Source organism: Cavia porcellus, unplaced genomic scaffold, assembly GCF_034190915.1.
Source record: "Cavia porcellus strain 051 isolate PalLab524CR breed Dunkin Hartley unplaced genomic scaffold, mCavPor4.1 scaffold_4, whole genome shotgun sequence".
In the NCBI taxonomy this organism is placed as follows: Eukaryota; Metazoa; Chordata; class Mammalia; order Rodentia; family Caviidae; genus Cavia; species Cavia porcellus.
In genome coordinates, this window is record NW_026947487.1 from 70,453,946 (window position 1) to 70,598,124 (window position 144,179).

Genomic DNA, 144,179 nt, shown 5'->3' on the forward strand with positions numbered 1-144,179 from the left:
GTCAATGTTAAAATTTTTGAGGCTTTCTGATAAACACATTAAATATTAAAAACCAAGTACTTTATTTTTGTGATTTTCCCTAAGTACTCATTGTTTATTATAATAAAACTCATAAAATTAAAATCAATAATTCATCATTAGAAATATTCTAGAGGATAAATGTGGGTTTTACATTTATTTCTGTATCTTGATGAAAAAATTGGCCTTATGTTCTGAACATTTAGAGAATACCAATTTAAAAAAAAAAACACTGAAATTCCATTTTCCTCCAGGAAGAATATCTATCATCAAGCAGGCCATCGTGAGTTCGATCCCTGGTACCAATAAAAACAAAAAAGACAAAAAAAAAAAAAAAAAAGAAAGGAAAAAGAAAGAAATCAAATAGTGATAAATTCTGGCAAGGCTGCAAAGAAAAAGGACTCTTACACACTGTTAGGGGGAATGTATTGGGCTTAAAGTTGTGATCAGTCTGTCTCAGTCTCCCAGAATGCTAGAATTACAGGTGTGTGTCATCATGCCTACGTACTTAGTTTCTTTTTAAAAGCACTAATGTCTTTGCAACACACTTCCTTTGGCTCCCAGCTTTATCCCGCTGGGCCAAGACTTATTTTTCTGATTTTTCCCTACAATTTCACACTATAAATATCACTAAAATCAACCACCACTACTTATATTGCATCTTGAACATTGGTCTACCTCGAAATTTCCTTCACCAGATCAATTAGTCCACTGCCCTTGTATTTATCCTCTCAGAAAGTCTCCGAGCATGGACAAATGTAGACAAATTGTAGGCATGTGGCCAGTAGTCCAGCTTTATTTGAGTGTTTATTCCCATAGCTGAACCCATCTGAGACTGGCCTTTAAAATCAGCATTCCTGTCAGCATTCTGATCATTTGAGATCTCACTAAAATTTCCCATCTGGCTCTACTTATAGCCTTTCAAACTTTCTCTTGCCTGATTCTCCAAACATTTCAAACTCTCACTACATAGAAGTTCCAAACCACATGGTCAGGTAGAATTACAGCAACACCCCCAATTCTGGGATCAATTTTCTTTAACCAGCTTTCTTGTCACTAAGATAAAAAATCAACAGCCACAATTTAAAGAAGAGGTTCTTGTGTCTTAAGGTTACAGAAGGTTCAGTCCATGATCACCTGGCTCCAAGGTAGGAACATCATAGAAGAAGGCTGAAGAATGACCAACTGTTTAGTTCTTGGCAGTAAGCAAAGGAGAGGGATAGTGATAAAGAGAAAATGTTAAGTCATTAGATGTGAATTCTAGGGTTAGGCATCCAGGGCCCAACAAGATACTTGGTATGTGTTTTACTAATCACTTAGGTGGCTCACACGCTGATCAAGTTGACAGTAAAGCATATATATATATATATATATATATATATATATATATATGTGTGTGTGTGTGTGTGTGTGTGTGTGAGTGTATATATATATATACACACACACTCACACACACACATATATGCAATGGTTGTATATGCTTTATAAGAAACAAAAGACTTGAAATATTGTATGAGAGAATATGTAAGAGGAAAAGACAACTTAGTGAGGACATTAGAGGCAAGAAGATGAGAAAGAGGTTGCTGAATCTCTTCCCTTGCCTCATCATAACCACCCCCAGTAAGGAAGTATTTTTATTTCCTAAGGCCATCAGGTTGTGTTCTTGAGTTGTCTTCTCTCACAGGTTACTGCAGTGAGCCTTACAACAACCCTGCACAATTTTTCTTCAATATCATTAATAGAATCTCCTCTGCTGTGATTTTTAAGTAGAGATGAAAAAGGCTGTAAAGGTAGGTACATATTCATATTCACAATGTTTTGCCTAATTAAATTGAGTGAGATTTAGTAATTTGTCAGCCATATAAAAATTGGCTCCTTAAATGTAAATGCTATGCTCCATTTAACACTCAATACTCAGGTCTTGTCCAAGAGTAGTGTCCATTTTTTAAAATTTGTAAATGAGCAGTTGAATATTATGAGTTGGGAGGGGGAATTCCATTAAAATATGATAATTTTATAGTGCCTTTTAAAAATAAAAAATTTTGGCACTTTCACATTTGTACATAAGAATATCTGTTAGGTAACTAATTATAACTATATGGTAAGAAGTCTATATTAAAAGTTAGGGTTCAGATTGAAAAATTAAGTTCACTATATCCATAAAATTGTAGCAAAATTCAGATCAGCTAGCTCATGTTTTCTAACAATAAAGTAATGAAAAAAACTGGTACCTTTTTTGTATTAAGATTTTAGAATGTATGTGTTATCACATGAAGAGGTAAAAGGAGTTAAACAGTTGTTGTCTGTTAACAATATTCCTTCTTCTTCTTCTTCTTCTTCTTCTTCTTCTTCTTCTTCTTCTTCTTCTTCTTTTTCCTCTTCTTCTTCTTCTTCTTCTTCTTCTTCTTCTTCTTCTTCTTCTTCTTCTTCTTCTTCTTCTTCTTCTTCTTCTTCTTCTTCTTCTTTTTCCTCCCCTTCTTCTTCTTCTTCTTCTTCTTCTTCTTCTTCTTCTTCTTCTTCTTCTTCTTCTTCTTCTTCTTCTTCTTCTTCTTCTTCTTCTTGTTTTTATTCTAAAGACCATAAGACTGAAGATCCTTTGACTAGTGACAAGCCAGTCATAGAAAAGTTAGCTGAGCATATGCTGACTCACCTTTCTAAAGAAATACAAATGGTGAAATAGAGCCATTGTCAGGTAGTTTGAAGAAGAGGAGTTTTGGTTTCAAGAAGATAACCTCTGCCACCTCCTTCTTTTATCAGCTTAGATGGATTGTAAAATATTCATTCAGAAACCCACTGGGCAATCCCAAGGCCTCCATAGCAAAGGTAACCTGCCAGATTTTTTATTTGTGATGTAAAATACTTATGTGGTGGCAATTTGGTTCCAGTATAGTTCACTTCAAGATTACATTACTCTTCTCCTCATGGTTTCCATTTATTTGTCACACTCGCTCCATTTGGCATATAGAAACAGTGAAAGGAGCATGATTTCTAAAGTAAAATGCAATTAAGCTTTCACTTACAGAATTGTTTAGTATTTTGTTGGACTACTGAACTAGAATTGTTCACTTAAGACACAGTGGATATACTGAGACAAAAAAATTTCTATTACAAGAACTGGAAATTAAATGCAAGGTCATCTATATTTGGGATTTTCCGATACCTATCCAATTTCATTCACTGAGTCATCTAATAAGTGCGACACAAAATTATATCTTGTGTTTAGGCACTGTAATAAAGCAGTTTACAAAATGAGTAAAAATAAAACTGCTCTCTCAGAGCTTATTTTCTCATAAGGACAGGTAGTTGACTACTGAATAAAGAAAGCACAGCTCATTAAAACAAAAAACAGGGAATAGTAACTAAAGGTAAATATTTCCTATTTAAAAAAGGAAGTATTGGGGAAAGAAAAGAATTATACCAAAGCAAGACACAAACCAAGCAGGAAAAATGTTAAGTTCTATAGCTCAATATCTGGCACCTGTGCATGTGGTAAAAGAGTTTCAAAGGGCAACAGTGACCCTGTTCCTATGGCTTTCTGATATCAACCTACACAAACTGCATCTTGGGCTGGTTTCATTCATTGTTTACAACTTTCTTCAGCTGTTTTTCCACATGCCTGACATCTCCAAATTCCAGAGGTCTCCACTGTACCTTTGCTTTTATTCCCACAGATATACACACTGTCTTTCCAGGGCTTGCTTGTCCAGTATCACAAGATTTTCTCTGAAATCTGATTAGAAGTCTTCTTGATCCCTTGATGCTTTCAGTCACTGTGATGTTAAAGCAAGCATCCCTGGGATGATGCAACGGTAGGCTTTCAGTGGTAGCAGTAGATAGGCTCCCTTCAATCATGGCTTCAGTGGCCTATTCATGCCTAGAGACTTGAATATAGTGAAAGGAATCCCAAAGGAACAGTCTCCTACTAGGCCTTCTTTGGGTATAAAATGCAACAGTTATATTCTGAACTGAAAGTTTTACAGTCAAAATTTGAAAGTTTTATATTTGACTTTTTGGCCTCAACTTTGAACGTGATTCCTTCCGTGTCAAATATGCTAATTTTACAAATTTGTATGCCCTCCTTTCTCTTTTAATTTTCACTATAAATCTGGCTAAAAATAGCCAGAAGTACCAAGCTACAGACTGAATGCTAGATTGTTTCCACTATGAGATTAATTAGTCCACTGGCGTTAATCCCAGTTCCCACAAAGTCTCAGTAGGCAGGGAGATTATAGACAAATTTTCTGCTGGAGTATGATTCATATGGCCTATAGACCAGTGTTGATGGAGTTCTTGTGTTTAACTGAAACTTCCTGCATCTGGCCTTTACTATTTGCATTTGTATCAGCATTCCAGTTTTCTGAACTCTGACCAGAATCACCCAGCAAGCTCAGCTTGTAACATTCTAAGACTTCTCTAACCAGCATCCCTAAACCTTTCTAAGTCATCCCATAGAGCAATTCCCAATGGTTCTGAGCTTCATGGTCACAGGATCAAATCCGTTCCTAGTACCAGTTTTCTATATTAACTTTCTTGATGCTAAGACGCAATGATTATCACAGAAAATTTAAAAGAGGAGAGGTTTACTTTGTCTCAGTACCAGTCCACAATGAGCTAGCTACATTCAAAATGAGATATAATGGCAAAAGGACTCAGTGGAACAAATCTGAGTGGTTCTTGTTGGTTGGAAGAATAATAGGAAGTGTACTAGAGCAGAAGGATCAAGGGACTAGACATAAGCCCTAAAGTGTTATGGCCCATTCAGACATACCTACAATGTGCTCTACCAGTCTCCATGGTAGGTCCCAAAGGCAATCAAGTTGAAACTATTCTAACTGCCACAGTTCTAACTGCTCAAAAATTGCACATAGCATAACCCCAGGAAGGTTGTGTGCTCAAGAGTTCCACTCAACAGAATTCAAAAGGGACTGGAATTCAACAACAGCATCACTGAGAAAGTGGTTCACTGGCAGTTATTTAGGTGAATTTCTAATTATCAGGTTACTTGAGGGAATGACTAATCATCACAGTAGTGATATCATTACTTCCCTGTTCTGCTTCATAATAAATATATGATATCTAAGTTAGTATACGTTGATGGAGGAAGTTTTTACAGATAACAGTACTTTGCCCAGTTTTCACTGCACCTCATTTAACACTTATCCAGACATTTGGCCCATATTTACAATGTGCTTTTGCCTTGGCATGAATCTTGGGAACACACAAGGATTATTTTAGGGATATGGTGATAAATATCTTAATTTTATCTCAGGGACCATTCATTTACTTTGGCTTTCTTTACACTAAAAATATCTCTCACCAGTTATCTCATGTGCTGATACTTTTGGGGTCTTGAGTCTTTTTTTTTTTTTTTAGCTTGGAACTTTCCAACATGCATGGTATGATTGTGAAAAAGATTATTATTTTCTATGTTTTTTAAATTACCGATAGATACTTACACGTGGACTTCCTCAATATATAACCCTTAAGACACTGTGAAATAGTGCATATCTAAAAGGCATTTTATCCTAAAAATAAAAGATTTTTCTTTTCCAGTCCATTATGATCCATCCATGTAGATTAAAGCAACAGATACAAGTGAGGAAGTAAACTACTGGGTAACTCGTGCAGGCCACAGGCTTCATTGGCAAAGGTTGATGGAGAATCAGTGACAGAGGAGAGGAGTAAAGAAAGTGCTTAGTTGCCCCAGAGAAAGCTGGATGGATGCTTGAGTGGCTGACAGTGTACCTTTATGTGTAGGCCAGAGTAGGTATAGGAGGGGTTCAGCTCACCCCTACTTCCTTATTGGAAAGTGCCTTTGGGAGAAATTCCATGTGTGCTTTCAAAATTTCATTTATTCATTTTGTAGTGCTGAGCATTAACCCAAGGTCTGGACTATGCTAAGAAAGCACCCCATTGCTGAGCTACATCTCCAGCTCTGCTAGTGTATTTATTTTTAATGATAAATGTAAAGATGTCTTGCTTTCACTTCAACCTCTGGCACTATAAAACTATATGTTCACTTCAACAAAATGTGCATGTCAGTTCTCATTAAAATCAGCCACCTGGTCTTTAGTTTGTTTCCATAACATCTTTATCAGTGCCTGCATTTTTCTGCTACCCTGTGTGGCATTCATGGTCAGCACCTGACTTTCACCCTACTACAGCAGTGCCTGATGGATACTGAATGGAAGCTTAGCTTTCCAGTCAATAGCTCGGATGACTTGTCAGTTCCCCAAACATATTATTTTTAAAATTTAATTAGAAATAAATCAAATAATATTCATTATTTTGTATTCCCTAGTGACTCTGACCAAGACATTTAAAGAGTGCATGTCTCAATGGGTATATTTAATTATATAGCCTTATATCTTATATTCATGCATGTTGTATAACTTTCTTTATCTCTAATTGCAACTTTCTCCTTTTTTCTTTTTTAGAAAAGGTAATTGTCATAATTGTTTAAAAAATGATAGTAATGAACTCCAGAAAAGGTAAGTAAATTGCAAGTCTGGTTTTCAAAAAACCAGGTTAATTTTTTTGAGTCAACTTAGAATTCAACATAATACAGCATGGGGAGCCCTGAACAGAGGGAGATGAATTCTCTAATCCCAAGAAGAAATTAAGGTGACTTGCCGAACATCCGAGGTCCCACTGTGGCTTGCTGAGTTGTCTGAAGTCCCACTGCTTCGGCTCACTGGAGGCACAGTTACACTGAGTTTGGGGGTCAGCGAGCTGAACAGAGAGCTGAGTTGGCAGAGTGCCTACATCGACCTGTGGTGAGTGATGAGAGTGGATCCATTCCATAAATAGGGGGCTCTGGTGGACAACATTCTGGGACTGGACAGGACTGGCAAGTACAAGGGGCAGCAGCAACTACAGTCAGTTGTTCCCTTCCTGAACAGCATTGCTGGAGTGACCTAGGCCTGGGTCACGTGACTTGGATGAGTCCCAATAGGTTATCTGAAATCAAGTCCCTACAGTGTTGGTGCACATGAACCACACTAACCCAGTGAAACCTTGGAAGTTTGACTGATCTGGAAGGGAGATGGCGCAAAGTAATACAGTGCAGTCTATAGCAGCTTGACTGATCTGGAGGGGAGGGGCCAGTATGTGCTGTCCCTGTCTGCAACTCACTAGCACAGGGCAGTGGGAAGAGTCATCTAGCCAATGTGCTTCAGAAGAATTGTAACCAACAAAGAAAGAAACTGGGGCCTCTGGAAGAAGCAAAAAGTTGGGAAGAGGAAGCAGTAACAGAAAGTCCGCAGGTCCCAACCCTTGAGAACATTAACCCAGGAAAGGTAAATAGAAAGGAGAATGAGAACAGCAAACATGCAATATCAGACACAATGGCAGTGGACATAAAGAGATATAGGCAAGACCTCATAGATGAGTTCAAAAGTGAAATATTTAGCCAAATAAAACAATGTATAAGAAGATTATTAAAAGAGTTACTAAGCACCCCCTCAAGGAGACACAGATGGAAGAAGGGAGGAACTCAAACAAACTCAAACATTTGATGAAGAATATAAAAAATATAGAACACATGAAGCAGATCCAAAGAGATTACCAAGAAATTAAAAACTCTATTGAAAGATGGAAAATCAACTTAAAAGAAACTAAGGACAGATTATCCAAACTGGAGGACAATTTTGCAATTTGAGAGTATGAAAGGAAAAACTTTTTAAAAATAACAAGGAAACAAGCAGTAACAATAAGGCTAGAAAATGACAAAAGGATCTATAACTTGAGAGTAAAGAATGTGAATGAAGAAGCTGGGGTAAAAACAAAGGAACTACAAAGGTTATTCACAGAAATAATTAAGGAAAACTTTCCAAACATAGGAAAAGTAAATGATATTCTGATATATGAGGCATACAGAACTCCTGCCACCTATAACCAAAACAGAGCTACACCCTCTTGATATAACAATAAAGATCCCAGAAATTCAATATGAGAACAGAATATTAAAAGCAGTTAGAGACAAGAAACCGATAACCTGTAGAGGAAGGCCCATAAGAATAACGGCAGACTTTTTGACACAAATCATCAAGTCAAGAAGAGCCCATATTTCAAGCCATGAAAGAAAATAACCTCCAGCACAGATTGATATACCTTGCTAAACTGTCTCTAATGGCAAAACAAAATGCTTTCAAGACAAAGTGGAACTTGGGAAATTCATAACCACTAATCCAACTGTACAGAGAATACTGCAGGGCATTCTAGAGAGAGAAAAAAGTACTAAGATTCCAGGAACAGTGGCAGAGAGGCCTCAATGAATAGAGCAGAAAACAGAATGAAGTAGATAAGCAGACAGCTGATAGCAAAAAAGAGCAAAACAGAAATGAGGCAGAGAAGATTTTATTCAAAACTGATATGATTGATAGTAACAAGTCTGAGAGTACAGGCAACTACACTGAAGATGACAAGACTCTACGATACACATTCTCATTTGATAAGTTTGAAGTTCTATACTATATACAAAGTTGTGTTTTTATTGTTACTGTCATGTGCTGATATATTCAATTATACTATGTCTGATGATATAGTGAATTCCATTAAAGATAACAAGAGACAACACAGGAACTATGGTAGAACTCTTTGTACAATGGTCTTATATGTTTATTTCATTTCATGTGTTTATAGGAATATGTTTTGTTTTGCCTTGCTTTGTTTTGTTTCTTCTTCTAATATAGAAAGGATAGAAATACATGTTAAGACTCATGTATGTGTATAATCTATAAACAGTGTAGAATCTGAGAATTGATCTTATAATACATGATGAAATGAATAGATACATTGAAGAAAAAGTTACACTAAAATACCGGTGCTGATCTTGGAGTGTTATAATGTAAAACTCAGCAATAGTATTATTCTTTGTTCAGAGTGATATTAGCCTGCTTGGGTTTTCAGTCTCAACACAATTGAAGATATAGATAACTGCATATATGTTTAAGTGTATAGGATTGATAACCATATTTCTAAGATTTTGTTGGATACTTGAACAGAACTGGTTGCAATGTCACTGAATCCCTACTTTATATGCTCCACTTTAGTATCTTGAATAACTACTTGTAAGAAGACAATCTGTAATCATTAACTAGTGATTTCTTACTGTTTACTTTTTTCTTTGAAATTATGTATTGTTTCTGCCCATTTTCTGTTTTGTTTAGTCTTTCTTTAAATTAAATTTTTTTTTAAAAAAAAAGACATTACAGTACCCAGTGCTGATCACGCAGTGTCATGATGTGAAATCCAGCAATACTATTATTCTTTGTTCAGAATGATTTTAACCTGGTTTAGTTTGTTTAATGTAAACATAAATGAAGATATGTATAACTGCATGTACGTTTAAGTATATAGGATTGACAACCATGTTTCTAAGTTTTTGTTGGACAGTTGAACAGAACTGTTTGCAGTCTCGTTGTTTGAATTCCCACTTTACCTGTTCCATTTTTATATCTTGAACAATTATTTGTAAAATGACAATATGTAAACACCAACTAGTGGTTTCTTACTCTTTATTTTTTCTCTAAACATATGTATTATTTCTACCTATTTTCTGTTTTGTTTAATCTTTCTTTAAAATTAAAAAAAATCGTTACTTTTTTCTAACTTATAAAAGTCCATTAAGAATTTAAATTTATGACAAATGTATGGTAAATAGCACTGTGTAATACACTGAATGAAACATTATCATTTGCTTATATATGTACATATTATATATATATATATGGCAATTTCTATGTATGACAGTAAACTATGCACAACATAAATCTTAACATATCTTGTAATTTGTAAGTCTCACTAGTATCAAACTCATTTATGTTGTACAACAATCTCCACTAGAAGACACCAGAATAGCTTGTTATCTTCTCAAATGGAATCTCAATATACAGTGAATAACATTGTCTTGTTCAATTCTCTCTTGTTGCTGAGACAAAATACTCAAAATCCAAAGTTAAGGAAGAAAAGGTTTATTTAGCTCAGTGTTTGTGTGGAGGTTTCACTCCATAATCAGCTAGCTCCAAGGCAAGGTTGGCATGGCACAGGGGCAACAACACTTCAAATGAATGCCAGCAAAAACAGTCAGAGCAAAAAGGGGTGAACAAGCCTCTTTGCCTCTGTTATACTATACCAGATTACCCCTTACTCCAGGAGAGGTATAGTACTCACACCACCTCTGCGCCCTCCTCTTGCATGACTGTGGATATTTACAAAGGACAGATCCTGGCTCCATGCTGAGTCTCTTAGATAAATTTCTAAACTTCTCAAATTGACACAATGTATCAAGTATAACAATTCAACCCTTGTTAACTTGACAACCAAAATTCTTTCTTTAAACCTGTTTTTAGATACATGACCTGCTTATTCTACAATTTGAACATTATAACACACCTTTAATAATCCTTAATAATTTTTATTAAGACTATAAACATTATATTACATTAGAACATAATATTTTGCCTTTTTCCCCCTCAAAGATTCATGCAGATCCCTTTATACAAAAGCCATTCATCTGTAAGAGTTGCCACAGCCCTACCAGTTTCAACACTGTCAAAAAGTTCAAGTCCCATGTCTCCTTGTAAGGAAATCCTTAGTTGCAATCCCCTGTTCAAATACAAATAAAGTTAAACACTTCCAGTGTGCAATGATACAAGATAAATACTCCCATTTCAAAAGTTACAAACAAGGGACCACAAAGGATTGGGACCAAAGGAAGACTGGTCAAATGATAAATCCTGTAGTTCCACATCCAGCATCTGAAGCAATCTGTGGCAAATTGTGAGCACCAAAGGGCTTGTGGGTCTCTATGCCTATCACACTTCTGGTGGGTATAGTTCCCATGGGACAAACATAATTTATCAAAACTAAACCAAGATACAAAAACTGTGAGCAAACAAGCAATGAAATAGAGACACTGATAGAAGCTCTATGAACTAAGAAAAGCCCAGGACTGAGTGAACAAATATTTTTAACACAATTTCAAGGAAGATCTAATATCAAGTCTCCCCTAAATTTTCCATGAAATTGAAAGAGAAGTAATACTGGCAAATTTGTTCCAGGACTCTAGCATTACCCTGATAACAAAATCAGAGAAGAATTAAAAATAATAAAATGAAAGGTTTGATCAGTCCATAATGACCATAGATGTAGAACATCCTCAAAAAAGTATTTACAGAGAATGCAATAAAGCATTAAAGCATATATATCATAATCAATTTGGCTTTGTCTCAGAGATGCAAACATGATTCAACATGCATAAATCGATAGGCATAATACATCACATGATAAAATCAAGGACAAAAATCAGATGAGTATATGAATAGATGCACCAAATCACTTTGCTAGAAACATCCATCCATGATAAATACCCTGATAAAAATGGGTCTAGGAGGACTCATGGTTTATGTCAGTGGCTCTCAAGCCTCATGCATTTACATTATGCATCTGTGATTGGTTCATTGTATAGTGCTTGGATTGATAGTGTCAGTGCTACACCCACATAGGGGAGGAGCCAGATTGTGATGTAATGGCAGGAAGAAGGTGTGTCTTGCTCTCTTGCTGGTTTCTGCCTTGCTGTTTGCAGCTTCCGGCTGCAATTTGGACTTGCTTTGTTTCTAATTCTTTATATTCCCCTGTTTGTAACTTTTGGAATGGTAATGTTTATGTTGTGCCTTTGCATTTCAGAACTGTTTGACCTTGTTTCATTTGTACAGAGGGTTACAGTTAAGAGTTTGCCATAGATCTTGGAGGAGACTTGAGACTTGGACTTCTCAGCAATACTGAAACTATTAGGATTTTGGCAACTCTTGGAGATGGACTAAAAGTCTTTTGCATAAAGGATGTCCATGAGTCCTGTGGTCCAGGGATGGAATGCCATGGTTTATGTCAGTGGCTCCCAGACCTCATGCATTTACATTATCCATCTGTAATTGGTTCATTGTATTTGGATTGATGTTGTCAGTGCTACACCCACATAGGTATGGAGTCAGGATGTGAAGTAATGGCAGGAAGAAGGCATGCCTTGCTCTCTTGCCAATTTCTGCCTTGCTGTTTGCAGCAGCCAGGAACTGCGGCCCTCCCATACCACCCTGCATTGGAGCCAACTGAGTATGAACTGAAACCTCCAAATCTGTAAGAAATAAACCTTTGCTTTCTCAACTTTGGGCATCAAGTATTTTGTCTCAGCAATCAGTAAAATGTAACTAAGACAAGGACTTTATCTCAAACTGATGTCAAAGTCACTAAGAAAAATCCATTTCTTGCATCATCCTAAATAGGGAAATCTGAAATCATTTCCTGAAAAGTCAGAAACAAGACAATAATTTCAATTTTTACTGCTCATTTTCAAAGTCATATGTACATATGTATGTATGTATGTATTAGTTTTGGTTGTTGTCGGGGACTTGTTTGTTTGTTTTTCAGATAAGTTCTTGCTTATGTTGAATTCACTATGTAGCCTAGTATCTCCTCAAATTCATGATGATCCTCTAGGTCTTCCAACTACTAGGACTACAGAAGTCCACCACTATTCCCACAATATGGTATTTTAAACTTTAGCACAAAAAATCAGACAAGAGAAAAAATGTAAAAGGAATACAAATAAGAAACTATGCTTCTTTTCAGATCACATGATCTTTTACATAGAAAATGCCTCCCCCAATAAAAACTTCACCAGAAAACTCTTAGAACTAGTAAAAGAATACAATAAGGAAGTGTACACAATCAGTGCAAAAAATGCATAGCTTTTCTATACACAAATAATGAAATGACAAAGAAAGAAATCAAGAAAAAATCTATTTTCTATAACTTCAACAAATTAAATATCTGTGAATTAAAGTAAGCAAGGAAGTGAACAAGAGCAAAGCAGGAGGCCTTAGCACAAAAAATAGATATTTTGATCATTTAATAGATCAATTTAATAATTTTAAAGGTGCAGAAATTACCTCAGGTAGGTGAAACCACCTCATTTTTAGTGAAGAGGCACAATAGCCAAGAAAAATGGCCTGCAGAAAAGACAGCTTCTTTAACAAATTGTTTATAGAAACCTTATTATTCACATGCAGAAGGACAAATGTAGACCCCTATATCTCACCCTGGTGAAAGTCAAATCAAGATAGTTGAAAAAGATAAAAATAGATGCAATAAATATATTGCATGATGAAATAGGTAAAAATCTTGAAGATATTGTCATAGGCAAGACATTGACATTTTAACCAGAGACATTTTACTTTCTTTCTTTTTCCCTTTCTAAATCTAAATCTTTTTGAATTGAAAGTAATTCCACAACCAATGATGCCAAGAATCAACAAATGTAATAATAGAAAATTGAAAACTTCTATACCAAAGAAAACAACCAAGGGACAGTACACAAATCTGGAATAGAATTTTGCCATCTATTCCCCAGGGTACTATGTAAACTATACAAAGAAGTAAAAGAAAAAAAAATGGGTTCCCAAAGAGAGATACCTAGTCAAAAAAATGGGCAATAGAAATGAATAAATACTAAAGAAGTACAAATGGCCAGTAAATTCTTGAAAAAAAATGTTCAGCATTTTTGGGCAAAAATGTAAATCAAAGCAACACTGTGTTTTCATCTTAATCCAAAAAGAATACAATAAGCAAGAATTCAAAAAACAACAAATGTTGGAGAGGGTAAGTGAGGGAACACTTCCAAACTTTTGGTGGAAACATAAACTATTACATCCACTAGGAAAATCAGAATGGAGATTGCTCAAGCTAAAATTAGGAGTTCTACTTGGCCCAACTTTACCTTTGCTGAGTATCTCCCTAAAGATTAAAATTATCATGTTACATTGATTCATACATACATATCAATTTAGAGCAGTATATTTCATAGGAGCTAATTTTGGGAAGTGTCTTATAATGCTCACCATCAGAAGAATGGTAAAGAGTGTGGAGATATATATATATATATATATATATATATATATAGAGAGAGAGAGAGAGAGAGAGAGAGAAAGAAATATGTGTATATATAATATGTATATATGCATACATTTTCTTTAATATATAAATGTACTAAGTCATTAAGGAGGTAAATTTGAGTTATTTTAGAATATGCAAAAATCAAAATATATATAATTTACAGAACAAAATAAATAAGAGGTGACAGGAAGAAGGGAGGTAGATATTATGGAGATGGGAAGGAAATTTGAGTGTGGGGTAAAGTGAAGGATGTGGAGGGAAAGTGGATCAAACGATGAAGATGTGTATATGTATTAATAACAAAAATGAATAAAATTATTGCCCATAACATAAACAAATTAAAATATATTTGAGATTCATCATTCAACCTAGTAAATACAATAAATAATAATGTACATTTGAAAGTTTCTGAGAGTAAATTTTCAAATATTCTCACATAAAAAGTGATAAATATTTCAGGTGATGAATATTACCTCAATCACCTTTTTAATGATTAATATTGTATTCGTGAATTATAATATCTGCACCTAAGAACGTATATCAGTTGAAGAGCATTTGCTTAGCATCAATGTGTTGCTGCAGAACAATGCCCAGCATTACTCGCAAAACAAAAACTACCAGGGACTCAGTGGCTTCATCCATAGAGTTTTATGTTTTCTTAGCTCTGTAGCCTAGAATCAATAGTTATGAGTCCAGTCTAGGAAAGACCTGTTACTGGTGAGGCTCCAGGGTTGGCTTTCAAACATTCCTCTCCACCATGCCCTCTCTCATGGCAGATGTTGCTTTGGGATTTCTCCTTTTCTAAGAACACTAACGCCAATTTGCCGTCCCCACTCTCCTGACATTATTGAAACTTAGCTGCCACCCCAGCGGCTAATCTCCATGTATCAGATCTTTGGGGATGGGAGATCAAACATCAACATGAGGATTTTAGGGAAACACAATCCTTTCACAGTCATATAACTCCATTAATTCTAAAATATGCTAAAATATGGAGTCACAGGTTATCTGTTTAGTCACAAAAATAGGAAGGAGATTTCATGGAGTTATGATTTTCTCTCCATTTTATTTAAATTTTATTAAAGAGAAAAAGAAAAAAAAACAGAAAATGGGTACAAGTAATACAGACTTTCAAAAAATAAATAGTAAGAAATCACTAGTTAATAGATTATATATTGTCAACTTAGAAACAGTTGTTCAAGTTACAAAATTAAAGCATACAAAGTGGACATTCAGTGAGACTGCAAACAGTTCTGTTCAATGATCCAGCAAAAACTCAGTAATATGGTTATCTATCTTATACACTTAAATATACATGCAGTTATACCCTTTAGAACACTTTCTTTTCCTCTTTTTTATAATAGCAATTATACATTTTGGGTTTTATTACTCCCACAGTTCTTATTAATTTATTTGAAGAGAATAAAACCAAATGTGACAAAAAAAGACAGAGTCAGTCAAATCAAAAGGATGAACATAGTACATGACATAAAAATAGAATACAAGGTAATCAACAATGGTTACCTTAATGCCTCTTGCTATCTTAAAAAGAATTGCCTAGAAAATCAATTATAATAAAATTGAACAAAACAATATAAAACAAAGTCAATAAAACCAAAGCACTGGAGACATTACAGGACTTCAAAAGAAGATAACAGTCAACCAGAATGGGTGTCAGAGTGAATCTTATTGTCTTTTAAAGAGGTTGCCTATATGCTCAAACTTGACACTATCAAGCAAAACTGAATAGAGTAAAATCAGTCAAAACAAGTAGGTGAGAGCAACACAGGGCTTCAAATCAAGTTAACAGGAAATCAAAATGGTTAGTATAATATATTCTGCTATTTATTTAATTTATTTTCCCCTTAATTTAAAAAATAAAAATAAATAAATAAATAAAGGAGATTGAGATAAAAGAGGACATAACAAGACAACAGCACAGGTCAGAACAGAACAATTTAAGCAACATAGTGTTTCACCACAATATAACCTGACATAACAGTAGTTACCATAGTGTCTCTATCCTTGAAATATTTGTGTATAACTTTGTATACTATAGCATCAAACTTATGAAAACAATGTAAAACCATATAAGAGAATGAAAGTATTACAGGGTTAGAACCAACTAACAGAAAATGAATAATGGTTTCTATATCATCTCCTTGTCTATAAAAGATTTTGTTTGTACTATCAAATATAATAAAATCCAATAAGATACATCATGATAAGACTGATGCAGACAGAAGAACTTGATGGGACGTCAAACGAGATGATATGAATTCAGCACTAGCAATTATGACTTCTTGTTTCCGTCAAAATAGCTGTTCATACCATCACAGACAATAAAATCAAACAACCCAGAATAAAACCAAAGCAATATAATGGGGAATCATGATTACCACATACATTTATGTATCTTTTATCATTTTTTATATTAGGGAAACTATTTGGTATTTATAGATGTGACTTTGGTTTATGTCACTTATGAGCATGGTCTGAAGCTGTGCTCATTTATTTAAAAATATCTCAAAGTGATCCTTCTTTAAAGCAGACTTGTACTCCATTGTATAAAAACACTGTAACTTTTTTATCCATTCCTCAGTTGATGGACATTTAGGTTATTTCCAAGATCTAGCTTTTACAAATTGTGTTGCTATAAACATGGTGAACATATATCACTGTGTTATGATGTTTTCAGTTCTTCTGGGAATATTACTAGAAGTGGAATAGCTGGGAAGAACTTGGACTTCCAATTCCAGCATTTTGAGAAATCTCCAAACTGACTTCCACAATGTTTGCACCAGTCTACACTCCCACCAACAGTGCAGGAGAGTGTCTTTCTCCCCACAGACTCTCGAGCATTTGTTGTTGGTGGTTTTCTTGATCCTGGACATTCTTTCAGGAGTGGGATGTAATTTCAGTGTGTTTTTAATTTGCATTTCTCTAATGAGTAATGATGAGAACAACTTCTCATGTATTTATTTGCCATTTGTATTTTTTCATCTGAGAATTCTGTATTCATCTCAGATGCCCAATTTTGGATTGGATCTTTGAATTTTGGGCATCTGATTTTTTTTTAATTCTTTATATGTTTTAGACAAAAGTCCTTTGTCTGAGGGACAGTTAACTAAGATTTTTTTTCTCAGTTTCTGGGTTTTCTTTTCACTATGCTGGAGATTTCTTTTAACATGCAGAAACTTTTTAATAAGAGATGATTCCAGTTATACATTCTGGGAAGTAGTTCCCATGCAGTTTGAGTCCTGTTCATGAATTCTCTATCTACCTCTATATCTTCAAGGTTTTTACACAACTTTTCTTCCAATCGATTTAATGTTTCTGTTTTAATATTCATATCTTTGATCCATTTAGATTTTAGTTTAGTACATGGTCATAGGCATGGGTCTAGTTTTAGTTTTCAGCATATAGAGAGCCAGTTTTTTCCAACACCATTTATTAAAGAGACTGTCATTCTTCCAGTGACCATGTTTGGCCCCTTTATCAAAAATAAGGTGGTTATTTTTAAGAAGTTTTTCATTTCATTCTCCCATATTACAAGTCTGCCCTCCAGTTCAGATAGTCTGTCCTTAGTTTCTTTCAAGCTGTTATGCCAGTCTTCGATAGACTTCTTAGTATCTTGGTAGTCCCTTTGAACCTGCTTCACGTATTCTATGCTTTCTCTGTTTTCTCCATCAAACAATTCTCCCTTTTTTTTCTGTTCTTCCATTCCACCACCTGTTTTTTCTTGGGTGGTACTTAGCATTTCTCTAACTATTCTGCATACTTCTAGCTTCAGGTCGTTGATAACTTCATTCCTGAATTGGTCTATGAGGCTCTCTATATGGCGCCTTATGTGTATTGGTGCGGTGTAAAAATAACAAAGAAACAAACAGCAATAATACAAAGACAAGAAGATGATAAGAGGATCCATAACTTAAGGATTAAGAACATAAAAGAAGAAGTAGAGACACAAACAAGTGAACTACAAAAGCTACTCACAGAAATAATCCAGGAGAATTTTCCTAATTTAGCAAAAGGTAAAGATACTCAGATGTATGAGGCATACAGGACCCCAGCTACCTACAACCCAAACAGAGCTATACTCAGGCATATAATAATCAAAATTCCAGAAATTCAATACAAGAACAGAATATTAAAAGCTGTCAGAGACAAGAAACAGACCACTTACAAGGGAACACCCATCAGAATTACAGCAGATTTCTCTGCACAAACCATCAAATCACGAAGAGCATGGGGGAAAATAATTCAAGCTTTGAAAGATAATAATCTCCAGCCAAGATTGAGATATCCTGCACAACTGTCCCTGGAAATTGATGGAAAAACAAGGTGCTTCCAGGATAAAGAGGAACTGGGGGAATTTGCAACCACCAATTCAACTCTACAGAGAGTATTGCAGGATATTCTAAAAAAAGAAAAATACAAAGAATCCAGAAATAATGGCAGAGAGGCCACAACGAATGGAGCAGAGAACAAAATAAAGAAGACAAACTGACAGCTACTGACAGAAAAAGAGCTCAACAGAAATGAGGCAGAGAAGATTGGATGATAGGAACAGCTATTTTGGAGAAAATGACATCTGAATAGGTAATACTGATTTAGTATCATTTGTTTTGAAGTCTCATCTAGCTTTTGTCCTTCTGTCTCCAATGGTCTAAATAGGCTGTATCTTATTGGATTTTATTATGTACGATAGTATAGGCAAAAACCTTTTAAAGACAAGGAGATTATACAGAAACCATTGTTCATTTTCTGTTAGTCGATTCTAAATACTCTGTAATGCTGTCATTCTCTTGAATGGTTTTACATTGTTTTGATATACTTAATGCTACAGTATACGAAGTTGTACTCAAGGATTTCAAAGAAAGAGACAATATGGTAACTACTTTTAGGTTAGGATTATCTGGTGGTGAAACACTATTCTGCTTAAATGGTTATGTTTTGATCTGCGCTGTTTCGTTGTTATACCCTCTTTTATCTCAATCTCCACTCCATTATTTACTTTTTTATCTTTATCCTTTTAATTAAAGGAAAAAAATAGCAGCATATATTATAGTAACCCACTTTGACTTTTCATTACCTTGATTTAAAGCCCTGTATTACTCTCACCATCTGGTTTTTAACTGATGTTCCCCTATTCTGTTTTGCTGGATAGTATCAGGTTCGAAAGTTTAGGCATCAGCTGTGAAGATAATGAGATTCATTATGACGCCCATTCTTGTTGACTTTTATCTACTTTTGAAGACCTACAATGTCTCCAAATGTTTTGGTTTTGTCTGTTTTATTCTTTACTGTTTTGTTCAATTGTATTATAACTAACGATATAGGCAATTCTATTAGAGATAGCGGGAGGCATTATGGTAACCATTGTTGATCACCTTGTATTATGTTTTTACATTATCTATTATGTCCACCCTTTTGACTTGGCTGATTCTGTTCTGTTATGTCACATTTGGTTTTACTCTCTTCCAAAAAAGTAATAAGAACCGTGGGAGCAATGAAACCCAAAATGTGTAATATTCATGGTACAAAAGAGAGGAAAAGAAAGTGCTCCAAACTATATAACTGCATGTATATTTAAATGTATAAGATAGAAAATGATATCACAGAGTTTTATTGGATCAATGAACAGAACTGTTTGCAGTATCATTGATGGAATGTCCACTTTACAAGCTTTAATTTTGTGACTTGAACAATTATTTCTAAGATGACAATATGTAATCCATTAACTAGTGATTTCCTACTGTTCATTTTTTTTTCTGTAAATCTGTATAACTTGTACCCTTTCCCTGCTTTTTTTTTCTTTTCTCCTTAAATAAAATTAAAAAAAAATAAGGTGGTTGAGTGTATTTGGAGTTGTGGCTATATCTTCTAATCTATTCCATTGATCTTTGGCTCTGTTTGTATTCCAGTACCTGTTGATTTACTACAGTTGCTTTGTAGTATAACTTCAAGTCAGGGATTGTGATGCCTCCTCCCTTTTTTTGCTGCTTAGTACTTTCTTTGCTATTCTAGGTAACTTCAGGTTCCATATGAATTTTAGGAGTGATTTTTCTAGATGTATGGGGTATGTTGATGGTATTTTTATTGGGATTGCCTTGAATCTGTATAACAGTTTTGGTAGAAAGGCCATTTTCACAATATTTATTCTTCCTTTGCCTGAGCAAGGGATGTCCTTCCACTTTCCGAGATGATTTCAATTTCTTTTTCCAGTGTATTATAATTTTCCCTGTATAGGTCTTTCACTTCTTTCAAAGAGTAATTCCTAAATATTTCATTTTTTGATTGCTAGTGTGAAGGGTGTGGTATCACATTTCTCTGTCAGTGATTTTGTTGTTACTGAATAAGACTGCTACTGATATTTAAGTATTAATTTTGTATCCAGCTACACTGCTGAATTTATTTATTATATCTAAGAGTCTTTCAATGGAGTTTTGGGGTGTCTTCTATGTAGAGTATCATGTCTAATAATGATAATTTAACTTCTTCTTTACCTATCTTTACCCTTTTTATTTTTCTCTCTTGTCTAATTGCTCTGGCTAGTATTTCCAGTACTATATTAAATAGGAGCAGTGATAATGGACATCTTTGTCTTGTGTCTGATTTTAAAGTAAAGGCCTTCAAATTTTTGCCATTTAGTATGATACTGGCTGTGGGTTTCTCATGACTGGTCTTTATTATATTGAGGTAAAGATCATCTATTTCCATTTTCTGGAAGGTTTTTATCAATAATGAATGTTGGACCTCATCCAAAGCTTTTTCTGCATCTATAGACATAATCATGATTCTTACTTTTGGTTTTATTGATATAGTAGATTACATTCATTCATTTATGTATGTTGAACCATCCCTGCATGCCTGAGATGAGTCCCAATTTGTCATGGTGAATAATCTTCTTGATGATTTGCTGCATCCTATTTGCCAGTATTTTATTTAGGATTTTTGCATCTGTGTTCATTAGGGAGATTGGTTTCTAGTTCTCTTTTTCAGTTGGGTCTTTCTCCAGTTTTGGTACAATAGTAATGCTTGCTTCCAGGAATAACTTAGGAAAGATTGATTTCATTTCAATTTCATTGAAGAGTTTGAGGAGTGTCGGCATTAAGTCTTCTTTGTAGCTCTTGTAGAATTCTGCAGTCAATCCGTCTGGGCCTGGGCTCTTCTTTGTAGGTAAGCACTTAATTACATTTTCAATTTCATTAACAGATTGGGTTATTCAGATTAGGTTTTACATCATCTTGACCTATCTTTGGTACTTCATATGTTTCTAGGAATCTATCCATTTCTTCTGTTTTCAAACCTATGAGAATAGAGGTTTTCAAAATAGGTGTTGATGATCTTCTCTATTATTACAGAGTCAGTACTGATTTCACCTTTTTCATTCCTTATTGCATGAATTTGAGCTTTTTCTTCCCTTCTTAAAATAAGGTTGGCCCGGGGATTATCAATTTTATTTATTCTTTCAAAGAACCAACTGTTTGATTCATTGCTTCTTTGGATTGTTTTCTTAGTCTCTATTGCATTAATTTCTGCTCTGATTTTTATAATTTCCTCTCTTCTGTTGGCTTTGGGCTTGACTTGCTCTTCTTTTTCTAGATGTTTGTGGTGTAACATCAGGTTATTTATTTGTATTCATTTTGTTTTCCTGATATGGGAACTCAGTGCAATAAATTTTCCTGTGAGGACAGCTTTCATTGCATCCCACAGGTTCTAGTAAATTGTATTTGCATTTAATTTGCTTGTAGTTATTGTTTAATTTCTTCTTTAATTTCCCCTGTGACCCACTGATTACTCAAGAGTGTGCTATTCAATTTCCATGTGTTTGTGTGATTTTTATATTATCTTCTATCATTTATTTCTAGTTTCATGGTGCTACAATCTGATAACATGTATGGGATAAGTTCAGTGATTTTGCGTTTATTTAAGTATGATCTGTGGGCTAATATATGGTCTCTTTTAGAGAATGTCCCATATACTGCTGAGAATAATGTGTATTCTAATGTTGTTGAATGGAACACTCTGTATAGGTCTATCAAGTCCATTTGTTCACAGGTGTGATTCAGTTTTGTTGTTTCTTTGCCAATTTTCTGTCAGGTTGTTCTGTCCCTTGGTGTCAACTGCAGGTTAACACCTCCTGTTATAATTGTGTTACTGATAATTTGGTTTTTCATTTCTGTTGATACTTGTTTTATATAACTCTCTCTATATATATATATAGAGTTATATAAAACAAGTATCATATATATCCTTCATATATATATATATATATATATATATATATATATATATATATATAGGTCTTTTTCATTTTTACCAGTACCGGGGATCGAACTCACGACCATCTGCTTGCAAGGCAGGTGCTTATGCCCTGAGCTAAATCCCCAGCCCCTGGTGCATATATATTTAAGATAGTTATCTCAGCCTCTTGAAGTTTTACCCTAACCAGTATTTAGTGACCTTTTCTATCTCTTCTGATCATTGTTGGTTTAAAGTTCACATTGTCTGCAATCAGAATGGCTACTCCCACTTTTGGGGAGGGTTCCTGTTGCATGAAATATTGTTTTCCATCCATTGACTTTCAGTCTGTGAGTATCTTTTTGGGTTAGATGGGTTTCTCGTAGAGAGCATATGGTTGGATTTTGTTTCTCGATCCATTCTGCCAGTCTGTTTCTTTTAATTGAGACCATTTACATTAATGGTTATAACTGTTATATGTTGGTTTATTATTCACATGTTATCTTTCTGCTGTTGTATCTTTATCTTTGCGTTCTGTTTAATGGTCTGTTTGCTTCATGATTTTTTTCCTATGTGTATCTAAACTGTCTTTCAATGCTCTTTGCAGGGTTGGCTTGGTGATCATGAAGTTCTTCAGCTGTTTTTTGGCATGGAAGTATCTTATTTCTCCATTGATTTTGAAGGAAATTTTTGCAGGGTACATCAGTCTTGGTTGAAAATAATTTTCCATTAGGATCCGGAATACTTTATGCTCTTTTTGACTTTATTGTTTGTAATGAGAAGTCTGCTCTTCTTCTGATAGGTTTTCCTTTATAAGTGCTCTGTCTTTTCGCTCTGACAGCTTTTAATATTCTATTCTTATGTTGGATTTCTGGGATGGTGATTATTATATTTCTGAGTGTAGTTTTATGTTGGTTATGACTATTTGGAGTTCTATATGCTTCACTGATCCTAATGTCAGTTTCCAATCTCATGTTTGGGAAATTTTCAGCTATTACTTCTCTAAATATCCTTTTGACATCTTTTATGTTGTCCCCTTCTTTTTCATTTATCCCTATCAATCTAATGTTGTTTTTCTTTGCATCATCTTGCAGTTGTTGAATTGTTATTTCCTGATTCCTTGTTACTTTTAAAAGATATTTGCTTTCCTGTTCACTAGCTGCAAAGTTGTCTTCAAGGTCTGAAATTCTATCTTCACTTTCATTGAGGCAGTTTTCTAGCTTTCAAGACAATTTTTGATTTCCTGTATATCTCTGTGCATCTGCTTTATGTATTCTGTTTGTTTCTTATACTGCTTATTCAGGGATTCTATCTTTTTATTTAGTTCTTCCAACTTTTTAACTTTGTCTTCTTTAGATATGTTCAGCATCTCCTTGTTTCTTTTATCATTTCTTCTTTTACCTGGGAGATTATTTTTAGTTTGAATTCCTTTAAAGCTTCCTGGAGTTGCTTCTTTATTTCAGTTGCTAATATGTCCAATATTTCAGGTGTGTGGCATATAGTTTCTTCTATGTACACCACTCCTAATGTTTCTTTTGATGGGCGGAGGTTTGAGAGTTATTTTGGTCTTTCATTTTGCCATTTTCCTATATTTCTCTGTTTCAAGTGCTTCAATTGTTATTCCAAGGCTTCCCCAGTGTCTGTGGAAATCATCTTCTATGCCCTCAGCTCCTGGGTCTCTGGCCACCCAGTTCCCTAGATTGAGAGGGTCACTGGGGGTAGGGCACTTCAGCCCAAACCCAGCCCCAACTGATGGTGCCCACTTGCTCAGAACTCCAGTGTCCTCCAAGAACAGCTGGGAGTGGGGAGGTCAATGCAGGCCCACCCAGGACCCACCACACTGGTCCAGGGCACCCAGAAGACACAAAGTTCCTTGTCTGGGGCTGAGAAAGGGTCCCAAACTAGCTGGACTCAGAAAAGTGTGGGGCACTTACACCAGGCCACCCAGCTTCTGGAACTGATGGCACCCACTTGCTTGCTTAGAACTCCAGAATCTGCCAAGTATGACTAGAGCAGGGAGGCCACTGCAGGCCTACTCAAGACCCGCTGCACTGGTCCAGCATGCATGGAAGCCACAAAGTTCACTGTCAGGGGCCAAGTAGTGTCCAAAACTAGCTGGACTCAGGGGAAAGTGCGTGGGACACTTACACCAGGCTGCCCAGCCTCTGGAACCAATGGTGCCTACTTGCTTGTTTAGAACTCCAGAGTCCCCCCATTTACTTTTAATGAGTTTATATAACATCTCATTTGAGTACATTTTTTCAAAGTTGCATCTCATTGATTGGTTTTAATATTGTTCTTAGCACAATAATATAAACAGCCTTTGGAAAGAAATTTACTCATCATAATGCAGGTGACAGTCTTTTTTATTTTAAATGTGCTGTACTGTAGAGTTTATACTTATTTATCTAAACAACAAATTTACTATTGCTTGTACCTCTACCAAAAGGCAGAAACTCACTAGCTGTCTAGTAGTGAGGAAATTGAAATAATCATATAATATATTAGGAAAATACCTTGCTTTTTAAAAAGATCTGTTATTTGACTTCAGATTTTAAAAGTTGTATCCACTTCCCACATTGTAAGGATGCTCTTGTCACAGTACTGTGAGGTGTTCTCTGAACAGAAATGCAGCACAATTTTAATCCACATTTACCTGGGCTGTGAACTTACTACTTTCTGTAGAAAGCAAAGCAACTCTCCAGATGTCTTCCGCAATGACAAGGTTTCTATATTTTGATGAATGGAGCACCTTGTCCCACAAATTTCAATTGTAATTCAGGTTATGTGGCATGAGTAATTATTAGTGGGTTGGACTTTTGGGTCTCCTTTGTTTCTGTATGGGCAAGTGCCTGGAATTATAACTTAATCTGCATTTAATTGGCTGTCTGACATGTTCATATGACCAACTGTTTTGTACCAGTTTATACAATTTCTCATTGGTTTGAAGATATTGTTAAATAGAAGGGCAGAGAGGATCTGGAACATGACACTTGTCAGATACAGGCATCGACCCTAGCTGATACATCATTTCCAAAAAGACTAAATAATGTAATCATTCATTTGCCTTTCTCTTTCTTCTACATTATAGAGATGACTGGTAGTCCTGTAAGAAGCAATCTGGAGTGGGCTCCTTCTAGGCCTCTTAATTAACTCTTCCAAGAGCTGCTATGGCTCAATCAGTTAGCAGACAGTACTTATAAAATTCGTTGTTCCACTAGTCCTCATAATTAAGCTTTCCTGTGCAGGAGTGGGGTGAAATTGATACTATTAATTTCTGAAGCTGTCTATATGAAGGTGCTACAATTTGTAGAATTAAAGGATCACCATTACCTAGAACTTTGTCTTGGTAAGTTATTTTAATGTATTAAATTGCAAGTGGTAGAGTGACTCATTTAAATAGCATGCATTATATATCATTAAAATAACATTTGTCTCAAGGATGCCATTGTATGACCAATCTGACAGTGAGAAAAATACACAATTCTTTGCAGCATTTCAGCTTCCAATGAGTGTGAAAAATCATGAAAAAAAGATTGAAAAGATCATGCAAAACTTAGGTCTGTATGGAGTGGCAGATTCCAAATGTAATAGAACTGGTGGAATCACAGCAAAGATACAGGATGTGCCCTATTAGATAATATGACATTAACAGAAGTCACATGATTATGTGTATAGCCAAAGTGGCTGCTTTCTGTAGTGAAAAGTTACTAATGAGTGTATAATATGAAAGCAAATTAGAGCTGGAAAAAACAGTCTCCATATGGTGAAATTCTGGAAACAGAGTGAGATCTGAGATGGAAAAGTGTCACTTGTATGTCCTTTTTCATGAGTTGCTCCCAACCTATAATGGTCAAGTCCTCACCATGTGATATCTCAGTTTTACCATTATTTTTTCAACTTTTTTCTCTTCCGTTAAGCCATTCTTATCTCTTTCTTGATGAATATTGTTCCACTACATTTTTAGTGTAACTTTGGAATTAATAAATGAAGAGAATCCAGTGATTGATTGTTGCTCTCCAGTTTGTATTTTGGTGTAATTTGGCCTCCAAAATTATATTTAATCACATTAGGTTAATTATAATTTGTGCAGCATCAAAATTATTTTCCACTGCTTTACTTTGTCAGTTTTGCCTGTTACACTCTGTTTCCTTCCTTCCCTTTTTTTCTTTTGTCAGTATTTACTTCCATATATTATATGCCAGCTCCTGGTAAGTGTTAAGAGATAACTGTGGGTGGTTGAATTGACGCAGCAAGTAGTTCCTCTTTTTATATGTTGTACAGGATCATGGAGAGAAATTGAAACAAATCAGTAAATGTTACAGTTGACTTGTATGTATAGAAGGTTTGCCAGGTAAAAGTTCAAGATTCATTAAAAATGAACAATCTTGGTTATAATTGCTAACCTCTTCCACATGGTCTCCTTAGAGGAATGAAGAATAGAGTCTACTCTCTGCTGCACCTCACGATACTTGGTATAACTGAGTTTGTTTTTCTTCATTATCTGTGTATCACTTAAAAATAAAATTTATTTTATTGCTTAAAAGTCATTTACATTTCTATTCACATGTGGTTGCAGGACTTGATTGTATTTGTTGTCTGGAGCTGATAACTGTATCTAATACATCTTAATTCTTTTACATCTCTTTCTCCTGTACTCCCCCTCTTATCCGTGCACGTCTTGGCTTGTGAAAGATCTATCTCCCTGTCTCCTTTATCTTACTCTTATTTTGCTCTTTGAACTATTTATACTTTGAATTTCTTGGTAAGATAAACCATGTGATATTATGTGCCTGATTTAATTCATTTAACATTATGTTTTGAAAGTGTTTCCATTTCCTGCAATAGTTCACATTTTTCATTCTTTATGTCATAGTAGTGTTCCATTGTATGTAAATACTACATTTTATTTACGCATTCTTCTAATGATAAGCATACAGGCTATCTCTAAGATTTAACTATCATGAATCGTTGTACTATAAACATATGATGTCTTTAACTTTTGATAAAGTTAACTAGAAGGGGAGTAGCTAGATCTATTGAAAGTTTTAGTTTTAGATTGTCTAGGAATCTCCAATGATTTTCCTGTCTGTTGTACAAACTAACATTCCTGCTGTCATGTAGAAAGTTTGTTTGCCCCCAGCCTCAGCAACATTTGTTTGTGTTTTATTTTTGACAGTAACCTTTATGTTTCAACTAAGACGACATCTCAGTGTTGTTTTCATTTGCATTTCTCTAGGGACCAAAAGTGTTGAATATTTTATTATGCATTTGTTGATCATTTCTATTTCTTCTTCTGGGAAATGTCTGTGCATTTCAGTTCAGTTTTTGAAGACTTTAATTTTTTTTGGGGGGGGGAATCTAATGTTTTTTACTTCTTTATGTATCCTGGGTATTAATCCTCTGTCTGAGAAGTAGCTGGCAAAAATCTTTTATTCTTCCCATAGATTGTCTCTTCACCCTGTTGCTTGTTTCATTTGCCATGCTGAAGGTTTTATTTATTTATTATAACCTCATTTATTGATTTTTGATGTTATTTCTTGTACAATTGGGATTCTGTCTAGAAAGTCCTTGCTTAGAACTATGACTTCTAGAGTCTTACTACTTTATCTTCCTACAAACTATATCTGTTTTAATATTTAGATGTTTGAAATATTTTTACCCTACTTTAGGACACAGTGAGAGATATGTGTGTAGATCAATCTTCTGCATGATTGTAGCTATTTTCAGCACCATATTTTAAAAACACTAACTTTCCTACAATGTATATGTTTGACCCTGAGTCAAAGATCATGGCTGGATATGCCTGAGTTTGTTTCTGCATCCTACATTCTGTCCTTTCTATATAGAGTATATAGAGGTCTGCTATTGTGCCAGTATAATGTTACTTTCATCATTTTATCCTTGTATTATGACTAAAAATCCAGAGTTGTGATGTCCCTCTCTTCACTCTTCTGATGTTTCCAATGGGATTGTAATAAACAGATTTTTTCAGGTTGAGATAAGGTGTTTCTATGCCTAATTTCTTCAGGATTTTTTAAATGAATGAATGTTTTATTTTGTTAAAGATTTTTTTTTGCATCTGTTGAGATGATCACATGATTTTTGTCCTATTTCTGTTTATGTGATACATATTGGTTTGCATATGTTGAATCATTCTTGGAACCCCAAGATGAAATCTAATTAATCTAGATGTATGCTTTTTAAAAATGATTTGTTGTATTCCATTTGCCAGGATTTTATTGAGGATTTTTGCTTCTATGTTCATTAAGTGATTGGCCTGTATTTTTCTCTTTTTAGTTGAGCTGTTGTCTTGTTTTGGAATCAGGGTAATTCTAGCTTCCAAGAATCAGTTTAATAGTACTTCTTAAATTTCAATTTCCTTAAAAAAGTTTGTATAGTATTGCTGTTATTTCTTTCCTGATGTTGTATAATTCAGCAATGAATATATCAGCCCTGTGCAATCTTACAATTGTTATAATTATTTTTATTACTGCTTTAATTACATTTTTTGTTCAATGTGTTTACATCTTTTTTTTCTAGTTTGGAATTTTTTTTGAACTTTTCATATGTGTCAAGTAATCAATTCATTTCTTCTGGGTTCTCCAATTTGTTAAAGCACAGTACCAACTGGATTCTCCAACTTGTTGGTTTTCAAAGTAGTTATGAATAATCCTCTTGATTTTGGTAATGCCCATTGTAACTTCACATTTTTAATTCCTAATTGTTTTGAAATGTGTCTTTTCTTCTTTTGATTAGATTGTCTAAGGGTTTGTTTATTTTGTTCATTCTTTTAATGAGCCAGTTCTTTTATTAATTGTTTTGTTGTAAAATTTTAGTTTCTATTTTATTAATTTTCATTCTGACCTTTATAATTTCATTCTTGAGACTACTATTTTATTTGAGCTGCTCTTATTTTTTTTCAGGATGTTGGGTAATATCATTAGATTAGTTAACTGGGATTGCTCTGTTTTCAGATGCTGACATTCACAGATATAGGCTTCTAGTATTGTTCAGACAATTGAATGCAAATGTCTTGTGCTCTGGGTGAATGATTTGAGGATGACAATGCACAATAGATGTACCATTGTTGCCCTCACTGACACACTTTGAAATTTGATTGTATTCTTTTTTCTTTCTCTTTGTTTGAATGATATGGATTTGAAAAAAAAAATAACGTATAGATAAGGCTGAGATGGCAGTCTGGGTTCATTAATTTTCATTAAGGCATTTAAATCCTAGCTTATTGCCTCAGTAAGGAACACAACGTAAAACTTCTCACTTGATATAGTCTAACTCCTGCCAAACTCATGTAAAAACTGTTAACCAAATGTCTGAGGGGATGAGTGTGCTAACTGCCTTGATTAGATTATTACATACTGTAAAGAATGAAATGTGGTCCCAAACCATGTGTGTGTGTACATATATATATGTGTAGATATACACATAATTATTTGTATTATAATTTCACTAATACCAATCTTAATCCTAGTGTTAGGCCTAGCACACAAATGAATCCAAAAAAGGATTAGAATGAACCAAATATAGTAATTAGTTTAACAGTCAAAACAAATAATTTTGACTCATTAAATTATGTTTTAACCCATAACTACCAAAATGTTCTCAATTCACTTTACTCTAATTATAGCCTATGCTGTATCATTTTGAGGCACAATATTTATTAGTCCCATATAATATCATCCCTCCTGTGCCTAGCAGGTATAATACTATCAACATTCATCTTTGATGCCCAAATTATACTTAACTCACACTACCTACTCTCCTTTGCCACCCCCATTACCATGATTGCATTTGCTGTTTGTGAAGCAGCTATAATACTGGCACTTCTAGTCATGATTTCAAATATCTAGGGCATCAGTTATGTACAAAACCTAAATCTACTGTAATGCTAAACCTTATTTTGCCTACATTATACTCATCTCAACTACTCAATTATCCAAAAACTCCATAGTAACAAACAACACTGCAGTTTATTAATCATATTTATCAGCCTCACAACTATAAATAAACTTGACATCATTAGACAAAATTATCCATTATATTCCCCAACTCTCTTCTCCCTTATTAATCTTAACAAGACTTCTACCCTAATAATTATTGCTAGCCATATATAATTATACATGTGTACATATGTGTATTAGATTTATGTGTATTGATGAAAAAGAAAGACTTATTTTAAATAAAAATGTCAAAATAGAAATATCAAAATATTTATGAATATTTAGAAAACAGGAGATCCATATATCTCTCCATAAAATCTAAGTTTGTGCCTCAGTAAAACCAAGCCATGAAACAGAAGCACGCACGATTTTAGAGTTTTAGCATCAAGGGAACTTCCACTGAAACAATTACAGCTACACAAACCCACTCAGAATGCACATAAGTCCATGCACTGCTGTGTCATGGGGTAGCAATGAGGCTGCTCTCCCATTCCATTCTTCAATATCCCCTGCACCCCAGTGTGATAGATGTGCAAGACATTTCCCTTAAAAGTAAGCCAGGAAAAGCTTCTCTGAAGAGCCAACATATTTTTCCTTTCTTTTCACTGAACTGTATGACTGATCTTTCTTTTTTATTTAGGACACAGATTTATTAAGCAGAAAAGCTCCTTGATGAACCACACCCATTCTAATGTGTTTCCTCATGGCAACTTTCTACTCTTTAGTTGCAATTTATTTTCCATTTATGCACCTAAAATGCTTCATATATAATTCACATGTAAATATATTAAGTGCATAAATAGATTTTGCAAATAGATGTGCATTATTTTAACACACTTTGATGTCAAACAATGTGTGTTACAGAAATTATTGAATAATGTCCAGGGCCTAGAACAAAGAGGCCTAACATTTTCCTTTACTTTAAGGCTTTATGAAGGAAGAAATCATCCATTTCTATTATCATACAAGGAAATAAAACATGCAACATTACAAATATTGACCAATGTATAATCTAATTTTGATCTGTTTTGTATTATTTGAACTTTTAAAACATTACTTTTAATTAGAATTATAAAAGACTAATTAATTCTTTTTTAAGACATTAATTCTTACAATTAATTAATAAATTTCAACTATCCTGGGAAAATGCAAGCAAGAAATCAACAGCTGTAGTAAAACAACCAAAATTTCAAACAAACTTCATCTTCTGGGATAAGAAACAAAACTGATTCATAAATAGCTTCAAAATACGAATGCTACCAAAGTTATCCTTCAACCATAGTGGCTTTCTGCTAAGTTTTACTTATCCTATAGCAACTATATTTATCTTCATGTATTTTCAGGAAAGCAAGAGGGTTACCCTTTTTAACTGACGTACACCCAGAATCAGTTGCATAGTCTTATCATTTCAAGAAACACATACACACACAGAGAGAGAGAGAGAGAGAGAGAGAGAGAGAGAGAGAGAGAGAGAGAGAATTGACAATTTGTATTTCAAACTCACTTAGGGGTGACAGACTCAGTCCTCTCTGTTGAGCACTGTGCTGTTTTGTAAGGAAATACACTGTCTTAGTTACCTTATACTCGTCGCTGAGACAAAATACCTGAAGCCCAAAGTTGGGAAAGGAAAGGTTTATTTCTTACAGTTTTTGGAGGTTTCAGTCCACACTCAGTTGGCTCCAAGACAGGCAGGCATGGCTGGGCTGCAATTCATGGTAGCCGGCAACAGCAAACTCGAACCAGCAAAGAGAAAAACACACCTTCTTCCTGCCATTACATCACATCCTGGTTCCACCCCTATGTGGGTGGAGCACTGACACCATCAATCCAAGCACTATACAATGAACCATCACATATGAACAATGCAAACTCATGAGGCCTGGGGGACACAAACATAAACCATGACATACACACACAAAGCACAGAGACCTTTTCTGCCACATGCTAAGCCCAGATTTACTCACTGGGCTCAACAGCAGTTCAGATCTCCAAGGGCTCTGATTTCCAGACACCAGGGCTCAGAAGCAGAGCTTAGCACCCACTGATTTAAAAAAGTTCTTAAAGAGTTGAGAGGAGTCATGGAGACCTCTAAACAGTACCTAAATAGCAATGTCCGCCATCGACGGGAAGCATCTGTACTGTACTCGCATCACTTTAATAGTTTTTCATGCTTTTCAGGTTCAATTGGGCCTCAGGCCTCAGACTCCCATCAGCTTGAACAGCAGGAGGCACTGGGCTGGGTTGCTCCAGCTGTGCAGCATCCTGAAGACCTCCTTGTTACTCTCCCTCCATCCCAGCTGCTTCCTCCTGTGTCTCCTCATCTCCGCGGAGGCTGCGGAGGCCCCCCTGCCCTTTTTTACTCATCTGTGTAGACACAAGATGGGACCTCCAGCTCCTCCTCAGGGCCAACCTTACTGGCCCCTGCTGGGCTGGACGCTCACCTACGGGCTATACCGTGGGGCGGGAAGCACATTGGGTTGGGCAGAGGACAAAGGGCAACCAGTGGGGCTTGGAGTGCACAGGGCATAGCTGGGCTTTTGCAGTTAGCTGGGCTAAGGTGAAGATGCTTGTTAGGGCAAGATAAGGGTCAGGTACCACGTGGGCTGAGTCGCTCATTGGACAGGGACCAACACTTTCCCTTGGGCATCTAAAGAATCCCCGTGCATCTAGAGAGGAACCTAATCCTCCTGCCTGCATGGCTTTTCCAAATGCACAGACATCCCTGTATCCATCGGGGTCCTTGACTGATGAAGACCTGCTCTGCCCACACGTGTTTGAGCTCGGTCCTAGACCTGCAACTGAGCTCTGAGAATTCAGGGAAGCCTCACAGTTTACCTGACCTAAGAGCCATAGTCATTTCCTGATCACTGAGCTGTGGGGACATTAGATAGTTGTGCACCAAATCCAATAAGGTAAGGAACTGATTCTGCACTGTTTGGGGCAGAGTTGGGGATGGGTATGAATAAAGATATCTCAGTGACAGTCTTCAGTATTATTCCTAGCAGGACTCCAATAAGTACTTCTTGCACTTGTGTGCTCTATTCTGAGGTTAGAAAACTAGAAAATCAATGTGTGGGTTCAGGAAAACAGCTGGGTATGGAGCTTACATTTAGTCTCAGAAATGATCACCTAGAATGGGATAGTTCTGCTTTGCCACATCAAACAAGAACTATTCAAACAAAAGTTATTTTCTTAAATTGATGCCAGAAATTGTTGTTAATTGCCCAATTAGTACAGAAAAGTTATAGCCAAAACACCCTAGAGAAAAAACAACAAAAACAACAACAACAAAAAACAAACAAACCAAAAAAAAACTGATGGTACATAACATTTTGAAAATTGAAAAAAACTAATGAATACTTTTAAAGAATGTTAACATTTGCATCTAACTATTCTTTTAGTTTCACTTCGGTCAGTTTATCCACTCATAAAGACCCACATAAAAATAGATTTTCCCATACTTCGTTGTAATCCAAAGTTACAACAACTCTTTCAGATCCTGTTGTTAACAGCTGCTTTGGTGACAGCAAGTTGAGAGGAAAGTTTCAAGAGGGAATCAATTTCTCCCTCACATAGATGCATGAAACAGCATAAGAACATAAAAAAACAAACTAGAAAAGAACAGCTAAAAGGAAACGAATTTAGGTATAATATTCCGGAACTATACAATTAAAACAAATGAGAATGCAGATCTTTCTCAGTGGTCAAAGGCTTCGGTTCAAGCTTCACTTCCTAGAACCATGGGAGGTAAAACATATATATATATATCAAACATGTACTAAAATTTATATGTAGAAAAGCTGACAAAATTTTATAAGAAAGCCTTAGTTTTCTCTGGGTAGTCATATTGATGTATCTTTTTTTCTGTCTAGGGTAATAGTTTATATTTGAATTAATAGAGACAGAAAAGTTTTACAATCAAAAAGTAGTTTTTTGTTTAAAAGCAAAGAAGTGATAAAATGTATGTATAAAGAGAGTACAATACTCAGTCACATCCTCCACCAAAACAGGATTAAAACACATAAAAATAAATTATACTAAAGAATTACCTCCCCTTATTTTCAGTCTAATATATATAAAAGAGTTTAATACATGCTTTCCATCTTAAGATCAGATTTTAGCTAAATTTGTCTTAGTTCCAAACTTTACCATGTTGATCATCAGTACCATTAAATTTCACTGTTTCTATTATATTTATGAGATTCACTTCAAAATGCTCAGAGGACTCTACTATGCAAGGGGCTTACTTCTCCTCAAATTGGAAACAGACCTTGGCATCATCCACATGGTTCTGGTTTTACATTTGTTTTAGGTATTCTTATTTCCGAGATTAAACACTTGATGGGCAAATTTAAGTAGTGAAAAGTTTATTTAGCTCACAATTTATAGAAGTTTCAGTCTGTAATCAGCTGGCTCCAAGGCAAGGTGGCATGGCTGAGGGGCAACTGTTTAAAGTGTCAGAAAACAGTAAAATCAACAAGAGCAAAATGGACAGAATAAGCATTTTTTCCTCCTTTATAATGTAAGCAGACTACCCCCCTCTCAGGGTGTGTGTAGTACTTGCACCATCTTCTTGTCTTCCTCTTGCATAGATTCAGGGTGTTTACACAGTGAGAACACTAACTCCCAGGTAAACTTCTATTCTTAGTCCTTTAATTAAACTTCTACACTTCTCAAGTTGACATAATGTGTCAACCATTGGAACAAGCATGCAAGCATTATGGAATAATAAAGATTTCTACCCACATTCCAGAAATCCCAGGAGGCCAGGGAAAAATGAGTAACCAGATAAGATGCTTTGCCAATAGCCCAAGAGATGACAAGGTATGAAGGTGTGAGAGTGAAGCCAAAGGTGAGGAGGAGACCCCAGAAAGTTGGAGATGGCAGGAACATAGAATATTTAGTAAGGAATGTCACAGATAGTGATGGCAGCTGTTCCAAGAAAGAAGCCATGGGACCTAAAACCAGAAAGATCATAGTACTGGAGCTTCCCAAAACCTTTGGGGTTCACATCTCCCAAAATCCTCCACAGGTGACAAAAATGGAGATACAGGACTTAATGTTTGCCTGCTTGGTGTCAGTTTTACTTTGATTCTCTTCTTTCCATCGTCCTATCTCTTCCTTTTGGAATGGCAGTACTTGCACTGGGCCATTGTAGGTTCAAAATGTTTAACTTTGTTTTTATTTTTAAGGGACTCACAAATAATTGTGTGATTTAAGTCTCAAGTGACAATTTGCAGTTGGACTTGCTGAAACAATGCTGCAACTATTAAGAGTTTAGTAAACGTTAGAGATGAACTAAATGTATTTTGTAAAAGAAATTGACTTGAGGTCTTAAGGGGCCAGGAAAAATTATAAGGTTTAGATCTAAAATTTCCGTCAAAACTCTCATCAATATAAGCCAGACCTGGTCAGAAAGCACAGGATCTGGAAGAGTATAACTCTTTTCTTACATCTCCATTTCTCTCTGTGCTTCCAGACTATTATGCTTCAACACCTTTTTCATTTCCATGTGTCCTGTCATCCTCTTTTTCCTTGGAATCAGGCCCAGGACTAAAATGTGAGTAAAAGATAAACCTCTTTATTTTAAGTTGCAATGGTTGAATGTTTTGTCCCAATTGAAAAAAGTCACTAAGATGCAATGCACCTCTCAAAAAAATGCATGTAAATATAAATTAAATCAAGAGGGAAAATTTAGTCTTTGATGTTAGAGTTTATATCTAGATGCCTCATGCTCATAGGTGGGGCTTTTTGCATGTGATTGGATTGTAGGTATGTGTAATGTTTCCTAGGTGTGGATTGGATTACTCAAATAGATGATTTTCTGCATTTCTGGAGGTAGATGGTAGAAAAGGAATTCTCTGGATGGGAATACTCACCTGAGTACAACCAATAGGCTTGTAGCCATGATGAAATAAAATATGAAATAAAAAAAAAAAGAAGGCTTGCTGCTTCCTTCCTGTCATGTCATGAACTCTTTCATCTCTGTCATGACCCTTTACCATGATGCTTGCCTGGAAAACATCAACTATGGACTGAAAGTTCTACAAACTGAACCAAAGTAAATCTTTTCTCCTTAAACTGGTGCTTAATCATACAAAGTCTATGCTATGATATTTCCTACTATGCCTTAAGGAGTATATGTTCATGTGTAATAATAGTAGTAGTTCCTATGTTTTAGTATGTTTATTTGCTTTGCCAAATTAAGTATGTGATTTTGTAAACTTTTGTATTTCATGTAAATATTAGGACAAGGCTGATGAATTTGTGAAAAAATAAAGATGAAAAGTCTCAGTGAAATTTATTTGTAATATGTTAAGTTTATGAATTGGCCTAGTACAAATATCGATACCATTATCAGCAGCATGGATACTTGCCACTTATTCAGCTCTTTGTTTATGTCATTTAAGTATTTATGATCTTATGAACTTATTGATATGAATAGTTTTGTTGCTCCTATGATTTCACTTGTATTTTATGGTTTGTTGCTTTGATGAATATAATGTCTTTCAGTATATGTTTTAGCTATATATTACAATTATAAAGGAATTTTACTAATTTTTCTTAAATAATCTTACTCTGACCATTTATTGAGTTTCTGTAGTAGCTATGATTTTTTGTTGATTGATTAAATTACTTGTAAAATTCTCCTCCTTAAGTAAAGACAGTTCTGTGGAATGGATTAACACAGTACGCAGTCATGTATATGCTTTTAAGGAGTTTGTGCTTCACTTTGTGCTCCTCTAGAAAAGCACCCAAGAGAAGGACTTGGTTCAGATAGTTTCTCCAGAAGCTATTCCAGGAAATGAGAGAAAGAATCAGAGTGCAAAGAAGGAAATGCCAACGCAGTGCTGCTTGTGCAGATAACACAGGATCAGGGTCCTCTGACAGCAGGAATGAATGCATCCTATGACTGTCACCAAGACGTAAATCTTGGGTATTTCTTCATTGCTTCTATCCATGTTCATTTAGAAGTATTAACCCCTAATCTTCTGGGCTCATCTTGCACCAAACTGAGCTTTTTTCAACTGTGGAGATGACGAGGAGCAGAGATACATGGCCCAGGGCTATTGTGGATGTTCTCAGTATGATCCCAGCTCACATGGAACTGCCCACCATGTATTCAGCTAAATGTGAAGATTCACAGAGTACACATGATAGAGCACCAAGAGCCCAACATAGACAGACCACTCTTCTCACTACATAGATCTACTTGGGCTTACCTTAAGACCATTCAGGAAGCTTTGAGGAAGAAGCCAGTTGCAGTCTCTAGAAACACAGCACAATGAGCCAGTGAAACTTTGGTATTTGCTATTCATAGGCTATGATTACCATTCTGTATTTCTAGCTTTTAATTTGTACCTGTGTACTGGTCAACAAAGTTGAACATTTTGACATTTTATTGACCATATTTACTCTTTCTTCAATGAAGTGTCTATTAATTTCACTAATGTTTTTCACTATTTATATATTCTAGGTATTAATCTCCTGTGTGAAGAATAGCTGGAAAAATATTTTTCCCATTTTGTAGGTTTCCTTTTCATATTGTTAAATGTTTTGTCTGCTTTGCAGAAGCTTTAATTTGATACAATCCCATTTGTTGATTTTAGGTACTATTTCCAGTGCAACTGGGATTGTGTTCAGAAGACTGTTGCCAACGCCTTTGATTTTAAATTTTACCCATTTTGTCTTCCAGCATGGAAAGTATACTTATTTTAATTAATTTTGATTCATTGCAATTTTAGTTTAGTACTTGGTAAAATATATGGGTGTAGGTTCAAATTCTACAAATGAGTAGCCAGTTTTCCCAATTTATTAAAGAGACTTTATTTCTTGTAGCATATGTTTTGTGCTCTTGTCAAAGATCAAGTAGTTGAATATGCTTGGAATTCCACTGATCAAGTCTTTTTTTGGTGTGAGTACCATGTTATTTATTCATAGGAGATTGGTAATATATCAAGATTGATTTGTGATGTCTCCTGCCTTGGACTTTTTACTGGGGATTGATTTTGATCTTCTGGTCTTTTCTGGTTCCATGGGAATTTTAGGATTTCTTTCTCCAATTCTGTGAAGAATGGTGTTGTAATTTTGACTGGCATGGTGTTCTACTTGTGTATCAATTTTGCAATAATGATTGCAATGAGTATTGGTCCAGCCTGTCCAGGAACATGCTATCTTTCCATTTTGTGATATATTTCCTTTGATTTTCTTTCTCATTGTGTTGTTTATTTCATTCTAGAAGTCTTTCACTTCCTTAGGTTATTTCGGAATTGTTTAAATTTTTTGGTGCTAATGTGAATGAAATTTTTTTCCTGCTTTCTGCTTCAGTGGGTTATTATTGTAAAGGAATCTTATTACTTTGTGTGTTGATTGTATATCCTGCTGTACTACTGAATTTGGTTATTAATTCTAAGAATATTTTTTGTAGATTTTCTTGAATGTAGAGGATCATGTCATGTGTAAAAAGCAATTTGACATCATCCTTTACCACAAACATAATTTTATTTCATTTTCTTGCCTGTTTGCTTTTTCAAATGTTTTGAGTACTATGTGGAACAGAAGGTGGGATAATGTGCATCCTTGTCCTTTTCCTGATTTTAGAGGGAAGCTTTTAGTTTTCCCCCATTTCATATGATGCTGGCACTAAAGTAATTATACATAGCTTATATTGAGATAATGCTCTTCTGTAAAAATAATGTTTAGTGCTTTTATCCTGAATGTGTATTGAGATTTATAAGAGGTTTTTTCCGAGGAATCCACTTGAGATCTCTTTTCTCTCCCTCCCAGACAGAAGCTTTCTTTCTCTCAAAAGATATATACTGCTCTTAACCTCCATTGTTCCTAAAATTCATTCTTCAATTTTAGAGAACACAAGCATATACTGGACCTATAGTAGGTTGGGAGTATCACTTCCCTATATCATTTGGAAGTCTTCCACTGAGATCATTGGATGGATGTAAGGGTTTGCTTTTGTCTCATAGAATCTGGACTGAGACTCATTTAGGTAATAAATTTTTATGTGAAAGTTTGCCTTGTTTTTGTCCATTGTTCATAATTTCTTTGTCGCTTATAAAGTTTTGCTAAAATAATGATAAATGTAAGTTAAAACATGGGAAGGTTATAAAGTTATAATGTGTCTTCAGTGGGAATTTTTATCACTTTGTTCCTTTATATGTTACATTAAATTAGTTGCTAAATTTTCTGGTACTCCTTGCTTGACTCTATTTAGACAATAGCACTAGAAAAAAAGTTAACACCCTTAACAGACTTCAATATAAACTTCTATAAAATGGTTCTTAAATGAAATCCAGCTCAGACTTAGAAAATATACATGCCTACAATAAAACCAGGACTCCTTCCACCATTTAAATGGTACTAGGTTGGTGGCCAGCCTTGAAATATTAGTGGACAGATTTCACTGAGACAGACTGGCTCTGATACTCCTCTGCACTCTAGAGGAAATGTTAAGACTTTTCTGCTTTAGTTTCCTTTCTTTGGCTTTACTTCTAATCATTTCCCCACTCTATACTTTCCTTATAGTGGCATGTAAAACCACAAAGAACTCTAGACTATTCCAACCTTTTATTCTCAAATTAATCCCATAGAAAATGAGTGTTTGCTAATGTCAAAAACAGGGAAGTTATCTTAGATGAGGGACGCATACCATTTCTGGGTCAAATGAGACACTGAAATTTTGCCTGTCCAGGTAAATACACATAAAAGCCATGTCCTGGCTTAGTGTTCTATTTTCCAAAGAATGAACATGAGATATAGTGGGAAGAATCGACTTCTAAATGAAACCAGAAGGAGCTATGTTCAAACGCAGCACACTTATGGGACCTAGAACACATTTAGACTAAGGAGGCTTTCCAAACTTTCAAGTTGTGTACTTTAAAACCTTTATTGTAAATTTAAAGAGCATTAGGTAATGATCTTGCTCAGGCTTTTAACTATCCCTAATAGAACAGTGGTTACTCTGCCAGCTAATTAATTGCACCGATAGCAGCTGCCATTCTTAAAAGCAGGAGACAGTTTTCCCCAGCATCTGTTTGGTGAATCCCCACTGAAGTCAGTGGCCAACTGAATCAGTGGAATGTTGACCAAATGGATAGCTCCATTCCTTTCTGGAGACTGATCTCTGGTTATCTGGGCCAATAGAAACAGAACAACTGAGGGTCCCTGGCCAAGGCATCTCCCTGGTGGACAGCCAAAAGTTTAAGTGTGAATACTGGCTTGTGACCACTTACCCTTATTTAACAGTTAGTAGACTAGGAACTCTCTCTAAGTTTTCAGTGGAATTTTAGATTACTTAGACTACCTCTCCCTTCAGAGATTAAGCTGAGGCAGTTTGCAACAAATGTTTACATTTTAGGGCCCTTAGTAAGTTAATGGTTTACCTCTTGTGCCTTACATATGTTTCTTAAGAGTAAATATCCTTTTACTTTTCTGTGTGCCTAGAAGACTGATGTGCCTTTATTAACATATAAAATGTGATTAATAGATAATTAATAAATTTAATCTGTGAGTGTGAAAAATCCAAAACTTTAAGTAAAGCATAGCTATGTTCTGCTGCTAGTAAAGGTTGTCCAGGGGATTAGATGAGTAACTTTTGGTGGATTCTTTGCCCTAGGGCCCATCTAGGACTTTCCAAATCATTTTTTGCATGATCTATCTCCAGAGGTGACCTCCTTCACAGGAGAGCCAGAGAAATCCTCTAATTATTGTTATACACTAACAAAAAGAGCTTCATTATGTTTGTGTTATGATTGCCAATGCCCAAGTTATATGACCAAATTACTTGTTAATTCTCTTTGTAAATGCAACTATTTTCTACAACTGGACACCCTTGGGCACTGACCACATTATTATACAATACCTGTAGTATTATCATACTCTTCTGTATGCGCCATCTTCCTGGGTGACCTGACTGATGTGTTAACCATTGTTTCCCTCTACAAAGGACAGACATTATCTAAAATTAAGTGCCAAAATTAGCTGAAAAGCAGATACTTTTTAGTAAGAGGTGGTCCCAGTTGTTGATTCTGGGAAGAATTTCCCATGCGGTTTGAGTCCTGTTCGTGAATTCTTTACCTATCCCTATGTCTTCAAGGTTTCTACCCAATTTGTCTTCCAATAGAGTTAGTGTTTCTGTTTTAATATTCAGATCTTTGATTCATTTAGATTTTAATTTAGTACATGGTGATAGACATGGGTCTAATTTTAGTTTTCAGCATATGGAGAGCCAGTTTTTCCAACACAATTTATTAAAGAAACTGTCATTCTTCCAGTGAACCTGCTTGGCTCCTCTATCAAAGATAAGGTGGTTGAGTGTGTTTGTAGTTGTGGTTGTATCTTCTAATCTATTCCATTGATCTTAGGCTCTGTTTTGATTCCAGTACCATGTTGACTTTACTACGGTTGTTTGTAGTATAACTTCAAGTCAGGGATTGTGATGCCTCCTGCCTTGCCTTTGTTGCTTAGAACTGTCTGCTACTCTAGGTCTCTGGTAGCTCCAGATGAATTTTAGGAGTTATTTCTCTAGATCTATGAGGTATGTTGATGGAATGTTTATTGGGATTGCATTGAATCTGTTTAACAGTTTTGGGAGAATGGCCATTTTCACAATATTTATTCTTCCTATCCATGAGCAAGAGATGCCTTTCCATTTTCTGAAATTATCTTCAATTTCTTTTTTCAGTGTAGTATAATTTTCCGTGAATAGATATTTCATTTCTTTCATAAGAATAATTCCTAAATATTTCTTTTTTTTTGGTTGCTAGTGTGAAGGGTGTGGCCTCTCTTATTTCCCTCTCTGTGATTTTGTTGTTCGTGTATAGGAATGCTATTGATTTTTGAGTATTGTTTTTAAATATAGCTACATTATTGAATTTACTTATTATATTTAAGAGTCTTTCAATGGAGTTTAAGGGGTTTTCTATGTCACGTATCATGTCATCTGCAAACAATGATAATTTAACTTTTTCTTTTCCTATCTTTGCCCCTTTTGTTTCTCTCTCTTGTCTAATTGCTCTGGCTAGTATTTCCAGTACTATATTAAATAGGAGTTGTAATAAATAACATCCTTGTCTTGTGCCTGAATTTAAAGTAAAGGCCTTTGATTTTTGGCCATATATTATGATACTGGCTGTTGTTTTGTCATAGATGGCCTTTATTATATTGAGGTAAAGATCATCTATTCCAATTTTCTGTAAAGTTCTTATCATGAATGAATGTTGGACCTTATTGAAAGATTTTTCTGCATCTATATAAATGATCATGTGATTCTTACTTTTGGCTTTATTGATATGGTGGATTACATTTATTGATTTACGAATGTTGAACCATCCTGCATGCCTGGGATGAATCTCACTTGGTGAGATCTCAATTCACATGGTGAATACACTCACATGGTATATAATCTTCTTGATGATTTGCTGCATCCTATTTGCCAATATTTTATTGAGGATTTTTGCATCTGTGTTCATTAGGGAGATTAGTCTATAGTTCTCTTTTTTGTTGGGCTTTCTCAGGTTTTAATGCTAGAGTAATATTTGCTTCCAGGAATGACTTAGTAAGAATTGATTCCCTTTCAATTTCATTGAAGAGTTTGAGGAGTGTCGGCCTTAGGTCTTCTTTGCGTTTCTTGAGAATTCTGCAGTGAATCTGTCTGGGCCTGGGCTCTTCTTTGTAGGAAAGGACTTAATTACATTTTCAATTTCATTAATAGAAGTTGGGTTATTCAGCAGTTTTACATCCTCTCGACCTAGCTTTGGTACTTCATATGTTTCTAGGAATCTGTCTATTTCTTCTGTGTTATCAAACCTTTGAGAGCAGAGGTTTTCAAAGTAGGTGTTGATGATCTTCCTTATTTCTATAGAGTCTGTAGTGACTTCACCTTTTTCATTTCTTATTACATGAATTTGAGCTTTTTCTTCCCTCTTGTGCATCTATGTTTATAGCAGCACAATTTGTAATCTCCAGATCTTGGAAACAACCCAAGTGTCCATCAACTGAGGAATGCATAAAAAAATTGTGGTATTTTATACAACAGAGTACTACTCAGCTATAAAGAAGTATCACATTGAGATATTTGTAAATAAATGGAAACAGCTTGAGACCATACTCATAAGTGAAATATATCAAACTCACATGTTTGAATACCAAATAGTTTCCCTATTGTAAAAATGATTCAAATATATAAAAGTATGTGGTAATCATGATTCCCCATTATGTGGCTTTGAAACCTTATAAAGTTTTCACTCACGAATTTATTATGGGCTGTTTGATATTATTTCCTGTGATAATATGAACAGCTATTTTGAAGAAAACATCATAATAGCTAGTGCTGATTTAATATCATCTTGTTTTGAAGTCCCACCAAACTGTTGTTCTTCTGTCTCCATTGGTTTTATCATGTTTTATCTTACTGGATTTTATTACATGTGATAGTATAAACACAAATTTTTATAGGCAAAGAGATAATATAGAAACCATAGTTCGTTTTCCATTAGCTGGTTCTAAATACCTTGTAATACTTTCATCATCTTGAATGGTTTCACACTGTCTTGATATTTTTGATGCTATAGTATACAAAGTTATATTCAAATATTTCAAGGAAAGAGACACTATGGTAACTACTGTTAAGTCGGGTTATCTTGTAGTGAAGCACTAGGTTGCTGAAATTGTCATGCTTTGACCTGTATTGTTATGTTGTTATGTCTTGTTTTACCTCAATCTCTCCCTTTTTAATAAAAAAATTTATTATTATTTTTTAATTAAAGGAAAAAATAAAAAAAATTAGCAGGATATATTATAGTAAGTTTTTTGATTGCCTATTAACTTGATTTGAAGCCCTGTATTACTCCCACTATCTTGTTTTGACTGATTTTGTTCCATTCCATTCTGTTTGATAGTATCAAGTTTGTGGGTATAGGCTACTACTTTCAAGGCAATAAGATTCAGTATGATGCCCATTCTGTTTTGACTATTGTCTTCTTTTGAAGTCTTGTAATATTTCCAATGTTTAGGTTTTATTGGTCTTGTTCTGTACTGTTTTGTTCAATTTTATTATACCGAATGTACAGGCAATTCTTTTTAATGAAGCAAGAGGCATTATGGTAACCATTGTTGATAACCTTGTATTCTGTTTTTACATCATGTGCTATGTCTATCTTTGTTTTGACTGACTGCTTTGTTTTGTCATATTTGATTTTATTCTCTTCCAAAAAATAATAAAAACTATGGGAATAATAAAACCCAAAATGTGTAAACTTTGTTGTAAAAAAAAGAGGGAAATAAGTGCTCTAAAGGATACAACTGCAAATGTGTTTAGGTGTGTTGAGACAGATGACCATATTACTAAGTTTTTGTTGGATCATTGAACACAACTCTTTGCAGTCTGACTCTTTGAATGTCCACTTTGTATGTTTTAATCCTGTAACTTGAGCAACTATTTTTAAGATGACAAATGTAATCTATTAACTAGTGCTTTCTTACCGTTATTTTTGAAATTCTTTATTACTTGTACTGTTTTTATTTCCTTTAAATAAAAAAAAAAATTAGCTGACAAAGGATTGTAAATTCCTGTGAAACCTCAAACAAAGGGAAACAAAGGTCTTCTTAATTGTACTTTCTATAAAAGTCTGTAAAAAGTTTTATGTGAGTTACACAGTTTGTGAACTCCAACTACACCGTGTCCCTGGTGCCAGGTTAAATATACAGTGCTACTTTTCTTCAAAAAACATGTCTTGTCCCATTTTGGACATGATTTTGGGGGGCTCATTTTTGGGGTACAATGATTACCAGCTCTCCTTTTTGTATGTGCCCTCTTCTCATGAACAAAAGCAGTAGTCGATTACAAAGTTATGCTTCTTTCTTTAAATATTTCTGTTACAATAACTTATAAATATCACATGAAAACAAAGTTCATGAGCTACCAGGGAAGATAAAACTGTGTTCCAGCTTGAGAGTAGATAGGCTGGTGGAATTTTGTCTTGAATTCTCTCCAGATGGCATCCACCTGCCCTATAATGAAATTAGACCAAGGGATGCCTTGGGAACATTATTGAATAGGAATAAAAAAGGGACACATTATTGCCTCCTGTTTTTGCATAGATAGGTAGGTAGCTCAATGTCAAAGTGTCTTGCACTACAGGGCTACAGACAGAGCTCAGTGAAGGTTCCTGAGTTTGAGTCACGGTACATAAAAGGCTTCATACCATTAGATATTGCTTTTTACCTTGTATACATGAGTAAGTCAGGGCCAAAGCCCTTTACGTCTTTGGAATGCATTATTAAGCACTGAAAGATGTTTGAGCCTTCCTTGTTGAAAAAGAGCATTTTGATATTGCACATGTTGTGTGGCCTTCCAACCCTCAGAACCAAAATAGAACACAGAGGAAAGTATTAATTATGATATCCTTTTACAACTAACATCATACTGTAAGAAAGGAAAAACAGTTACAATTTCTTTATGTTGAAACTTTCTTAACATTAAGAGATAATTCTTATTTATGCTCCAGGTATAATTATACTTCTTTTTTTCTTTTATTTAAGGAGAAAAAGGAAAAAAAAACAGAAAAATGGTACAAGTAATACAAAATTTAAAAAAATAAACAGTAAGAAATCAGTAGTTAATAGATTATACATTGTCATCTTAAAAATAGTTGTTCAAGTTACAAAATTGAAGCATATAAAGTAGACTTTCAAACAGTGAGAGTGCAAACAGTTTTGTTCAATGATCCAAAAAACACTCAGTGATATGGTTATCTGTCTTACACACTTAAACATATATGCAGTTATAACCTTTAGAGCACTTTCTTTTCTTTTCTTTTGTACAATGACAATTACACATTTTGAGTTTTATTATTCCCACAGTTCTTATTACTTTTTTTTGAAGTGAGTAAAACCAAATGCAACATATCAGAACAGAGTCAGTCAAATCAAAAGGATGGACATCATATATAATGTAAAAACAAAATATAAGGTGATCAACAATGGTTACCATACTGGCTCTTGCTATTTTAAGAAGAATTGGCAGTTATAATAAAATTGAACTAAGTGGTAAAGAATAAAACCAAAGCATTGGAGACATTACAGGATTTTAAAAGAAAACAATAGTCAACCAGAATGGGCATCATAATGATTCTTATTGTCTTCATAGTTATGCCTATATTTTCGAACTTGGTACTATCAAGCAAAGCAGAATAGAGGAAAATCAGTCAAAAGAGATGGTGAGGGCAATACAGGATTTCAAATCAAGTTAATAGGAAATCAAAGTAGGTTACTATAATATATCTTGCTATTTTTTATTTATTTTTCCCTTAATTAAAAAAATAAAAAGAAAAAAGTAAATAATTTTTAAAAAGGGGATTGATATAAAAGAGAGCATAGCAACAGAACAGCGCAGGTCAAAACATAACCATTTAAGGAAAATAGTGTTTCACCACAAGATATCCTGACGTAAAAATAGTTACCATAGTGTCACTTTCCTTGAAATCTTTGAGTATAACTTCATATACTGTAGCATCAAACATATCAAGACACTAAAACCATTCAAGAGAATGACATTATTACAGGGTATTTAGAACCAATTAACAGAAAGTGAATAATGGTTTCTATATAAACTCCTTGTCTATAAAAGTTTTTGCTTATATTATCATATATAATAAAATCCAATAAGATACAACCTTTTAAGACCAATGGAGACAGAATAATACAAGTTTGATGGGATCAAAACAAGATGATACTAAATCAGGACTAGCTATTCTGATGGCTTGTTTTCTCCAAAATAGCTGTTCTTTCCTTCCGATCTTCTCTGCCTCATTTCTGTTGAGCTCTTTTTCTGTCATTTGTTGTTAGTTTGTTTTCTTCATTTCATTTTTTGCTCCATCCATTGTGGCCTCTCTTCCACTGTTTCTGGAATCTTGGTATTTTCCTTTTTTAGACTATCCTGCAGTATTCTCTGTAGAGTTGAATTAGTGGTTGCAAATTCCCCTAGTTCCTCTTTATCCTGGAAGCACCTTGTTTTTCCATCAAATTTCTAGGGACAGTTGTGCAGGATATATCAATCTTGGCTGGAGGTTATTATCTTTCAAAGCTTGAATCATTTCCCCCCATGCTCTTCGTGATTTGATGGTTTGTGCTGAGAAGTCTGCTGTAATTCTGATGGGTATTCCCTTGTAAGTGATCTGTTTCTTGTCTCTGACAGCTTTTAATATTCTGTTCTTATATTGGATTTCTAGAATTTTGATTATTATATGCCTGGGTGTAGCTCTGTTTGGGTTGTAGGTGGCTGGAGTCCTGTATGCTTCATAGAGTATCTTTACCACTTGCTAAATTAGGGAAATTCTCTAGGATTGTTTCTGTGAATACCTTTTGTAGTCCATTTGTTTGTGGCCCCACTTCTTCTCTTATGTTCTTAATTCTTAAGTTATAGATCTTCTTATCATCTTCTAGCTTTTGTATTGTTGCTGTTTTTTTGTTGTTGTTATTTTTAAGAAGTTTTTCATTTCATGCTCTCGTATTACAAATCTGCCCTCCAGTTCAAATAGTCTATCCTTAGTTTCTTTCAAGCTGTTATGCCAGTTTTTGATAGAGTTTTTAGTTTCCTGGTAATCTCTTTGAACCTGCTTCATGTATTCTATGTTTTCCTTATCATCTCCATCAAACAATTCTCCCTTTTTATTCTGTTCTTCCATTCCACCATCTGTTTTTTTCTTGGGTGGTGCTTAGCATTTCTCTATTCTGCTTATGTCTTGCTACAGTTCATTAATAACTTCATTCCTGAACTCATCTATGAGGCTCTGGAGATAGCGCTTTATGTCTATTGGTGCTGTGTCTGCTATTGCATGTTTTTCAGGATTGGGGGTGGAGGTCCCTTTCTTGTTGCTACCTCTTCCCATATTCTTTGTTCCTTATATATAAGCATATATAGGAGGCCCAGCTTCCTTCCTTTCAGCCACAGTCTGTTTGAATTGCACTGGCTAGGTGTTCCCATCCACCACAGCGCACCAGGGAGACAGAGACCTGGGCAGTCTATTCCAGGCCCACCCCTCCAGGTCAACCTACTGAAGGCTTCACCGCTAGGGTGCACCTCCAGGCACTGGGATCTGGGTTGGGCTGGCCTACTGGTTCTCAGCCAGTGGCATCTCGAAGGCCAGGCACTCCCCACCAGTCCCGCTTAAGAGGGGGATATGTGACTGAAGTCACTGCAGCATCTCATTCTGGGAAGTCTGCCTGTCCGAGTATGTCCTCCGCTGAAGCCTCCTTCTCTATGGAAGGGTCCCAATCTGGTCACTCACTGCAGGTCAATGCAGGGCACCCTGCCAGTCCAACTCCAAACTCCATTCAATGCTTCCCACTCTCTGAGCTTTCACACCTCTCTCCCTGCTGTGTCGACCCACCGGGACAAAACAGAGGCTACAGGATATTCAAATCAGTTTCCAGTGGCGCTGGGTCCAGCTTCCGTGTTGAGACCTTATCTGTTCCTGCTATATCACTGGGATTATGTTTCCAGTTGGTTTCTCTTAATTTAGTTCGTTCCTGTGTCGGCAAAGAATATACCCCCTTGCCTAAGACTTCCTGCCTGGCACCACTCCTGGATTTCAAGTGCGGTTTCTCAGAGAGCCTCCAAGGCTGCTGCTATCTATCCGCCATGTTCTTCCGGACTCCACTCTTCAGTCCATATAATTATACTTCTTATGAGACTATTTCCATTTGTAAGTCTCTTTCTCTCAGTGACTGAAATCAAGTTAAAGTAGAACTAGGAAAATTTTCAAATGATCCTGATAAGTACATCAGTACCATAAGATACTTATTCCTTTAAGCTAGGCTAGAAAGATGTAATGTTACTTTTAAATCAGATGTTCCCTTCTAGGAAGATACAAAAACCACTACAAGCTGCTATTTTATTTGGAGATGAATATCATATTACTAATTTTAAAATACTCAGTTGACAACCAGGGAAGCTACCAATTCCCACTAGGACACAGCATTTCCCACCCAAGACCCTAACTGGCCTTGCAGGAAACAGGAGATTAGAATAGGAGACATTTTGAAGTGTGTATTCTCCAAGGTTTAAGAAGGTCAAAAACCCAGCCTTCTGGCTATTGTAAATTGTCATCTATTTTTCAGGAGAAAGATGTGAATACATCTGACTACTTAGATTATTTATTAGCAGCACTAATAAAACATGTGTCCATAGATCCTGATTGAATAGAAGGAAAGATTTTGCTTAAAGACATGTTTATTGCACAGTCAACTCCAGATATTAGAAAAAAGTTACCAAAGATAGACTTTACTCCAGATAGTTCCTTTGACTCTTTAGTAAAGATTGCTTCCTTCGCATTCTATAATCAGGACTGGGACAAAACCAAAAACAGGAAACAAAGAGGCCAAAAAAATGTTGCCTTTATTGTGGCCTCAAACACACAGACCTTAAGTCTTATGTTCTAGAGTCCAAGAAGAGTTTATAATGACACCTACCTGCTATCACTGCCACAAGCCCGGCCACCTTAAGATGGACTTCTCTAGGAAGCCCCTGAGGTCATGCCCTGGTTGCAAAAGTACCACTGGAGGTCTATAGACTGCCCTCTGAGACTAAAGCTCCAGTGTTCAGACTCATCTTTTAATGATACTATCGAACCTTGATATAATGACACTGAAGAGCCTTGGGACATTTATCTCCTCTGTCTGGCCAGACTGTTTACTCTGCCTGTCATTTCCACAGAGGAGCCTTAAGTAATCATGACAAGAGTTAAAAACCATATTATTGCTGCACATTGGAACATGTCTCTTTGATCTTCTCAACTCTGTTCTTCCTTCCATGCATTGTACTCAACAAAGTCACCAAAATATGTGTTGCTTAAACTGTAACTGGGATAACTTTTTCTTCACTCATTCTTTTAGTTTTGTCTAAAAGCCTGACTCCAATCCTGAAGAGATTTCATCTTGACTAAATACTGTAATATATAACCAGGTTGCCAACTAATCAACATGATGCAGAAACTGTTTTTTCACAAATATAGTACATATTGTTGTTCATGTATAAAACTTAAGAGAGTTTTTCACTTATCAAAACTGTATTAATCTGGTTCTCATAAGTTAATCAAATTTAGAGGTAATTATAATTAAAACTACAAGGATTTATGATCAAATGTCAGATTTCATCAATAAAAGGACCTAAGAGCCAATGGGTTACAATTTGTATTCCTTAAAACCAGTTTCTAAACTTATCTGTCAGCTGTAAAGCTCATGCGTTTATTGTACATGCATTTGTATGCATACTCTGATTATACATGCTTTGATTAAAGTTTGTTCTTGTCTAGGTGGTGCCAAACCCAAAGGCATAATACAGATAAAACCAATGACAAATATGCTAGTATCTTTTAAATTCCTTTTGCTGGGATCCACCAGATATTGCCCACAGAATAGGTTATATGACACGTGGTTAGGCCTTAATAACTACACTCAGCAGGCTTTAAATGACACCCCATCTGGTCTGTCTCATAAATAAAAAAAGGAAAATTCATGAGACAGGCTGCCCTCCAAAATCAGATGGCCTTAGACATTCTAACAGCAGCACTGGGGGATACTAATGCAACTGTGAAAACTAAATGTCTATGCATTTCTGATCCTTCTGCTCATATCTCAGTAAGTGTTCAAGATATTAGATGACAAATCAATGACATGTCAGACTCTAAAATTCCAAGAACCTTATCTTTATCCTCCTTATGGGAAGCCATTACTAGTTCCTACTGGTGGAATTCTTTGTTAGCTGAACTCATAATAATTCTATTGATTCTATTATTTGGCCCATTCATACTTAATCATTTCCTTGGCATTGTCTCCTTCAGACCTAAAGCTCTATGCCTACCCAAGATGAAAATACCTGATATCTACTGAAGGCCTTTAGTTAGAACCTTTAAAGAATTTCACTGACTGCCATTCACCAACTATAACCCTCTTCAGACTGAAGAAATCAGATCAGTCATCACCAATTACTCCCTCATGTCAGTTTGAGTTACTTGTTCAGAAGGGGGCAATGTTACAGACAGCTGAGTTAAATAGAATTATAGGCAGTCAAGTAGGGTTAGGCCTTGGAGAGGGCCAGCCCAGAGGGCCAAATGTCTTATGAACTTGGAGGAGACAAGACACCTCCCACTGTGGGCCAGATCTCAAGACAAAAGGCAAAACAAATGTGATCACAACCTAAGTGTAAACATCAGTGATTTATACCTTAAATAGGTATGGATCACCTTGAGGAAGTCAGGAACCACCATCCCAATCTCCATAGCTCTGTAAGAATACTTGTTTACTATGTGATGCATTTCCCCATTTATTCCTGATTTGGTCAAATTTACCTGAACAATTAATCTTGTTAATTGACCATAGTTCCATCCCACCTCATGCCTGTCTGCCTTGTGAGTTCTCAGTTTTTCTCATCTTGGACCCATCTAACCTCATGGTTTTACTCTACAAAAGTGCCTAGAAAAGACAGAGTCTATGGAAACCCACTTGGGGCCGCTTGTGTCTCTCTCCTAGACAGAAGCTTTGTTTCTCTCAGTAATACATTCTGCTCTTTAAAAAAAAAGAAAATAAAAGGCTTTTTCTGCATCTATTGAGATTATCATGTGATATTTGTCATTGTTTCTGTTCCTCTTATGGATGTGTATATGTTGAACCTTCCTTGCACTTATGATATGAAACTTTGTTGGTTTTGACATATATGCTTTTGATCATTTGTTGATTTTGTTTGCCAGGTTTGGAATTTTGTTACAATTTGTGTCTGGATGTCTTCCCAAAGCTTCATGTAGTCATGGTTGACAGACCTTTTAGAGATGGTTGAATCTAGAATATGTGATTGATTCATGGTCCAATGTTGTATCCACACTAGAAGTGGTTTCCTCATAAAATGTAAAAGAGAGAAATAAATTTATCTTGCATGAATCTCTTGATTCTCTTGGTATCTTGTAGTAGTATGAACTGCTGTTCTTTTGCCATGTTCATTGCTGCCTTGGAGCCCTTTGATTATAGACTGAAACCTCTACAAACTATCAGCTAAGTAAATCTTTCCTCCATTAACGTTGGGTGTTGGGTGTTTTGTTTTGGCATCAGAGGAAAACCAACAATGTCAGAATTTGGCACCAAAGAATCAGGGTAGTTGTTGTGAGTATATATGACTGTGTGGGAAGATTTTGGAATAATTCAGGGATTCCAGATAAAAATGTAGAACATAAGTGCCTTAATCTATTCTATACAATAGATTCCTTTCAAAATGTAGAAGATTTGAAAGCCAGTAAAGAGCAGGCTCGCGATATTTCTGCTGAGACAAGGACTGCCTTGTCTATTGGAGTCAGAAGATGTGTGCTGTTGCATGGCAGAAAGTTTGACAGTACTCTGCTCATGTTCAGAGGTTTTGCCTGAGGCTGAGATTAAGAGTAGCAAAGTAATTACTCTTGTAGAAGAAAATTCAAGGCAGTAAAATATTGAGATTTTGGCATAGCTATTGTTGGGGACTTTAGTCAAATATATATTGAAAATCAAGAGCAAAAAGCTCCATAGAATGATTTAAAAACATAATGAGTTTTGTCAGAAAGGAATCTCGAGTAAAGCTGTGGATTGAGAAGATATACCAGAGGAGATTTTAATTACTGAGAAGGAATGGGACAATAGAAAAGATGGCATACGTGCTTCACAAGAGGCAGGAGGACTCTACCCTTTTCAATCTCAAAGTTATAAAGTGAAAGCTTTTTCTGCAAGATGAGAACTCAGTGCACCATATTCCAGATTGGCTGATGCCTCACCAAGTTCTAGAATAATGGCCATGTAGAGAATTTGTTTCTCAGGGTGCCCAGTGATCCAGGCTCTCAATCACTACACCCAAGTGAAAGGGAAATGTGGCTACTGCTTCAGCTGCCAGCAGACCTTGGCATCCTCCACATGGGGCTGGTTTTTGGCTTATGCAGAATGCAAGAGTTGCAGAGTCATGCAGTCTTCCAGGTAGATTTTCAAAGACCTGAGAGCTCATTCAGTGTGGCTCCAAGGGGGCAGTGTGTGAAGCTGTGTGTGTGAAGCCAAAGGTGCAACAGAATCTTTAGAAGTTTGGAGAAAGCAAGGATGTGGACCATCTGAGGAAAACTTTAAGGAAGATGCAGAGCAGGCCTAAAAGAGAAGCTATGGAAAGAAGAGCCATTAGCAATACTGTGGGAATGGAGCTGCCCAAGTTCTTTGGAGTTCACATCTTGCTACAGATTGCCTCAGATGCTGCACGTGGAACTACAGGACTTAATATTTACCCTGCTAGATTTTGTATGTTACTTTGTCTCATTAAATTGTATTGCCCTGTTTGTAACTTTTGGAATGGAAATGTCTATCTTGTGCCATTAAATGCTGGAAGTGTCTGTTTCTTTTCATTTATAAGCTAAGAGTTTAACATATATCTCAGAAGAGGCTAGGTAATTCAGCAATGGTGAAACTTTTAGGATTTTGGCAACTCTTGGAGATGAACCAAATGCCCTTTGCATAAAGAAACGTACAAGAGTCTTTGGGGAACAGGGGTAGAGTATCATGTTTTGCATCTAACTGTTCCTCTAATGCCTCAAGTAATGGTGGGGGTAGGATTTTTGGAGATGGCTGAATCAAAGGTTTGTGACTGACTTATGGTTCAACTCTGTGATTAAGTGTGTGAGTCCTAAACCCACCCTAATAGGGGTAGCCTGAATACAATATGAGGGACAGAAAAAAATTTGTCTCACTTTCCTCTCCTTTGGCTTTTTACATCTTCTGTCACTCTGAACTATTGCTCCTCTGCCATGTGCCACTCTGCCTTGGAGCCAGAAGATTATAGATTGAAACCTCTACAAACTGTGAGCTAAATAAATATTTCTCCCTTTAACTCTGATGTCAGATATTTTGTTTTGTTAAATGTATAACTAAAACACATGTGACTTAATTAAAGTAATTGCTCTATGGTTTTGATATTTTCATTGGATTGTTGTCTGGTTTTGCAATCAGGATAAAAGTTGCTTCCAGTCATATGTTTGGGACATGTCATGAGTTTGGGACATGCCTTTGGGACTTGTCATTGAATTTCACTTAGATATTTAAAGAGTAATCCTCGAATATACTTGAAGTTACTTTAGAATTCAGCAGTAATCCTATCAGGATATGGACTTTTCTTACTTTGAAGGTGTGTAGGTGTGTGTGTGTGTGTGTGTGTGTGTTTGTTTGTTTGTCACTGTTTCAATTTCTTTGTCTTTTATTAAACTATTCAGGGTATTTTTTAAACTTTCTTCATTCAGGTTTGATAATTCATGGACATTTTGGAATCTATCCTTTTTTTGTCTGAATTCTGATTTAATGTCATACAGGATTGTGATTTAATTGCTAGTTATCTTATTGAGTTCAGCAATATCCATTGCAATTACACCTTTTTCAATACCAATTGAGTTCATTTGGGTCTCTTCTCTTTTTATTTTATTTACATTGGGTATGAGTTTGTCTCATTTGTTTATTCTTTCCTTCTTCAATTTTTAATTCATTAATTAGTTTTGTTATATTTGGATCTCAATTCACTGATTTCTTCTCTGATCTTCACAATTTCCTTTCTTATACTTGCTTTAGGTTTGAATTGCTCTGGTTTTCAAAATTGTTGAGATGTATCATTATGTTATTTATTTGGGCTTGTTCTAGTTTTGTGTCGTATGCATTCATGACCGTAAAATTCCCTCATAGTAACCATTCACATGCAGGAACCCTCACTGAAGCCAGCACAGATCTGAAAGCTATACCTAGATATCTTCTGACTCCCACAAACCCTTCATATGGCAGCTTCCAGAGACTTGTAGCTATGCAGGGACCCTCAGTGATACCTAAAGGAACCAAGTAGCCACACCCAGGAACCCATCCACCTCCAGTTTCCCAACTACACTTGAAAATCCTCAGTAAACACCATTATTGAGTGGGACACGACTGAGGGAAGCAACTAGGACTTGGCATCCAGATGATATGGAAGAACACAGGAAATGCCAAAATGAAGGGGAAAAATGCCATCTCAGACCCTCAAGCACATCAAAAACAATGAAAGAAATTGGAAATTAAAAACCTAAAATTCCTGAAATGATAGCAACATTAGTAGAGAAACACCTACATGAAATTGTAAAGGAATTTAGATCAGAATAATCTCTGAGGTTAACAAAAATGATAAAAGTAATGAAAGAATTAGTGAAAATGTCCAAAGTAGACATAGATTTAAAAAAATAGAGTAGCATAGGAAAATGATAGAAACCTGGAATGAACAATATAAGAATGAATTAAAATACATGAAACAGATTCAAAAAGATGTCCAGGAAATCAAAAGTTCCATCAAAGACTGGTAAAAGCTCATGAACAAAACTAAAGATAGATACTTAGACCTTGAAGACATGATTGCAGTTAGTGAACACAAAAGCAAATATCTCTTACAAATAACAAAGAAACAGCTGCAAGGTAATGCAGAGAAAAACAATATATACTGACGAGTACCAGTGAAAAAAAAGGAGGCAACACAAATGGCATAAAGAGTTTTTTTTAGAAGTAATAGCAGAAAATTTACCAACTATACAAAAATATCTGACATACAGATAAGTGAGGTTTATGGAACTCTAATTAGCCATAACCAAAATAAATCATAATAGACATATAACAATCAAGATCTCAGAAATTGATCATAAGAACAGAATATTAAAAGCCCCGAGAGAAGAGAAACAGATCACTTACAAATGAAAGCCTATCAGAATCACAACAGACTTCTCAGCAGAAATGATCAAGCCAAGAAGAGCATGAAGTGAATCATTTCAAGTCCTAAAAGAAAACAACTTCCAACTCAGATTTATGTACCCTGCAAAGCTAGTTTTCAAAATGGATGAAGAAATATGATACTTCCTACTCTATAAAGAGTATGGAAGACCTTCTAGAAAGAGATTAAAATAGCCACAATTACAAGAACAACAACAGAAAGAAACCACCATTAGGGCAAGCAATCAAACAGAGGAGAAATGTAGGGAACTAACAGCAGAAAGATGACATGACAAAGATAAGGTAATATACATCAGTTATCACCAATAATTTAAATGTCCTCAATTCACCAATCTAAAGAAACAGAATGAATGAAGAAACAAAATCCACCAGTATTGTGTGTAGTAGAAACATACCTAACTCAAAAGGAAATTCGTAGACTGAATGTCAAAGTATAGAAAACAATACTCCATGTGACAAGAACCCAGAAAAAAGAAAGCATAGCTATTCTATTTTCAATAATTTCAAGAATTAATGGAATATATAAAGAAGGTCACTACATATTTGTTTGAGCAAAGTTTCAAGAAGAAAATTGTTATAAAGTCATAAATGTATATGCACCAAACATGGGAGCATCTAAATATATGACAAAAATTATTAAGCACCAAAAATTACAATTATAGAATTAGAGCAGGGAGCTTAAAAACCCATTGTCAGAAAGATACAGATCAAGTAGACAAAAAATAAGCAAAGAAATAACTGAACTGAATGAAACCTGTGAACAAATGGACTTAGTAGATGTTTACAGCATTCCACACAACGTCAGAATACACATTGTTGTCAGCTGTACATGGGACATTCTCTAAAATAGATCATATACTAGATCATAGAATGTGCTTAAGTAAATACAAAGAAATTAAAATTATCTCATGAATATTATGTGACAATAGTGCAGTGAAACTAGAAATTAATAACAAAAGAAGCTGAAAAAGCTCCATAGTACATAGAAATTAAATAGCACCCTATCAAAAAAACCAATGTGTCATACAGGAAATCAAAGAATAAAAAATCAATATAAACAATCATACAAAAATACAAATACAACTTACCAGAATCTGTGGGATGCAAAGAAATCAGTCCTCAGAGAAAAATTTATAGGGGGGAATCACCATGTTAGGGAATCAGAACAAGCACAAATAAACAACACAATACTGTACTTCAAACTTCTAAAAAAAAGCCCAAACCCCAAAGCAGAAAGCAGGGAAAAATTTATAAAGATCAGAGCAGAGAATAGCACAACCAAGACTAAGAAAACAACACAAAGAATTAATGATTAGAAGAGTTGGTCCTTTGAAAGAATAAAATTGATAAATCCCTAGCCAACCTTAACAAAAATGAAAAAAAAAACTTAAATTCATGCAATAAGGAATGAAGAGCCTTGAATCACTATAGATTCTGTGGAAATAGGGAAGATCATCAATACCTACTTCAAAAATCTTTACTCTCATAGGATGGAAGACAGAAGAAATGGAGAGATTTCTAGAAACATGTGAAATACCAAAGCTGGATCAAGAAAATATAAAACCTCTCAAAAATCCAATACCCTTTAGTGAAATTGAAAACGTAATTAAAAACTTACCAAAAAGAAAATCCCACATAATGATGAATTTGCAGATGAATTATAAAAAATTTAGAGAAAATCTAATGCTGATATTCCTCAAACTCTTTAATGAAATTGAAAGAGAATCAATTCTTCCTAATTCATGCTGGGAACTTAATATTACCCTGGTATAAAAACCTGAGAAAAAACTTAACTGAAAAGGAACACTATACATCAATCTCTAAATGCAAAACTTTTTAATAAAACATTACTAAACAGAATGCCACAAATCATCAGGAACATTATACACTAGGAGCAAATGAGATTCATCTCAGGAGAACAGAATGGTTCAACATACACAAATCAATAAATGTAATACACCACATAAAGAGTCAAACACAAAAATCACATGGTAATAAAAATAGACAAAATAAAATCTTTTCATAAAATCCAGCACTCATTAATGACAAAAACCCTGCAGAAAATCAGAATAGTCTTTCCATTAGTCTGATACAAGCAATCTTTGACAAACAACCAACATCATACTAATTGGACCAAAACTGAGAAATTATAGTCTAAATCATGTATAAGACAAGGATGCTCACTTATCACCACTTCTATTTGATATAATTCTGGAAATTCTGGCCAGAGATATTAGACCAGAGGGAGAAATAAAAGAAATAAAGTTAGGAAAGGAAGAAGCTAAATTATCATTATTTGCAGAAGACATGATACTCTACATAGAAGACTTCCAAAACTTCACTGAAATACTTCTATATATAATAACCAAACTCAGTAGCATACTTACATACGAAGTGAACACTCAAAAATCAATAGTATTCCTATACACAAACAACAACCTCACTGAGCAACAAATTAGGAAAACCACACCCTTCATAATAGCATCCAAAAACAATGAAATACTTAGGAAACAATCTAACAAAAATTATAAGATTTATACAATCAAAATTACAGTACTCTGAAGAAAGAAAGAGTATACCAGACAATGGAAAGATATTCCTTGTTCATGTATAGAAAGAACAAACATTGCGAATATAGCCATACTCTCAAAACTGTTATACAGATTTAATGCAGTCTCAATCAAAATCCCATTAGCCTACCTCATGGATCTAGAAAATCATAACTAAAATTCTTCTGAAATCAGAAGTGTTCTGGAATAGCAAAGGCAATCCTGGGAAACAAAGGTAAATCAGGTGACATCACAATCCCTGCTTTGAAATTACACTATAAAGATAGTGAGATAAAATCAGTATGATACTGGCAATAAAACAAACCCAAAGAACTATGTAATAGAAGATACAGACAAAATGACAAACACACTTAAGTGTCTTTTCTTTGAAGAAGGGGCCAAACAGGAAGAAAGATAAGCTCTTTAACAAATGGTACTGAAAAAACTGACTTTCCTTACATCAAAGACTAAAACTAGACACATGTCTATCACCATGTACTAAACTAAAGTCAAAATGGATCAGAGGTCTAGATATTAAAACAGAAACACTCAATCTGCTGGAAGACAAAGTAGTTATAATCTTGGAGAGATAGAAGTAGGTAGAGAGTTTCATGAAAAAAACTGCACAAGAAATACTTCAAAGAATCAACAACTGAGATGTCATTTTATTAAAAAGTTTCAGCATGTCAAAAGACATAACAGAGTGAAAAGTAAACCCATGAGTTGGGGGAAAATCTTAACCAAGTCTCCCCCAGACAGAAGACTTCTATCTAGAACATACAATGAATTAAGAAAAAAAAAAATCAGGCCCCAAAATTCAAGATCCAATCTAAAAAATGGGCATCTGAGGTAAATACACACTTCTCAGGTGAAGGAATATAAATGGCAAGCAAATGTATGAAAAAAAGTTCAGTGTAATTGCTCATTCAAGAAATGTGAATTAAATCAACACTGAGATTCTACTTCACTACAGAAAGAATGGCTATCTTCAGGAAATCAACCAACAACAAATAAATGCTGACAAGGCTGTGGGGGAAAAGAAACCCTTTTCCACTGTAGGCAAGAGTGTAGATTTGTGCAACCACTGTGCAAATCAGTGTGGAAATTTCTCAGAAAGCTAGAATTAGAGGTCCCATGTAACCCAGGTCCCATGTAATATTCTCCTGGATATTATCCCAGAAGGCAAGATCCCAATGTGTCTTTCCAAAGATTCTAAGCAAATTCTGATATACATATTGTAAAGTATTTAACTCTCCAAGAAGGCAGCAAAGAGAACCAAAAGTCCCAAACATGGTACAAGAGCCAAAGATCTCCTCTTATAATCTTGACATATTATAAATCTCCAGAAAGAAGTATCAGTAAGTTCTACCTACCTTTATCAATGATATCAACATATTTGGCTATCATGCTTTTTTAATGATAAAATAACACTGGTTCACAGTATATTAAGGGGAATTTAAAAATATTTTTTAACTAATATCAATTTTATGAAAGTAATTGTGAAGAAGACAATCATTACAACAGCCAAAGCCACGTGATTCTTCCATAAGCCCCAAGGGGATACATCAATACCCAGACTTGTCAGGAATTCTTCACCAGAACATCTGAAATTCATGACAAAAGTGACATAATTTCATTGTTAGCATATGTTAAATTTTGTTCAACATCATCATTATTCTTTTGATAAAGAATCCCATATATTAACAAAGTAATAATAATCATTCAATTCATAGTAGCTAACAGTCCTTGAGTATTTATCATTTGCTAGATACTAGCTAGACAACTAACCTCTATAATAGCCAAGAGTAGAGATATAATACACATTTAAAGAAGGATGATTAGGATTAAGAAATTTGTCTAAATTACAGGGTAAGGTTCTATTTCTAATCTCCTCTGATTCATTTGTTTCCAAATCTATAATTCCATTCTTTTCAAAAGACATATTTTGAAATGCTCTTCTATTTGTAGGATGAGAAATACAGAGAGTTTATTCTATGACACCTATAGCCCTTGCAGAGAAACTCAGACATTCTTGTCATCCTGCTCATCTGTAAGAAAGTCATCCAAAGCCCAGGCTATGAATCCTAAAAGCTGGACAAAAGAAATAAGGGCTTTGGTCAATCACATTCTATCTGTGCTTGGGCCACCTTTAATGAGTGCCTAAGTTTCTCAGCTACAAAATATCATCAACAGGTAAAGGTATCAGATTCAAAAATTAGGTAGCTGGAAAAGAGCAGAATGGACTTGCCTGCTACAGATTAAAAAAAAAAAAAAGCCCAGTACTAAAAATGCCTCTGGTACTCAAAATTATTACCTGAGCCTATTCTTCTGCATGTCTTGGAACTTGGCAGTACTGAAAACATTCACAGCCTCTTTTTTATTTAAAGCCTGTCTTGGTTAGTGTTGACACAAAATACTCAAAGCCCAAATTGAGGAAGGAAATGTTTATTTAGCTCACAGTCTGTAGAGGTTTCAGTTCATAATCAGCTGGCTCCAAAGCAAGATGGCATTGCACAGAGGCAATAGCTCAAGGCAGCAGAAGACAGCAAAAGCAGTAAGAGCAAAAAGGGGTGAAGAAAGCACCTTTTCCCCCTTATATTGAATGCAGACTACTACCCCGTAGTGTGGGTGTAGCACTTATACCATCTCCATGCTCTCTTTTTGCACAGAATGAGTATGTTTATAAAATGAGGAAACTGATCCCTTGCTGAGTTGCATAAACTTCTAAATTTCTCAAGTTAACACAATGTATCAACTATTAAAAAGGCTCTGGCAGATTCTCCTTCCCTGGTCCTGCTTTCCTGTCCATGTCATTTTGGATAACATGTTTCTTTCCTGTCCATGTCATTCTGGCTAGCATGCTAAATATACCTTATAAATTTGCCATGCCTGGATCAAAGCAAAGGAAGTGAGTTGGGTAAAGAGAACCACTGTTCATACAGGCTTTTACAGCCAATTACTCATAACAGAAGTTGTTTGTAATTCTAAGAATAATTTGTAGGGCTGGAGATTTAGCTCAGCGGCATAAGTGCCTGCCTTGCAAGGAGGTAGTCGTGAGTTTAATCCTTGGTACCGATAAAAACGAAAAAGACAAAAAATAAAAAGGAAAAAAGAATAATATGTACACAATACAAGTTATAAAAATGACTTCTTTTAAAGAAATTTGAGATTGAAATTAATTCTTTTGATGGTTTAGCAAAACATATAGAGTTACCTGGGAGCCCAGCCTGTGGGCAATAATAGGAGCTAAAGGTGGAGAACCAACATAATGATTGAGGACATAGCCCATTCACAGTACTGATGATTGTCTTTTACTCAGGCCTTGGAAGATGCCAAGAAACAAAAAGAAATATTCTCTCTTTTTACATAAACTGATATATGTAAATCAAACATTAACAACAAACATGGAAAAGGAAAGCACCATAAAATTTTCAAAATAATACCTTCTAACGATATTAAAACTCCATATTGTTTTAATGTCACTTTCCAGAAATAAAATGTCCATCTCAATGTATTGAGATATGTTTCTTTCTTTAGATAATACATCTTAGAGGGCATTTACATGTACAGACACACTCAAATTTGCAAATTTGTATTTCCTGATCTATTCAAATGCCTTAGAGAATTGTCATGATCTAAGTTTAGGAGCATTCAGGCCCTTTAAGTTCTTGTATCCCTTAGCATCATGGATTGGACTCACAGATATTACAGACTGTATATCCTTGATTTGCTATCAAAGCATCCCATTTCAAACCAAATGTCCTCAAGGAAAAAAAAAACAACTTACATCAAACATCAAAACATCAAAATAGTTTCAAAATTATTTCTCTGCATTAAGTATAAGATTTACTATAGAAGAACCCAAGATGTGTGTAGCATACACACATGCAATAGTTCAGAATGACTCACTGAGAGATGTGATAATTTAGATGCAGAATGATTTTTTCACTGAAAGGACTTTAGTAACTATAAGCCAAAGGACTTTCCCCCATTGCACCACAGAAGAAAGCAAATTCATTATAACACTGAACACAGACTTACACTACGTAGTCAGGACAGCCATTGCTTCCAGTTTCACCAAGTCCTGGACAGAAGTTTTGTCCCAAAAATTCATTATGCTGCAAAGCCTAACACAATGGGAATCAAGGCAAAGTAAATATTTCTAAATTTTAAATTTTTTCTAAAAAGCTTATCACAATTTTGTCCCTGTATTTCATCTTTTTCTTTTCTTCGTGTAAACATATCAAGTTTCACATTAATAGTTTTTGTCACAGCAAAGCAATTAGGCTTATAATCTTGTCTTTGAACAGGCATAGAGGTTGTGGTAATATTTTCAGTTGGTCAAGAAGGGGACCACTGGAAACGTTACCTCAAACTGTACCTCTGTCTTTCTTCTATCATAACTCACAAAAGCTAAACTTGGTACGATAACAGTGATGCAAAATGAATAGTGTTGATTTATGCTTACAGTCTTTTGTTCCTCTTTGTTTTTATCAAAACCAGTTGCAATTATGGGAGCTAGAAACACACTGATATTAATAACTTCTCTTAGTTTATTGAGAGGAAGTATGCTTTTTTTTCTGTTTGTTTCTTCTTTGTGAGTCTTTTTTCCACTCTGTTACTCAGCATGTTGTCTATTCTAAGATTATGATACCCATTTTATTAATTGTTGCTATTTCCTAATTATTTTGTTTCCTTTTTTCTTAGAAGTAAGAAAAGTGCATTTTTACATCTTCCTAATAGCCCCTACTTACATTACATTAAAATTTAAAAGAAACAATTTTCTTTGGGGTTGATTAGCATGCTAAAGCAAATGTATGTATGAGCATTACATGGTCTTTGCTTTGTTCTTAGGTGAGATGGAAACTATGCATTCCAGTCTCCTATCATGTCATGTATTTCCTTATTGAACTGCAACACAACAATATGTTTTCATAAATTGGTCAGTCTTCCATATACTGTGAGATTTACCATATCCTTCACCTCTGCAGAGAGTGGGGAGACTGGAGAAAACTCCAGGTGACTTCCTGACTTTCAGGTATTCACCTGAAAGGTGAATAGGGTTTTCAAATCCACTTCTCCATAGTGCAGTGGTCAGGTAAAGCATTACCATGATTTATTTTGATTGCTTCCAGCCTGCAAACCCAGTCACAAAGATAGACAAACACAATTACCGTCAGGCTTATGTGTGGAATGCTGATGTACTGAAGCCACAAGAACTGAAACCCAGTAGTTCTGAAGAGAAATATCATAAACGAAAGCATCTACAAAAAAGCCAAAACCATGAATCACAACTGGTCCAGTGATTTCATGAAGCATTCTAGAAATCTTTTTCAAGGACCCTACTACTTTCTAACTGATACCACAAAAACTACCTATGGAGTATTGTTTAGAAAATTATGACATGAAAAGAATAAGGTATTTATTTGATACAGACACAATTTTTATTTTATATATTTTCAAGGCAAGGCTAGTTGAATCTTTGGCTACAGAACTGATGAACCTAACTGGCCAGCCCTACTGAGTAATCTAAAGACACCCAACTCTTTTCCCCTAAGAATCTTAGTAATTTTGAAGCAGACCAGAATAATCATAGGCATCACATAACCCACTCTACTTCCTTACCAAAAGAAATGCATTATTTACAAAGGTTTGCCCTTTCTATCCATAACTTGGGGTCAGAAACAGGCTTACACTAACCCAAAATCAAGAACTAATAAACACCATAATGTGGTGAAATACGGCAGATTATGGACATTTTGCGCCATTTAAACTGGTGCAAAAGCACTATCACAAAGGTAATGCCTGGACTGCTCAAGATGAACAAGTGGCACTGTTAGGTTCACACAAATCTTGTCCTAACTGGAACAAAATCTATTGCGATGGCAAAATAATAATAATAATAATAATAATAAAATAATGTTGTTGGTGGGTGTGTGTATATTTAGACATCACTTACTAAGTGTTTAGTTTATAGCAGAGCAACACTTTGTAATATAGATGATTGATTTTAAAGCTGTCTGTCTATAGACATCAGTACTGTGCAGAATCATTAAATATATCAATGAAAACCTTTTTATTTATCGAGAGGTTTTTTTGTATGTGGAACACAATCCATAGTACTTTCTCAATCATATCTACATTGCTAGCTGCCAAATTCAAATGTGTAACAAAAAGTTTCATCAAGCACTTATGTCAGTGATGCAAATATTTTAGAACTTCGATTATGTTAAACATACAGCTGTTGTATGCATGCTATAAGCTTACCACCACTGACTTATGATAATTATAATTTAAAGACATACATTCATACTTCAGATGAAATGATCTGTGCTTTAAAAGGCAAAGAAAATCTATTTAATTGGTACTATAACAGAAAATGTTCCATTATTCTCATTACTCACCTATGTGAGTGCAAAATTTAGTGTATGTAAAAAATAAAAACCAGGTATGTTGACATAAAAGATAGCCACAAACCCAGAAAGGCAGTGACTGACTACTGTGAACTCACAAATGTTTCACAAATGAACTCACAAGTGTTTTTAGATTGTCTGTATTAGTACATTCTATTACATGATATTGGAAATCACTTTGGAAAGTTGATATGTGCAATTAACATGGCTTATTTAATTTCAGTCCCTTTATTTTCTGCTCCCACAACTTGACTCCTGACACATTGCAGAAGTATTCTTCATGGTTTCTTGTTCTTTTATTTTATTTGCTTATTTTTTATACTTATAACAAAAGAGAAAACAATATTTAATTCTCTTTGATCAATTTCACTTAACATGATAGTTTCTAGTTCCACCCATTTTCCTACAAATGATTTGATATTATGCTTTTTATAGCTAAGTAATATTCCATTTTATTTATAAATCACATTCTTAAACTGTAAAACAAAAAATCCAAAAAGACTAAATACAATGGTGTAGATTTGTCAACCAACACAGTATTTTAAACAATTATTACTGTATTGTGTTTTATCTTCAAATAATTGCTCAGATTACAAAATATAAGTATGAAAAAATGATCAAACAATGAAAACATACACCATTCTTTTGATGAACTTATCGAGATTAGGAGTATGAATTATGTATCATATATACATACATAATTTTTTTCTTTTCTCTTCTTTCTTTTCTCCTGTCCCCTACCCCAGCACCCCAGTTGCTCTTTCCTTCTGACCAAATTTTCCCCTTTTGTTTTCACAGTATCTATCATACATCTTGGGTCTTATTTACTCTTTCAGATTTTTGCACTAAGGAGACAGTATAATGTTTACACCTGAGAGTGATTTGTTACATTCATGAGTATGGTCTCAATTTGCATCCATTTAATTATAAAAGCCTCAAGTTTGTCCTTAATAGCTGAGAAGTACCGCATCATATAAAAATGTCACAACTTTTTTATTCATTCCATGATTGAGGGACATCTGTGGTTTCCAAGATTGAGTTACTATAAGTTGTGCTGCTATAAACATAGTTGCACATATGTCACTGTTGCATGTTTTGAATTCTGGGAAAATAACCAAAGGGGAATAGCTAATTGTAGCTATAGGAGGAATCTCCACACTGAATTCCACAGCAGTTATTCCAGTCTGCACTCCTAGTATCATGCTGATTTTATCTCAGTAGATTTGTGGTATAATTTCAAGTCATGGATTGTGATGCCTTCTACCATACTTTTGTTGCCCAACATTACCTTTGCTATTCAAAGATCCTTCTCTTTCCAAATGAATTTTAGTAATGTTTTCTCTAGATGTGTGAGGTATGTTAAAGCTATTTTGAGTGGGATTTCATTAAATCTGAATAAAAGTTTTGGGAGTATGGCCATTTTCACATTGTTGCTTCATCCTGTCCATGAGAAGGGACATCTTTATATTTTCTGGTATCTGCTTTGATCTCATGTAATTTTTATATCTTTTGTAAGACAGATTCTGGAGTATTTCTTTTTTTTTAAAAGCTATTGTGAAGGGTGTAGTTTTCCTAATTTCTTTTTCAGTGAGCTTTTTGTTGTGTGCAAGAATGCTATTGATTTTGAATGTTGTCATTGCACTACTGAATTTGTTTATTAGTTCTAGAAGTTTGTTGGTGGAGTTTTTGGGGTCTTCTAAGTATAGTATCATGTCATCTGCTAATAATAATAGTTTAACTTTTTCCTTTCCCATCTTTATTTCTTTTATTTCCCTTTTTTGTCTAATTGTCCTGGGTAATGTTTCCAGAGCTATATTGAATGAGACCAGTCATAGTGGAGAACCCTGTCTTGTTCTTGATTTTAGACTGAAAGTTTTAAGTTTTTGTCCATATGATATTAGTTGTTAGCTTGGCATAGAGGGCTTTTGTCAACTTGAGATACAGACAATCTATTCTGATTTTCTGTAGGTTTTATTTTTTTAAATCATGAATTCATGTTGGAATTTGTCAAATCTTTTTCTGCATCTATTAGTGTGATTATGTGATTTTTGTCTTTGGTTTTGTTAATATGATACATTGTGCTTATTTTTTTTTTATTATGTTAAACCACCCCTGCATTCCTGTGATGAATACGACTTAGTCATGGTGTATAATATTCTTGATGATTTGCTTGATTCTGTTTGTTAGTTTTTTATTGAGGATTTTTTCCATTTATGTTTATTAGAGAGCTTGATCTTTAGTTTTCTTTTCTGATTGAATTTTTTGTCTAGCTTTGATATCAGAATAGTACTTCCCTCCAGGAATGAGTTAGTGAGAATTATTTCTCTTTCAATTTCATTAAAGAGTTTGAGGTATATTAGCATTAAATCCTTTCTAAATTTCTTATAAAATTTAGTCATGAATCCATCATAAACTGGATTTTTCTTTGTTGGTGGATTTTAATTACATTTTTCATTTCATTAACTGATACTGGGTTATTCAATACTTTTATATCTTCTTTATTCAACTGTGGTAATTCATAAATTTCTAGGAATCTGTTCATTTCTTTTCTGATTTTATTTTATGCAAATAAAGATTTTCAAAGTAGATTCAGATAGCCTTCTAAATTTCCACAGGATATGTAGTGATTTCACACTTTTAATTCATTATTGCATAAACTTCAGTTTTTTATTTCATTTTTTAAATAAGATTAGCTAGGAGTTTATTGATATTGTTTATTCTTTCTGAGAACCAGTTCTTCTATTCTTTTATTGTTTTCTTATTTGGAATTGCACTAATTTCTGCTCAAATGTTTACAATCTCCTCCCTTTTACAAGATTTAAGGTGGACTTGTTCTTTTCTTTCTAGAAGCTTCAGGTATAGCATTAGGCTATTTATTTGGGCTCTTCTGTTTTCTTGATGAGAATTCACTAGTGCACATTTCTCTCTTAGGATTGCTTTGATAGCATACCACAGGTTTCTGTAAGTCCTATTTTCACTTTATTTTGACTGTAGATACTGTTTAATTTCTTCTTTAATTTCATCTGTGTCTCATTGGTAGTTAAGGAGGCTTTTATTAATTTCCATATGTTTATGAGTTTTTGTAGTTTATATTATCATTAATTTCCAATTTTTTGCACGACGTCAGATAATCTTCATGGGATAATTTCAATTCCTTTGCATTTACTTAAGCATGTTCTATGGACTATTTTAGAGAATGTTCCATGTGCAGCAGACAATAATGTCTATTCTGATGTTATGTAGAACACTCTGTAAGCATCTACCAAATCCAATTATCCAGAGGTTTGAGTTCAGTTATTTCATTATATATATATATGTTATTTTTCCTTTTGAAATTTTCCCCTCACAAGATGGCAATGACCTTCTTTATCTCTTTTAATCATTCTTGGTTTGAAGTTCAATTGTCTGCAAACAGAATAGCTACCTCTGCTTTTTTTTCTGGATTCCTGTTGCATGGATATTGTTTTCCATGCTTTAGCATTTAGTCTATGAATTTCATTTTGAGTTAAATGTGTTTCTTATATACAACATATTGTTGGATGTTTTTTTTAACTAAATAATTTTTTTAATGAATAAGGGAGAGATTGAGATAAAACAGGACATAACAATATAACAATACAGGTCAAAGTATGACTGTTTCAGCAACCTAGTGCTTCACCACCAAATAACCCAACTTAATAGTAGTTACCATAGTGTCTGTCTTTTTCCTTGAAATATTTGAATAAAACTTCATATACTATAGCTTCAAATATTTCCATATCAAGAAGCCCAGAATAAAGCCCTTCTAATTAATAAGTGAAAATTTATAAGGCTTCAAGGCCACATAATGGGGAATCATGATTACCACATATTTTTATATATTTGAATCATTACTTACATTAGGGAAACTATTCGGTATTCACACATGCGAGATTGATTTATTTCACTTATGAATATGGTCTCAAGCTGCGCCCATTTATTGATAAATATCTCAATGTGATCCTTCTTTGTAGCTGAATAATACTCCATTGTATAGAAATACCACAACTTTTTTATCCATTCCTCAGTTGATGGACACTTGGGTTGTTTCCAAGATCTGGCGATTACAAATTGTGCTGCTATAAACATAGGTGCACATATATCACTGTGGTATGATGCTTTCAGTTCTTCTGGGAATATGCCTGGAATAGCTGGAATAAATGGAACTTCCAATCCCAGGTTTTGAGAAATCTCCAGACTGACCTCCACAAAGGCTGCACCAGTCTATACTCCCACCAACAGTGTAGGAGAGTGCCTTTTTCCCCACAGCCTCTCCAGCATTTGTTGTTGTTGTTTTTCTTGATCCTGGCCATTCTTGAAGGAGTGAGATGGTATCTCAGTGTGGTTTTAATTTGCATTTCTCTAATTACCAATGATGATGAACATTTTTTCATGTATTTATTTGCCATTTGCATTTCTTCATCTGAGAAGTGCATATTCATCTCAGATGCCCATTTTTGGATTGGATCTTTGAATTTCGGGAGTCTGAGTTTTTTTAATTCTTTATATGTTTTAGACAAGTGTCCCTTGTCTGAGAGAGAGTTCACTAAAATCTTTTACCAGTTTGTGGGTTTTCTTGTCACTATGTTGGAGATTTCTTTTGACATTCAGAAACTTTTTAATAAGAAGTGGTACCAGCTATTGATTTTGGGAAGTATTTCCCGTGCGGTTTGAGTCCTGTTCATGAATTCTCTACCTACTCCTATGTCTTCAAGGTTTCTACCCAATTTGTCTTCCAATAGTTTTAGTGTTTCTGTTTTAATATTCAGATCTTTGACCCATTTAGATTTTAATTTAGTACATGGTGATAGACATGGGTCTAGCTTTAGTTTTTTGCAAATGGAAAGCCAGTTTTTCCAGCACCATTTATTAAAGAGACTGTCGTTCTTCCAGTGAACCTGCTTGGCTCCTTTATCAAAGATAAGGTGGTTGAGTGTGTTTGTAGTTGTGGTTGTATCTTCTAATCAATTCGGTTGATCTTCAGCTCTGTTTTGATTCCAATACCATGTTGATTTTATTACTGTTGCTTTGTAGTATAACTTCAAGTCAGGGATTGTGATGCCTCTTGCTTTGTCTTTGCTGCTTAGAATTGCCTTTGCTATTCTAGGTCTCTTCTGGTTCCAGATGAAATTTAGGAGTGATTTCTCTAGATCTATACGGTGTGTTGATGGTATATTTATTGGGATTGCTTTGAATTTGTATAACGGTTTTGGGACAATGGCCGTTTTCACAATGTTTGTTCTTCCTATCCATGAGCAAGGGATGTCTTTCCATTTTCTGAGGTCATCTTCAATTTCTTTTTTCAGTGTATTATAATTTTCACTGTATAAGTCTTTCATAAGAGTAATTCCTAAATATTTCATTTTTTTTGCTTGCTAATGTGAAGAATGTAGTTTCTCTTATTTCCCTCTCTGTGATTTTGTTGTTCGTGTATAGGAATGCTATTGATTTCTGAGTGTTGATTTCGTATCCAGCCACATTACTGAATTCATTTATTGTATCTAAGAGTCTTTCAATGGAGTTTAGGGGGTCTTCTATGTAGAGTATCATGTCATCTGCAAACAATGATAATTTAACTTCTTCTTTTCCTATCTTTACCCTTTTTATTTCTCTCTCTTGCCTAATTGTTCTGGCTAGTACTTCCAGTACTATATTAAATAGGAATGGTGATAAAGGAAATCCTTGTCTTGTGCCTAATTTTAAAATAAAGGCTTTCAATTTTTGGCCATTTAGTATGATGCTGCCTGGTGGTTTGTCATAAATGGCTTTTATTATATTGAGGTAAAGACCATCTATTCCAATTTTCTGTAAAGTTCTTATCATGAATAAATGTTGGACCTTATCGAAGGCTTTTTCTGCATCTATAGAGATGATCATGTGATTCTTACTTTTGGCTTTATTGATACAGTGGATTACATTTATTGATTTACAAATGTTGAACCATCGTTGCATTCCTGGGATAAATCCCACTTGGTCATGGTGTATAATCTTCTTGATGATTTGCTGCATCCTATTTGCCAATATTTTTGAGGATTTTTGCATCTGTGTTCATTAGGGAGATCGGTCTATAGTTCTCTTTTTTAGTTGGGTCTTTCTCAGGTTTTGGTACTATAGTAATATTTGTTTCCAGGAATGACTTAGGAAGGATTGCTTCCCTTTCAATTTCATTGAATAGTTTGAGGAGTGTTGGCATTAGGTCTTCTTTGTATTTCTTGTAGAATTCTGCAGTGAATCCATCTGGGCCTGGGCTCTTCTTTGGAGGTAAGGACTTAATTATGTTTTCCGTTTCATTAACAGATTGGGTCATTCAACAGTTTTACATCCTCTTGATCTAGCTTTGGTACTTCATATGTTTCTAGGAATCTATCTATTTCTTCTGTGTTATCAAACTTTTGAGAGTAGAGGTTTTCGAAATAGGTGTTGATGATCTTCTGTATTGTGTCTGTAGTGATTTCACCTGTTTCATTTCTTATTGCATGAATTTTAGCTTTTTCTTCCCTTTTTAAATAAGGTTGGCTAGGGGCTTATCGATTTTATTTATTCTTTCAAAGAGCCAACTCTTTGATTGGTTGATTCTTTGGATTGTTTTCTTAGTCTCTATTGCATTGATTTCTGCTCTGATTTTTATAATTTCCTCTCTTCTTTTGGCTTTGGGCTTGACTTGCTCTTCTTTTTCTAGCTGTTTAAGGTGTAGTATGAAGCTTTTTATTTGTATTCATTCTGTTTTCCTGATGTGGGAACTCAGTGCAATAAATTTTCCTCTGAGGATGGCTCTCATTGCATCCCACAAATTCTGGTAAGTTGTATCTTCATTTTCATTTTGTTTTAGGTATTGTTTAATTTCTTCTTTAATTTCTTCTGTGACCCACTGATTACTCAAGAGTGTGTTATACAATTTCCATGTGTTTGTGGGATTTTTGCAGTATCTTTTATCATTAATTTCTAATTCCATAGTGCTATGATCCGATAACGTGCAAGGGATGATTTCAACTCTTTTGCATTTGTTTAAATATGTTTTGTGAGCTAATATATGGTCTATTTTAGAAAATGATCCATGTACTGTTGAGAAGAATGTGTATTCTGATGTTGTTGGGTGGAACATTCTGTATTATGTCTATGAAATCCATTTGTTCACCGGTATGATTCAGTTCTGTTATTTCATTGCTCATTTTCTGTCTGGTTGATCTGTCCCTTGGTGTCAATGGCGTATTAAGGTCTCCTGTTACAATTGTCTTCCTGATAATTTGAGTTTTCATTTCTGTTAATAGTTGTTTTATATAGCTGGGTGCTCTGGAGTTTTGTGCATATATATTTAAGATAGTTATCTCTTCCTCTTGGAGTTTTCCCCTTACGAGTATGTAGTGACCTTCTTTGTCCTTATGGTCATTGTTGGTTTAAAGTTCACGTTGTCTGCAAACAGAATAGCTATTCCTGCCTTTTTTTTTATTCCTGTTGCATGAAGTATTGTTTTCCATCCTTTGACTTTCAGTCTGTGAGTATCCTTCTGGGTTAGACGGGTTTCCTGTAAACAGCATATAGTTGGATTTTGTTTCTTGATCCATTCTGCTAGTCTGTTTCTTTTGATTGGTGCATTGAGACCATTTACATTAATGTCTATAACTGTTATATGCTGGGTTATTGTTGACATGTTATCTCTCTGCTGTTGCATCTTTATCTTTCTGTTCTGTTTAATATCAGCTTTGCTTAGTGGTTTTTTTCTTTGTGTATCTAAACTGTCTTTCAATAGTTTTTGCAGGGTTGGTTTGGTGTTCATAAAGTTCTTCAGCTGTTCTTTGTCATGGAAGTATCGTATTTCACCACAAATTTTGAATGATAGTTTTTTTTTTTTTTTTTTTTGTCTTTTATCAGTACTGGGGATTGAACTCAGGACTGCCTGCTTGCAAGACAGGCGCTTATGCCGCTGAGCTAAACCCTCAGCCCCCGAATGATAGTTTTGCAGGATACATCAGTCTAGGTTGGAAATCATTTTGCTTTAGGATCTGGAATACTTCACTCCATGCTCTTCTTGACTTTATTGTTTGTGCTGAGAAGTCTGCTGTGATTCTGATAGGTTTTCCTTTATAAGTGATCTGTCTTTTCTCTCTGACAGCTTTTAATAATCTATTCTTGTGTTGGATTTCTGGGATGGTGATTATTATATGTCTGGGTGTAGTTTTATTTTGGTTATGACTATTTGCAGTTCTATATGCTTCACTGATCCTGATGTCAGTTTCTGATCTCATGCTTGGGGAATTTTCAGCTATTACTTCTCTAAATATCCTCTTGACATCCTTTATGTTGTCTCCTTCTTTTTCATTAATCCCTATCATTCTCATGTTATTTTTCTTTGCATCGTCTTACAGTTGTTGAATTGTTGTTTCCTGATTCCTTGTTATTTTAAAAAGATCTTTCCTTTCCTGTTCGTTAGCTGCAATCCTGTCTTCAAGGTCTGAAATTCTATCTTCACTTTCATTAAGGCGGTTTTTACAACTTTCAGTGGAGTTTTTTATTTCCTGTATATCTCTGTGCATCTGCATTATGTATTCTGTTTGTTTCTTATATTGCTCATCTAGGGATTCTATGTTTTTGTTTAGTTCCTCCAATTTTTTATCTGTGTTTTCTTTAGATGTATTAAGAATCTTCTTCATTTCTTTTATCATTTCTTCTTTTACCTGGGAGATTATTTTGAGTTTGAATTTCTTTAAAGCTTCCTGGAGTTGCTTGTTAATTTCAGTAGCTATTGTGTCTGATATATGAGGTCAATGGCATATATTTTCTTCTATATACATTGCTCCTAGGGTTTCTTTAGATGGGCTGGAGGTTTGAGGTTTTAATTTGGTCTTTCGTTTTGTCATTTTCCTATATTTCTGTGTTTCAAGTGTTATTTGAAAGCTTCCTCAGGGTCTGTTGGAAATCCCCTTCTATGTTTGAAGCTCCTGAGACTCTGGCACCCTGTTACCCCAAGCCACTGGGCCTGCAGAACCAATGGCCCTCCTCTGCCTGTTCAGAACTCTGCCGTTCCAGATAAGCTGGGCCTCAGGGACACTGTGCGCCCACCTGCCCATTGGAAGCTCCACAGCTCTCCAAGCGCAGCTGGGATGCAGAGGCGGATGTAGCTGCCTCAAACCCACCTCTCCACTTCACTGCACCTGGAAGCCTGGAGGGTCCCAAACAGTCTGGGCTTTGGGCAGAGTGCACTGAGCGCTCACCACTGGCTGCGGTGCCTCTGGAACCTGTGATCCTCCCCTGCTTGCTGAGATATCCACAGTCCTCCAGACACACGGGGAAGCTGATGCAGGCACCCCAGATCCGCCCAGCCCCTCCTCTGCACACTGATGGAGAGGTGCGGGAGTCCCAAACAGGCTGGGCTCAGGGGATAGCATGTGCCCGCCTACTTGTTGGAAGCTCCACAGTTCTCCAAGTGCCAGATGTTGTTTCTTGATCCATTCTACAAATCTGCTTATTTTAATTGGTGATTTGAGGACATTTATATTACTGGTTATAACTGATGTATATATTGGCTCATTTTTGTGATGGTATTTTCCTGATCTTGGTTTCCTGATTCTTCCCTCTGTTTAATTGTTTGCCTGCTTGCTGTTTTCTTTCTGTTGTTCTTGGAATTAGGGTCACTTTTATCTCTTTCAGTATCTTTTATAGTGTTGGTTTGATGGACATTAATTACTTCAGTTGTTGTTTGTCATGGATATATATCATTTCTCCATTAATTTTGAAACATATTTTTTATAAGTACACTAGTCAGAGCTGAAAGTTCTTTTTGTTTCAGGGCTTGAAATACTTTACTGCAAACTCTTCTTGAATTCTGCAATTGTTTGAGAAGTCTGGCATGGTACTTATAGGCTTTCTCTTATAGATGATCTGTTTATTTTCTCCAGTAGCTTTTTATATTATGTTCTTGTGATGAATTTATGGGATCTTAACTATTATATGCCTGGGTATACATCTATTTTGGCTATGGCTAATTTGGGTTCATTTACATGTGTGTCAGATTTTTTTCCCATGCTTGGGAAGTATTCTGCTATTACTTCTGCAAATAGATTACTTTTTATGTTATTTGTGTTGGCTCCTGTCTTTTCATGGAAAGCAGTTATTCTTAAATTGTTTTTCTGATCATTTTCTTGGAACTGTAGAATTATTATTTCCTGATATTGTGATTTTTAAGAGGTTTTTGCTTTCATGCTTGCTTTCTGAAATTCTGACTTTTAGGTATGGAATTCTGTCTTCATTTTCATTCAAGCAATTTTGCCAGCTTTCAATGGAATTTTTGATGTCCTGTCTATCTGCTTTAATCCATTTCATACATTAAATTTCTTCATATATTGATCATTCATGATTTCTTTTTCCTATCATTATCTATTTTCTTATCTATATCTGTTCATTCTGAGCATTTCATTTACAAATGTTGATATTTCATATTTAACATGAGAGCTAATTTCTGATCCGGATTTCCTCTATAACCTCATAAATTTTTTTTATTTTGATTAATATCATTTCAGAAATTTCAGGTGTGTGTCTCTCATTTTCTTCAATATGAATGACTCATGGACTTGTTCTGGGTGGTTTGGAGATCTGAGATTGCATTTTGCTTCCTGATATTTTCATCTTGTGGGCTCATGTAATGGTGGAGAGGCACTGGGAGTGGCTGTCACCTAGGGCACCCCAAACCTGTGTTCCCAGCAGTGGAGAAGAGGAGATGGAAATGGCTGCACATCACATTTTTATGATTCATTCTTCTGTTTATCGGTATGTCACAGCTTAACCATTGTGAATTGCATTGATACAAACATAACTATGGCTGTATCACTATAGTATTCAGTCCAAGAATCTTTCTGGAATACAATTAGGTTGTATAGTTGAGTTTAATGGTATTTTAAAAGGCTTAAATGTTCAGAGGTAGCAAATCTATATAGCATGCATGTTATTTATTTTTTAAGCAAAAGATGTTAATGTACAAGATACTTTCTTCTAAACTAAAATCCTAAAATTGAAGTTTAATTGTAGTATTGGCACATTGTGATAAGTGGATTTGGGGTTGTCATTTGAGCATTCATTTGAAGAAGGTTTGCCATCATTGTTTAGACTTTTGAGGAATCTTCATACTGATCTTCACACGGCTTGTACTAGTTTACCTGCCCAGAAACAATGTAGGTACCTTTCTTTTCCTCTGCATTCTTATTTGTAGGTGTTTTTGATTGTTTCTGTGTCTTTTCCTGTTGGCCCACATTTATAGTTTGTGCAATGCTATTTATTTAACTATTTCCTTCTAGATTAGTTTGAAATACATATACAATGCCTCCACTATTACTATTTTGTTTGAGTACTGCTTTGGCTATTCTGATTCTTTTTCTATATTTAATGAAATTTATAATTGTTTCCAGTTTGTTGAATAATATTGCTTTCCTATAGGGATTGCATTAGTGTAAAGCTCTCCACTATGGCCACTTTGCAGTTTTCACACTACCAACCCAAGAACAAGGGTTTTTTTCCCCCATTATTTTTTATGCTCTTCAATTTCTTTCTTCAAAGTACTGTTAAGCTTCACTATAGAAGACGTTTACCTCTTTTGTTATGTTGATTTCTATGCATTTAAATTTTGAAGGATTAGTGAAGAAATATTTTTCTGATCTCCACAATGGGTTCATCATTTATATACAGGAACAACAATTTATTCTTATGTATTGGTTTTGCATTCAAGCACTTTACTCAACTTGTGTGTCAGATCTAAAAGTTGTTTGGTGCAGTATTTTTGGACATAGTATGTAAAGAATCATATCACCAACCACAAAAGAATAATTTGGCTTCATTTACTTGTTGAGAAATTCCTTTTCTTTCTCTTTATTAGTTGTTCTGACAAAAATTTAAAGCACTATATTGAATGGGAGTGATTGAAACAGATACTCTTGTATCCTTTAAGGTGTTAGAGAAATTCTTTCAGGTGTTTTTCTCATTTAATAACAATGTTTGCTATGGGTGTGGCTTTTGCCATTTTCAAGTAAAGTACTTTCAAACTAATTGCAATAGAGTTTTCAGAGTACAGGAATGAGTGTTGGATTTTCCTCAAATGCTTCTTCCGGATATATTGGAATGATCATAAGATTTTGTTTTTAAATTTATTTATGTTATTCATTAAGTTTACTTAGATCTGTTGAACCAATTTTGGATTTTTGAGATAAAATCAGTTTGATATTAATGTATGATTCATCCAATGTACTGTTGAATTCTGTTAATTCAACTCATCAATTGATGAGTCTTGTATTTATAATTGTGAAGGATACTCATCTATCTCTTCCATTTTTGTGGAGACATTATCTGGTTTTGGTATTGGGATATTGCTGCTATCATAGAATTACTTTGAGTGGAAATATATCCTTTCTATTATATGGAAAAAATGAGGGAGGAGGAATTTGTGTTAGTTCATCATTGAAATTTATTCAGCTACAAATTCATCTGGTGCTATAATATTCTAATTGGAATTGTTTAATACTACTTCAACATTATGACTTGCTATTGACATTCTTAGATTTTGTATATATCATTGGCACAAATTAGGTACTTCATGCATGTTTAGTAATTTAACCATTTCTTCCAGAATTTCCAAACTATTGGGATATAAATTTTAAGTAGTTTCTGATGTTCCTCTTTATTTCAATGATGCCTACTGTAATTCATGTTTTTATATTCAATTTTCTTAATTTGAGCCTTCTCATTCTTTCAGTAACTTTTGATAAAGATTTAAGATTTACTAACTTCCTATCTTTCTTTCTTTTCTTTTCCTTTTCCTTTTTTTTTTTTTTTTTTTTTTTTTTTTTTTGGTCTTTTTTGTAACGGGTCTCCCTATATAGTTCAGGCTGGCCTTGAGCTCACTTTGTAGCCCAGGCTGGTCTGGAACTCACAATGATCCTATGATCTCAGCCCTCCTGAGTGCTGGGATTACAGGCGTGAGCCACCATGCCTGGAAAACTTCCTATCTTTCAAAGAAACAAATCTTTGCTTTGCAGAATCTTTGTGCTTTTTTAAAGGTTGAGTTTCATCAATTTCCTCTACAACCCTCATATATTTCTTCTAGTGGCTTGCTCTTTGTGTGTGTATCTAGTTTTACAATTGTCTTTTAATTAAAGAGTTATAATTATGAACAGGGAATGTTATTATTAAAAGCTGCACACATGCTCTTGTCACTTTTTTGCATTCCTTGTGCTTGATTCCTTTCTATTTATTCTTTTATCTTTTCTTTTATTGATCTTTCTTTTTCCCATTGTCTCTCAGCTGTGGTCATGCACGTTTGTATTGAGGATTCCTTTAAGCGTTTCCAGCAATGTTGACAGAGAAGGCATGAATTTGCCTTTTGTTTTTAACACAGAAGGTCTTTATTTTTTCTTTGATTTTTGAAAGAATCTTTACAGAACATATGAATCTAGATTGGCAAATTATTTCTTTCAGGTCTTAAAAAACTTCACTCTAATTAGTCCTGACCTTTGTGAGGAATCTGCTGTTTTTCTTATCTATTTGACCTTACAAGTGACTTGGAAGTTCTCTTAACAGCTTATAATATTTTTTATTTGTTTTGGCATTTTGACTATAATGTGCTACAGGGGGTTTATTTTCTGAATATGTCTATGTGTAATTCTAAATACCTTCTTTACTTAGGTACTTGTCTCATTGCAAAATTTTAGGATATTTTCTGCTGTAATTTCATTGGATATTTTTAATGCATTGTATTTTATTTCAGCACTTTCTACTAGGGCAACAGACTAAATTCCTTCTTTTAGATTTAGGTAGGAAATGATTTGTAGTTGGATCAGTATTGGTCATTTCTTTTCCCATCTTTGCTCTGTATTCCAGCACTTCTACCCTATTTTTTGCACCAGAAATTCTATCTCCTGGTTGAACTTGCCTGCTGCCTAAGTTTTCAAAGGAATTTTTAAAAAAATTTAATTTATTGATGTTTTTGCCTTCAGGATTTCTACATGGTTCTTTTTCAGAGATCCTCTCACTTAATGAGATAGTCTTTAAGACTCTGCACTATCTTCTATAATTAATTCAATTGCTTTTCATATCTTCTTTGAGCTCATAGGTCAATTTAATTATTAATTCATTCATCTATTTATTGGCCTCTTTATTGATCCTATTGGCCATTTTACTTAACAGTTTTTAAAATTCTTTGCCTCTAATTTCATCTACTTCCTCAGCTGTGAGGTTAGATCTTGCAGAGTGGTGTATTTGTGCAGGCATCTTGTTGCCTTGTTTTCTCATTTTGGTTCTTCCTCTGTGTTGAAGTTGGGAGTTCAATTTGGAAATCTATCTCTTCCTCTATATTGTTGGGGATTGAATGTGATTCTGTCTTTCTGATGTGCCCAGGATTACAAGTAAGACTCATTAGGAAAATTTCAACTCATCATTTTCTGGATACTGTTAACACTGACAAATATAATCCAAATATTTCTTGGGATTGGCAAGGTACAAGATAGAGCTTCTTCACTGGATAGTGCCCACTCTAATGATCCAAAAAGATGTAATGTGTTGATGATAGTGTATTAGGGTGCATATTGTTGGTCCTCTTGTGTACTATGTGTGACTCTCATGTGTGACAGTTACTACCACTGTCCTTGTTGGCTCCTCTCCTACATGAAGTGGCACTGAGGGTCTACCTGTACATACTGGGAATTAAGAGTTTGTTCTTTACCCACCAATGCCCTTGCCTAAGGTGTACTTGGACACAGTCCTATTAGGCAGTAAAGTTTTAGCTTTCTTGATGTTTTGAAAGAATCTTTTTCAAAATATGAGGAGCTTGAAAATGGAATCTCCACATTGCACACAGTCATGGATGTTAACCTTTATTCTGGAGAAGAGTAAATCTGACAAAAATCATTTCTGTTTGTTTTAGAATTTCTTTATAGCTAACGTGATAGGTAAAAGGATGATTATCTAGATTTTATGAAGGAAGCTGCCAGTCATTATTCTGTTTCTTGAATCTTTTACTTATGAAAGTCTCACATGTCACAAGAACTGTTTTTGAAAAAGCTAATTAGCAATCTGGATGTGGTGGTGTGCCCTGTAATCCTAGGCTTCAGGATGTTAAAACATGATTGGAGGCCAGACTGAAATAAGCAACAAGACCCTGTCTGAAAACAAAACAAAACAGACAGAAAGAAAACAAGAAATAAAAAAGAATAAAAGAAAGAAAAAGCTAAAGAGTAAATACATGCTAAACAGGTTATATTAACTATATTAGAACAGAGGTGTGAAAAGGTTGCATATGAGTTTTAAAGAAAGCTGTTAAATTCTTTTATAAAATTTATTTCAAACTATGATTTCCTGCAAGCATCAGGATCCCAAGTGAGTAAACATAAAATCAAGATTTACATGACTGACTGTGTGAGGAACAATGGGAAAAGATTACCTCTCCAATACAGATCCTACTCACCAGCATAAACCAAAGGAAGTTGAATCCGAGAAATAATGCTATGGGCAGCAGTACATTCTGGCCTACTGTGATGGCTAGCATCACAGAATCAGTTGAACAAGCCATCATCCAAAGGGTAAGCATTGTAATGAAGAAAGCCTCCACTGCTGGTCTCAGTCCTTAGGGGGGAAAAAGAGATTATTTCAGCTGCCTGGAGTGTCATATATTTCTGATAGGTTACTGTGCAAATAGCATTACAATATTCTGAGAAACTAACAAGAATGAGAAAGTAACCAACTAATGAGGTACCCTAGTTCACCAATTTTATTGTCTCCTGAATGTAAATGTAAAAACTTATCACAGTTTTCTATTTATACTTATTATAAAGCAAATTTCCATATAGCATCTGTGATTAGTACATGCCATTTTGAATAATCTCTGTTTCCAGCTCTTTGTCTTGCTACTTACCTACTGTGATGTACAGAATGAAAGTAAAAATAAAACATTGCAAGAACCTCTTGGGTATCAAATCACACAACAGTTTTCCAAGGAAATAAGATGGCTCTTTGTAGTATCCACTCATGTACTCGTGCCTATAAAAGACAAACACATATTATACATCCCTGATAATTTAATAAGGCACCAACTAATAGGTAAGATGGTTTCTGTACAGGTTTCTACTGCCACATGTATAATATGAGAGCTTCCCAACATCCTATATGGTCCCTCCAACTTATCATGCTTTCAGATGCAAGCACTTCTGCATAGCAGTCACAGAAGACTCTCACTGTGATCCTTTTTTATTACAGATTTCTCCTGTTGTCATCCACACTGTACTTAGAACACGCTGACCTATGCACAGAGTTTGTGTCACCTCACTCTCACTATAGACTGTGCGTCTCTGGTACTGACTCTCTTTGAAGCACAATGCTTGAAGTACAATTTTCAGTGGTCATAGGACTCTTCTTGTCTCACTCCTGAATATGAAGATGACAACTGGGAATTTAACTCAGTGGCATAAGCACCTGCTTGGCAAGTGTGAGGTTGTTAGTTTGATTCCTATTACCACATAAAAACAAAACAAAAACCCAAAGTAATGAAAAACAAAAATGAAAAAGGTGACGTTATTGTTCTCTGAGTCCTCAAATGTAGCTTCAGATCATTAATCTGTTTTTACTTCAACTACTCTCATGATTTAAAAACAGATTTCTTTTAGTGATTATGACTCTAACCTACACAGTCCTGTCAGCCTCTAAATTCTAATCTTTCTTCTCCCTGCCTATTCAATTTCTCAAATCTTTAACTACTTTCTTCACGCCTCCCCTTTTTGATGATTCCTGTGCTTGATATCTAAATAGGGGTAAATCTCTTCCATCTTTGAAAACATAAGACACAAAATTCTCCTTTTTAGTAAAGCAACCTTTTGGCTCTTTCTACTCCTCCAACCTGTGGTTTAACTTGGTCACATTCTTTGTTATCTTTATCTTTGTTATCTCAACTCTAAATCAACTGATGGTCCACTGCTTAATCTTCTGCGAGACTCTCAAAACCAATCACTTTACCCCTTTATCACTACATACTCTGAAACACTGGCATTTCCTGAATAAAATCTAATATTGCAATCTTTGTAACTTGGTGTTAGGTCCCCCAAATTCTTGATTTTCCCTTTCCCTTTGGCTGTATGTTCTCAATAAATGTTGGTGATCTTCATAAGAAATTTAAAACCATGTTACAAATGACAAATACAATTTATAATTGAGAATTCAACAACTAAATAAGAAAAATTTAATAAACACTAATAATCCACAGCATCACAATCTTAACCATATTCTGGATTTTGCCATTTCCCAACATCCTCTGATGGCCTTTCCCAAACCAGAGCTGTACTCACATAAAAAGTTTCTTTTCCCCAAGAAACAACTGTACTGCAGAAACAAAGTCTTCACAAAAGGAGATTGCCACCAAACAGAACATCCAGACTCTGTTGGAATAGAGCAGAAATAAAGAGCACCACATTTATTTAAATATCTTTAGATCAGTTTTCTACTCACAGGAGTTTCAAGAAATGATGCAGTATGCAACTGATCAAAGAGAAAGGAAGAATATAGATCTGCTCTGAGGAAAATGGAGAGTAAGAAAGATGAAAAGAGCAGAGCTAAAGCAGACACTAGCTCAAATCCTTCCCATGACCTGTCATTCAGACTTGTTGGGAATATCTTTTCCTTTGGCTGAGGTCATTGTATTTATTTTTAATAAAGAGAATGTTGACTACCTGTACTTCCTACATGGATGTTTTCTATATTTGATGTGTGAATGTGATAAAGCCATGGAAGTCTTCCAAAGCTTCACCCATGGTCTGGACTTTGTACAAGTCCTTGACGTTTTCAGCATTTTCACAGGATATTATATTACAGGAGCCTAAGTCTGAACCACAAGCTTTTATGAAACTAATATATATATATATATATATATATATATATATATATATACATATATATATATAAAATCATTGAGAAAGTAAAGAAAAAACAACATCCTGTCTTCTTAAATGTTCAATTAGAAACAAATCACCTGTTCCTTGTCCTGCTAATAGCTAAATTTCTGATATCACACTATACTATTACTGAGTCTCAAGAAGGAATAAAATTCAAAGACAATTTAAAACCTTGTTGATCATGAATAACATATATTTAGTGAAATACACACACACACACACACACACACACACACACACATACACACACACACCATATACTCTGTAGCTCCATACGTATAAAGCCACCAGGGTAGTCAAAATCAGAGACAGAAAGAGAAATGTTTGATAGAGTTTTGATAGAGTTGCATGGGGAATTATTGTTCTTCTAGATATGGGTATTCCTTATGCAAAGATAAGGAGCAGTTGTGGAGTTGGATGGTAGTTATAGCTGTAAATGTGAATGCACTTGATGCAATTGAACTTTACATTTATGATAGATAAAACTGAAAATATGTGTTGTGCATACATCAAAACCACACACATACATAAAAGTGTGATAAAGAAAGTAAACATTGTTATTCACTTTTCATGCAAGTCATTTCACTACAGTACTACAATGATGCTGTAAAATTATTAACAGATAGCCATACACTTGAACAAAATGACAGAATTTCCCACATCAAGAGATAAAATTACTTACCTAATCTGGATGGCATCACAATCATTTTTTATTCCAACGAGAAAAACACCTATAAGCAGTACCTGTATAATCATGATAAAGATCTTTCCAAAAGAAAAATAAAAAAAGAAATGAGATTCAATTATAAGTAAAATTTTTACACATTATTACTATTAGAATATACTTTATGTGAATATATATCACCACTCAACTAAAGATTGTAAATACAGTGGCCAAAGTTCAACAGAGAATATAAAATACACTTTAGTAGTCTGTTCCTTACATTAAAATGAAAATTTAGGAGTTGTGTGATGAGCTGACAGGACAACATAGGAGATGGCAGGGAAAGCTAAAGTTCCTCCCAGTGTCCCGCCAGGCACTGTCAGATCAGAGCACAGCTCAGTTGCGGCACTCAAGAGTGTCATGAAGTGTAAAAGAGCAATGGAGTCGGTACCTCAACCCCTATAGGAAAGAGTCCTGTTCTCTATTTCTGCCTACTTGCTTTGTGTCTTGCTTCCCCAACTGACTGTGATTTAATCAATTTCACCTGAGCAATTATACTCGTAATCTTATTGGTTAACCATTGTACTGTTCCACCTAATGCCCACCTGGCAAGTTTCCATTTTTACTGATCTTGGACATACCTCACAGTGTGGTTTTGTTGTATAAAAATCCTTAGAAAACACAGAATCTTTGACAATCCAATCAAGACCCCTAATGTCTCTCTGTCTCTCAGACAGAAGCTTTCTCTCAATAAATATATTGTGCTCCAAGGGGAAAAAAAAGCAATGCAGGTACCTGGAGGGGTCCTTGTTCGAATAAAATAAAGTCTACATAACTAAGAGTTGTGTGCTGAATTGAAATCTCAGTCTGTGTGCTAGTGGACATGCACGGTTTTATATTTCAAGAGGCAAAAGTGAAAAGGTAAATTTAAACAAAATTTTAGGGCTATGAAATAGCTCAGAGGTAGATGATAGAGTGTTTTCTTGGCATACATAAGAATCTGGGGTTGATCTACAGTACCAAAAGCTGAATGAATAATACATGTTTTAAAACACACAATGCCATCTTCAATAATAAAAAGCTACGATGAATTGAATGCCAATTATTCAAACTTTAAGTCCTTGATTGCATAGCTAAGGAAATGGTCATTTTAATCAAATCATTCAGGCAGCTTCCTAGGAAACTTAAGAGCTGCCTTTACCCCAATCTTTCACTGCTTCTCTATCAACCTTAGCCAGTGAGGCTTGCAGTCCACACAACCACCTGAGCTGCAAATGCTTGTTTCCTTTACCTACTCAGTCTGTGTAGATGACTCCCTGGGGAACTACACCAAAACCTCCTTTGCTGTGAGGAGAAAAAGTCTCTGAAGTATCAATAATTAGCTAAGGCTTCAGCTCTACTTCATGATGTAATATACAGGAATTCTACTTATAGTTACTCGTGGATTAGATATAAGAATATGAGAAACTATCCTCTAAAATAAAAATATCCTACCATAAATCCTGAAAATATCAATTTTTAAAAATTTCATAATAGTAGTATCCAGATAAGAAGTAATTTATAAAGGATTAAAACTAGAAAAGGCAAAGTAGTAAAACAGAATAACAATCTACAAAGATTAGTTTGTGAAAAGCATAGACTGTGAAGGATACCATTTAAATGTTGACTCATGTGGTCATCTTAAAAATTCTCTTGCTAATCAAATAGTAACATGAGTATGATTCCATAACCCTGGCATATTTTCATTATACTCTGTGGATACACACTTTTTTGTTTCAGCAGAAGGTTTTGCAAGATAAACCCTGTGGGCTTAATCAAAATTTATCAAAATGCTCCTTAAACAGATAACTCATTCATGGCAGGATCTTCCAAATACAATCATTAGTAAATGATCAGTACTAAAAACAAATCAAGGAAAAATGAAAACAGCATAAGAAAGAAGATGTAAGATTTATTTACAAGTATTCATAAATATCTCAATAGCTTCAAATACAAAAAAACACTCAGAAAAAAATAAATCTATAAGGTGAAACATCCATCCCAAGGGTCACTGACCAATGCCCCACTGACCATAGGGTCACTCATCTACTTGTGCTAGGCTGTGAGTAATAATACTTTTACCAATTTTAATAACAGGATGAGGAGATTAAGAATAATGTTTCTCATAACATCAAATATATATGGAATTGAAAGTGTGGCATACATGAATAAAATTTTATCAACTCATAGCCTCATTCATTTCCTTACATATTAGTTGTAAATATATTCATAATAAACTAGAAGGATTCACAACCTGAGAAAAAAATCCATTTAGGATATGCACAATCTAACATATTTACATTTTGGTCCTCTACCAAAAAGGGTTCCCTGCTGCACTGATATTATTCCAGTATTTTTAAACGTAAGCAGTAGTTACCATTCTATGCTCAGGGAGCTACAAGGTCCTGCACTTATTCTAGAGACTGATACTTCTGTGAACCTTGCAGGGATAGCTTTTATGGAAACAAGGTCACTGGTGCAACTGGAGAATAATCTTGCTCCTGATGTTTACAGCACATAGAACCTAGCACCAAACCACATGAATTCCTACTGTATATTAGTAGGTGGGTTCTAATCATGCATTACCCAGAACTGCCACATGTTTGTCTTGGATCAGATATATACAAACCACTTTTTCACCTAGAAAGAAAAAATCCCATGCAAAAACTCCCTGAGAAGTTCTAAAATAGTGAAAACATCACATTACAGTGATGCATGCATACTCATGTTTATAGCCACACAATTCATAATAGCTGTATCTTGGAAGTAGTTATATGCCTACCAAAAGATTAATGGATAAAGACAATGTGACATTTACATATAAGAGTACTATTATACTGTGAATAAAGATAAGCATGAGTCATTTGCAAGATTATGTACTCACCTTGAGACCATAGTGTTGAGTGTAATAAATCAAACACACAAAAATATTGCATGTTTTCTCTAATATGAGAATCCAAAAATATGAATAAAGAAAAAAAAAGAAGACAGAAAATAGGAAGTTGGGAAAAAGAGCTTTTTCAAAAGAGAAGGGGATCAGCATAAGGAAGATGGTAGGAGTGGGGAGGGGAAGGGAAGGAAGTGAGAAAGGAATTGAATTATGCAGTGTACATGTAAAAACTCCCTATATGATATGTTACCACCATGTACTCCAAACATGGTTTGAGGAAAAAAAAAAGAATCAACACATTACATCATCTCAATGTTCAACAAGAGTTAATCAGTTTGATACATATATCTCATCAAATTTGTTCCAAATGACATCAAATATATTCTCAAAGACATAAAGTTACTCTTGACTGATGGGATAACAAAGTGACTGTATTCTTAGAGAAATGCTAAAATGTAAGCAACAAAACTTGTTGCAAGTGAGGGAATGACTCCAATAATATTGACTTTTCAGTGGATTAAAATAATAGTCAAAAATGAAAATTACAATATGCATTTTAAGTACTCTCTAGTATTTCATTAGTGCCAAAAACAAGTAATCATTTCATATGCAATAAAATCTAATTGACTGGTAATAAAAGCAACAACTCTAGAACAATCTGCTAACTTGATTCCCTCAGACATTATCAAAAAACAAACCAGGAGAACTAGTGTTTATGTGCTATCAGGAATAAGGATAACAGAGAACTAGTAAAAAGAAAAGCACATTTTATCACTTTGGTAAAGAGATTGTTGAGTTCGGTTCCTATCTGTTAATAAGCTGCAATCTCTTGAGGTTGCTATTGACCTTCAAATATTTGGGTCTCTGAACAGAAAAAAAAAAAACATGAATAAGCAAAGCATATGATTTGCAGGCTCTTGTCTCAGGCAGCGCATAACCCACAGCACCAGTTCAGGGTTACTGGTTTCCCTCGTTGCCTGATTTCAACACTAAAAAACCCTTCTCATCTCCTTCCCTCTCTGCCTTTTATCACTTCACAATTCTTTCTAACACTAGATGTGCTTTACTTATTTTTATTCAGTTACTTTTATGCCCTCTTAAGAAGATAAGTTTCACAAATGCAGAATTTTTAAAAACTTTTATTCATTGTTCTGTTATCTTGGAGTGGTTTTCTGTACTCAGCCAGGGAATAAAGTGAACAGCTGTTAGAAAAACACAAATTAAGTAGTGTTTCCTTTAGTTTACACATTTTGAAGCAAAATTCAAATTCTACTTAGATTATCCATCACAGTTTGTATTAAATATTTTGAACTATTCTAATGAAATCTTTCAAGAATAAAAACATTAAACATGTTTTCATGCTCTATAGATTAGTTCTATATCGTGGATGGAGTGAAGGTATCACGTACATGGAAGGGTATGTGGGTAGGAGAGAAGCTTGGACTAGAAGGAATCAAAACCAAATTTCTCCCACATAACTCTTGTAGAGCAATGAAAAGCATCTTCTAGGTTACCTGAATTATAGAGGTCTGGCGATCACCCAGGAAGTTTTTAAATGAGCGCCAGCTAATCCATCTGAGTTGATGCCAAATGGAGGTGGCATAGGTGAACTCCTTGAAGGCTGAGTCCTTCTTCTTCCAACCATCTGAGAGTTGGTCTAGTTTAAGTTTTGTAGTTTGGTACAAGGATGAGTTTTCATAGAATTTAGCTAACTTTTCTATGACTGGCTCCTCTTTTGTGGAAAATACTTCAATCTCCTCACCTTTGTAATAAAAATGGACAATGATAACAAACAGTATTACAGAAAAGAAATGATTGAATACATTTCACTGTGACTCGTTTCTTGTTTCACATAATTCTATAGCGACATAAAAAATTAATAGTTTTGTCACAGCTATATACACTAAACGTCCTAATGCCATAATCTTATACATACAGCAATCTGACTGCCATTTTCCCATTTCAGCACTAATTCTTAAAAAAGATGCATCATTGCACAGATGTATAACTGTTAATGTGAAACTCATGTCCTCGCATTTTACTCTGTTCAAATTCTAAAAGGCCAAGTTTCTTCTTTTAAAAATAATATAGGATCAAGAATTCTTTGAGTCTGAGACAGAATTTCAAGCTTGAGAATAGCGCTGGCAAATTAGAACCTATATGAAAAAAGAAAGAAGAAAGGAAGGAAGGAAGGAAGGAAGGAAGGAAGGAAGGAAGGAAGGAAGGAAGGCAAGAAACAAATAGAGAAAAAATGTGTTTAGGGTAACCCTAATCCTAACCTTAAGCATTACCTATCCTTACCCTCAGAAGGTAAATGGTCTTGATACATTTTTCATAAAACAAGGAATGAACATACTTAGTTTTAAGGAATTCATCTTTAAAATGATGGTAGTTTATAAATTAAATCAAAACCACCCAAAGCACTCATGGAAAATAGTGCATCTCTTGATTTCTATCAGAACATCATTTTAATCCAGGTATGAGGCAAGAGCATTGCTAGTTGGATTTCAGCCCGGGCCTGACTCAAAATTAAATTCATAGAAAGTGCAGGAATACAGCTCAGTGATAGAAAGCTCATCTGGCATCCACAAGCTTTGTGTTCAGTCCAGCATCAGAAAGGGGGTGGAGGAACATAAAAGAAAAGTGACTACATTCACAGACATTTACAAAGCCTTCTTCAGATGAGCTATCACTTTGCTAAATCTCAAGCTCTACGATTAGGTAAAACTCTGAATCTTACCAATCCACATACGTTCATGGTCTTTGTCTCTTGTGTCTGATTCCACAGCAGGGAAAACCCCACTGATGACATCTAGCAAGAACACTGCATGGTTGGTGTAGAGCTCACAGTTGTAACCTATGGAACAAAGGAGATAATCCAAGAAGACGAAGCTGCTGTCCTTGGAAATAAAAAGCATTCATATCAGAGTGACATGAGGCATGTGAAAACAAAATTTAAAAATTTCTTGTTTTCCTCCAATTTTCTCTCCTCCCTGAGTTATTTATCCTTTCCTGAGTACATATGATGTTTCAGTGTCTCTCTTTATCATATGTATCACGAAAAAGTGTAAGTGGCCGAATGTATGTCCTCTCTGAATTCCCCTAGGGAATATTGGAGCAACAGTACACTTGCCAATAATGACTTCTTTAGCTATTCACCTCAGAAGTCTAATTTTTGTGTGATTCTATCATTAACTCCAAATAGAAAAAGAAATCCCCACAGCAAAATTCTGCAGAGAATATGATCAACACAGCACACCGGAACTCAGAACTCAGCTTCTGTTGCTGTAATCATCTCAAGCTGACCTGAAATCTGACAGTTAAATTCAACTCCCATGAATTCTAAGAATTCATATGTATTATGCTTATTTTTAAAAATGAAGTAGTTTAAACAAATTTGTATGAAGACAGATGGCTAGCAAATATTTAAATTGTATTTAGGTCAGGGAGATTACTCATATGAAAATAACAGAAAAATAAAAGAGAGGTAATGTACCTTTGAAAACTAAACCACCAGACTCAACCTAAATGGGCAGAAATATTGGCACATTAAAAAAAAAAAAAAGAGTAAGCCTATCGGAAAATGGTGAAGTTGAAACCAGGCTGGGCAACTTAGTGAGTTCATGAGATATACTGTTTCAACATAAAAACTTTAAATGTTGTTAAACATGTAGCTTAGACTGCAAGCTCTTCCTTCATTTCTCAGAATCTTCCCCCCTTCCCCTCAAAAAATCTTGGCATATTCAAGTTAAAAATAAAAAGCAGCCAGGGATTTAGCTCAGCAGCATAAGTGCTTCCCTGGCAAGCACAAGGTTGTGAGTTTGATCCCTGGTACCTAAATAAATAAATAGATAAATAAATAAATAAATAAATAAATGGCTGCAAGTCTCACACACTAATTTCTAAACTCTCAAGAAAATTTGACCACACCTGGAAAGCAACACCGGCACAGATCAAGGAGACAAATTACAACAGACATGCACATGTGCACACATATTGAAATAGGACAGGAAATGAGAAAGGGCCTAAACAACAAACCAGTGTTGCAAAAAGAAGAAAGATCTGATACTAAAATGGCCAAAGACATTTTAGAGTACTAGAACCCAAGGTTCATCTACAGAAGATTAAGCAGTACTCCTGAATCCTCCTCTGCGCTCTTCCAGAATTATTTGCATGAGGCATCTACTGCATACAGAACTCAACCTTACCTGCTGATGCAAAGTAGTGTACAACCATCTGTGCAGGACCGTGGAATATTAGCTTTCCTGCAGCCAGTAAGGTGAGGCTATCAAACATCTCGAAGATGGAGTGCCGAGGCTGATGAATGGAGAAGATGATTGTTCGCCCCTGCTTTGATCTCCTAGAAAGGGGAAGAAGCAGTCATTACACATCTGAACTTGGCAGTTCCTGATAAAACATTTTATTCCTGATTTTAAACCATTTAATCCCAGTTAAATTTAATTTTCACTTAAAAATATTTCATTAATTAATGTTAACTTTAATGGTTTTATTAGGAAAAGGCAAGAGTTTTCTTACATGATAATGCATTTACAATACACAATCCACTAAAAGTCTTATTAAAATGCAGATTCTTGAACAGTTTTTCCAGACACTGATTTAAAATCTTGGTGGAGCATTCAAGGAGTCCACAATACTAAGAACCATTCCAACTAATTAGAAAACATACTCACTGTTGTGTTAGATGAATTCAATATGAAAACAATAATCACTCCTAAACCTTAAATCTTCTTGTACTTTATGATTATTATTAACTATTCTACCTCAAGAAATAACAATACTAAGTACCACATATACATATAAATGGAATGAATATATACAGATGTTATACCTATTTGAACACAGAAACTACACATATAAAATGTATTTATAGTCAACATAGTTTTATTGTTTACTTATAGTTTTATCATATATATTCAAAAGTATGCATTTTGTGGGTCTCTCTGTTGTGAGTCTAGAAGCCAAGATAACTCCATAGTTTTCAGGCAATTAAGGCTAAACCACAGCATTGAGTAGGGGAATAGGATCCATAAAAGAGGAGAGAAGGACACAAGCAGACATACAGAGGGAAAAGATGGGCATTTCCAATGCAATGACAGAAGGGTCAAAAGAACAATGCTATGGACATTTTGATCTCAGATTTCCAAGGTCCAGAATTGTAAAAAATATAAATTTTTATTGTCAAGCCACCAACTCTGTGGTATTTGGTTGCCCTCTTATACCTTGGCCAACCTCCACTCTCCTTATTTGCTGAGTATTGTACCCCAGGGCTCATTTATGTCCCATAGGCAGCAGGCTGGCTTGGCCACAGAGATGCTGGCTGTTCTTTCAACCAGAGCTTCCTCTTGCAATTTCCAGCTTGGCTTCTCCCCTCCTTGCAGCTCATATGATACAGTCTTAAGGTCTTTTGTGACCATCCTGCTATTGAAATCAGCCCTCACAACCAACACGGCCAACCCTCCCTGTGTTTCTCTTTCATCATTTTTGATAGCACTGCTGTGTTGACTGACTTATGCTGTTTTGTTATTCCATCCTTTTCATCAGGAACATGTGATACACAGAAATAGCAAGATATTCAATAAATAAAAGAACAGTTCCCATAACAGTTACCTTTTCAGAAGTAAAAAGACAGCATGTGCTGTGCTGCAGTCTAAAGCATTTGTGGGTTCATCCAGGAACAAGATGGAAGGATCAGTGACCAACTCCATGGCAATGCTGGTCTTTTTTCTTTCTGCTCTAGATACACCCTGGATTTGTTCAGTTCCAACCTAAAACAAAATGTTACCAACAGGAACGATCATAGTCACTAGCATTTGGTGAAAGACTCTGTGCCACCCTGTGTAATTTAAAATATTGCATAAAATATTACGCAACTTTAAAAACTGCATAAGTAAAAAACAAGTGAAAAATTATGGAATACAAAATTAAAAGACAAGAAATCAAGTTGATTTCCTACAATATTATCAATGAAGTCAGCAGGCTATTTTCTCTGAAATTATTTTATTTTATGTTTAAATATCATAAAAAGTAAAGAATTATTTCACTCACTGATATGAATTTTAAGAAGTCAATTATTTATTTGAATGTTTTTGCTCAAAATCCCAACAATTAATACAGAATAATAGATTTTAAAAACTAAAGTAAAAGAGACTACCTTTTGGGAAAGGAAAAATCAAGTAACACAGTAGCAGAGAAAAGAAAAAAATGAGTCATTCGTAATAAGAAAATAAGTGGTAAATGGAGACATAGCGGAGTTATTCTTCCAAACAAGAACAGTTCACAAAGTCTTTAGTAAATGTCATGGAAAGTAGCAGTGAGTGGAACCCTTGTTTTTCATTGACTTAAATAGGAGATGTCATGGTGGGTTAAAGTTCAGCCAATATCATCCAAACAGTTCATTTTCAAATAAAAAGCAAAATTATCTGCTTTGGATTTGTTTTATAGCGAATTCTCAACTGGAGAGGCGACTCAATCCTCTGATTTGCATTCATGGATCTGCATAGCCCTCACAATAGGGAGTTCTTTGTACTTTTACATTTTCTTTTTCACTTTTGCCCACCGTCTGTTTCTAACACCTGAAAGTGAGGCTCAGAAAGAAGATTCTGAAATAAAATGAAAAAGAAAGTAAAGGAGAGATGTACATGAGGAAGAAAGGGGAACGCTTGAGCAGGCAAAATGTACTGAACAAAACTCCTCATAACTTCTCATTTATCAGTTTCAGAAATGAGCCTTCAAAAAGCAACAGAAAAAAAACTTCCCTGGAGACAGGGAAAGAGAGGGAGAGAGAGACAGAGACAGACAGACAGAGAGAGAGAGAGAGAGAGAGAGAGAGAGACAGACAGACAGACAGACAGACAGACAGAGACAGAGAGAGACAGAGAGAGACAGAGAGTGACAGGTAGAGGTACAGAAATTTCTTTGATAGAGCAAAACACAAGTAGAAAATTTAGTGCAAAATTATCAAATGATCAAGAACAATGAGGCTGGACAAAGATCATATGAAACATACTACAAGAGCAACAGGTTTTCTTCCTAGAGCTTGTTCTACCCTAAGAATTTAACTATTCTTAAATTAGTTTTTCTAGCTTAATTTAAACATCCTTATGCTGTAACTAAACACTTTTCATTACAGAGAGCAACAACTTTGACTGCAAACAGAAAAAAAAGCTGATTAAGTCATATATTTTACACACGGGAAATCTTACGTGGCTATGATTTTACCAGTTTTCATGACATTACCTTGGAATCTGCCACTTTACCTAGACCTAACTCTTCAATGACCTCATTAATCTTCTCACTTTTTTCATGATTCGTCATGGTTGTTGGAAGCCGAAGAGCTGCTGAGAAGTGTAAGTTTTCTTTCACTGTCAGTGTGCCCATCATAATATCATCCTTAAGGCAAATGGTATTTTAGTGAGACAAACTGAGTCTTGCCTAAACTTGAGAACTTGTAAGTTAATCCAAGAATATAAAATAGCCAAAGTAAAGCTCTAGCTACTGGTGACCATTCAATCTTACAAATTACAGTAACTACAAGATAGATATCCACAGAAACAGTGGGATGATTTCCAGCCCATTTGCACATCTACGGAGAGTATAGGCAATTAAAATAACTTTGCACTCATAATAAACTTGCGTTTTGCTGGATGCTTTGCAGAAAAATAATTCTTCACATATGTCAGAAATAGGCATGAATAAGATTTATTATAGATTGTAAACTGGACCCTTGAAGGAGGTGCATACACTCAAAGAAATGAGACAGACTTCAAGCTGGAGGAAGGGACCCTGAAAGGGATATCTTTTTTTTTTTTTTTTTTTTTTTTTGTCTTTTTCCTTTTAGTTGGCACCAGGGACTGAACTCACGACTGTCTGCTTGCAAGGCAGGCGCTTATGCCGCTGAGCTAAATCCCCAGCCCCAAAAGGAATATCTTTAAAGGAAGCAATCTGCGATGTGTAATTTTACACTCTCAGGTTAAGGTGCATTTGACTGAACTTCGAACAATCTGTTACCAAGGATGTTGTTTTGGAGGCTGGAGGAAAGGCAACTTGCAGGTGAAATGCACAGGTCTAGTGACCTGGAATTTATAAACTATTGTAAAAAGAGCTTTAGGAATTTAACAAAATTTCAGTATAGATTAAGAAGGATGCACCAGCTGGGGTGATTTCTAGAAGCAGAGAAACAAAACCTTGCTTGCTGCAGTTTTTCTTAAAAGTATGATGTCAAGGGACCAGGGATTTAATTCAGCAGCATAAGTGCTTGCCTGGCAAGTACAAGGTCATGAGTTCAGTCCTCCGTACCAAAAATATAAACTAAAATAAAATAAAAGTATAATTTCATTTTTAAGCATAATTTTAAAATTTTGATTTCCTTATCTCCTTTATACCTGTTCTTTATTATCTTTATCCTACCTCATGAAGACTAGTAGCCAGCACTTTCAGACTCTTACCAAACTAAATCTAATGGAAAATTATTAAAAGCTGGTGAAAAGAGACTTAGTTATGTATGCACATTTATAATCAGTTGGAAGGTATAAACCAAGGCACTTGCCCATGTAAAAATGACAAAATCTAAAATGCAAACCCAGTAATACTCACTTTTGCCACATAACCTGAATAATATTTCAAATTGTCAGGATAAGATTCCCCATTTATCAGCACACCTCCAGAGAACTTTTCTGGATGTTTTCTTGCAGCCAAGACATCTAATAACCTGTGAGAGATGTATATGCAGTGGGATTTCTAGGCATAAACACAGGCCATATTGCTCATCCTTTCTGCTCGAGTCAGAAATACAAGCAATCTAGAAACTCTATTGTTTATCTAAATATATACATTCACTATGGAACACATGAAAGCCTCCCAAATACAAGTATGTTATCATTGGTTTATCTGGCACAGACTTCCCAAAGTATCCTCTTGATGTGGGAACTTGGAGAGTCCAAGCAGGCAATGTGCTGTTTTATGTAAGAATAGATCATACATAAATCATCTGTTACATCTTCCCATTTCAAATATTATCCACTTATTTTTAGCCTCCACTGATTCATAATATTGGCTGCTGAAAACCAATCACTTCATAAGTTCCTGGTAGTTAACCCGATCAATAAGACATTGTGGTCTTTCACAACCTGTCATCACTAAACATTATTTATAGCATTTTGGACCAGACCAGACACAACCAGCAAATACTGAACCAATAACTCATGTAACAGTGATTTGTAAAGGTACATTGAAACTGGGCAAAGAAGCTGAATGACATTTTCTTTTATACTTACACAGATTTGCCTGCACCTGGAGGTCCCAGAATGGCATTGAGGCCAGGTCTCATGATCCCACTGTAAGCATAAAATTATATTGACTTACCGTTCCACATTATACAAAACTGTATTAATTTTGAGTTTAATTGAACACTTATAATATAGGCCTATGAAATTATACACAGAAAGCAAGAATCCACACGAAATAAAAAATGGATTAATAGAAGATTAGAATACAAAGTAAAGATATGTTTACAGTCACAAACTATAAAAATGACTCAGGTCTCTCTAATTTCCTTTCATGTACAGAAATGTCTCAGTTCACAAATGGTTCTGTTTCAGTTTGGTTCACCTTTGGTCAAATTTTGCTTCCTTTTACAAACTCCACATTGGGGGAAAGAAAGGACAATGTCCTTCTACCCCAAAGGAACATAAAAGTGGACATCTGTGTTCTGGCCCAAAGCTGTAGATTCCTCCATTTCCATTTGAGATCTTGGTTGCAGACACTTTTTCTAAAGGGTGTTTTGCTTAGCTTTTTAACACATACAGTTCCATCTGGTATTATTTGATGTAGCACAGCCCCAAAGAAAGTGCAGAGCAAGCATCAGGGTAAAACAGTGTTCAGAGGTCAGGAAGACAACAAGCATGCTGACCAGTAATGAATCAGGTTAGGGTCCTTTCCCTTCACTCTGTCCTGTCCTGCACTTTGTTTTATGTTCTTGTAGTTAAAAAATATACATATACATATACATATACATAAAATATACATATACATTAAAAAATCTTATTTGAATTGAGCCTTTTGGGAAAATTTGATTCAATTTGTAACTATTTTGGGAGTGCTCAGAATGAATCATTCTTGTTTACACCGAACCTTATGGTGAAATTTGATTCGATTTGCAAGAAACACTGTTCAAGTCCATAACTGTAGAATGAATTAAGTTTATGAAAGGAAGCACCACAATAGTCTCAAAGCCAATTATCCCTTTGTAACTGTATTAGTTAGCATTCTCTATAGGAAGAAAATCGATTTAAAGCATACATATAAACAAAAATATGTATTAGACCAATCTGCAAGATAAAAAGTAGAAGAGTAGCAAGGGCCATCTGCAGGATCAGAAGTAGGAAGTACCAGCATGGCCCTCTGTGTGCTGGTGATTCAGAGGATCCAGGAGCAGCCAGAGCTGGAAGCCTGAAAACTCACAGTAAGTCACTTGTGTGAGTCTCTGTCTGAAGGTCAAAAAGTCTGCATGGAAACGCTCAGGAGTCAGCTAGAAAGTAATCCTTCCTTCTTTCTCTTTGAAATCTGTGCCTTCCAATCCATATTTAGTCTTCCAACCTCAAGTTATTGGCACGCATATCAATGTTTTACAAACACCACTGCAATTTAATAATCCCCTCAGGTGGTTCCTATTCAAATTGAAATATCACAGTTGATCACAATTCACTGTCTGTAAACCTGACAACCATACACATCTCCTACAAGAATACTTAACCCCCAATACAATTGAAAGTACTTAATTACACCAAGCATGATGAAAACACACTACGTCTCTCCTACAATGTCTCTCCTACAATAGAAGACACAATGCTTCTCTGGGTGATTCTTGCTCCTCTGGGGACATTCATTAATTTATGTATTATGCAGATTTAAGAAAGCTTAAGAACCAATGAATATTGTGCTACAAAAATTAAAATGAACAGAGGCACTCATTTAATAGGTGGATTACTATGCATAAATACATAAACAAAATAGTAAAGATATACTCATGACCATTATAATTCATACTTCTGTAACTGGCTGGTGTTTCTCACTGGTTTTGATAACTAACATCTAACAACAATGTTGTATTTCTTTGATCTCCAGAAAACAACTCAGAAGATCTTGGTTCTTGACCTGGTGTGGTGACACTATCATTCGTCAAAGTTCTGGGTCTTTTGTCATCCATGCTGCATTGAGTGTCATAATTTCCCATTGCTATGATTTATATCTTCACTGACCCCCAGAGTCTCATGTATTCCCTCTAATTTATCCTTTTTTTCTCCTTTTTCTCCTGCTCCCTGCCCAAATCCCATTATACCTGCAATATATAGTATAGGCTACACTATACCTTATAGATCATTGACATAAGGGAAAATTATTAAAATGAATTTTAAAGTTCACAGTAATATATAATAGAATCTGCTGATACTATGTCATCAGTAGGGATTTTCTCTGAAAAAAAAAAACAGTGGCTGTGTGTATTTCTACTCACTTGAGTAGATTTATAACATATGTGAACATCAAAAAATCAAACAAAGCAAAGTTGATATCAATGGGAAAAAACAAAGTATCTAATAAGTTCTCCATATTAGCCACGAATGAATATCTCCACTCCAACTGACCACAAGCATTCAACACACACACACACACACACACACACACACACAGAGAGAGAGAGAGAGAGAGAGAGAGAGAGAGAGAGAGAGAGAGAGAGAACAAGGCCAAAAAACAGCTTATTCCCCAAAAAGCTTTCCAATATCACTGATGAGGACACCCCAAGTCTGAAACATATAGAATGATAAAAGAGAAACAAAAAGGCCAATAAGGTGTTCAGTAAACTCAACATGATATATTCAAAGTAATAATGGACTTAACTATCATGATTTTAAAGAAAAAAAAATGAATAAAAAGCCATTAGCTGGGAGTCACCAGTAGATTTTTCTATAGCACAAGAAGCACTAACAGCCTTGGGAGGTGGATTCTATGCCCTGGCTGCAGCCACAAACCCATACCTAGCCAACTCTGCATTCTGTTTCTTCTCAGAACATGGGCCACAAAGGAGCCTGCCAACTGACTGACCTGATATGAGATGTTTTTAAAAAGAAGTGAAAAATCTGAAGTCTGCTACTTTTCATCTCAGAAACTCACAAAAATAAAAGATACACACAGGAGGAAAAAATGCCTCTCACACACTTAATCAAGCAAGTCCCCACACAAAACGCTGCAGCTACTGATGCAAGGACAGAGTTACCCACTAATTCTGAGGCAGTGTTCCATTTTGCTTCCCCATGGCATTGTAGCACCAGTGGTGAGAACTGACAAACTGCCCTAATCCTGAATAAGGACAATACCAAAGAAAGAATGGAGCAAACAGATTCCATGACTATGGACATTTAGTCCAGCATGCAATGTGACCTCCAACCAGAAGAGAAAGAGTTTGGCAAAAGGAATGAAAATATGTTCTGTGCGTGTGCCAACTTCTCAGAAGGAAGGTAAGCACTATCCATTACAATCATGAAGGGATAAATCTGGGAATCAAGAGATGGATGGAGGAGCAGAGAGGGAAGGAAAAGGTGATGAAAGATTGAAATTAAGATGCATTGTGCCATGTACCAATTCTCCCCAAACATGTACTAATGAAAAAAATATAAAAATGTAATATACCTAAAAAATATAATAGAAAATATGAATGGCCAATGTTGCAAGCAATTAAAGTCCATAAAAATGTGCCAAAAGGAAATCCATAGAATAAAATCTCTATTGAAAGTATGGGGAACACATTTAACCAATGAGAAGAAAGAAAGTGAGAACAAGAGTGCTAGAACATAGGATTCATTTAGGATGCTATATATTCAGAGATAGCTCCAAACCTACAAAAGGTCATGGGGATTGATTCAAAAACCGATAAATGAGGCAAAGATGACTAATTTTATGTTAAGAATCAAGAAAAATTAAGAAGATAGCAAAAATAGTATAAAAACTCTGTGTACTGAAACCATACAGTAGGGTTTTTTCCCATGAAAAAGAAATTCATGGCCATGTATTATTCAGTGGTTTGAAAGAGAGCAAATTTAACACAGGACAGGTCCCAAAAAACAGAGCTATAAAGGGACAGGGACAAGGAAGAACCAAAGAGATCAACTAGGTTGGGAAGTACTTCTATTAGGGAATAAGAATATGGAGCAAGTATTAAGAATAATGGAAGTCAAATTTTTTTTGAGATTTCACAAACTTGAAAATGTGAAAATATGCAGAATTGGTGATTTAATGAGAAGTCATGGATTTTATGTGGGTATGTATTGCTTCTATATGTTCATGAATATATAAAAATCTTATTTCTATTCTCTTAAATGGACAAGAAAAATTATACCTGCATATATATAATTGATACATAGGTTAATTTTTTAGTTTTTATTTTTTGTACATTTGCATTACATACTGATTATTTTTTGTGGAGAGTCATTGTATATACCTAACATATATCAATATTTTTCTCACCCATTTCCCTCCACATCTCTCCCTCTAATTCTTGATCCCCAGTCCATCTGAACAAAATCTCTGTCCCTATATCCCATTATCTATGATATATATATATATATATGTTTATATCATATATATATGTACATATATTTGTTTATATCATATATATATGTACATATATTATATATAATATGTATATATCATGGATAATGAGGTATAGGGGTCATGTATATTATATATACGTGATATAGGGAATATATATATATATATATATATATATATATATATCCTTGTCATATTGGAGGAACCATATTATTTACAGTGGTGTCTGACCATTTTATTTAGTATCATGGCTTCAATGTGCATCTGTTTTCCTATAAATGACCCAAGGTTGTTCTTTGTTACAGAAGAACAGTACTCCATCATGTACAAATAAATTTTTCTTCCTTTAATCTTTGATATATACCTGTACATCACATTTTAAAAACATCTTGATAACTAAAGAAAAGACATTTCATTGCTTTACTCCAAAGTTATCTAAATAAATGAATACATGTGTCTATATCCCTGTATTTCTACACGGACACAAAAGCTCACAAAACATTGTTGTAGTATGGAAAACCTACATAATTTATTGTAGATCAACAAAGTACTCTTTTAAAAAGATCATACACATACCTTATATTTGATAATAGTTCTTTCTCCACTGTTTTGCAACGAAGTAGAAAACCACTCTTCACTTTTTCTCGATAGCAGATGTTATAAAAACTTAACACAGCCCCTTTGGTGTATGACTTCAGGTCACTAAAGGTCATCTCAGAAAGACCGCTGGTGTTTCTTGGTGACAGTGGAATACCAAATTGCTCATTACCGGAGGACATCTGGAGAATTATCCCTTGTTTTAATAGGAAAGGTAAGAGTTAGGTGAGACTCTCACTAAACTTGATTGTAAACCCTAGGAAGTACATTTAAGTCAACATGACTTAAAATGCATTGTAACAAGTAAATTCCTGACCAGTAAGCATCCCACAGAACTTCTTTAATACCTACAATGATCTGTGAATATATTAAGTCCTATTGTCATGTTCCTAGGACAAAATGGGAACTAATATTAAACAATATAAATATTTCTAATAATATATAAAGGATGAAAAAGATCACTGATGATTAGACTAATCTGGCCTGATAAACGCGAAGTAAGACAGCTTTATTCAGAGAAAAACTACCTGATCATCATACTTCACTGCATTTTATTTTAATGTGGAAATTTATGGTTTTGTTAGTACAAAAGAGATTTAGTGAGTCATCAGGAACAGGAGTAATTTCTCTAAACGTATATATCCTAACTACACCTGTGGGTATGATATGCTTCCAATCAAATAGTATGTGATATACCAAAATGATTTTCATAAACACAATCATGTATTTAATTGGGAAACATGTAGTATTCACTTTTTAGAAAGATGCAAAGTTATGATTAAGATGATGACAAAAAAGCCTATAAAGATCACAAGATTTTGAAGCAAAACTTGAATATTGTTCATAAAAATGTTCAATGTTTAATGAAACAAGTTACAAAAGGCCATGTAATGAGGATTATTCAAACTAAACATTAGGTGAACTGAGCTAAGGAAACAGCATTGAAATGTAACCTGCAATAAACTAGCTTTCATTTTTAAAAGCCAAAGCTATCCATGCATTACCTTCTGTGTACCTATGTGTGTTTTACTAACAGCTTCAACCAAATCATTCTTATGGGAACAATCACAAAGAAGAAGACAAAAATGAGAAGCCACTGGGGAAGAGTTCTCTAATGAGAGAAACCAAAACATACAGAACTCAAGAACCAAAATCTTAGAAAGAAAGGAGCAACCCTGAACCCAGCTTAGAATTTTGTGCTTTTCTTGCCTAATATTTGCACAAGCAAACTCTGTCTGCCTGGGAATATTTCAGGAAAACAAAACAGAACGAAAATGCTAGAGGGTCTGCCTGAATGCTGTAAAGTATCTGAGCAGAAAATTCAGCAATCTCTCAGCTAGGAAATTTGGTCTCATAGCCTCATCAAAGACTAAGAGAGTTCAAAGAATAAGAACTACACACTAGCCTTTCCTGTGAGTGCAGATTTCTAGACACTTGTAGTGCTATCACAGAACTAGCAGCATATTTTTTAATAAAGCAAACCACATCATGTGTAGCTTTCTCTGTGAAAAAACCTGCCTTCTACCTCCTTGCTATTTCCTGGTTTCCAAGCCCTGCTAATCCTAACTGCCTTGTTCTCATTTTCTATGTCCTAATCCCAAAGTATGTACCTCAAGTTCATAAACAAAAACTTCCAAGGAACTTCCCAGCCCAACCTGTACCCCTCCCTGCTCATGATTTCTGGGCTAATTAACTATGTCTTAGGGCTTCTTTTTCTCTTCCCAGCTGTGCTATTTCTGGACCTTCTGGCTTTTGCCTTGTAAATATATGACTCCTGCAAAATCAGAAGCCTTTCCTTATCTTTGGAGTAATTCTGCAAATTGAGCTCAATGCCATCACACTGAACTACACAACCAGACCCTTTTTATTTTGATTTTGATTATCTTCATATGACATTAAGTTGTCTGGCAATGCTCCCACTTTTTATCCCCCTGCCTCAGTCTTTCAGAGTACTAGTTTGCTCCAACATATTTGGTGAGCAAAACTCTAAATGATTTATTTATATTAATCCCAAGAGATTAAAATCCTGCCAGGAACCACACTGGAGACTGAAGTAGAATGATCATTACTTGAAGGCTGGCACCATCTTCATAGTAAGATACCCCTCTCACAAGAACTGGAAGAGGATAAGATTCATGAGAAAATAAAGATAAACAGTGGGAAGAAAAGGAAGACAGAGTGAAAGGAAGAAGGAGAAAAAGAGGGAGAGGGCGAATACATTTCCAAGAAGTCAGGGTCCTAATGGTTTTATCAGGTGGCTGTCTTTCATGGAAAATGGAAAAAGAGACAAAAAACACAAATTTTAATATGCAAATAGTATCCCTTATATTTGTTATCTTCTGTCAATCAATGGTTCACATGTTGTCTCTCATTTGATATACATACCATGATGCACCTAATATTGACTCTGAATTCCCAGGTTGCTCATTTATGTTGATTTGGAGTCAATCAGCTCAATGACATTGCTCTAGGAATCCCCTAACTGTACACATAATCTAGAGGTCACAATATCACACCGAACATATAGAAGAGACCTCATCATGCATGATGTGCATGTTCATTGAGAAGACTTGAGGCTTTACATGTACAAATAACCATATTGAAACACAAAGGACAAACAAACCCCTTTGGCCTTAACCTACTACTCATCAAAAGTATGATTTATATTTTTTCCTTATGAATTCAGAGACATGAAGGTGGTTTATGCTGAAATGACATAATTCATAAGCTGGGCCTACACAGGTTATGACTAAACAAGGATTGACTTTATTTTGTAAGACTCTGGGTCAAATCCTTCTCAGCTCTGCATGCAGCCATGTTAGTCATCTAAGAAAACTGTCTGCAACAATTTAAAACTAAAATGACTGTAAATCACAAAATTCCAAAGTAAGAGTTGTGGGAGTTGATTCGATCATTGGGGTACCATTCTGTCAATGGATTAATCCACTGCTGGGTACATAAATGAACATAGTATTAAGATGTGGGGCCTTATCTGAAGAGGTGGGTCACTGCAGGCAGGACCTGGGATACATATTTTATAGTATAATATCTAATAATATATAACACACTACAGTATAAATAGCAATTTTCATAATTCTAGAGGCTTCCAAGTCTAAGGTCAGGGACTAGCAGATTTAGTGTCTGGTGAAATCTGTTTTCAGGCTTACAGATGGATCCTGTGTCATCACATGGTGGAAGGTCCAAGGCAGCTGCCTAGGTCTTCTTTTATTTATTTTTTATTGAATTCTTTGGTACAATTTACATATACATAATGATCACTTTCATCCTAGGAAATTTGTACTCATACAAGATTTATCTTGGTTCCTCTTTTTCCCCCTATTCTCGCCCTCTTCCTTCAACCCATCTTCCTCATATAAAAGTTGTTACCATTTTATCCTTCTTTTTCCTCAATTTTTTCTTCTGCTTTCCTCATTTCCCACTCCACTCTCCCTATTTACCTTTTCTTTTTGTATAGTTCCTTACAATTTCACAATATCTATTATAAATTTTGTTTTTATGTACACTATCCCCCTTTTATTATCTTCCTGGAAGAACTAAAACCCTCCTCCCACAGTATCTGTGGTTATGGGAGTACAGTTTGTAATAACTAAATCTTGGAAACAACCCAATGTGAACTGGCCAATGAATGAGTACAAATATGTATCTTTTAAATATATAATTGAGTACTGCTCAACCATAAAGAACATATTCTTTTACTTGGGTCCTCCCTTTCTCTGCTTCTAGGCTACCACAAGTTAAGCAGCAAATGAGATTCATGATATTTAAATGCATGTAACCGGGGAACAAGGGTCTGACAGACATGACTTCATATTACACATTTAGTTGTTCATGGTCTAATAAATAGTACATAAGGATCTTAAGTTATAAAATCCATGAAAGCATTTCATTGCACTGCCTTGCCTTGTTTATTGTGTTTGGGTCTTTGTTGACAACAGCATGTGTTCCCTCTTCTTAGAAAACTACCTGAAAATAGGCACATCCTTTCTGAGATCTGCTAATGTAAAATTGAACCCAACACTTTCCTACCTGTTAACATGTAAAATTGAACCCAACACTTTCCTACCTGTTAACATGTATTACATAGTAGCAGAGTATAAGCCATGAGTGACACCATATGCTACACATTAAAGTGACCTAAATATTATATTTTATGGTATCTAAGAAAACTGAAAATGATAGCTTTTCCCTGAAGAGAAGCTTTTTAAAATTATGACTAACGTTGAGGTCAAGGTTACTGATTTAGAGCCTAGAGGAAGCTGGATCAGGGAAACCTATTAACATATAAAAGTACATGGCACCAAACCCACATTTGCTTACTACTAACTTCCTTTGAGACTGTTCTCTTTGGGTCTGTTGACCATCTGATAAGGATAATGCACTGGCAATTGGCTGGATCGGTCCTGCTTGGAGGCAGAGCTTCTGTAGCAAACTATGAGACTATTGAACCACTTTAATTACTTGATAATAACTGCAAATTTCTAAAAAAGCAGAGAGAATGAAGGCTTCCTCATAGAGCAAAAACAGTCCAGAGAGGAAATGGATCCACCAGATGCAGATTTGTAATCAATATTCTTTTCATAACAAATTCATAACAAATTATTCATAAATAATTACATAGCATGACCTTTTAGTAGAGAAAGGTGGAGATATTGGTGGTCATGGATGTATGCCCGTTCTACTTCTTTTAGTCTCTGAACAGAAATCAGAGTTGCCACTTACTAAGCAATGCCCTGTGCCAGAGTTGCACAGTGATGGGCACTCCAGATGTGGGAACCCTTGCTCAATAGATCCTGCTCAAGGCCTCATTGCTGCCAAGCGAAAGAAAAGAGCCATGCCCAAATTTTTCTGACAACAAAACCCTCTCTTTCTGCTCCATGTTAAAGAAAGGTGCCAAAGTCTCAATTGCAAACATGTTTTAGATAAAAGTTGCTGCACTTGGAATCTTTCAACAATACTTCCTGTGCTTTCAGGTCATACAGAGATATGCTTACCAGATGGGCGCTATTGGAAGGTACTGCTGAGAACAAAGGGGAGGTAACAACTAATGAACCTCTTGGCTTCATTTTCTAGAATAACCTGCTTTAGAGTTACTATACACAGGACAATTCAAAGTCAGAAACGAGTTCTGTTTTATTTCTATGGACTTGTTGATAAAACTGCAGTATTACAATATCTGCCCTGTCCACAGGGGGAAAAAAAGAAAAGAAAAAAGAAAAAGTACTCATGATGAAAAATGAAGCCACATAAATGCCTGTATGTCTGTTGTACTCACTGATATTCATTAAGTCATTCTCTGACCTCCCACTGATATTCATTCATCCATTAATTCTTTAAGAGCCTCACCATTTAGAAGATTGTGTCAGTGATTCTGCTACATTCATGTAGCGACCTTGGCCAAATTTTCATTATTGTTTTAAATTTTCCCTACTTTTCAACCACCTTTAGATTTCTACATGTAGTTCAAAACAGCTAAATCATTGACTTCTCATGTAATAAAAATTATCTGTGACCTTAATGAGGTTCTGTTTAACATGCTTAACCCCTGTGTTGTAGGCCCAATAACAATATTCCCAAGATATTTTACCAGAAAGTCTTTGCATACATAAATTCCTTGATTTTTTTGTAGGTTGTACAAAGAGATTTTTTTCAAAATGCAATTATTTAAATGTAAATTTTAAAAATTGAGACTGGTATCCTTTAGATCTAAATTGTTTCTCATATGTCATATGGTAAGAGTGAGAGCTCTGAAAGTATTCATGATGAAAAATGAAATTGAAGACACTATAATTAGCAATGAATTAACTGCTCAATGTTTTGTTGGGAGATGAAATTTGTCCTGAGAGTTGGGAGCCTTAGGGTATGACCAGGAAGGCTACATACAAGGGTCCCACTCTGCCTTTCTCCTCCGTTTCCTGGTTAACCAAGGTTGAGCAGATTTCATATGCTATGGCCATCCATCATGCTGTTTCTGTAGTAGACTTAGTCAATCCTGAACTGAATTTTCCAAAATTGTGAGCAAGAACAAACATTTCTTTATTAAGTAGTTGGTGTCAGGCATTGTGCACTGAAAGAGGAAAGAGATTTAAAAAACAACAAATGTGATTAAAAAAACAACAAATGTTGTTTTTTTTTTTTTTTTTTTAAATGTTGGTACCAGCACTGGGAGTAACAACTGTGCTTACTAACCATGTGGCTCAGAAGAATGTGTAATAGACATGAGGGAGGAGTTTGGAAAGACTTGGAGATGCAGAATAGAGAAACTCTACAGTGCTATAAGAATGGTGGGGGTTATTTATGTTTACAGCTCAAAAGCTCAGAATGTTGATAAAACTGAGCAGAAAAGGCCTGGTTCAAGGGGCTGCAGTTGGGAACAAGGACAACTGTAATAGAGGACATGTGTAGAAGACTCTGACAGAAACAATGTGATCTGTATATTGCCCATCTCCCAAGAGTGTGGTAGACTGAGAATAAGAGTAAGACTAATAGATGTGGCTGAGGAAATTCCAAGGCAGTTCAATGTTGACACAGTAGCCTGGTTAGAGTTGGCAGCTTCTGGCCAGCCAGAGAACCAGAAGCAAAAATCATAACCAAAAGATGCGAATTTTGCTTGATTTGGGCAAAAAGAAACACCATTAAAGTTGGGACTGAAAAGAGTGCAGTTGCTGAAAAGGTTAGAATTTTCTTATAAACCAAATACTTTGTAGCAGGCCAATGGGGAAAATGGTTTCACATCCTCTCAGGGCTTCACCAGAAGTCATTCACTTCAATCTAACCTGTGGAAAGACTAAATTTCTTTGAAAGCTCTTGATGTCATAAAAGGCCCCCACCCTGCTTTACTGATTTGAGGACACCTAAGGAAGTGTTTGGATATGGACATTTTAGCCATTCTGGACTCTGTTCAACAGCCTAGCGGAAATTTCTCCAGCTCTGCTTCCTCCTAATGGGCCACCAGATAGATTTTCTTTTTTCTTTTTCCCTTTCCTTTCTTTTCTTTTTTCCTTCTTTTCCTTTTCCCCTTTTCTTTCTTTTCTTGTCTTGTGTTTTCTTTTTTTTTTTTTTTTTTTTTTTTTCTTTTTTTCTCTTTTCTATTGTGAGCTCTAGTGGCTAACTGGAACCTTTAGTGACAATAAAGTTAGGGACCTTGGCAGAAACAGTGCACAATGCTTACTGCCCTGTAACCAGTGACTTGAGGTAGGGATACTAAAGTTAAACCTGTCATGGGAGAGGGAGAGCTGATTAAAGCAAGATGGAGTAGCCTTCCGATGTTTCTACGGCAGGGCAGAACCTGTATGTCACTAAGGTTAGGGACCATGACTGCAGCAGCAGAAGTAGCACCCCAGCAGTGGAGGTAAAGAGTAGACAGCATGATGCATCCCACTCTGTGACCAGTGGCTTGAGAGAATTTCAACAACCTTGTACCACAGAACAGCAACTAGTGGGGGATTCGCACTCCACTTCTAGCAGAGGAGATCAAAGTGGAACCAGCTGTCTCCTAAGGAGGGAAAAGCATAGAGCCTGCATTTAGCATTTCATCCCACCCTGTAACAAGTAGCTTAGGAGGACAAAGATATGCCAATCGAAGTATAACAGGGAAGTCTGCAAGGACCAGGAGAAGCCATATGTACATGGGACTGGGAGCATCCCTTGGCTGTCTTCATCTAAGGGCACAACAGCAATTTTCAGAGTGACACACAGACAAACAGAGTAAGGAGTGCATAAACCACTGAGGATAATAAGGAAAGTTACTGGCTAAAGACACTGGGCCCAGTCCCAATATTTGTGGGCCAAGATCAGCTCCATACACAGCACTAATCCTTGTGCAGTTGTAGCTGGGCTATCCAGCAGGTGTGATATCTCCCTTCATACTACCATAGACCTGTGGACACCAGGGAATGAATTTCTTTCTTTCTTTCTTTCTTTCTTTCTTTCTTTCTTTCTTTCTTTCTTTCTTTCTTTCTCTCTCTCTCTTTTCTTTCTTTCTCCCTTTCTTTTTCTCTTTCTTTCTCCCTTTCTCTTTCTTTCTTTTTTCTTTCTCTCTCTCTTTTCTTTTTTTCTCTCTTTCATTTTTCCTTCCTTCTTTTCTCCCTCTCTTTCTTTCTGTTTATCTTTCTTTGTTTGGTGGTTTTTTTTTTTCCATTTTCTGTCTTGTCGTTGTGGTATTTTTTCAGGTTGCTTAGGTCTGTACCTTTAATTTGATTTTGTTCTATTTGTCTTCTTGTTCTCTTTCCCCAACCAGCTCTATTTTCATGTGATTAAAAATTGTCTCTACTCATTTGGGTTCACTTCAATAATCTTGCTTCCCCCTTCATTTATTTCTTCCCATCCCCCTTTTCTCAAAGCTTATGTGATTATCTTTACTTGCATTACACTTCTGTTCTCTTATTTCTCTCTGTTGTCCCCTATTTCTCTAAATGTACTGATTACAGTGTCAAATGACTCTGCTAAGGGGAAACTTTGCATACAAGTTCCTGAGTTAAACTGGGTTTATTATATAGCTATAAATCTTGGCAATACAATTAAAGGCACCAAATAAATAGTTACCACATCATGTCAGGGTCTAGGTTGTGCTGGGTGCTATTATTGTTGCTAATTATACAACTTTAGCTAAGATATCATAACTGTTGTAATAAGTTTCTCTCCCTTGCATGACAATAGTGTGATTGTCTGGGTGTCATAAACATCATCATAGTCCAGTACAAAAGCACTAAGAGCTGAGCTAAACGAATACTCAAATTTCACCCTTAATGAATGTGGAAGGTAGGATCTTGTGACAGACCAAAGAACAGGAATAAAATTTACCAGGAAGATATTGCTGAGGAATAGACATTCCCTAAGGAAACCTCAAAGCTAGTGATAAAGCCCCCAGGAACAGCCATGTCATTGAATCAGAATTAGACTGCCTTGAAATTTCTTCTGCGAGACTAACAGTCCACCACCCTTAACCTCAGACTCAGGCAGTCTCTGGACACAAGCTCAATACCAACAAACTTTCTGCTAAGTCATAGTGATAGAGAGCAATGAAACTCCCAACCTATCTGTCATGTTCTCTAAAATTGAAGAATGAATTTTAGGAACAATGGAGGGTAAGATCAGAATATATTTATTGAGAGAAAGAAAACCTCTGTCTGAGAGAGAGAGAGACAGAAGGGTCCTGAGCAGGTTGCCAGAGACTGTCTTTTCTAAGGACTTTTATAAAGTAAAACCATAAAGTGAGAGTGGTACAAGTTGGGGAAAACCTGGGAAATCACGAAGTGGTGATAAAGTAGGACAGAACTATGGTTAACCAATAAGATTAATTACTCAGTTAAAATTGATTAAATCAAGGACAAAAGGGGAAGTGAGTCAGGTAGAAAGCCAGCATGCATAAGGAGCAGTGACTCTTTCCAGAAGGGGTTGGGATAGTGCCTTCTGGCTTTCTCAGGATGATAGAGACCTATTTAGCAATCAGTCCTTATGATGTGGGTGTATTTGTTTGATCTTTTGTCTTGAGGCCTGGCCCACCAAAGGAGGTGCCTGTCTTCCCCACAGTTGCAAGGTATCTGGTCTTCTACACTGCTCCTTTGAGGATCTAGCCTTGTGTGATGCCTATAATATTTCTATCTAACTCAGTTGTCTGTAACAACAGCCACATCATTTGGATTCCATCAGCCAATACAGTCCTTTCCAACAGGAACCTCCTGATCCTGGTATTTACTGGCAGGATTTTTTTTAAGAGAAAGAAAGAGAGAAACAAACAAACAAAAACCACATAGAAAAAAGGGATAGAAATAATACAGAATTACAGAAAAATAAAAAGTAAAAAATCACTATTTGATAAGTTATATATTGTCATCTTACAAATAGTTGTTCAGGTTGCAAAATTAAAGCATATAAAGTGACATTCAAATAGTGACACTGCCAACAGTTCTGCTCAATGATTCAACAAAAACTTAGTAATATGGTTATCAGTCCTACACACTTATTTTTTATCTTAAAGAGGGTAAGATTAAACATATTAAAACAGAACAAAGCAGTTCATAAAGAAATAATTTAAAGAAATACAGATTTCAAAGCAAGTCCACTGGAGATCTTCACTGTCTATCTTATTGTCTCTTGTTTTCTTCCAAATAGTTGTCCCCATCTTCACACACATTGAATATATACTGCATATTATAGAACTAATCAAATCATTACAGAATGATGAAAGCTTTTTAGGTCTTCAAGACCTGTCATTGGGGAAGTCAATAATGACTACCATAATGTCTCTCATTCTCTTCGTAGTAGCTGTCCTTATCTTTACGAATGCTGAAACTAAACTTAAGAGACTAGACTAATATCACTCTGAACAGTGAATAATAGTATTGCTAGATTTTATATCCTAATGTTACAGAATTAACATTGGGTTTCTTAGTGTCTCTTCTTCTTCAGAGTATTACATTATATTACATTACATTACATCATGCATTACATCGTTCATTATATAATCTGTTCCCATAAATAGTTTAAAAATTCTTCCCATGTGTGAATTTCTACATGTATATTTATCCTCTCTGTATTATAGGGAAAAACAGATCATAACAAGACAACAAAACAAATTCCTACAAAAACATGCAATGAAAAAGACACATAAGACCACAGTATTAGGTGATCTACCATAGTTACTATGCTTTCTCTTGTTATTTTCAATAGACTTGTCCACATCATCAGGCTTAACATATTAAGCATAGTATTAGATAGCTATTTTTATAAAAATATAACTTTGAAGACATTGTAGGACTTGAGAGTGGTTAATAATCAAAACTGGTATGGATATCTTTTACATCTTGTCATCTTCAGAGTAGTTGCCTCTACTTTTAGACTTGATACTATCAAGCATACCAAATTTGAATAAAATCAGCCAAGGCAAAATTGTGGTCTAACAAACCAGATTCAAATAAGATCAGTCATAGTAAGACAATGTAAGTAATACAGGGTCTCAGTTTAAGTTAATAGGAAATTAAGGATAGTTACTATGGTATAACCTGCTATTTTTGGGTTAGATGTCTGTGCCCTCAAATCTGATATGAGTGGACAGACCAGAACAAAATAAAATCAAACTAAACGGAGCGATAAGACTACTGTGACTTTTAAATCCTGATACACTATTAACAATGTCCTCTTCCTTCCTTTTGTTAAGCTATTTTTGACCTTTCCCCTTCTCAGGATGCGTTGTATTTTTGGGTCCCACTAGCTCCTTTAGTTTTTAGATTAGATTAGGGGGCCAGCCTGTTGTCTGAGTATTGCTGAACCTTTTTACCCCTGAGCTTGATCTGGAGCTGTACTCATTTACTTACTAAAGTTACAGGGTTTTCCTTCCTTCCAGCTGTGTAGTTCTACACTGCCCAAAAGTGTCATAGCTTTCCAATCTATCTGCGGCTACTGGATGAGTTGTCCCTATTTCTCTCTGGTTTCCTGTCACATATAGCTTTGCTTTCTCATCTTTGACTTTCAGTTTATTAACCCTCTTTCAGGTTTCCTATTCAGAGCATCTGGATGGAGCCTGCCTCCTAATCTACTCTGCCTGGTTTTTTTTTTTTTGTTGTTGTTGTTTGTTTGTTTGTTTTGGGTTTGTTTGTTTGTTTGTTTGTTTTTAATGTGTGTGTGTATTTCTATCAGCCTTCTGGTCTTCTGAGTTCTAACAAGAATGTCCCACACAGAACAGCTTTAGGCATTCATTCCAGTTGTACTCTTTCAGGTGACATCTCTAAACCTTTACAATTTCTTCCCAAAAGCCATTCTCAAATGCTCTTGAACCACATGGCCACAGAAATGACCCCACTCTCAGTACCAAATTCTGTTTCAGTTACTTATCTCTTGTTGCTGAGACAAAGTACCTGACATTCCAAATTAAAGGAGGAAAGATTTATTTGGCTCACATTTTGTAAAGATTTCAGTACACAATTTGCTGACTCCAAGGCAAGGTGGCATGTGGCAAAGGGGAAACAGTTCATGGTAGTTTTCTGCCACCATGCAGAATAGGAGCAAAAGGAAGGATGATAAACATTTGCCCTCACTCATATTGTATGCATGTCACCCACCCTAGGGTGGGTGCGACACTCAGAACCCTAATCCAGGCACTAGACAATGAACCAATCAAAAACTCTAGAAACATCTGATCCAAAAAATCCAACTCTCCCAATGACCACATGATGCTTTTTGGGGACATCTAGACACAAATCATAACAAAAATTTATAGACTGAAAGTCAAAGACAGAAAGAAATACTTTGTCTTTGACATATGACAGGAATTCAGAAAATTAAGAATAGCTATTCTATTTGCAGACAATGTGAACTTCAGGCCAAGGTGCATCAAAAGAGGTAAAGAAGGTCAATACATGCTTGTTAAGGGAAAACTCCAAGAAGAGTTAATACTCATAAATGTGTACATATATACATATAAAACAGCACACATAACTATATAAAACAAATATTAATGTCACTGAAAAGTCAATTAACACAATTGTAGTGAGGGACGTCAATACCCTATGTCACAAGTAGTTTGATCAATCAGACAAAAAACAACAAAGAAACACCAGAACCAGACCTTACTATTGAATAAAGCATTTAGTAGATATCTACAGAGTGTTCAATGCTCAACATCAAGATACACATTATTATCAGTATACAGGGGGCATTCTCCAAAATAGACTACATCCTAATCCAGACAACATAGTTAAGTAAATGAAAAGTAATGAAAATTCTCCCATGCATCTGACCATAGTGCAGTACAATTTCAAATCAACAACAAAAGAAATCACAAAACTCCAAACACACATGAAAATTAATACAAAACCAAATGTTCAATGGTCAGATTAAATTAAAGAAGAAAACAATAATCTACAATTAAATGATAAAACTGATAATGATAATACTGGGACTTATGAGATACAATCAAAGCAGTTCTAAGAGAGAAATTAATAGTGACTAACTCTCATATAAGAGAAATAGTATGAGCTTAAACAAATCACCTAATGTTGAACTACAAATTTTAGTAAAAAGAAAATCAAGTCAAATCTGAAGCTCATACAATATGGGAAGATTATAAAGATCAGAGCAGAAATTATTGCAATTGAATATTGTGAAAATGATGTAAAATATCAATGAATGGAGGTGTTGGTTCTTTGTAAGGTTAAATAAAATCAATAAATTCTTAGCCAAACTTACACAAAAAAGAAAATACTCAAATTCATGAAATTAGGAATGAAAACAGTTAAATCCCAATGGATCCTGTGGAAATCCAGAAGATCAACAACATCTGCCTTGAGAACATTTATTTTAGTCACATGAATTGAGGACCTCTACTTTAACAATATGAAAAAAAAGCCAGAAGAATTGAACAGATTTCAAGATACAAATTAATTACCAAAGTTGAATTAAAAACTTACAAGCATTTTAATAACGCAGTTTCAGTCAATAAAATTGAAAATGTATTTAAAAACTTACAAAAAAGAAAATCCCAGGTCCTGATGAATTCAACACTGAATTATATGAGAAATTTAGAGAATATATTATAGCACTACTGTTAAAAACTCTTTAATGGAAGTAAAATTGAAGCAGTACTCCCAAAGTCATTCCTGGAAGCAAGTATATATGCTCTAATATCAAAACCAGGGATAGACCCAACCAATAAAGAGAACTACAAGCCAATCTTCCTAATGAACTGAGATGAAAAACTCCTCATAAGATGCTGGAAAACAGAATGCAACAAGATTACGTAGAATTCATCCCAGAGGTGCAACATACTTGAATCAATAAATATAATACACTATATCAACAGACCTAAAACCAAAATCACATGATCATTTCAAAGGATGCAGAAAAACCATTTGACAAACCCAACACTCATTCATGATAACACCCCTAACAAAAATTGTAATTGATGGTCTTTACTTCAATTGATAAAAGCCATCTGTGAAAAACCAATAGCCAACATCATACTAAATGGACAAAAACTGAAAACCTTAACTCTAAAATAAGGAGCAAGACAAAGATGTTCATTATCACCACTCATATTCAATATAGTTCTAAACATATTAGCCACAGCAGGTAGACAAGAAAAGGAAACAAAATCAATAAAGACAGGAAAAGAAGTTAATATTATTTGTAGATGACATGATACTCTACACAGAAGAACCCAAAAACTCCACCAAAAGACTTGTAGATTTAATAATCAAATTCACTTGTGTAGCTGCATGCAAAGTCAACAGTCAAAAATCAATAGAATCCCACTGCACCACTAATAGACTCACAGAGATAGAAATTAAGCAAACAACCCCTTTTGCAATACCATCAAAAAAATGAAATACATGGGAATAAACCTAACAAAGTAAATGTTCTCTACACTGAAAACTACAGTACTCTGAAAAAGAAAGTCAAACAGGATATAAAAAATGAAAAGCTATCACATAGTTTTTGGTAGAAAGAATCAACATAGTGAAAATGGCCCTACTCCTAAAATTGTTGCATAGATTTAATTCAATTCCAATCAAAATAACATTAATACCTCACAGAACTAGAGAAAACATCCCCAAAGTTCATTTGGAGCCAGAAGAGACCTAGAATAGCAAAATTCTTTAAAGCTTGAGTAGGAGAAGCACATTCATCTCTTGTTTAAAGCCTATAAAATTCAAATATATATTTATAATTTTAAATTTATACAAGTGCATACATTAATACATATTTTCATTTTTATATAATTTCAGGGTTGGGCAATTTGGCACAGATACTTCAGATATACTATGCATTCAGAAAAATAAATTTTTATTTTTAAAATTATTACTGTCAACTTTTAAAAAATAAAATCAGTTCTAAGGCACTATCATGATGGACCTCTTGGAGTTTGTGCCTTCAAGCAATCAATGTGGCAAAACTGTATCCATCCTCTGCTAAAATAATTCTCACATGTTATGTAGAGAATTTTCATGGGAACTAAGTCATTCATACTCCATATTGGTTAATTTCCAAGGCGAAACATTGTTTCCCTGACCATATTCTTTATCTATAATCCAGTGTATACTGGATTATAGACACCAGATTCTGTAAAACACAAAATTCATAAAAGTCAGGAAAATAAGTGTCAGGGAATTGCATATTAAAATATATTTTATAGTGTATGTAAGATTATACTTACTAAAGCTTTCTTTTTCAAGTCCTAAAGGGCACAAGCCCATCTTTGATCTGTTATGTGTCCAACTTGTTACTTTGCACCACTTTATTACCGTGTTTATTTCAAGATTGAACATGGCTTAACGTGATGTAATGAAGTGTCAATATAGCAAGGTATATACATGTGTCATGTAATTTTAGTTGTCAACCTAAGTAAGAGATATACTGAAATCTTGCATCAGTGGAATAATATGCTAAAGTTCACTGTCAAATGCACTATTATGAAATGGAGTTTAGGTAGAGGAAGTAGGGCATGACTTTGGATGATATATCCCTTACTGGCACTTTTCCTCCTGTACTCTGCCATATGCCATTAAATAAGATTTCTACTTCCATGAGATTTTAGCCTTAAATCCAGTAGACTTTGGACTAACTCATGTGAAAGTGTAAGCTGAAATAAATTTTTAACTCCTCAAAGTTTTAAGTATTGGGTACTTTGTACAGCAAAGAACAAAGTTGACAATAAACAAGATTTAAAGGTGGCAGACATTTGCATACACACAAATTTACAAGTGAAATCATCACAGTCATGTGGTTACCTGGGGAAACATCAGTCAACATAGAAATGGATAAATAAATAAGAGGACAGGTATGCTAGGAAAGCTTCCCAGTGATATTGCAAAGATGACACCTGAGGGTGACCATAGATTGAATCTAAGTCACAGGAAAGAGGGCAGGGAGCCCGAGCAGTACAGGAGGGCAAAATGACAGGTGATGTGTCAGAGGAAGTACCTCTCAGGCAAAGCCTATTACTGCCCACTATAAAGAACTTGGATTTGACACTGAATGAGAGAAGGAGGCACCAGAAAGATCTGAGTAAAGGCATGACATATGCAATCATGTTCAGAAGGATAATTCTGTCATTGGTTTTGGGTATCAAAAGGCAATGGAGATCACATAAGAGGCTCCTGGGACAATGCAAGATCTAAGAAAAAGATAGTGTCTGAACTCTTCCCCTGTAGGGAAGCACTCCTGGGAGTTGATTTATCTCTGTGTTCTGTGGTGGTGCACTGGCATGCATGAAGCCTTCTAGAAAGAGGATATCAGAAAGGGCATCTGGTTTCTCAGACACAGCTGAGGATGGTGAAATGTGCTGCCCATAGTACTACTTTCTTCCACCACAGAAAGGTGGCTATGAGTGTGGTGAGGCATAGAACTCCAGTAGGAGAAGGCATCTCATTCCCACAGCAAGGGCACAAAAGTTTCCTAAGAATTTTATTTGGAGTTGGTGTACATTGAATCCCAGGCTCACTCATGCTTAGCATATTATCTACACCTCAAAAGTCATTAGGATTCTGGTAAAACCCCAGAAGAAAGATTACTTCTATAGCAGCTACAACCTATGAAAATATGTGAAATCAAAGGCAAAAACAGGCAATTATTAAGTTTCATATGTAGGGAAACTGAAGAAAAGTCAGTTATATTTATGAGGAAAGTGACTGAGATGCTTCTAAAAATGTGAGAGGATTAGGTAAATAAGTTATCATGATACCAGGGCTTATGTATGTTTGGGAAGTTGAGAAGTATGAGAGGAAGGAAGGCTAAGTTTTGTTAGTATACCAGTATCTTTCCTCAAGAGAACCCAGTCACACATTCATTCAATGGACTGAGGGTATGTAAATGGTCTCAATTTTGGTGGGGATGTATGTGTATGCCTGGAAGTGCACCAAAATTTTTTTAAGGAGGAGCAAAATACAAAATATTCTGCTTTTTAAAAAACAATTTCAACTTCCCCAAAAGTACCTAAGCCCTGTTAACATGATAGCTGTACATCTGGAGAAGAGAAATGATCAGAAATTTCAATGATTACCACACACTGGTTTTGAGCTAACACTTTCCAAAAGATCCAATCATCATTGTAGGATTCCATTAAGAGTAGGGGCCTATAAACGTTAGGTAGTTAATGGAATTTCAACAAAGGTCAATTCACAGCAGATGCAGCAGGTCTCCAAGACCATACTCTAGTTATTTCCCTGATTCCAGAATGCATAATTGGCTTAAATAATATTAGTAGTTAGTGGAATCCTCACCTTGGTTCCCTAAATGTTAATGTGAGGGTATTATGTTTGGCAAATATGATTGGAAACCACTATACTTGCTTTTGCCTAGGAAAATAGTAAAACAAAAACATATCACATCTTTGGAGGGACTTCAGAAACTTGTGCTACTATCAAGCACTTGGATTCCATTTGCAGTTGTTGTATCAGGTGTGGTTTCCTTGCTTAACACATCTCCTAGTACCTGGTATTCAGCTATTGATTTTGAAATGTCTTTTCCCTGTCTGTATCCATAAGGCTGACCTGAGACAATTTGCTTTCAGTTGTCAAGGCCAACAATGCACATTCATTGTCCTACCTTAGGGTTATACTAACTCTCCAGCTCAGTGTTGTGACTTTGTTCAAGATATCTTCCTCACCCACAAGGACTCACTGTGATCCATTATATTGATGATATATACTAAATGGACCAAGTGAGTATGAGGCAACAACCACGCTAGACATGATAGGAAAGCCTTTGTGTGTCAAAAGATGGAAAATAAATCCAACTAAAATTCAAGGTCTCTGTACCTCAGTGAAATTTGAAGGAGTCCCATAGTGTATGAATAGACATTTCTTCTAAGGTGAAGTATAAATTCTGGCATCTGCCTCCCAATCAAAACGTAGCACAAAGCCTAGTAACCCTATTTGGCTTTTAGAGGCAACACATTCCTCATTTACCTGTTTTACTCCAGCCCATTTATGGAGTTACTAGGAAAGCACTAGTTTTAGGTAGGACCCAAAACAACAAGAGTCTCTACAACAGGTTCAGCCAACTGTTCAGGATGCTTTAGACCCGAGTCTTATGGTCTTAATGTGTCTCAGAACACTTAGGTTAATAATGATGACAACAACATGAGCTCTCTCAAAATGCACAGGAGCCCAGGCACTGCTGTGTGTTATGGGGCAGAACTGAGGCTTCTCTCCCATTCCATTCTTCAGTCTCCTCTGCATCCCTGTGTGATAGATGTACAAAGTAGTTTCCTCAAAGATAAATCAGGAAAAGCTTCACTGAATAGTCAACATTTTTTCATTATTGTCTCCAAGTTGTATGACTGGTATTTCCCTTTTATTTAGGATGCAAATTTTTTTAGGCAGAGATGACTCTTTGATCCACTGATGCCCATTCTAATACGCTCCTTCTTGGCATCTTTCCATGCTAGATTACAGTTTCTCTTCCTCTTATTATGCTAGGATCACTTAAAATATTACATAATGTGCAATTACTTAATGATGCTAAATTCAGAAATACATTTTGCATATATGTGTGATATTTTAATATTCTGTGATGCAAAAGGAGGGGAATATTGAATAACATCTAAGACCTAGGACAACAATGCCTAACATTTTCTTTTACTATGAATCTGTATGTTTTTTTTTGTTTTTGTTTTTTGGGTTTTTTTTTTTTTGTCTTTTTAATTTTTATCGGTATCAGGGATCGGACTCACGACTGCCTGCTTGCAAGGCAGGCGCTTATGCCACTGAGCTAAACCCCCAGCCCCCGAATCTGTATGCTTTTATGAAAAAAGGAAGAAGTTTTCTATTGGTACTATTATGCAAAGAACCAAAATATGTAATATTACAAGCACTGAGAGAATTACAGTCTAATGAGTTTGTCTTCTTTGTATCCATTGCTTAAAATACTATGCTGTATTAATTGCGTAAAATACCATTTTGTATTGATTGCTTAAAATACTATTTTAATTAAAATTATAATAATTTGATAATTTTTATAATTGATTATTAAAATTCAACTATCCACCAGAAAATACAAGGAGGACATCAGTAACTGAGTAAAATAACCAAATATGTGGACAATGTTCATATTCTGGGATAAGAAAACATAACTAGCCCAGAGATTTAGCTCACAAGCACAAGTGCCTGACTGGTAAGTATAAGGTCATGAGTTCAATTGCCAGTACAGAAAAAGAAAGATAGATAGAAAGAAAGGAAAGGAAAGGAAAGGAAGGGAAAGGAAAGGAAAAGACTACTGATTGCTCCATTCCTTCAAAATACTATTGTTGGCAAATTTTATCCATCAAATGTGGTAGCTTTCCTTCTGTATAGATTTTCCTGAGCCTACATCAACTATGTTTATCTGCACACATTTTCAGGAATGCAAGAGGCTTTCCCTTATCAAGTGACCCAATCCAGAATCAGTTGTACTGCCTTATCATTTCAAGAAACACACACACACAGACACACACACACACACACACACACACACAGACACACACACACACACACACACACACACACAGAACTGCCAATTTCTATTTTGTACTCACTTTCAAAGGAGTCTGTGAGAGGCAACAGACACAGTAATCTCTATTCAGCAACATGCTGTTTTCTAACAAAATGTACACAAACCCCAGGAACATTTCCTGCCACACACGGCCCAAATTTACTCACTGGACTCAACAGTGGTTCAGATCCCCAAGGGCTCTGATCTCTGGACACCAGGACTCAGAGGCAGAGCTCAACACGAACTGATTTTTTAAAAAGTTTTTAAAAATAGTCGAGAGGAGTCATAAAAACATCTAAAGAACACCTAAAGAGCAGTTTCCACTGGTTGACAGGAAGCATCTGTGCTGTACTTGCATTATATTAATAGTCGCTCACGCTATGTTTTCCGGGTTGCCCACAAACTCTCCTGTTGTACCACAGCCTGAAAACCTTTCCAGTATCCCCTGGCCTCCTCATCTCTGTAGGCCCTGTGGATACCCTCTGCCCTGCTGCTTAGTCCATGCAAAAACACAGGACAGACCTCACACTCTTCCCTTTCAGGAAAGCCATCCCCTTTCCCATCCTGCCCCTCTGTTCCCTCCCTCTCCTGGGCCAGCACTCACCTGAAGGTGAACCTGGGTCTGCCTTGGCCGGACTTGGGCTTGGGATGTACACTGGGTCCTGCGGGTCCAGTAAGCTTGGGGTGCGGTGCACAGGGTGTGGCTTGGCTTCCACAGCCAGTGGGGCAAAGATGTTGTCCTCTGCCCCTCGTTTGAATTGTGACACCTGCTAGAGCGAGATAAGGGTCAGTTACCCCAGGGTTGAGCCACCCTTTAACAGAAACCAACAATTCCTTTGGACTCTTGAAGACTCCCCGTACTGCTAGGGACAAACCATTGCTCTTTCCTGCGTGGCTTTTCAAAATAGACTATCTCCAAGAGGATTCTGGGATGAAGACCTCATCTGCCCACATGGCTTGCCTAACCCTAGGGTGAAAGGGTAAAAGGATGATAGTCCTTTCCTGGATACTGACTGAGGGGTTGTGTCCCCAGTCTCATAAAACAAGGAGTTGAAATTTTAATGAAAATCTTCAGTATTATTCACAGCAGGGCTCCATAATGCACTTTCCTGTGTTCTTCTTCTTCTTTTTTTTTTTTTTTTTTGTCTGTTTTTTCTTTTTTCTCAGTATTGGGGATCGAACTTAGGACTGCCTGCTTGCAAGGCAAGCACTTATGCCGCTGAGCTAAATCCCCAACCCTCACCCCCACCCTGTGTTCTTCTGAGGCTCAGGAATGTTTAGAAAGTGATTACAGGTTCAGGAAAACAGCTTGGTATCAGGTCCAACGTTTGCTCTCAGATATGAGTCCCCACATGAAGACATTTCTGACTCGCCACACCAAACAAAAATGATGCAAACAACCAGTTACTTACTTAAATCATCACTAGAAATTCTTAATTATTCACCCCATAAGGAAAGTTCTAGCTTAGAAATTGATGTTACATCGAGTTTTAGAATATTAAAAATAAACTACTGTATATTTTTAAATAACTTTAGCATTTTCAGCTAATTATTTTAGCTCCAATTCTATCAGTTTATCCACTCATAAAGATCCACATACAAATAGATTTTTGATTTGTTGTAAGCCACAGTTTCGACAACTCTTTCAGATCCTGTTCTTAATAGTTGTTTTGATAACAACAAGCTGGAAGGGAATTTTCAAGAGGAAATCTACCTCTCCTTATCTCTCGCTCTCCCTCTCTGACTCCCATACATAAATGAAGGACATGTGAAATGAAGAAAGAACATGAACAAGCAAAATGAAATAACAATTAATTTGAATACACAATTACAGAATTATATATACAAATGACAAGGCAGAGGAATTTTCTCAGTGGCAAAGGGCTTAGGACCAGGGTTCATTTCCAGCACTAAAAAGGAAAAAATATATATATATATATATATATATATATATATATAATTATATAAAGAGTATATTGTATATAATTATATAAAGCATATATTATATATATAATTATACAAAGCATGTATTATATATATATTTCAGCTGGCATATATTACATATATTTCAGCATATATATATATATATATATATATATGTATATATTTCAGCTTGTTCAGCTATATGACAAAGCATACACCAAAAATCTATACATAAAAACAACTAGATGCTTCATGCAACTGTATTTCAGCATATATATATATATATATATATATATATATATATATATATTCAGCTTGTTCAGCTATATGACAAAGCATATACCAAAAACCTATACATAAAAACAACTAGATGCTTCATGCAACAGGAACACCCAAAAAAGCAGGGGGAGCCATTCTGTCAATGTGAACTTAAAACCAAGAAAGATCAGAAGAGATAAAGAAGATTATTTCATACTAGTTAGGCGAAAACTGCAAGAGGAAGAGATAACAATCTTAAATTTATATGCACCAAATTCCAGAGCACCCAGTTACATACAGCAAGTATTAATAGAAATGAAAAACTAAAGTAGCAATAACACAATTATAACAGGAGACATTAACACAAAATTAACACCAAGGGACAGATCAACCAGACAGAAAATCAGTAAAGAAATTACAGAACTGAATCACACCTGTGAACAAATGGACATGATAGACATATACAGAGTGTTCCATCAAACAACATCAGAATACACATTCTTCTCCGCAGTACATGGAACATTCTCTAAAATAGACCATATATTAGTACAGAGAACATATGTAAATAAATGCAAAAGAGTTGAAATTATCCCACGCATGTTATCAGACCAAAGGGCCATGAAACTAGAAACTAATGATAAAAGACTGCAAAAATTCCACAAACACATGGAAATTGAATAACACACTCTTGAGCAATCAGTGAGTCACAGGGGAAATTAAAGAAATTAAACAATACCTACAAGCCAGTGAAACTACAAATACAACTTACCAGAATCTGTGGGATGCAATGAAAGCCATTCTCAGAGAAAATTTTTTGCACAGAGTACCCACATCAGGAAAACATAATGAATACAAATAAGTCACCTGATGCTACAGCTCGAGCATCTAGAAAATGAAGAGCAAGTCAAGCCAAAAGCCAAAAGAAGGGAGGAAATTATAAAAATCAGAGCAGAAATTAATGCAATAGAGACTAAGAAAACAATCCAAAGAATCAATCAAAGAGGTGTTTCTCTGAAAGAATAAATAAAATTGATAAGCCCTTAGCCAAAGTTATTTTAAAAATGGAATAAAAATCTCAAATTCATGCAATAAGGACTGAAAAAGGTGAAATCACTACAGACTCTGTGGAAATTTAGAAGATCATCAACACCTATTTCGAAAATGTCTACTATCGTAGGTTTGTTAACACAGAAGAAATACATTCCTAGAAACCTATAAGGTACCAAAGCTAAGTTAAGAAGATGTAAAACTGTTGAATAACCGAGTTTCTATTAATGAAATTGAAAATGTAATTAAGTCGTTTCCTACAAAGAAGAGCCCAGACCCAGACAGATTCACTGCAGAATTCTATAAAAAATACAAAGAAGACATAATGCCCACATTCCTCGAACTCTTCAGTGAAATCAGTAGGGAAGCAATCCTTCCTAAGTCATTCCTGTAAGCAAATATTACTCTAGTACCAGAACCTGAGAAAGAACCAACTGTAAAAGAGAATTACAAAAAAAAAAAAAAAAAAAGAAAGAGAGAGAGAGAGAGAGAGAGAGAGAGAGAGAGAGAGAGAGAGAATTACAGGCCAATCTCCCTAACGAACACAGATGCAAAAATCCTCAAAATAATATTGGCAAATAGGATGCAGCAAATCATCAAGAAGATTATACATCATGAACAAGTGGGATTCATCCTAGGCATGCAGGGATGGTTCAACATATGTAAATCAATAAATTCAATACACCAAATCATAAAGCCAAAAGTAAGAATCACATGATCATCTCTATATATGCAGAAAAAGCCTTTGATAAGGTACAAAATTCATTCTTGATAAGAACTTTACAGAAATTTAGAATAGATGGTCTTTACCTCAATATGATGAAGGCCATCTATAACAAACCAACAGCCAGTATCACACTAAATGGCCAAAAATTGAAGTCCTTACCTTAAAATCAGGCACAAGACAAGGATTTCCCTTATCACCACTCCTATTTAATATAGTAATGGAAATACTATCCAAAGCAATTAGAAAAGAGAGAGAAATAAAAGAGATAAAGATAGGAAAAGAGGAAGTTAGATTATCATTATTTGTGGATGACATGATAGTCAACATAGAAGACCCTCAAAACTCCATTGAAAGACTCCAGGATATAATAAATAAATTCAGTAATGTAACTGGATGCAGAATCAATACACAAAAATCAATAGCATTCCCATACATTAACACAAAATGACATAGAGAGAAATAAGTTCACACTAGCAACCAAATAAATGAAATATTTAGGAATTATTCTCACAAAAGAAGTGAAAGATCTATATAGGGAAAATTATAACACACTGAAAAAAGAAATTGAATAGGATCTCAGAAAATGGAAAGACATCCCTTGCTCATGCATAGGAAGAATAAATATTGTGAAAATAGCTATTCTCCCAAAACTTTTATACAGATTCAATGCAATCTCAATCAAAACACCATCAACAAACCTCATAGATATAGAGAAATCACTCCTAAAATTCACCTGGAAACCGGAAGAGTTCTAGAATAGCAAAGACAGTTCTAAGCAGCAAAGGCAAGGTAGCAGGCATTTCAATCCCTGACTTGAAGTTATACTACAAAGCAACTGTAGTAAAATCAACATGGTTCAGAATCAAAACAGAGCCAATGATCTATGGAATAGATTAGAAGGTACAACCACAACTACAAACACACTCAACCACCTTATCTTTGATAAAGGGGCCTAACCTGTTCACTGAAAGAATGATAATCTCTTTAATAAATGGTTTTGGAAAAACTGGCTCTCCATAGGCCAAAAACTAAAACTTGACCCATGCCTATTACCCTGTAGTAAATTAAAATCTAAATGGAACAAAGATCTGAATATTAAAACAGGAACACTAAATCTATTGGAAGACAAATTGGGTAAAGAACTTAAAGACACAGGGATAGGTAGAGAATTCATGAACAGGAATCAAACCGCATGGGAAATACTTCCCAGAATCAATAACTGGGATTAAGTCTTATAAAAAGTTCCTGCACATCAAAAGAAATCTCTAGCATAGTGGAAAGAAAACCCACAAACTAGGAAAAAATCCTAGTAAACTGTCCCTCAGACAAAGGACTTCTATCTAAAACCTATTAAGAATTCTTTGATACTGTGATTTGAGCAACTATTTCTAAGATGATAATACGTAATCTATTAACAGGTGATTTCTTACTGTTTTTTTTTTTGTAGTTCTGTATTATGTGTACCCTTACACTGCCTTGTTTTGTTTTGTGTTTTTCTCTTTTTCCTCTTAACTAAAATTAAAAAAAAAGAATTTTATAAAATCAGACCCCCAAGATTCAAAACTCCAATCTAAAAATGGGCATCTAAAAATGGGTATACATAATTTTCAGATGAAGAAATACAAATTGCAAATAAATACATGAAAAAAATGTTCATCATCATTACTCACTAGAGAAATGCAAATTAAAACCACACTGAGATTCCATCTGACTCCTGAAAGAATGGCCAGGATCAATTAAACTACCAAAAACAAATGCTGGAGAGGATGTGGGGAAAAAGGAACTCTCTTGCACTGTTGGTGGGAGTTTAGACTGTTGCATACATTGTGGAGGTCAGTCTGGATAGTTCTCAAATAGCTTGGATTGGAAGTTCCATTTGTTCCAGCTATTCCACTTCTAGGCATATTCCCAGAAGAACTGAAAACAACATACCACACTGATATATGTGCACCCGTGTTTACAGCAGCACAATTTGTAATAGCCAGATCTTGGAAACAACCTAAGTGTCCATCAACTGAGGAATGGATAAAAAGTTGTGGTATTTTTATACTATGGAGTGCTACTCAGCTATAAAGAATGATCACATTGAGATATTTATAAATAAGTGGGCACAGCTTGAGACCATAATCAAAATAAATCAGTCTCACATGTATAAATACCGAATAGTTTCTCTAGTGTACATAATGGTAATAATACATAAATGTATGTCATAATCATGATTCCCCATTATATTGCTTTGAAGCCTTATAATGTTTTCATTCATTAGTTGGAATGGTTTTATTCTGGGTTGTCTGATTCTATTGTCTGTGATGGTATGAACAGCTATTTTGAAGACAACAAGACATTGTAATAGTTAGTACTGACTTAATATCATTTTGTTTTGAAGTCCTTCCAAGTTTTTGTTCTTCTGTCTCCATTGGTTTTATCACGTTATATCTTATTATATGTGATAGTATAAAGAGAATTTTTTATGGACAAGGAGATAATATAGTAACCATTGTTCATTTTCTGTTAGTTGATTCTGAATACCCTGTAATACTTTCATTCTCTTCAATATTTTACAATATCTTTTTTGTTTGATACTATAGTGTATGAAGGTATACTCAAATATTTCAAGGAAATAAACACTGTGGCACTTATTGTTATGTCAGGTTGTTTTGTGATGAAACAGTATGTTGCCAAAATTGACCTGTTTTGTTATGTCCTCTTTTATCTTAATCTTTTTTAAATAAAATAAAAGAAATTGTTTCACACTACTGCACACACAAAAAAAAAACCTTCTTGCACACGCGCACATACACACAAAGATAGATAAGAATCGGGTTAGATATATTAATAGATTAGTAGATAGGGAGATAAATGCATAGCTAGAAATAGGATGATGCCTAGTTTTAAAACTAACTCTTTGAAGAATATAGACATTGACTGAGGGAATGTCCCTTCTGAAGAGCCTGCCTGGTAATAATTTAGTTCCTGTCTTTAAAAAAAAAAATCTACAGTGATGTTAATTACTTCAGCTGAACCACCTTCTGCCATACAAACAGGGAAAGATCTCCTAGAGCTGAAGCCCATCTGTCAACTAGGAACACTAGAGAGACAGGCTGGACAGAAGGCAGGTGAACTTCTACACCCACATCTTCAAGGAAATTTCACTGCCACTGCTTACTTTTCAAAATCTCCTCAGAAGATCCACACTTTAATTCATTTCAATTTAAAAATTAAGGCACCAGTTAGCCATATGTAAGAAAAATTAGAATGTTAGATGTGGAGTTGCAGAGAGAAGGTGGACTGAAATTCCCAGCTTTTGGAATGAGACATATGACTAGGAGTTTATAAGTGTCAAATATATTAGCCTCATTAGTCTCACTAACAACATGTTAATCATTTCCCCATCACTAGAAAACAAAATCTGGCACTTGGAATGTAATGGAGTAGATGTTTATTTTGGCTTACAACTTTAATAGTTGTCTGGCTTGATTTTAGTCAGGCGTGGTAAGGAGAAAAATTAGAATCAGGACACAGAGTTTATAATATTATTTTATGATGCTCACCCAAAGTTAGCACAAGAAAGTGCAGGAGATTCTATCCACAACACTAAAAACAGAATATTCATCCAAGGGCCTAAATCCCACAGCAATATCCTTCATGAGTCCAGATGAAGACTGACCCATGACAATGCCTCCCACAAGTCCAGCTGGAGGTCTAGATCCCACAAGAAGGACTCACACCAGTCTGTTTTATGGATCCATGCTGGGAAGGCCCGAAGTTCGGTGGTGGAAGCTAGAAAGTATGTGCCAGTGGCGTAAAGGAGCTTTGCTGGGAGGTTGAGGGTTCTACACTGGAGCCAAGAAGTCACATAAAGACTAGGGCCGTCCTGAAAAACACCACAGCCATCCTCAGCAGCACAGATGTCCCGAGCTTCTCCAATGATAAGAACAGTCAAGCACATGCCAGAAAGCCAGCATGACAAGTTTCTCCTGGAGATTAAGTGGCACATGCCTTCCCCTCCAGAACCAGGAAGTGATACTTGATGCAAAGACCAGAGCTCGCCCAAAGTGAACCACAGCCACTCTCACCAACAAAATTACAAGCGCCGCCCATGACAATGGTCGAACTCACACTGGGGAAGCTAGTGATGAAGAGCTCCTCCAGGAGAAAAAGCAGCTCAAACAGCAACACTTAGAGGAACCCACAATGCCTCACTCATCTTCTCCTTGTCTCATATTTATGCTGGCAACTTTCCTCAGGTGGACTACCTATACTCAGCACCATGCTGATTTAATTCAGCTGGTGTTAAGTTGAACATCAGTTTTTAATCCATAACAGGCTCCAAGAAGAAACAGAACAGCAACAGAGCATAGTGAAGAAGTTGCTCACATCATGATGATCAGAAAATATCCAGTTCATGTAGAAAGATTTGCCTCTTTTAACCATGTCGTTGTTTCCTAACAGTATTCAAGTACAAATTCATAGATGAATTATATCACTAATTAATATACCACCTCTAAGGGTCAATTACTTTCCAAAAGCACCACCTCTGAACATATGAGCACGTGAGGACACATTTTAGATTTACACTGTAACATTTCAACCCTGGCTCCCAAAAGACTTATATCCAACTTGTTTTACAAAATAAATGTAGGCCATCTCTGAGATTTGGCAAAGTCTTAACAGTTTCAGCATCTTTAAAGCTATACTCAAATTTTCTCCACATTCAAGGCAAACTTACCCATGAGGGCCTTTAAAAAACATGAAGTTAAATAATTCCAGCATACATTGAAATGAGGTTAGTATTCTCATTACAAAAGGGAGAAACAAGAGAATAGTAAGGAATCAGACAAAAGCAAGATCAAAACTCAAAAGGACAATGAATAAATCTTGTGGTTACAGGTTTAGCACCTAGAAGAAGTTGTAGCAAGATGTGAAATACAAAAGACTTGTGTGGTTTCACCCACTTGGCATTGCTATTTTCATCCCCTGACAGCAACTCTCATGGGTTATGTATATTCAATCTGTTTATCTTTCTTTATCAGCTGTTCCATATGCCTACTGTTTTCAAATGTTGGATTCCTACTGCATTTCAGATTAAAATTCGGCTTCCCTCATTACATTCTCCAGGGCACAGTGACTGACCTCCACGTAATTCCTCTGAAATATAGGTGGAAGTTTCCCTAACCCCACAATTGTATTTCACATGTCCCCGAAACCAGCATGATGTCATGAAGTCAAGGTTTATCATTATCTCAAGCAATGTCCTCAGCTACTTAGATCAAGACTACAGAGGTCTCCAAGTGCCCTAATGGCTAGGAACTATGAACCAAATTGCAGGGGAAAAACTTCCCTATATGGCCCTTCTCAAGCATACTGTCTTATGATGCAATTCTCAATGCAGTATTTGAAAAGACTTTATTTTTACCCTTGTGAAACTTTGTTGTTGGGAAACATAGGTTCTGGCTGATTCCTGCTATGCCCTTAAGGCAGCTTTCTATTGTTCTCTTACAAAGTAGTTATATAGTTTTATCTTTTCAGCAACCATCCTCCTTACAGATCCAACATTGCAACCTTTTTGGTGAAACATTAAAAATGTCAAATAAACTTTGCTCCTAATTATCAGTATTTACTTTACAGAAAGCATCCAGAAGTACTACTGTCAAACTTCGAACACTGGGCTACGTTGAAATTTCTTCAGGCAGGTTAATTTTTGCACTACTAAAAATGTCAGTGTGCTGCAAAGTCTCAGTACATGGATCTCAGTATATGGGCAAAGTGAAGATAAATTTTCCTGTAAGCATAACACATCTGTCCCCTAATCCAGCTGTTTTGAGGTCCTTGATTCTTGTGTCAGACCTGTGCAGTCCAAATTTGCATGGTCACTCCAGTTTTCTCAGATCTGAGAAGAATCTTCCATTGAGTTCAGCTTACAGAATTTTAAAGTTTCCCTAGCCAGCACTTCCAAACATTTCCAAACTCCTCCTGCATAATAATTTCAAAATATTTAAGCTGCAAGGTCAAGAATTGTCACAAGAACACCCTATTCATGGTGCCAAAATTTATTGTACTCACTTTTTATTCTCCCAAATAATTCCTTCACAATTGACAGAAATCAGAAGTTTCTAACATGAGTGTTAACTTTTAGATCTAAAAACACCTTCCATGTCTCCATTGAAGTGAGTTTTTTTGTAAATAGAATTACAGTACTTAAAACAATAATGTAAAACTATTGGTAAAAGCAATTATGTCAATATAAAATATAGGGTGATTGGGTATTTCTTCCTTTTATTCCTAACTCACTCAAAAAATTATATAAGATCTATGCATAGAGAGAGCATATAGCATGAACCTATAATACATTTGACAATAACTGGCAAAAGGAGCTAAAGCAGTAAAGGTCTGTTGCACTAATAAAATGACACTAGATAGTAACTTGAATTCAGAGAAAAATGTGAAGATAAATAGATGTGGTAAATAAGGATAATACAGTAAATGCTACTAATGTAAATATTTTATGTACTTAATTTTTGAGGCACAAAATTTTATACAGACAGTGACAATTGCAATAGTTTAATGTTGCGTAATTAATGTATAGGTAGAAGAATATATATATATATATATATATATATATATATAACATGAAATAACAGAAGAAACAAAATGCACACAGGAATTATATTTCATTCACACCAGAAAAATTAATATATGATTTAGTTTCTAATTGATCTATCTATCTCTATATATCTATATATCTATATATCTATATATATCTATATATCTATATATATAAATTCCTAGAGCAGCCACTAAGAAAACAACTAAAACTAATCACAAAATGATTACTAAAAAAAATAAAATGTCACACTTGGAAATATTCAAAATAACACAGTAAATAATAAAGGAAACAATGGAACAAAATGTAAAAATCATAGAAAAAAGATAAATTGGAGATATAAATCAAATTATATCAGTAACTGAATTAAATACAAATGGGTCAAACAGTCTAAATAAAATATGGAGGTTGAAAACTGGTAATAAGTTGGAATATATTTATATCCTATCTATGTGAAACACACAGTAGATCCAAATATACAAATAATTTGAAAGGTAAAGGATTCCAAAAATTATAGCATACAAGTAAATGCATAAGATAGCTTAACAGATAAAAAATATTTCATTAGAGACAGTAAAATGCACTGTATTGAAAGCAATATTAATGTATTAGGAAGATATAAACATATATGTACCTAACTACAGAGTTCCAAAGTAAAAGAAAAATCTTATGGAATTAAAGGTATAGCCAGGGATTTAGCTCAGCAGCATAAGCACCTGCTTGGCAAGCATGAGGTTGTGAGTTGGATTGAAATAATTTAGTATTAATAGTTGGAGACTTAGGGACCTACTTTTGAAAGTATAGTAAAAGCTCAAAAAGTCAATAGGGAAACAGGACACTAAAATAATATTATAAACTAAATAGAACTAACAATTATCTACAGAGGAGTCCATATAACAACAGCACAATATTCATTCTAAACTGCAAATGGAATTCTCCAAGATAGATCCTCACATAAAAAATTTGATAAACACAATTGTATAGCAGCTTAGAAATAAAAGTTCTAATGAACATTTTGGTTGGTAAAAAAGATCTTTTCATTTCTTTAACTTTATCCACTATTCACCTTGAATTAAATATCTTATTTTAATAAATATGAAAATATTAACAAAAATTTAAAAATTTGTGATTAATAATAAAAAAAGTAAATTTAGAATGACAAGGAAAATGCTTAATCTCATTGAGAATCTGGTGAGCCCTAATTATATAAACTTGATTATTGTAACATTGAAATACTTAATAAAAACCACTGAATATGTGGTTCCACTTCTAGACCTAGTATCACTGTCTTTATTTGCAACCTTGTATTCAGAGTCATTCAGAATTCTTGGGGAAGAGAACATCTGATTAACATAAACAGCTATGATCCAGTTAGGGTCCTCCTGAATAATATGAGGTTATCAACTGTGAGCAAGAACATAGACTTTTGACCCATAGAATCATCATCAATATCTCCCCTTCCGCCCCAGAGACCTCTGCAGCTAGTGAGATCATTGGTAGCACCTCCTCTTTCATCTTGGGGACCTCCACACAGTATAAACACTGGTCAACACTCTCCCTCACCCCAAAGACATTAGCAGCCAACGGGATCATCAGTAACCTCATCCACCACCTGCAGACCCTGGTGGACTTGTGGAAACCTCAGCAAACTCTCCCCCACACAGAGAACCTCAGTGGGCCTGTGACAGTGTGTTGAGTTTCCCTGTCAAATAGAGGTCCTGAGTGGGTCAACAAGAACAGCAGCATAACCTACCACCTCCAGCTGTAGGACCTTGGCAAGCCCAGCAAGAGTAGGAGTCCTTATTCCATACAGAAAACACTGGGTGGCCTGAGTAGAGCACCAACAAGGTCTTTCCCAACCTGTAGGAACTTGCAAGGGTTTATGAGACCCCAGTAACACAGCAGCATCCCAGCTGAGTTGCATAGCATTGCCAGGTAAATCTGGCAGCCTGAAACAGCTGAAAGCAACAATAACAAGTAACAATAGGAGCTAAGGGTTGCCTTACAGCAATACTCCTAGACTAGTTAGCTAAAGGAGAATATAAGACTCACCCAACAGGTCCCACAGGAGGAATTCATGTGACTGGCCTCTCCCCCGTATTGTGGTAGCAAGCAATTGGAAAAGCATGATGAGTACAGTAGGGCCCTAAGACACAAACAATGGTCAGTAGAAACTAGTGGAATTGGAAAGACCAGAATATTAACCCAAGAGGTGAAAATGACAAAACAAAAAAGCAAAACGCAATCTCAAACATCCATTCTAAGGAACTAGTACAGGATACATTGAAATAGAGGACATTAGAAGTCATACATCTGAAATTTCTGAAAAAATAGTAAGTGAAATAAAGAAACAAATCCATGAGACTATAAAGGAAATCAGAAATAATCTCTAAGATAAAGAAAGAAATGACAACCTTGAACTTCTCAGCATAGCTAGAGAAAACATAAATGAAAAAAAAGTACAGGAGCATGGGAAAATGATGGAAATCTTGAGTGAACAATAAAGAAAGAACAATGCAAGAAACAAATTCAAAGAGAAATCCAGAAAATAAAATTTCCAAAGCTGGTAAAACTGTTTGAATGAAGTTGAAGTAGACTTTTGGACCTGGAAGACAGGATTGCAACTAGTGATCATGAAAGGAAAGAACTTTTAAAAATAAAAAAAGTGCATGAAATAACAATTCAACAACTTCAAGATGATGTAAAGAAATATGAGTGAAAGGTATCAATGAAAATTCAGACTCAATGCAAATGACATAAAATAAAATACTCACAGAAGTAATAACACAAAATTTTCCAAACATGGGGAAAGAATTGGATATACAAATTAGTGAGGCATATAAAATGTCAAACAGTGATAACAAAAATAAATCTACACCCAGACATATAATAATTAAGATTCCAGAAATTCAGCATAAAAATAGAATACTCAAAGTTGTTAGAGAAAAAACACATCTTACCTATCAAGGAAAACTGTTAGAATCACTTCTCAGCACAAACTCTGAAGTCAAAACGAGCTTGGAGTGAAGTGTTGCAAGCCCTGAAAAAAAAAAAAAAAACAACTTTCAACTCAGATTGATGTAGAAATAAGATACTTCCATTGCAAAGAATAGCTGAAGAAATTCATGTCCACGAAACAAATCCTAGAAAGAAAAATGAAAGACAGTAGAGAGACACGAAAATGACTAAAATTCCCAGAACAACAACAGAAACAAACCACCAGACAGGACAAATAATAAAGTGAGGAGGGAAAGCAGGAAACCAACAATAGGAAAATAACATGACAAAGTTAAGCCAGTACATATCAATTTTATCTATCAATGTAAATGGACTCAATTCACCAATTAAAAGAATTAGATTGATAGAATGGATCAAGAAACAGGATCCAACAATATTCTGTATACAAGAGACATGCTTGACTTAAAAGGAAACTCACAGACTAATAGCAGACTAATAGTCAAATTATGGAAAACAATATTCCATGCAACAGGAACCCAGAAATAAACAAAGGTAGTTATTCTGTTTGCAGACCATGTGAACTGCAAACTGAAAATGATCAAAAAGACCTAAAGAAGGTAACTGCACATTTGTTAGAGGATAATTCAAGAGGAAGAGCTAACAATCAAAAAAATATATGCACCAAATACAGGAGCTCTTAACTAAATAAGATGAATACTAACAAACATGAAAAATCAAATATGCAAAAACACAATTGTAAGAGGGGACACTAATACTCCATTTTCACAAAGACTGATCAACTAGACAGACAGTCAACAAAGACATAACAGAAGTGAATTAAACCTGTGTATAAATGAACAGTAAACATTTATACTGTTCCACCTATCACAATGCATATTATTCTCAACTGCATGTGGGGCAGTCTCTAAAATAGATCATATATTAGCTCTTAGAACATGATTAAGTAAATATGAAGGGATTGAAATTATCCCATGCATATTATGTGGTCATATTGCACTGAAATTGGAAATTAATTGCAAAGAAACTGCAAAACCTACATAAACACATGGAAATCAAATAACCACCTCTTGAACAACCAATGGGTTACAGATAATATTAAGGAACAATTTAAACAATATCTAAAATTCAATGAAAATGCAGAAAAAACATACTGATACTTGTGGGACACAATGAAAGCAAACCTAAGATGGAAATATATAGCAATAGATTGCCACATCAAGAAAATATAATGATCATGAATAAAGAATCTAATGCTACATATCAAGCTTCCAGTAAAGGAAGAGCAAGTCAAGCCCAAAGCAAACAGAACAGAGGAAACTATAAATATTAGAGGAGATTCTCTTAATCCAGGGAACTGAGATGACAGAGGTGAATTCCAGCACACCAGCTTGGGCCCCGGGAGAGTTTAAGATTCTCACTCTTAGTGGTTAAGGACCCATCCTGCTTCCAGCCACACTAGACTGGGCTCTGCAGATTTTGTAGACTGGCTGGGCAATGCTCAGTGACATTCTTGCAATCCAGGGTACTGGCGCTGCCTGAGGTGAGTTCCAGCACACCAGTTCCAGCCCAGTGAGAGATTAACATCATCACACCCAGTGATTAAGGACCCACCCAGTGTCCAGCCACACTAGACTGGGCTTTACAGGTATCTAGCCTGGCTGGGCCACATCCTAGCAACCTTCTTTCAACCTAGGGATCTGGGGCTGCCCTAGGTGATTCCAGCACATCAGCACAAGCCCAGGAAGAGTTTGAGAACTCACTCCAGGTGGTTAAGTGTCCGCCTAACTTGCAGCCACACTAGACTAAGCTTGGGAGGTTTTGTGGCCAGACTACACCATGTCCAGTGACCTTCTTCAATCAAGAGAGCTGATGGCATGTGATGGCCAGCACATACATCATTTCCCAGAAAGAGCTATAGACCATGACCCACAGTGGTTAGGAGCATACCCAACATCCTGGAACATCAGCATATCTAGCATCAAAGGTGGCAAGGGAGGCCCTGTGGGTCTGACTGGACCATGCTCAGAAACCTGCATTCAGTCCCAGGGGCCAAGGGCAAAAGAAGCAATTTCCAACACTACCATGGGAAGATTTGGAACATCACTCGAAACACGGACATATAGGAAAATTACAAGACAAAAGACCAAAATGCAATCTCAAACCTCCAGCAGATCCCAAGAAAGCCTAGGAGTAATGTACATAGAAGAAAATACATGCCATACAACAGAAATATCTAAAATAATAGCAACTGAAATAAAGAAGCAACTCCAATTTAAAGGAATTAAAATTAGAAATAATCTCCCAGGTAAAAGAAGAAGTGATAAAAGTAATGAGATAGATGTGGAACACATATAAAGAAAATGCAGTTAAAACTTAAAGGAATAAAATAAAAAGACAGAATCCACAGATGAACAATATAAGAAATAAACAGGATGCACAAAGCAGATTCCAAGAAATATACAAGAAATAAAAAATTCCATTTAAAGTCATCAAAACCGACTCAACGAAAAGTGGAGACAATTTCAGAACTCGATGACAAGATTGCAGCTAGTGAACAGGAAAAGAAAGATCTTTTAAAAATAACAAAGAATCAGGAAATAACAATTAAACGGCTGAAATATGATGCAAAGAAAAACAAGATAAGATTGAAAGGGATAAATGAAAAAGAAAGGGACAACAAAAAAGATATCAAGAGACTATTTACAGAAGTAATAGCTGAAAAATTCCCAAACATGAGAATAAAAAATGACATTCGGATTAGTGAAGCATATAGAACTCTATATGGCCATAGCCAAAATAAAACTGCATCCAGACATATAAAAATCACCATCCCAGAAATCAAACATAAGAATAGAAAATTAGTAGCTGTTAGAGAGAAAAGACAGGACACCTACAAAGGAAAACCTATCGGAATTACAGCAGACTTCTCAGCATAAACAATGAAGTCAAGAAGAGCATGGAGTGAAGTATTTCAGGTCTTAAAGGAAAATGACTTCAAACCTAGACTGTTGTACCCTGCAAAACTGTCCTTAAAAATGGATGGAGAAATAAGATACTTTCATAACAAAAAACAGCTGAAGAACTTCGTGATCACAAAACAAACCCTGCAAAGATATTCTAGATAAGCATAGGAAAAGCCACTAAGCAAGGAAGACAATTAAACAGAATGAAAAGGTAAAGATGCAACAACAGAAAGATAACATCTCAGCAATAAACCAATATATAATAATTATAACCATTAATGTAAAAAGTCTCAATCCACCAATTAAAAGAAAGAGACTGACAGAATAGATCAAGAAACAACATCCTACCATATGATGTCTACAAGAAACCCATCAAACCCAAAAGGAAACTCATAAACTGAAATTCAAAGGATGGAAAAGAGTACTTCATGGAAAAAGAAACGCTCACTCCCAAAAAAGCAGAGGTAGCTATTCTGTTTGCAGACAATGTGAAGTTCAAACCAAGAGTGATCCAAAGAGATAAAGAAGGTCACTACATACTAGTTAGGGGAAAACTTCAAGAGGAAGAGATAACAATCTTAAATATATATGCACCAAATTCCAGAGCACCCAGGTATACAAAGCAAGTATTAACAGAAATGAAAAATCAAATAAGCATTAACACAATTATAGCAGGAGACCTTAACACACCATTGACACAATGGGACAGGTCAAGCAGACCGAAAATCATCAAAGAAATAACAGAATTCAATCACACCTGTGAACAAATGGACTTTAGAGACATATACAGAGTGTTCCATGCAACAATATCAGAATACACATTCTTCTCAGCAGTACATAGCACACTATCTAAAATAGACCATATACTAGCCCACAGAACATATTTAAGTAAATGAAATGAGCTGAATCTATCCCATGCATGTTATCAGATCATAGTGCTATGACACTAGAAATTAATGATAAAAAATGCAAAAACCCAAGAAACAGGTGGAAATTTAATAATACACTCCTGAGCAACCAGTGGGTGACAGACAAAATTAAAGAAGAATTTAAATAATTCCTACAAAACAAAAATACAAATACAACTCACCAGAACGTGTGTGATGCAATGAAAGTGGTCCTCAAAGGAAAATTTATTCCACTGGGTTCCCACATCAGGAAAAAAGAATGAATAAAAAAAAACTGACACTACACCTCAAACATATAGAAAAAGAAGAGCAAGTCAAGCCCAAAGCCAAAAGAAAGGACAAAATTATAAAATCAGAGCAGAAATCAATGCAATAGAGAATGAGAAAAAAATCCAAAGATCAATGAATCAAAGATTTGGTTTTCTGAAAGACTAAAAATAAAATCGATCAGCCCCTGGCCAACCTTATTTAAAAAAGAAAAAAAAACTTCACATTCATGCAATAAGGAATGAAAGTGATAAAATCACTACAGTCTCTGTAGAAATACAGAAGATCATCAACACCAATTTTGAAAACCTTTGCTCTCATAGGTTTGATAACACAGAAGAAATGGACAAATTTATAGAAACATAAGAAGTACCAAAGCTGGGTCAAGAAGATGTAAAACTGCTGGATAACCCGATTTCTATTAATGAAATTGAAAATTTAATTAAATCCTTATCTACAAAAAAGAGCCTAGGCCTAGACGGATTCACTGCGGAATTCTACAAGACGTACAAAGTAGACATAATGCCAACACTCCTCAAACTGTTCAATGTAATAGAAAGGGAAACAACTCTTTCTAAGTCATTTCTGAATGCAAATATTACTCTAGAACAAAAACTTGAGAAAGACCCAACTAGAAAAGAGAACTAAAGGCCAATCTCCCTAATAAACATAGATGCAAAAATCTTCCATAAAATTTTGGCAAACAGGATGCAGCAAATCAAGAAGATTATAGACCATGACCAAGTGGGGTTCATCCCAGGCATGCAGGCGTGGTTCAACATATGTAAATCAATAAATGTAATCCACTATATCAATAAAATCAAAAGTAAGCATCACACAGTCATTTCTATAGATGCAGAAAAAGCTTTTGATAAGGTCCAACACTGATTTATGATAAGACCTTATAGAAAATTGGAATATATTGTCTTTACCTCAATATGATAAAGGCCATCTATGACAAACCAACAGTTAATATCATAGTAAATGGCCAAAAACTAAAGACCTTTACCTTAAAATCAGGCACAAGACAAGGATGTCCCTCATTGCTGCTCGTATTTAATATAGTACTGGAAATATTAGCCAGAGATATTAGACAAGAGAAAATAATAAAAGGGGTAGGAGAGGAAAAGAAGAAGTTAAATTATCATTATTTGTTGATGACATGATACTCTACATAGAAGACCCACAAAACTCCATTGAGAGACTCTTAGATATAATAAATAAATTCAGAAAGGTAGCTGGATACAAAATCAATACTCAAAAATCAATAGCATTCCTATACATTAACAAAAAATCACAGAGACAGAAATAAGAGAAGCCACACCCTTCGCACTAGCAACCAAAAATTTGAATATTTAGGAATTATTCTCAAAAAGAAGTGAAAGATCTATATAGGGAAAATTATAATACACTGAAAAAAAATTGAAGAGGATCTCAGAAGATTAAAAATTTCCCTTGTTCATGGATAAGAAGAATAAATATTGTGAAAATAGCTATTCTCCCAAAACTGTTATACAGATTCAATGCAATCCCAATCAAACACCATCAACAAACCTCATAGATCTAGAGAAATCAAACTTAAAATTCATCTGGAACCAGAAGAGACCTAGAATAGCAAAGACAGTTCTAAGCAGTAAAGCCAAGGCATGAGGCATCACAATCCCTTACTTGAAGTTATACTACAAAGCAACTGTAGTAAAATCAACATGGTACTGGAATAAAAACAGAGCCAAAGATCAATGGAATAGATTAGAAAATTCAACCACAACTACAAACACACTCAACCACCTTAACTTGGATAAAGGGGTCAAAAATTTTCACTGGAAGAAGGACAGTCTCCTTAATAAATGGTTTTGGAAACACTGCTCTCCTTATGTTGAAAACTAAAACTAGACCCATGCCTATCACCATGTACTAAATTAAAATCTAAATGGATAACAGATCTGAATATTAAAACAGGAACACTAAATCTATTGGACGACAAAATGCATAAAAACCTTGAAAACATAGGGGTAGGTAGGGAATTCACAAGCAGAAATCAAACAGCATGGGAAATACTTCCCAGAATCAATATTTGGGATCACATGTTATTAAAAAGTTTCTGTACTCAAAAGAAATCCCCAGCATAGTGAAAAGAAAACTACAAACTGGAAAAAAAATCTTAGTGAACTGTCCTTCAGACAAAGGACTTCTGTCTCAAAGATATAAAGAACTAAAAAAGCATCAGACCTCCAAAATTCAAAGACTCAATCCAGAAATGGGCATCTGAGATGAATACATAATTCTCAGATGAAGAAGTACAAATGGCAAATAAATACATGAAAAAATGTTCACCATCATTAGTAATTAGAGAAATACAAATTAAAACCACACTGAGATTCCATCTCACTCCTGAAAGAATGGCCAAGATCAAGAACCACCAACAACAAAAGCTGAAGAGGATGTGGGGAAAAAGGAACTCTTCTGCTCTGTTGGTGGAAGTGTAGATTGATGCAACCACTGTGGAGGTCATTCTGGAAACTCCTCCAAAAGCTGGGCTTGGAAGTCCCATTTGTTCCAGCTATTCCACTTCTAGGCATATTCCTAGAAGAACTGAAAACATCATAAGACAGTGCTATATGTGCACCCATGTTTATAGCAGCACAATTTGTAATAGCCAGATTTTGGATACAACCTAAGTGTCCATCAACTGAGGAATGGATAAAAAAAGTTGTGGTATTTTAATACAGTGGAGTACTACTCAGCTATAAAGAATGATCACATTGAGCTATTTATAAATGAATGGGTGCAGCTTGAGACCATACTCATAAGCAAAATAAATCAAACTCACATGTATAAATACTGAATAGTTTCCCTAGTGTAAGAAATGGTAATAATACATAAAAGTATGTAGTAATCAGGATTCCCTATTATATTGTTTTGAAGCCTTATAATGTTTTCATTCATTAATTGGAATGGTTTTATTCTGGGTTGTTTGATTTTATTGTCTGTGATGGTATGAACATCTATTTTGAAGAAAACAAGACATTATAATAGCCATTGCTGCTTTAATATCATCTTGCTTTGAAGTACTATCATGTTTTTGTTCTTCTGTTTCCATTGGTTCTATCATATTTTATCTTATTGTATTTTATTATGTGTGATAGTATCAATAAATTTTTTATGGAAAATGAGATAATACAGTAGCCATTATTCATTTTCAGTTATTTGGTTCTTAATGGCCTGTAATACTTTCATTCTCTTGAATGGTTTTATACTATTTTGTTATGTTTGATGCTATTGTTTGTGAAGGTTTGCTCAACTATTTCAATGAAAGAGACATTACGGTACCTACTGTTAATATCCGGTTGTCTTGTGGTGAAATGCTGTACTTCTTACGCTGTTCTGTTCTGATCTTCTTTGTTTCATCCTCTTTTGTCTTAATCCCTTTAAAATAAAAAAAAATTAAAAAATGATCAGAGGAGAAATTAATGCAACTGAGACTAAGAAAACTATACAAAGAATCAATGAATCAAAGATTTCATTCATTGAATGAGTAAATAAAAGTGATAAGCCGCTGGCCAACCTTATAAAGAAAAAGAAATAGACAACATAAATTCATTCAACAATATTTGAAAAGGGTGAAATTACTACAGATCCCATGGAAACTCAAAAGATTATAAATACCTACTCACATGGGGTGAAAAACAGAGCAAATTTATAAATTCTTAGAAATGTATGAATTACCAAGTCTCAATCAAGGAGTTATAACAAATCTGTATAACCTATATGGTTTCTGCAATTGAAAACATGTTTAAAAATTTACCAATCAAGAAAAACCCATGTCCCGATGGATTTATGTCTGAATTCTACAAAAAATTAAGAGAAGATTTAATGTGAACACTCCTCAAACTCTTCAATGAAAATGAAAGCAGTCTTCCCTAACTCATTCTTAGAGGCAAGTAGTACTCTCATACCAAAACCAGAGAAAGACCCATCAAAAAGGGGAACTATAGGCCAATCTCCACAGTTTGTCAGGTTTTGTGTTATCCTTGATGCTATTGTTATTGCTCATTTTACTATTATTCTAGAATGCCGTACCAGTTGTAATCAGTTGTTCTCCCTTGTGTGACAAAACTCCAATTGTGTGGGGAGATAACCATTACCACAGTCCAGCACCAAAGGACTGGGTGCTGAGCCATATAGATAGCAACATTTCATCCCTTAACAAACTGGGAAAGTAGGATCTTGGAACAGGTTCAAACTAAGAACCACCTACTTCCAGAAAATATCTCTGAGGAACATAAATTTTAAAGGGAAGCTTCAATGCTAACAATAATGCTATCTATTATAAGAAAATTACAAGTATAAGCATAGAAAACAAAACAAAACAAGAGGGAAGGTGGGTTAGGAAAGATTTTGAGTGAGACTGCAGAGCTGACATCTACTGTGGCCATCAAGAGGGATAGCGCGAGGCCAAGTTCAAATCTAAAACAAAGCGAAGAGTCTAGAGGGCTTTAGAGGTACAGGAGACAAATCAGAAGAATGGCAACTCAGGTTGAACCTACCACTGACCACCATAATAACTTTAGATTTGACTCTGAATGAGACAAAGAGGCACCACAAGATTCTTAAGTAAAGGCACAAAATGATCTAACCATTTTTGGAAGAATCATTCTGACATTGGTTTTGGGTAGCAAAAGTACACAGAGGTCCTATAAGAGGCTCCCAGAATGATCCAAAAGACCAGATGTCCTGAAGCCCTCATGCATAATCTAAGAGCTCACCTAGAAGCTGATTTATATCTGTGCCAGTTAGCTGGTTGGTTGGTGGGTGCAAGTGGATCACATAATGGCCACTAAATAAGAAATGCCCACCACCTCCTCCCATTCAGCACAGGGTGTTTGCTTGGTAAACACACCAGGACACAGAGACTTTATTGCTTATGAGAGAATCTTTTTTTTTTTTTTTTTTTGGTAAATGGTATAATAAGTCATTACATAGAGGCTTATCATTTCTGACACATAGCAGAGCAAGCAACATGTTCATTCACAGTAAAATGCACACATTTTTTGAATTTCAACCAACCAATTACTATAAATTGGTAACTGTTTCCATGTCAAAACACTCATTTCAATTCTACACTTTTATAACCCTTGCTTATAAAGGATGTCATATAGTAGAACAAGAGCATTAAATATATGAGAAGTTTTTTTTTGTTTTTTTTTTATTGGTACCAGAGATCGAACTCACGACTGCCTGCTTGCAAGGCAGGCGCTTATGCCGTTGAGCTAAATCCCCAGCCCCTATATGAGAAGTTCTTAATCTGGCTTTAAATGTGAGTTTCCCTCTCCAATTAAGTCTGGAAAATATTTGATTTGCATTTTTTAGCACATTCTGTTTAAATTGGTTGGTGAATTGTGGACTTACTCTTAGAAAAATTTGACCTAGTACATTGTCTCTGATGATAAAGGACACCATTTAAGGTTGGGATGTTTGTCATAATGGCCAGCTGTGTCAAATATGGGGCCACGAGGATATGTGGACCTGTGCCACTCACAGCAGTAAAGTGGCTTGTAAATGTTTATTGTTTGTATTTCACCTTTGATTTGGTTTTGTTTGGATGTTTCTCCACTAACTGATATGGTTGTTGCTCTGGATGTCCCGCCACAAAATCTTTGCCACCAGCTCATTTTTGTGTTGCTTGCTTACCTTTCCTGCCACTACTGAGTTTCAATTAACTTGTTTGGGCCTATGATGTCATCAGACAATTTACTCCCATGTGCACAGTCATGGCATATTCTCATTGTGCCATTATCATCCTCAATCCATGTTTTGTTACCTTCTGTCACTGTTTCTTGTGCTCCTATGGGTTCCATTGCTAGTGTGAGCCTGCTTTTGACAGTTTCAAATATGTATTCTGGGCACAAGTGACCATCTTGGCGTTGTCTTTTTCTTATGGCTTCACTATATCACATATCAGGTCTTCTGGATCTTTTGCCTACGTTTTTTGTAGATTCTAAAACTTTTTTTTGTCTGTGGTATAGTCAGGTGTGGTTTTTGGAGTTCTGCTTAGCTTCCTTATATCTCATACATTTTTTTTTTCTGTTTAGTTGGTTTGGTGTTGAATTTATTTACTCCTGAATACCAGCTGTCTCCTTTTCTAAGCATTTCTATTGGAACTGAGCTTTCAAATGTCATGAATAGTTGTTTCCAGCCAGGCACATATATAGTCTCTTCCATGCCTTGGTTACTACCACTAGTTACAAATACATTACAGTAGCTGGTATATTATCCATATTGCTCTAGTTGGTTAATTTGCCATGGCTTATATCCTAGTGTTTCAAATAAGCCCCCATCACTT

At 35.3% G+C, this 144,179-nt stretch overlaps 1 protein-coding gene across 2 annotated transcripts; it reads right to left on the reverse strand.

Annotated features, from left to right (window-relative positions):
* Nucleotides 1-59,917: 59,917 nt before the first annotated feature.
* Nucleotides 59,918-120,922, reverse strand: LOC100719364 (broad substrate specificity ATP-binding cassette transporter ABCG2-like). Of its 2 annotated transcripts, XM_063247252.1 has the most exons (16): nt 120,765-120,922; nt 100,655-100,871; nt 95,752-95,811; nt 95,072-95,186; nt 93,716-93,868; nt 92,087-92,244; nt 90,667-90,818; nt 89,199-89,315; nt 87,973-88,220; nt 83,548-83,630; nt 82,263-82,352; nt 80,840-80,964; nt 80,393-80,550; nt 63,697-63,786; nt 62,564-62,649; nt 59,918-60,126 (listed from the first exon to the last, which is right to left on the reverse strand). In XM_063247252.1, the coding sequence occupies exons 2-16, from the start codon at nt 100,855-100,857 to the stop codon at nt 59,979-59,981; spliced, it is 1,986 nt and encodes a 661-aa protein (XP_063103322.1). In that variant the 5' UTR covers nt 100,858-100,871; nt 120,765-120,922; the 3' UTR covers nt 59,918-59,978. The 2 variants fall into 2 exon arrangements, with proteins under 2 accessions (XP_063103322.1, XP_063103321.1); XM_063247251.1 differs by lacking the exon at nt 93,716-93,868 and having other exon boundaries at nt 120,765-120,896.
* Between the last annotated feature and the right edge of the window lie 23,257 nt (nt 120,923-144,179).

Coding starts and splice junctions, on each gene's coding strand:
- LOC100719364 (XM_063247252.1), bottom strand. CDS start 100,857: ATGTCCTCCGGTAATGAGCAATTTGGTATTCCACTGTCACCAAGAAAC. Junction 90,819..92,086: donor GTCTTTTTACTTCTGAAAAG/GTAACTGTTATG, acceptor TCCCCTTTCTAG/GAGATCAAAGCAGGGGCGAA. Junction 88,221..89,198: donor CCATGAACGTATGTGGATTG/GTAAGATTCAGA, acceptor TTTATTACAAAG/GTGAGGAGATTGAAGTATTT.